At 42.7% G+C, this 101343-nt stretch overlaps 2 protein-coding genes and 1 non-coding gene across 6 annotated transcripts; 1 reads left to right on the forward strand and 2 right to left on the reverse strand.

Moving 5' to 3' along the window:
- Positions 1 to 11879: 11879 nt before the first annotated feature.
- On the reverse strand, positions 11880 to 41868 carry si:dkey-40c11.2 (drebrin-like protein). The gene is made up of 16 exons (XM_044026679.1): positions 41563 to 41868; positions 26018 to 26073; positions 25813 to 25925; positions 24988 to 25062; positions 18294 to 18437; positions 17844 to 17921; positions 17330 to 17481; positions 17162 to 17216; positions 16408 to 16482; positions 16134 to 16245; positions 15347 to 15859; positions 14337 to 14792; positions 13604 to 13705; positions 13363 to 13499; positions 13149 to 13200; positions 11880 to 13031 (listed from the first exon to the last, which is right to left on the reverse strand). The coding sequence occupies exons 1-16, from the start codon at positions 41652 to 41654 to the stop codon at positions 12895 to 12897; spliced, it is 2349 nt and encodes a 782-aa protein (XP_043882614.1). The 5' UTR covers positions 41655 to 41868; the 3' UTR covers positions 11880 to 12894.
- Positions 41869 to 51766: 9898 nt separating this feature from the next.
- On the reverse strand, positions 51767 to 91814 carry rhobtb4 (Rho related BTB domain containing 4). 4 transcript variants are annotated; one of them, XM_044026683.1, is made up of 12 exons: positions 91741 to 91814; positions 90917 to 91081; positions 68200 to 68401; positions 67302 to 67405; positions 63186 to 63371; positions 62232 to 63051; positions 61808 to 62027; positions 60263 to 60381; positions 55334 to 55484; positions 55100 to 55188; positions 54900 to 55005; positions 51767 to 54813 (listed from the first exon to the last, which is right to left on the reverse strand). In XM_044026683.1, the coding sequence occupies exons 3-12, from the start codon at positions 68389 to 68391 to the stop codon at positions 54635 to 54637; spliced, it is 2166 nt and encodes a 721-aa protein (XP_043882618.1). In that variant the 5' UTR covers positions 68392 to 68401; positions 90917 to 91081; positions 91741 to 91814; the 3' UTR covers positions 51767 to 54634. The 4 variants fall into 4 exon arrangements, with proteins under 4 accessions (XP_043882618.1, XP_043882619.1, XP_043882617.1 ...); XM_044026684.1 differs by lacking the exon at positions 91741 to 91814 and adding an exon at positions 91245 to 91491; XM_044026682.1 differs by lacking the exon at positions 91741 to 91814 and adding an exon at positions 91198 to 91491.
- Positions 91815 to 99373: 7559 nt separating this feature from the next.
- Positions 99374 to 99445, forward strand: trnae-cuc. Its single transcript has one exon. It is a non-coding gene; the product is annotated as a tRNA-Glu (tRNA).
- The last annotated feature ends 1898 nt before the right edge of the window (positions 99446 to 101343 follow it).

Raw genomic sequence — 101343 nt, forward strand, 5'->3', positions numbered from 1 at the left:
ACATTTCCAACTGCTGCCAGGTTAATTAAAGAATCCTTTTTCTTAATTCCCACGGAATATAATCATGGCAATTTCATGAGCAGCAAGGTAATATGATCTTGTATTTTTGTTCGGCGCCGCGAAGCCGTGTTGCAAAGTAGTTTTAAGCGTGTCTCCGATGGTGACATCTCATCATTGCACAGTATGAAATGGTCCTGAAGTTGAATGAGAGTCAAACAAAAGCGTGAGGGAATTAGTATGTGCGAGGCACATTTCCAGAAAGTGTTTATGTTCTTCTTAAAGCCTTTCTCTGGCAGAAGCGATTACATGAACGTCTCCTACTTATTTGTTTTCATCTGAACATTTGGCTGAGGGGGTTATCCATCTTGACAAGCACATAATATGGCTTTTGGTGCTGTGCGGGAGAAAATGAGAGCGATCGGCAGAGAGAGAGAGAGTGGAGAAAATGTGAAAGTTAAAATAGAGGATCTATGGTCGGGTTTTATCACTTTTCTTGCCGTTCCCTTCCTCTCTTTTAACAACATGCTTAACTCCCCAAAGATGTGTTGAAAGATCACAATAATCCCCTCGAAATGACATTAGTCCTCACTCTCCTCTTTGAGTAGGTGGAATGCAGCAGAGCCAAATTACTGAAGACACTCTAGGGTGTTGGGAACGATGTGATAAAGTTCCCAATGTAATTTGATTAAGTCTAAAAAAGTATAAATATGGTGTCTGTTTAGCATTCCATGCTAAGCCAATTAGGAGCTCTACAGTAAATGAAATTTGTGCTTGTGTGATAGTTAGACTTGACTTCAGAAAGAAATGAAAAGGTGTCTTATTTTTTAAAAGAAATAAAAAAGTGAACATTTACTATACTGTCCTTGCCTGGTCATTTTAAGCCCTAAGTTTTTATTACGGAGAAATGACTTATGCAGACGACATGTTATGATGTATTCTATAATGCACTCCTCCAAGTAAAAACCACGGCAGTAAACCTCGGGTCAAAAAAACAGCGCTTTATTTGCTAAGTCAGAGGACGGAAAGGGAAATTTCATGATCGCGATATTGTCTGGGGTGGACAGTCCTCGGACTTCGCGCGCCGCCTCAAACGCTTCTTGAAACAAACTTTTTCGAAAATAGAGCATTACAGAATGTGGACCTCTCCCTCTCTCCGCCGACGATGCATTTGAACGCTGTGGAAAGATCACCAAAGTGCTTATTTCTACTCCATCAAATTGGGAGTCTGGGCGGCTGAGCCCGGAGTGCTCGGTCTCCCAAAATTGCCGTCAAAATACTGACTACTTAACCAGCTTTCAGTTGCAAAGGCAGAATATCTATCTATCTATCTATCTATCTATCTATCTATCTATCTATCTATCTATCTATCTACTTTGACTGTGTCATAGCCCACTGGTGTGTGTGTGTGTGTGTGTGTGCATATACAGTATGTCTGACAATGTTTTCCCCTGCAGTTCATATAGTTCTGTATGTGTGTGGCTGTCTCGATGCCGATCCGCTTCCCATAGTGTGTGAAGTGTTGGATAATTAGCTGCCTTATCAGCCTGGGACACAGGCAGCCTCCTCTCCACTGACAGGTCATGGAGCCCAGGACCAGCGGGAGGTTGGAGACAAGGAGGAGGTGGGATGATAAGGCCACAGGAGGAGAGATAAGGAGGAGAGAGAGAGAGAGGGAGAGAGGGAGAGGTGGAGGTGTGGAGGGGGGGGTCGTAGACAAGGAGACAAAAACCTGAAAGAGAGAAATGGGATGAGGAACCAGACAGAGGAGTAGACAGAGAGATGGAGCAGTGGAAACGAGGGGGGGAGACAGTTAGGCCCCGCAAGGACAGAGCAGCTGCTCCGGCCTATCAGCTCGTCTGCGAGACCTCGGCTCTCATTAGCATAAATTCGAATGACAAATGTGGCCCCGCTTTGGCAAAGACTAATTAATTCATAGAGGAGGGAAAAACTCACCAGAGTAAGAATTCAAATCACTCAGTGCCACGGGCCTGAACAAGTGTTAACAGGGAGCACGGTGAAATCCACTGTGTTTAGGAATTACGACACTCTTACGCCGTGCGTTTGCCTCTAAAGGTTCCAGCTTTCATGTCAGTATTTGCACTCTGCCTGTTTTTTGGACTGTACCATTCTTTTCAGTATTAAGGTGAGAGCCCAGTGTGTAAAGAAAAGTTTGGCAGGGAGTTTTTTTATTATCGTCATTATTATTATTATTATTGTTATTATTACAATGTGTGAGAGTGGGCGGGATCAGGTTGATTCGACTGATAGGTGGATTTTCACATACAGTACATGGACTCAGGACTTCATGATTTATAAGAAGGAACAATGGATTAGAAAAGACTGCTTTGCTCTGAAGTGATGTCAGGGCCGTGCAGCCTGGGAAACACAGGGGAAGAATAAGTGCTCCCCCTTGTGTTCGCCACACAGACTTCTGCTTCTAATCCTGTCTCAGTCTGGTTTCATAAACTATGACCATATCGGTTGGACGGGAGGGGACTGTAGGTCAGATAAAAACGATATTGCATTCTGTCACCATGGATACGTGCACAATGTTTTGCACATCACATTTCGCTTCTTCCCTTCGTCCCCAGCACAGTGAAGCATTACCTCATGTAATCCCCCTATTTTATCATCTGAAAAAAAAAAAAAGGTTACGGTCTGCCAACAACATGTCCGTCTCCTCAACTTCTGTTAACAAGCCAATTGTTCTCGGGAGATTTGCGCAAATCAAATCAATCCAACATGTTGGCAAGTGACGCCAAGTGATGTGGGGGGGGGGCCTAAATGATCCATTTAAACGAGATTATAGATTAAGTATCTGCTTCTTGCCACAGCTTGTGTTAGCCCGCAATCGTTTTTGTTTTCCACTTTACAGCAGGTCTAACTGGCCAGAACATCTGGCCCTCATCAAGTCCAGGTGTTCCCAGTGAGAGTGAGTGTGTGTGTGTGTGTGTGCCTTCTCTGTCTCTCACCTTCTCTCACTCCACGTGTGTCGCACTTTCTCCCATTTCTTCTGTATTGCGTTTACTTTGCTGCTTTTACTCTCCTCTCCACATCCCTCCATGCTCAGCCAGGTGCGAGCGCATGTTTTTTTTTTCTTACCAAATCCTTCACTAAAGACCCTACAATGGTCGCCCGAGAGCGCTCCCTGCTAAACCAGGCTCTTCCTGCACCATAATTACATCAAAACAGAACATGTTGAGCTGTGTGTGCTGCCGACTATTTATACTTCCACTCGCAGAGCCAGTTTTCACCATTTCTGCTTCCAAGGAACATCCTTCTGTGACTACTGTGTGTGAGAGAGAGTATCTCAGAGAGAATGGTGGAGGAGTAATGGGTGGTGGTGGCTGGCACGCGTACTGCGATCCTCCAGGTGGCACACGGGGGGCCCCTGTTGCCGCTGCCCATTACCGATGACTTCCAAGACGCGCACACCTGTGAAACGCATTGACCCCAAACACTGAGACGTAGGTGGTACTCTTGTTTTTGTCTGACAGTGGCAGACGGCTAAAGCGATTTTAAGGCAATGCTCTGACCAACTGCTGGTTCAAAAGGGATCATTCAGGCAAAGCCACAACGATTAAAGGCCTATTCATATCTTTGCACTGAATCAGGCCATCATAATTTCCATACTAGGTCTGTATGTAATACGATTGCTCTCCGGTTCAAACTACAGAATGGTCTTTGTTGGACAGATCTCATAATTGCGCAGTGTTCCCGGCTTTAATGGGCAATTACATGATGATCGGTCCAGTCTTTTATTTATTTAATGACATCATCGCTACCATGGCAATGGCGTTTGTCTCGTTCGCTCTAGCGTGCGCGTGTTTAGCCGTGCTTCGTTTGATTCTCTGAAAATCTCCATATCTGCAGAGGACCGTGAGTGAGACGCACCACTGTCAAAGGAAGACACTTACAAAAACTTAAAGGCCTGCGTTTATTTCTCTTTAACTGTATGTTAGTGTCGATTTTTAAGTTTAATGCTCTTTAAATAAAACATATTCTATGGAAAATCTGTCTCCTTATATTAATGAATGAAAAATACGTAAGTTTGACTTAGTTTTTGAATGCGATGAATTTCTTACTTTACTGAATTAATGACAAACAATACACTGGAGATGCTTTCTTTCCTTTTATGATCAAACCCTTGAAGTTACTCCATTAATCAATAAATGAATCGTTCAATTCTGATTATTGTTTTTAATTATTAAAAAAAAATAATTCAGTTTCTTTGCTCCACATAACAAGAAAATCGTTAAAACGGAGTCATTTTGGTTTGTGGACAAAACAAGACATTGGAGAACATCGTCGTTTTATGGACAGATGAATCGATTATGAAAATAATCGTGAGTTGCAGCAACTCTGCACAGAATACACTAAATAACTAAATGAAAAGCTGTATATATGTGTCATGACAATTTTGGACGACAAGATACTGTAAATATAGATGTTCTCAGCTAAGATTGAACATGAAGTATGAACTGAATCCTGGCTCAGAAATCAAGACCTAATCCAAATCAGGGATTTGACTCTTTCTAAAAAAAAAACAAAACAGTGAAGTTCAGTATTTCACTGCCACAATGTAAAAAAGATTACGCCTTTAGACTGAGGTATGACTGTTGCTTATATATCCTGCTGTCACACACATGGAGCAGGGAGGAAGTGAGTGGAGGGAATGGTTTCATGGCTAAGCTGACTGTTTGAATTAGTGTATCTGAAACGGGCATCGTCTGCTAACACTCTGACATGGTGTTGCTCTCGCCTTTGGCATGCATCCATCCCTTCAGACTGACACACACACACACACTGACATACACACATCATGCATTTCGCTTGCCTCGCTCTCTCTCTCTCCCTCTCTCTCCATCCTCCCTGCTGCGTCTGACACAGCACCCATGATCCTTTGCCTCACGGGCTATGAGCTGTCAGAGTGACGGAGCATAAGGATGTTGACATGTGATGCTACGGGACAGGATCAAATGTGTCATCATCTCCTCAAACAATGAAACAAAGAGGCGAGGCGCCGGTTTCTGTACAATAACCTCCTTTTCCAGTGATACCACAGCCAATTTTAAGTATAAAATTGATTTTTTCTTTGTTTCTTTTGTTTTATTTTTGTATATTTTGGCTCTAAAGCTTGTTTGCTGAAATCCTATATTCACACCCAGGTGTTGCAGGAGTGTGAAAAAGCTTGCAGTTGCAGGCTGCAATACAACAGATGCAAACAGTCCATCTTACTACCCATGCTGTCTGCTCTCTCGCCGAGGCTCCGCCCTCCAAACTGCCTGACGACTGCTGGTTGCCAAGTTCATGCTAAGAAAACACTTAACCATGATAGACCTGTGATAAACAGCACAGGTAGGCAGGGCACTAAGAGAGGAAGTCTTCTCTTTTTTTCGCCGGCAGTTTTATTTATTGATGACTCAGTAGCAACCTCTTTTAGACACAAATTAAAGATTATAAATTTACAATAAACACACATTTCTGATGCATTCTGGGGCAAATGCAAGCGAGGGTTTGTTTCTAATCTCTTAAACTGATAAAATGGGTGGAATAAATTAGTTTTTCTTGTAATTTACACAGTAAATATTTTCAATTTGTGTTGTCCTTAGACCTTCACTTCCCAAAAACAGCCATTTTAATGGGGAAAATGTAATCATATATCAAAGCATAACTATACACCAGATGGGTCAAATATTCAAAACTTGAGCTGAGTTATTGTCTGAGCTCAACTGATAAAATCAGTGGAATAAATTTGTGTTTTTCTTGTCATTTCCACAGTAAATATTCAAAATGTGTTAATATGTGTGAATGTTACGATTATCCTTGGACCCTGCTAATACAAGTTCAAAAAACTACAAAAAAAAAATAAATATTTCTACTGTGCAAATTCTATATACGTTGCAGTCCTTAGACCCTCACTTCAAGTATGGAAAATCTCCCGAAGACAGCCATTTTAATGGGGAAAATTGAATATCAAAGTATAATTATACAGCAGATGGGTCAATACTCAAAACTTGAGCTGGGTTATTGTCTGAGCTGAACAGGCAGAGGTGTTAAAATTAGACTTGGACAAAAAAATACATATATATATATATATATATGTATATATATATATGATTACTGTAGTAATCCTCTACTCTACTGTATCTGACAAGCTGTCGTCAGGTACAGCATTCACTATGCCCACACACACACACCAAACTGTCCCGGGCTGTCCAGGCCTCTGCTGTGTTAGTAGACCACACATCCACACATCAGCCCTTTATTGTTCCTTCCACTGTGGTAATGGAAACAGAGTCAATGTGGCACAGAGAGGGAGGAGGAGGAGGAGGAGGAGGAGGAGGAGGAGGAGGAGGGGAGGTGGTGGTGGCCAAAGAAGGGATGTGGGCCTGCATCCCTCCACGGTTGGCATCCCATTTTATACACACATTAACATATACATACACATTTACACATATACATTACTGCACACAAACGTTCTGGACACACATATACACATATACAGTACAAGGGGAGCGAGGCAAGCCACACTGAAGTGAAAACACACACACACACACACGCGCCGCCCCTGCATCTCCTCAAATGGTAGGAAATCCTGGACATGTCAAGCACATTTAGAAAAATACTTGAGGTTTCGGAGAAATTGGGATCACCTCATCTTGGAGTAACGTGACGCTGGGTAAATTAAATTAAAAAAAAAAAAAAAAAAGGAAAGACTGCCCATATGGAAGCCATCGCAGGCCTCGTGCACGCACGTACAAATCAAAAGAGCTGCGGCCCAGCTGGTAATGAGGGGCGAGCGTGACGTTTTAATGTTGTTATCCTACTGTGTGGCTTAGGTAATGGCCGTATAGGAAGGGAGGTTTTGTCCTCACACACACACACACACTCACACCCACACAGGGGGGGTCTGGGCAGTATTGTTACAGCCTAAACACATTTTTTTTAACGGTCTTTTTAGCTTTTGAAATATAGCATCAGCTCTGCGTGTAGCAGGTAGGGTTTAGTGGTTGGTCAGCAAGCTGAGTTTATTTACTTTTAAATGTCTCACAGAAGCCAACCAGTGACACAGCAGAATAGAATAGAATAGAATAGACTATTGCAGGAGATTCACTTAGATCTTTGTGTGAACAGTAATGTTAGATGTTGTGGTATTGCCCGTGTGTGTGTGTGTGTGCTCCTGTGCTATCAGTCTTGGTCAGGTCCCCTGCCCGGGTGTGCGAAGGTTCTGTCTCCCTGTGTTGTTGCAGCCTGTGTAATCATGGTATTAATTATTAGCTGTTTGCTCTCCATCATCTCCCTCCCCTGGGGCGGGCACCATGCCTGGGCTGCCAAGGGCTGGCTCTGGATGTCTCATCCACTATAAATCTGCATGTTTAACATCACAATCACCGAAACAGCAGCCACCACCACCGAGTTCTTCCACATTGGTGTACATTCCTGCAATATCTGCGTGCTTAAATAAAAAAAAAACCAAAACATTATACCTGTGCCTCTGCTGCCGCTCGTGTAAGTGTGTTATTTTCGGCGACATAAAATGATGCCACGATGTCTTTTCCCCCGTGTGTTTCCAAAACTGCTAAAACCTAAAATCATGCGGTTCAGCCAAGGAATAAACAACATGTCCCCATGGGCTTAGCCTAAATGGTGTGAGAAAAGATGTCTCACATTATCCTCCTGCTCCGTGTCCTCAGGCCAGGCTGTGAATTAGTCTCAACTCTATCTGATCGTATATGTGTCCTTAACATGCGCTGCCAGTGGCACATCCTCCACACACACACACACACACATAAACATCTTTCTCCCCTGAAATGGCACCGGTAGCGTCGCTCCTTCAGAGATACTTGTGAAATGAATTGTCTGAGGAAAGTCACAGCATCTGGCAGTGATTGTGGTGCCACAGGCAGCGTGTGTGTGTGTGTGTGTGTGTGTGTGTGTGTGTGTGAGTCACAAGGCGACAGGGATTTTCACCCCTACAGTCTTTAGGGTAAGAGACAGCTCACCCCATTATTGACCTCCGAGGTTTCCACCTGCATTTATGCTTTTAGTAGTTTTATTACTTGGTTTAAGGTCTTCATTTACTCTCAGAATGCTTCTCTATTTTAAGTGTTGCTTTTAAATAAAGAAAATGTGAAAACGTAGAAGCCACAAGCAAGAATCTTAAGATTTAACCCTCTTTTTGGGGCCACTTTCCTTGGCCTTTGACATAATATTTTATTTTTTTTGTTTTTTAAATGTAATAATGTCACTTGATTAGATGTGTACATATATTGCTACACACAGAGAGCTTGATACACATTTGACTCACATCCTCAGAATCAGAGGAATGGCGCGTTTGCATGGGGCCTGTTGTTGCATTCATCCACGACTGCCCTTGGACCTCCTGCGGTTTCCCGACCTCTTTGAACATTCCTTCACAATGGACTTATAGCCGTTGTGTGGAATTGGAGGGGAGGAAAACAATATCTTGTGATTGGATCACAATACCACATGCTGCCTGATTGCAAGTGCAGGAATTGTAAAAATCATTTAAAAAGGAAAAAAAAAAAAAAACGCTCTTGAAAATCAATGTCTGGGAAAAATCCCAAACGCTGCCAAGCAGTCTTCACCAGTGACTGGTTAAAAAACCCTTTTATTTCATACACATTTTTCTCCGAGAAAGAGAGATGTTCTAATCCTCTGTTCATTGTTAGCGCTGTGTAGGAACTGGCCGAGGGAAATAGTTATTTGATGGCAACGTAGGGGGAAAAGGGAGCTTTGCCAAAGAGGCCTTCAGAAGTTGATGGGCCGGTTTCTGTGCTGCGACTGTGAAATCTTGGCTGGAGTCGTCACAAGCTTCCGCGGCGTTATCTACTCCCAACGTTTTTTTTTTTTTGGTTTTTTTTTTGAAGATAATCTTTAAAAGAGGAAACAGAAAATGACAGTATCGGGAACAAGAGAGACGTCTAAAAAGCAAAGGTTTAATCAAGACTTACACCAGACGGAATTATCACGGAGCTAAAGCTGATTTATGTTGCCGACGCGTAAGAGGAATTCTTTGCCTTTAGAGCATCAGTGTTGGATTCTGATTTTGAGGCGATACTACAGTAAGACTCGCACTGGAGCTTCTGTTGCCAGAGGGGTAATGTTCGATCCTGTGGTATCTGTTGCCCTCGTGGAACAAAGAGCAAAAAAGAAAGAAAATGAGACCCATTTTCGCAGCAAGTGTTCCCCTGTACTACAGGTGCTTACAAACGCTGATCTCTGTTTCGGCAAGGGAGCAGGAAAGCAGGAGAAAGTATTTTAAGAACAACATTAGATTTCTCCAGCTCGGCCTTCCCAACCTTTACGGAAGCAGAGCACTGTGGGTGCTGTAGGTTACGCGGCAGACTCTGGAGCGGGGGGGGGGGGAAACTCCAGCCAAAGCATCTCTTTTTGCCTGGAGGAGAGACACGGTTAGAGACACTGTCCTTCATGTCTCCAAGAAGGAAAAGTCTCATTCACTGCGGCGGCGTGCAGGTGCCTGCAGTTGTAGCAGGCAGGCTGAAAATAAAGCCATGAGACTGCTGCGGTAAGACTTTTTGTCTCGCGTGAAAACTGACACGTCGACCAAACACGTAATTAATCACCCAAAAAAGTTGCAGCAAACTATTAGTTAAGACAGTGACGGGCAAGGCAGGGGGTCAATGAGTTGCACGGAGAAGGAGGCTGCGTCAGAAACCGGGTACATGTGAATTTAATATATTCCCCCCCCTCCGAATGTCCCACATGTTGCCATGGATCTGCTCTGAGAGTAAGAGGCCAGGCCAATAAGCCACAAACCAGGTCAGATTAGGTCAGATTAGGTGTCTGTCGCTGGCCTTTGTGCTGATAATACGACAATGAGTGGCACTTCCCCACTGCCACTTCACCTCGGCCATCCCTCACTTGTCAGGGCTCAAGCGGTCACATAGGCTCTGCCGGTTAAATAAGAGATAAAAAGGAAAGTCAGGAGAGGAGGGGAGTTCTCTGTTAGTTCAGCGCCCACAGTCGGAGGGTTTCTTGTTACTGACGAGGGTCACGGGCACAAGGAACAAGCCTCGAGACAAAAAGGGAGGGGGAAGCTGAGTGGCACATTAGCGCCGCGTCTCCCCATCACTCTTTTTAATCTGAAGAGACAACACATCTCTTGAGTTGTGGGGGACGACCATGGGAATGGGGATGTGGAAACACGAGACGGAGGATGGGGGGGACGCAAGTGTCCATACCAATTTGCTTTTACATTCCCCTGCGCACAGATGTCATCTCTCTCTCTCTCGTTCTGTGGCCATTTGTCGTTCTCACTCGCACAACTGTGATCAGAAATGTGATCACTTTTGTTCCAGCGGCAGTTTTCACTGAAGTGGAATAAAAATCAAAAGATTTCTTTGACATATGGCGCAAAGAAACCAGAAAATATTCACATTTCAGTAGATTTGAATCAAAATAGGTGACGATTCATTTACTAGTCGAATAGTCAAGTTCTTGCGGTGTATTGATCCACTCCACTTTCTAAGTGTGTACAACCATCATTACGTTCGTGATACTTTTTTTTTATTTAAGTTGCCATTTTTACTGGGTCTTTAAAACTTTTTATTTTATTTTAAACCTCTCTATCTTTTCTCGCGTGAGGCTTTCACGCCCTCTCCTTCTCCCGTCCCAATTAGTATTTCATAAGAGGCTCATCACCTTTTCACACATATCACTGATGATTAGTCTGCTGGGACAACCTTGACAGAAGAGTCTGCTGGATAGAATTAGTCAGTCTGTCAGCAGGCATCAGTTCAAGCAGGATGAGGCCAATGTCAGACATTACCTCTCTATTTCAGAACAGAGGCACAGCTGCCAAATACGCTTACTGAACTGGCACAACAAGAGCATAACCTCACCCCCATAAATATTAAAGGTGTGTGCGGTTAAGACATATTAATGTCATTTTCAATCAATCATTACTCTCCGAGGGGAAAATCCTGTTTGAGGTGTAGCAGCATTAGCAATTTTTAGCTTTTGGAAATGTCTGGATTCCCCGCTTTTGAAATGTGTGCGACAATGAGCTTCTTCTCTGCCTGTCAAAATATTTTGCCTTTTGTCCTGAGGAATCAGTTCATTTCAGTGAGATCTCTCTCTCTCTCTCTCTCTCTCTGTCTGTGTAAGGGCTTCATTAGCAAATGGGAAAAGCCAATGTCTCCCCCTATAGGTTAAAATAAAGCACTACAGTTCACTTCCACCACTATAGACAGTATGTCTGGATCAATACACTGCAAGATTATTGAAATCCAGTGTATCAAACTTCAGTTATTCCCACCCTGCACTGTGCACGTTTACATTGTGTGTTCATTAAAAACACAAACACATATCATCGTTAGTTTCAGAAGATCATTTGTTGTGGCTCAGGTGACATTTTATGACCAACTGATGCAGAAATCCAGGTCATTCCAAAGCGTTCACATAAACAATTACTCGATTAATGGGTTGTTAATCGTCAACTGGAGCTTTTTTCATTATTAAAACAAGATTTCTGATCGTTTCCAGCTCCGAAAATGTGAATATTTTCTCCCTTTCTTAGCTCCATATAACAATTAATCATTAAAAGTTTTTTTTTTTAACATTTTCCTACATTTTCTGGACCAATTTTTATTTATTTATCTCTAACATAGATTACTTTGTTTCAGCTGTTGTTGTTTTTTAAAGTGCTTATATATATACATACATGTGTATGTATGTATATTTTTCTCCTTCCTGTCGTTATTTTGAAAACCTGTTCAATAAATATAATATGAATTAATATTATTTATGTCAAGGCGAGTCGGTCGTCTTCCATGAGACAAGATGACAGATGTGCATGCGTGTGTTGAATTAAAAAAACAACCATTTCAACGTTTAGAGTTGGTAAAAGCTATATATTTTTTGTAAGTCTGGGGTAAATACAAAGAAGAACGTACAAATCCATCGATCGAGCATACACACACGTAAAAAGCCAAAAAGGTTCGGAAAAAGACAGAACATAGAAGATCTATGATCTTGTTTTTATACATTCTTATATACAGTGCATATGATTCAAATGTTACAGAGGATTAGTGTTTCATGTTCACCGTGTAGCAACACAGCCTCTTACGATGAGACAATCACACAATGTAAAGACGGACATTATGAACAAAATGAAGCCCATCGTAGGTCTGACACTGAAACACAGGCGTCAACACGGTGTCCTTATGCTGCTGCTGCTGCTGCTGCTGCTGCTGCTGCTGCTGCTCTAATTAGAGACGCAGGAACAAATCCACATACAACAACTCAGGAAACGCAGGAAGAATGATTATAACATGATGTCTGATACATGAATCGTGATTACAGAGTATACCAGTCAAGAGCAGTAAATTATTTCTTGTTACACACACAGAGCGAATGGTGTGAAGAGTGGAATGCTTATTATTATTATTATTATTATTATTATTATTGTTATTATTATATGTGTGGAGCAAAAAGAGGAATATACACCAACGACAACAAAAAACAAAGGAATCTGTTTGTTTTTCTCACAAGAAAAGCAAGTTTGTGATCATTTGTCATCGGGATGTGATCTCTCCCACCAACATTCCTTCTGTATCTCAAAAGGAAATAAGTTATTTTGGTCCAGGGAAAAAAAGAAAAAGAAAAAAAGAAAAGAAAAAAATTGCCTCTGCTTTTTTATCCAGGAAAATGAGGCTGGGTAATTTCTGCATACTTGTGAGAATATTGTGATTTCCTCATCAAAACACAGTCACATTTTCCTTTATGCTTTCTACATAATAGAGAGTACAAGGTTTAAGTGGGAGGATTGAAGTAAAACCATGCGTGGACGTGAGGGGAGATGGTGTCCCTGAGTGTGTACGCGTGTGTGTGTGTGTGTGTGTGTTTCTATATGGTTTCCACGTAATTGGCGGGGAACAAGCCTTGGCGGCCATCTTTGTCCCACCCCCTCCACCAGGCCTTATCCACCGTCTCCACGTCCCGGATGATGTCACCGGGTTCAAAGGAGATCTCAGACTCGTCCTCTGTGGGAACCACGAGATAACACGGTGAAGACCCGCTAATCACAGTGCAATTACCGCTAAGTGGAGCCGCTTTATGTGCACATGCGTGGCAATTTTCCCTTAAAAACGGCTACTTACCTGCTTGGTAGTCATAGAGAGCGCGGACGCACATTTGTTGCTCCATTAAAACCTGAGTGGGGGGTGGGTTTAAAGAGAGGCTGTAATCATGAATTGTACATTTTTGTTTATGTTAAAATCCGCGAGGCAGAATCTGTTCGTGAAGCCGCTTTCAATATGAACGTGACATACTGTATGTTTTTATTTACAACAATTGCAAATTGTACCAAAGTACCTCCTCTTGTCCGTTTTCCGAGATGTCCTGTTCCTTGTCCTTCGTGACCTCGTCCTTCTCTGGCGTGCCGCGAACCTCGTAGCACACCGCCAGCTCGGGTGAGCTCAGCTCCGTGTCAGACGGACTCAGGGAGCGTTCTGAAGGGAGAGCGGCGTGAAAGACAATCAAAACATAACAAAGAATAAAATAATAATTTAACGCACAGCGTGACGTTAATGTGATAATGGAATTGTTGTCAGACCTATGCCGTTCTGCTCCTCCTGCGCGTCCTCGCCGTTTGCGATCCCATTGGCCGACAGAACGACGCTCTCGCGTTCCACTTGTTGAAAAGCTGGCTCGGCATCTGGAGGAGTATAAGAAATCAACGCGGCCTTAGTAGGACGAAAACAGCAGTTTGCCACCAGGGGGCGACTTGTGAACTATTTATCATTCCATATCAAAACATGTTTTTTCTTTATTTTAAAAATTCTGAGAAATATCACCACAGATTGTGACACAACTGACAGAATATTGTGATATCATTTGAAGCTCATATCATCGCCCGCCTCTACTGAACAGTTGCATTATCTCAAAGAAAGATGGTACTTTTTTTCATATGACGGACCTGCTGACCAGAGTAGGGGTCAGCATCTACTCTGTCAGACCCTTGATTGAGAACGCCAGTTAACGGGAGGTCTACAGTCATGATCTCGTGTTTATGGTGGAGTTGGGAGTGCTGTGTTGAGTTCTGAAGAATCTCAACGGGGTTACGGTCTGGACTGAGTGAAAAACGATGACTCGCCACTCTTTCGCAATATTTTGAGCCTGATGAAGCTTGGCCTCATCATCATCTTGGAAAAAAAACCATCCTGTGTGGTCATCCAGTGTGTTTAGATATTTCAGCTGACCTCACTTTTTGGGCACGCGTACCGTTGCTGAATCTAGACCTGACAAACTGAGGCAACTCCGGATAATAACACTGAACATACAGTTACCTGTAACTCCTGACTCTTCTTCTTCTTCTCCTTCTTCTTCTTCTTCTTTCTCTGAAAGCCCAACAGGCTCAGTGGGCACCTGACTGTCTTCTTCTGACTGCTCATCCTCATCTCTATCTGCCGTTGCCTCATCTTGATCCTGCACCAGCTCCTCCTGTGGCGCAGTCTCAACTTCTTCTTGTTTTGAAGCCTCCTCTTCTTCTTCTTCTTCCTCCTCCTCGTCCTTCTCTACATGTTGCTTCTCCTCTCCTTCCTCCTCTTGCTCTTCAGCCTCGGTCCGGACCAGTTCTGTGGCGACACGAACACACGGCTCAGGTTGTGTTTTGGCTTCCTCTTCCACATCCACTTCTTCTTCTTCTTCTTCTTCTTCTTCATCCTCCTCCACCAGCGCGGCCTGTACTTTGAAGCCAGTGTCTGAGACCAGCTCAGTGTGCACATGAGAGGCTGTGTCGAGGTCTGTTCAATGGAAAATGATATCATTATAAAAACATTTGATAAGCACACATGTTGAGAAGGTGCCTGTGAAAGTTTGTGCAGAAAGAACAAACTGTCTTCGGTGCATATTTCAGTGACGCTTGGCCTGACTGTGCGTGTATGTGGTTGCTTTAGGAATATTTAATTGTGACTGGACTGTAAAAACATTCTGAACTCTGTCATTTCTGTATAATGAGCCTCTGATTCACATGTCTTGGCCGCTTCAGACAGTCTGCGCTACTTGAAGGAGTCTGTTGGCAGAAGCGTTAAAAGTCATTTTAGCCTGTAATAAAACAAAATTATCCCCCATTATTTTATGTCATATGATTAATGTCTTTGGTAAACAAACGCAGAGTCATTTACTCCTCTTCACACTGACTCACCCCCTGAATGTTCACGTCGCTATTTTAGAACAAAACATCTTTTCAGCAGATTTGTTCAAAAAGAGGTAAAAAAAAAATATATATATATATATATATATATAATAGAGTGTTAAGTGACTCCAGTGTAATACTTCTCGTCGCGCGCTACGCTACCTGTGTTTGGCTGCGGTCTGTCGGGAAGCGGCGCAGTCGGAGCCTGCGGAGTTAAACCAGGCTCAAAGTCAAAAGTCTGTTGCTCTGGCTGAGTCGGGGTATTTGGGGGCGAGGCGGGCAGGACCTCTAGGTGTGGCTGGATGTCCTCGACTAAAGCGGGGGACAAGGAAGCCAAGAGGCTGGGCGAGGCCGGGGGTGCGGACGGTTCTGTAGGTGACGGAGCCCTGGGCTCACTGGTCAGGGATGAAAGCGAAGCAGCAGCAGCAGCAGCAGCAGGGCGGAGAGGTGATGTCGGCGGGGACACGGGGGCTGTGGGCCTCTGAGGGGAGGTGACGGGGCGGAAGTCGGGGCTTCTGGGGGGGGACGTGGTGTGGTAGATGGGTGAGGGGGGCATTCGGGAGAAGGGCGAGACCAGCGGAGGACTGCGAGGGGAGAGTGGCGCTCTCTCTTCTGCCTTAGAGAAGATGAACGCTGTGTCCGTCAGGCTGCGCTGGTATCGTCGGAGCGGTTTGCCTGGAGAGGAAAAACCACACAGAGTAAGAATACGTACGGTAACATCCACATACGCTACACTGATGCTTGAGTTCCCATCGAGTTGATTTGGTACAGTAAAAGGTACGGGTAATTCTTAGGTACCCTTCCCTTGGGGTACCAGAGTAAAATAGTACAGTACAGTATGGTATGGTGGCTCCACCCACGACAGTGGCCACTCCCTTGCCACGGAAGTCGCGGCGTGTGGTTCCTTTTAAAAAAAGGGGAACGGAGATGAAACGTGACGACCGCCTACCAGAGCGGGAGGAGCCAGGGCTGGTGGGACTTTGAGATGATGACGATGATGAGAGTTGTCTGAAGAATTCCCTGGGATTCATGGAGCGCTGGGACACTAACGCTGCTGCCTCCTACAGGTCAGAGAGTGCACAGTCCGTACATGTGAGCGGCGCAGTGAAATCATTAAACAGACTAGAGATGAAATGTGGTATTCTGAAGGCTTTTGCACATCAGGTGATGGAGCTTTTATACCAAGCATTTAATCTACAGTGGTGTAAAGAAGTTTCACTCACTGCTGCTTTCTCTATGGACTCGCTCCTTCTCAGGCGGGCCCTCATGTCGTCCTCGTGCTCCCTCTGCAGCAGCTCCTACGAGAACAGAGACACAGCGGCGCTGCTTTTCACTCGCGTACATTTTACTGTTCGGAATCTGAACAATGCCACCGGAGAGTTTTACATTTAGACGTTAAAATGATACAGAAATCCCTTATTTCACGTCATAGAATAAGTATAATGACCTTTACATGTGTAAGACATGTATAACCATATGATTATCCTCACAGCTCGCCTCCAAAGGCAGCTCTAATCTGCAGTACTATCTCTTTATTGTATTTGATCCTCTTTAGAGCTGCACACTTCAAAGCGTTTGTACACACACTGTAACTGTTTGTCAAACTGTAACAAACTCTAAAGATGAATTCCTATTTCTGGCAACATATACGCAGAGTAAAACAGTGTGTGTGTGTGTGGGATGGAGATTCAGTGAAGGGTTTATTTGTTGAGATTTATAAAAAAAAAAGATAAGAGTTAATATTAAGGGTATATTGCATTTACTGTATGTTTTACATAGTGAAATGTTAGCAGTGGGTACGTTTAAATCAGTCCACTGTTACTTGTTTGATCCGCACACGTCACACTGATCAAAGAATTTAAAGAGCTTTAATTTCATCACGAAAATTAAATAAGAGAGTCAATTTGGTTCTTTCATGGGGGCGAAAGACTTCCAACCAGAGAGTTCACTTCATGTGCAAAGGTTCGTTTCACGCACCCATTTTGTTTTCTCCTTCCTGCGCATCTCCTCTTCCTGCTCCGCCTGTTTCCTTCTACGAGACAGAAAAGCAAATCAAATAGCATCAATCACTTGTTCCCCCCGTTCCGATCACATCTGTGGTACATCTGTAGAGAGGAGGTGGCCAGCAGGGGGCACCGTTCCAACCTCTGCTCCTCGATCATCTGCAGCTTCTCGTTCATCTTTCGGTCTCGCTCCTCCTCGTCCTTTCGTTCCCTCATCACTCGTTCTTTTTCGAGGCGCCGCCGTTCTTCTGCCGCTCGTTTCCTGTCCTCTTCCTTCCTCGCTTCCTCTTCACGCTGACACACACACACACACACAAAAGTAACTATCACTATTTTGTACAGTTTAAAACTAGCTCAGTTTTCCACAGCGTCAGTGCACTGAAGTGGTTATCCACTTCCAGATCACCAACCAAATTGGAATACTACTTTCTTGGTCCATAACCTACATGCCTGGACTTTTTTTTTTATCAAAATCCATCCTTTAATTTTTGAGTAAAGCTGTTAAAAAAGAAAGATGTCAAAACAAAATCTCCTCCGTGGAGGTCATGAAAATATATCTTTCTTTCTTTTTTCCAACTGTAAATGCAATCATTCGGCTGTAGCACATTTTAGTCACTCAAATGTGGAAAAATAGATTAAAGGCAACTGCAACATACCTCTGCACGTGCCCAGAAGTTGTCTCTGTTTATTAGTCTCATTTCCATTGCAGCGTTGGTTTTTCTGTAGTTTGTTCCCTGTGGGAAAAGACAAAGAAATAAAGAACACAGAGACAAAATGGATCAGAGAAAAAAGCAGAATGGGTTTTATGACCGAGAATTTGAACAAAAAAAATTACGATTAAGACGGATTAAAGAAACATGAAGAAAAACAACCTGAAAAACAGTACAATCTAATAAATATGAATCTGTAAAAACTGTAGAACAGCATGGATGTTTTTCATAAAGCAGTGTTATTATCTTCACATGTAACATCCTGGAAGCTAAAGTGGAACCATGAGGACACTGCACTGAGCCTCCACTGGTGTCCACAGTTTCACTTCAAAGTATATTATAAGTCTCTGCCGCCATCTCGTGGACGACGGCTGTATCGCGGGGGACGAGCCTCACCACTTTCTCCTCCTTGTCGCTGGACCTGGAGCTCCTCCTCGCCCACTGCGAAGAGTCTTGGCCGTGAGCTTTGCCGAGCTCCGCTCGTATCTTCTCCTCCGTGACGTCCTCCACCTTCTCGGCACTCATGAACACGTGTGCTTCCTGAAACACGTAGGCGGCGACAAGCAGACAAAGAGAGACGTTAGAAGTTAATCCAGCCCCTCATACTGTACGCTCCGCTTCAGCCTCTTAAACACACAACACACGCACACACACACAAAGGCTAAAAAAAATCCATGTCTCTACTATGTCTGACTTGAGGTGATGCAAAGTCGGAGGCAAACAGTTGTGCAACTGGGAGAACAAAAACACCCCCTGGTTTTAGTGTGAGCACTGGAATGCATTGGTTTTGGATGCATATAGATAGCACAGGGGAAGATGGTAAAAATATTGTGGTTGAGATGGAGAAACTGTGAAAAACAGGGTGTCAGTAACTGTGTGGAAAAAGAAAAGTTATACGCAACTGTTGCTCAACAAGTGGAAGTCAAGCTCAGGGGAGAAAAAAGAAGCATTGTCAGCAATTATAGACCAAAACACTGTGCTCCGCTGCAGCTTTCCGGGACAGATAGACATCAAACATGGCTGCATATATTGTACACAGGCCTCAGTGTGTGGCCACAGCCTCACACTCATTTCCCTGGAGAGTAAGTGGAGGCTTGTTGAAGGAGGGCCAGGTCTCTCGGCCTCCAACAGGAAACCACGGCTTCATCTGAGTGACAAGACTGACGCTGACGCCGAGCTGAGCATTCAACAGGTCGGTACAGATAAATATCCATATCACTGCTGCGATTACTGCCAACTGCATATGCAGCACCGACAAAGAAACAGACACAACAACACAGCAAGTTCTCCGCAGCGCTGACACCTGTTCGCCTCTGCAAAGTCTCTATATGTAAGATTTCTTACAGAGACTTGAGTTTGTTTGAGGAACTAATCCCACGTCAACAAAAAGACAGATCTACTGTACGAGGCCCCAGAACAGGAGGAGGGGCCGGTGGGAGGGAGTATGCATGCAAATGAGTTGTGCTAATTGTGGAACTAGCTCGCGCTTTTGCGACTGGCTCAGGCGTTTGCTGTGAAAGCTTCCGGGATCCTGACGTCCCAAACGTGCGGCGCGCTGGTGAATCTTGTCTGTGATTGGACGGTCGTTCTGCGGAAGTCCTGAGGTTCTACCATAATGACAAGTATATGGCTGTAGTGTCTGTAGTGCTTTCTGGTATCCATCCATCTATCTTCTACCACTTTATCCTTGGTTTTCTGGATATCACAAACGGTGTAGGAGTTACAGTAACGAGGAGTTACAGGGCAAATCCTGTCGGTAACGACAATACAATACAGTTTCTAACATATAGCTTCTTTCAGTAAAGGTACATAAACCGTCATGGTCAGTGAAAGCACCTTTTCAACTTACAGTACCCTTCATCTCAGTCTGTCACCAGGCCTGACGATATGAAAATGACCTGCCATCCTGACCCTGACCATGAACAGAATCTGTTTCATATTATTTCCTAAAGAAAATGAGGACCGCAGCTCCTTCTGTGATCTATTTTCACTTGAATACAGATGAGCACATGAACAAATAAAGTTACAGCTTACATCACCAAACACATGTTACTTAAATACATACGTTAAAGCGGGGGGTCTCAAAGTCCAGTGACCCTGGGGCCACCAAACATCAAGTCTGGACTTTTTTTAACCATTCACTAGGGGTGGGCAAAACGAGCTTATAATAATAATAATACGCTTTATCATTATGATACCGCAACTTTTCAAAATAAAAGTGCCTGTTCTCATATGGAACAGTATATCGTTCACAATATTTCTATATTTATTTTATACTTTCTACAGTATTTTATTGTTTTATTGTACATTTCATGGTTCGTTCTTAGGTCTATTAGGTCACGTTTTTTAGATTGTATTTGTTTTATTCATCTCTGATGGACAGCCCTTTGTTTCAGCTGTTGTTGGATTGGATCGGATTGGGTGGTGCAGAATGAATCTATTACTCAAAGAAACAAAATGACATGACGTGAAATCTATTTAAAGTTAAAAACTACAGAATTTAAATGAATTATAAACACATGACACATGACTGAAAAGACTCCAGCTCCCCCTTGTGGCACTCACGCAAAATATTCTGCATTCACAATAAAAATCATCACAATATTGGAAATGTACATAACAATTATTGTCGTTTTATTGCACTCTACATACTGTACCATCCTTACTTCATGTTCCTACACTGTAGCTTTACCAGCACTGCAGTGACTTCAAACGTGTCAAACCGAGGCCGAGTTCTTTACATTCATGCTCTCTGTATTGCTGTGCGTCCCTGAGAGTAAAACCAAAACAAAAGAAACAGACTACGTACTCTCTGTAAATGCGGGAAAATCTCCAAAAAGTGGCCAGGCAAGGTGAGCGCACAATCCTTTTCAGGATTCGTGGCATTGATGAACTTGACACGAAAAGTCGCTGTGGGAAATGAGATCATAAAGTCGGGGAGGAAAAGGAGCTCAGGGTGATGTGACAGGTCGAGACTTACTTCCTCCTATAATTGGGCTCAATTCTGCACAAACTGTCTCTCTGCTCTGGAAGTGAAGTGCTAGTCTCTCTCTCACTCTCTCTCTCTGGAGTTGTTCACAGTCCGTGAGAGGCAGTAGGGACATGTGTGTGGATACTCAAGTGTCCCCGGTTGAAGTTGGTCTCAACCGAAACGACGGGACACTGAGGAAATGTCATCGTCTGAATGTAGAGCTCTACAAATGTTGTTTTGTTACCGTGCTATAAATAATTTCTACTCCTCCTTCTTCTTCTTCTTCTTCTTGTGGCTTATCCCTTTAGAGGTCGCTACAGCAGATCATCTGCCTCCATCTTGTCCCCTCTCCCTTGTGTCCTCTTCCGTTACACCTACTGTCTTCCATGAACCTTCTCTGTGGTTCTCAACCTTGTTCATCCTGAGCTGTCCCTAGAATAGGCTCGAAAATCTCCGCATCTTCAGCTCCGCCTCCTGGCTGTTAGACTGTATTATTTCAAGTGAATGAATATATTATTACCTAAAATACACTCATACTGTATTATTGCTCTTATAGTTTCCTTCTATTGTGAATAAAAATACAGAAATAACCCTGAGCAAAAACAATAGTGTTCCTCCCTTTCAGGGTCACACCCCTGAAAAACACTCTTCTTATAATAATTGCATGTTTTTCTCCTGAAAACATGACATATGATTATTTTTCTTTTAAACGAGAACTGGAGAATAACACGTGATGATAAAGGCCTTGTGTTGGTGGTTGACGTGAAACTAGAAGCCACCGTTCTCACCGAGTGTGAGTCAAGGTGAGATGACAGACGCGAACGAGCCAAAGTGCTCCAGGGTTCAGTGCCTTGACCCAAGTGTGTTGCTTTATTCCCGACGCAACAATAGGAGCACTGTTCTTTGTTGCGCTTCAAATCCCCTGCTGCGCCCTGAAAGATTTCAGACGTTATGCCAAGCTGTCATGTGGTCACAGGAGATTGTACTTTTTGATTAATTACAGATGACTTACAATCACAACTCCTCCTGTTCTTACCCTCTTACATCTACCCTCCACTCTCCTGCAGCGTATTTGCTCAAAGGAACATCTAACCTCTCGTTTTTGAAAACACACACACACACAACCAAAACCAGCCTGAGTCTGAGTCAACATGGACATGCGGAACAATGGAAACATCTGCACTCAATTCATATTTGGAGGTTTCATTACTCGATGCTACACAGGCGTACAGTATGTAACACGCCCAAATCTACTCGCCTTGACAGAACGCCCTCACTGCCAGCTGGGACAGGCAGCGAAAGAAGAAGACTACGAGGGGGAAAGAAAAAGAAATAAGAAAATAATAGCCAAGCCCTAAATCTTAAATATGACTAAACACAGGCAACATGCAGTTTACAGATAATGTCCTTTTGTATGCAGAAGCACAAATGTCTTATTAAACCGTCAACTATTGTGACAATCAATATAATCGAAGCAAAACAAGCAAATGAGAATGTTTTTGTTTTTCTGGTTTATTTGTGCCACGCCCCCTGAAAATAGGGGAGAAATAAAACATTCCTCCTCCTCTCCGAATACGATAGCAAACCGCACAACTATGTTTATAACCTGTATCATACCTGAAAATAGAGAAGAAATAATCACACGAGTGATGTTTCCTCTGCAAGGATTTCACTCGAATGAGGATTTTGAATATTACAACAAAATATACTGTTGAATAATATGTTATTCTTTTAGGTTGTCATTCAAACGGAATCATTTTAGTTTGTGGAAGACATTCAAGAACGTTTTTACGACATTTTCTGACAGTTTACCAAACAAGAACTCGACAAATCAAGAAAATAAACAACAGATGAATCAATTATGATTCAATCTTTAACTGGAAGCCCTAATTAAGAGCGTATTAAAGGTTAAAGACTGTATCGGACTGATGATATATTGAGCCATTCGTACTGTGTTTACCATTGTAAAGTTTAACCAACAGTATAAAAATCACACAGATTGAGCCCCCGCTTGTTATCATCAGTGTGCAGATTATCACACAAAATCAAGACAATCAGGATTGTTCGAGACACGTGTGGTGTTGTCTGCTGAATGAGGACAAATATACCCTTGATTTGAAGGATATATCTGAGACAGAGTGATATATATATATAGATATATATATTTGTATATATATATGTATATACATATATACATATATATATATAAAAACAAAAACCCTGAGTAATGATTTTCCAAGAACTAATCACTCACCAACCACAGACAATTTTATGAGCCGACAGTGTGACGCAGAACATTTGATGTTGTTGTAAAAAAAAGAAAAGAAGAAGAAGAAGAAGCTTTTCATTCATGTAAAAATGTGCGCGGTGGAAAAGGTGATGAAGGCAGTTGTGAGTGTGAAAAATGTCTCGAGTACTGGAGCAAAGTTTGATTTAAGAATAGCACAATAATACCGAATATTTCTGCAAATGCAGTCCATATGTTTAGTTCTAATATCCATTGTGCTTTTCCAGTCTGAATCATCCTTGGTAATAAATCCAAGTTTGAACTGCTCAGTGATAAAATATCTGACTTCCCAATTTGTTCCGTTCAACTTAAATAGCAACAGTTTGGTCTTGAGTTAGAATAAAATGTACTCTTACAGGGAAAAGCAGCTCAGCAGATACGATATAAGGACCTTGGGTTATTTGCATTGTCATGTCACAGCTGTGGATTTTTATGTATGTGTCTTTCTGGTGTTAAGTAAGTAAGTACATTTTATTTATATAGCACCAAGTGCTTCACGAGGCAATACAAGTAAAAAAACATACATAAAAACCTCAAATTGTTCCTTATGAGACACAAGGGGTTTCAATTTAGAGATGGAAGAAACAGTTTCTTATAAACCGTTTAGAACGCGATCCACGGACATCTCTGAGTCAAAAAGAACACAAAGGGCTGGACAGGAGAAGGTAAAGGACCGATGTACTGTGTTCAGTAATGATGTTGGACAAGCAGTTGGTTAGGGATGTAACAATAGGATAACAATTTGTGGTAAATTGTACTCACTAATCATCTGTCTTAAACGAAGCAAATATAAAAGTTAAAGGTTGCAATTCTCCCACAATTCACAGGAGAAGGGAGAAACAAAACATTTTTCTAGACATGGCACAAGATCACTTTTTCATGTCCGATACCGATCCCCGAGTATCTACCGATGCCGATATCAGTCTAATATAGTAAACTTTACACCTTTTAAGCTATGAAGCTGTTATCAACACATTTGTGCCGTGTCAAGCTATTTCAAAGCGTGAATTCTCCAACTGTATATCAAATCTTTTAAATAAACAAATATTCTTGTCCCATAAATAAGAAATAAACAGTGCATAACATGACTCAGCTGAAATGCTGTTGCTGACTTGAATTTCCACTTTTACACTCAAGTGTTCAGTGAAGCATTGGATGACTTTTAGTTCCAACTCACTGATTTTTCCCCAGTATTGTACAGTTACTCCCTAACCCTAACCACAAATCTAACCTCAGGCCAACTTAAACTTAACCAGTTCCTCAGAATTGAGATTCTGCCTCATTAGGACCAGGTTTTGGTCTCCGTGAGGACTACCGGTCCTGGCAATATCAGTGTTTACAACAGAAGAGGCCCTCAAGAGGTAGCCATTACAAGTACACACACACAGACTCAACATTTACTATTAAAAAAAACACAACAAACATTCCACAGATGCTTGTGCAGTTGTCTGGGTGATGACTTTATATGGAAAGTAATAAACCTAGAGGTCAGCTGCTCTGTTTGAGGGCCACACATGTACAGAGGCTGCAGCAAACACAGTGATGGAGGAACTCTCTGTAACTTCCGCGCCACAAACAATGGAGCTTGAAACCACAAGCTTAGCAACCTCAACTACCTCTGGTCGCGACATGGCAGAAAAGACCGCAGCGAGCACCAGCACGATGACAGAACAGGAAGTAAATGAAGGACAGGGAACACACAAACAATACGAAGACAAGCAGAGTGGAATAATCTAATCTAATAATCTACTCTGAGGAAGCAATGTGGGAGTTGTACGTTACGCCGCTTCTGCACATCCTCAATATTTCTCAATCATCTGTAGCCACCGCACCTTGAAGAAGCTCTTGATGGCCGGGACGTGGCTGGCACATTCTGTCCTGCGGTAGTCGTCCACGTTTTGTCCGACCTGCACACAAACACAGGATGAAGACACTTGCATTCATGTCATACCAAGACTAAAACAAGAAAACAACATAGGGCCTGGGAACAATAGGAGCCAAAATGTCCACGGTCTAAAAAACTTTCATCTGTTGGTGATGTCGCGGCTGAATTTCTCTCTTTCCCTTTCACGAGCATATAGAAGAAATCACGATAGCCTTCAGACATCGGTGGTCTTTCCACTTTAAGGCTGTGAGTTTGATTCCCGGGTCCCCTAGTCTACATGCCGTTGTGTCCATGGGCAAGACACTTAACCCCACGTGAAATATGTGTGCTTACATTTGATTTACATCAAATTTCATACATTCAGATGATTGTGCACTTTAAAAACAATCATGTACTTTTTTCAGAATGGAAGTAACTTCACCTAAATCTTATACTTTTTGTGTTTTGTTATGAAAACCGCGGCCACTTTTAAACAGAGCTTCATACATGTATATGTGTATATGTACATGGCTCCGACTCTGCGAAAGAAAACATTACGCCGCGTCGTTGCCGCGTCCCACAAATCCCGTGATTCACAAACTCCCGTTACTACGATGATGTCATAGCACATTCCCACGGCATTTTCCCACATGTCAGACGCCAAGTAAGCCTCTGTCAAAACAGCGGCATAGAAATGGGAATAAGACAAGCAGATTAAGATGTTGTCGGTTCACTCGACGTGTTAAGAACCGTCGTCTTCGCTCGAAGTGACTGTGAGTCATCTGCCACGCACCCAGATGATCATAGCGATCCGGAGGCCTCCCGTCTCCCCGCTTCCCACTTTGCACAGTCCATATTGTGGCTTGGCTGCGTGAAACTTGTCCACCAGCTCCGCGACACCGCCCGCTGTTAGAAAAGGACACAGATGACGGGAGAAATCATCAACATCAACAAGAAGACTTTTAAGTATTTAAATTTCAAAAAAGAGGCAACCTTACCTCCTGAGTCGGCCAGTTTTAACTTGTCGGTCACTCCATCGTATGCAAATAACGCCCTGTGGACACAGAGACGCACACGGGTCAGCTACTGAGCGGTGCGGGTGAGAAACATGACAGATACATATGTAGGAGTCTACTTTCCTGCATATGATTTGTGTGCTGTAAAGACTATTGACTGACTATTTATATCATTTTGATAAACTGTTGTGGAAACCAGGTACCGCCTACCTTTTCTATACAGTTTTTCACCAGCTAATGTCTCTTGGCAAAGATAAAACCTCACTTACCTCCCCCACAAAGACTCGGAGAGAGAGTTATGCGTGTTTTTATTACAGTCAAGACCGGACTACTGTAATTCTCTGTATGTGGGTATAGAACGGTTGTCTATTTTGCCCTCCCTGCACTCACTTCCTGTCTGGTTCAGGATTTATTTGAAGATTCTATTGCTTTTTTTTTAAGGTTTTAACATCAGTTTACTAATACTTGGGTCGTGTGAGAAGATCAAATAAATGAATCACGTGACAGAGGTTTTTTGAAACCTATTCATCGTCTGTGAAATATTCACGTCAACTCTTCACTTCCTCCGTGCCCTTGTGACACAGACCTGTGTAAAAAAAGCAGCACAATAACCTCCATTCACCGTGTTAACTTCCTCCAGTGATAGCTCTTGTAATAAATACAGCCGCCGCTGCTCACTGCTGCTCTGCTGCCGCACACGAGGTCGTTGTCGTTTGACATTTTGCAGGTGAAAACCTGTCCTACCGCACCCTTCCTGTCAATCAAACAACAGGTCACTGTGGCAACTCAGCAGCTCTTGATGTGATCTCATGTTTAAATGATTGCTTTGGCAGAGTGTGTTGTTTTTATTGCACAATCAGTGTGGGACATTTAGGTAAAAATAGCGTTGGTTTTGATATTTGGGGGTGGGACCAAGCCAGAGACGGTACAGGTACAGTTTGATCACATGATACAATAACAGTAATGGCACTGACAGTCATTTGAAACACAAATACTGTAACTACAGTAATCAAGTCACCAACAACATGCCCAGATGGAGCCTAGGGGGCCATGGTACCCGCCCAGGCCCCTGGAAAGACGCAAAGTTAATGTTGGGGCTAAGCAATAATTCATAAACCACATATATCACAATGTAAATGTACCTAATATAAGGTTTTTTCAGTTCAATACTATTTTTTTGCATGATAATTATCAATGTTGACTGATTTGGAACTTTTTTACCACTTTATTTTCACAAACTCGATCTGCGGATCCCAGTGCGACACAGTCATTTTAGACCTTTTAAACGATGGAGCTGTTAACAACACATTTGTGCCAATTCAAGCTATTTCAAAAACAAATATTAGAAAAAAAAGAAGAAATGACCCATATATTCTCTGATACGATGCGCTACTTGTTGTGTGCGGCTGTTGCACATGCGGTGACTGTGTGTGTGTGTGTGTGTGTGTAAATGTCTCCCTGAGGAACTCGTGGGGGTGTGTCAATAACATCTGGAGCTGGGTAGCGAGAGCGTAAGGCCATGAGTAGCTATTACAACGGGCCAAAGGTGAATGGTCTGTGTGTGTGTCTGTTTGTGGATGTGTGTCAGGAGAGAGATAGTTTAAAACTCTGTGGGCTTTTAATAATCTAATCTATGATGTTATCCATCAAAACGATGCTCTTTTAAATGGGATTTTATCAGAATAATATACTGCAACTTATGGAAACTTTATCCTGTAAGCTTTGCGTCAGGTGGATCGTCACGTCGTGGATTAGTCTCTAAACAATGCACTCATTACCCGCATCCACAGCTCAGACACCGAGCAGACTGCAGACATTTACTGATCCCAAAAAAATCCCTAAAGGTCACCATTCACAACCAGTCAAGGACAAAGGTCATTGTGCCTCTGACGGGAGAAGGAGTCTTAATTGCATGTGCAAATTCTCCACCCACGTGGAACAGGCTCGCACATGAGGACACGCAGAGCTGTAGGAGACTCTTTGTTCTGCCAGAGCTTTCACTCGGATCGTTGTAAAGATTCTATTTTCCGATGTTTTTCTTCTCGCTTGATCTGTCTCCATGCAAACAAATACGTACGGTCATACACGCGTAAACTCTTCTCCTCAAAGTTTCATCCCATTGACTGTTAACAGCTTAATCAACAGATTCGCCGTGTGGTTGCAACTCAAATTGAATGTGCTGTCATTTCTCTGGTGGAGTAAATATGTCAGTCTTCTCGCTGACACGACATGATTTGATTATGTTTGACAAGAGGGAAAGTGACTGTTCACACTTCCGCAAATTGCATATCGCAAATTGATACGCGTAGACATTACAGGCTCTCTCTACTCGCACTGATCCACAGTGCACAACTCACCCTAAACCCCAGCTAAACTAGTAGGACGTGGTTCACTTTTTGATCATCTTTGTTACAGCTGCATAATGCTGTCGCATCAGCACTTCTAAGAGTAGTAAGAATTCCCCTAAACACACACACACACACACAGATCCATGCTTTCACACATGTAGGTTTCTCTAGCTCAAGCTTCACCGACTGATGAGAAAAACAGACTCCCCAATGTCTGTGCTCCGGCCCACCTTCAGAATCAGCCAGCTATGACCTCAGCTCTGAGAGAGGGGGGGAGAAGAGGAGAGGAGAGGAGAGGAGAGGAGAGGAATGAGGAGCGTGAAGAAACAATGATGTCAGAATCTGAAAACATCAACTTAACGAGAAGAAACAAAATCTGCACACATCCCCGACGCGGCGAGACACTCGTCGAAGCTTCGAAACAAATAAACAGTCGCTCCGCTCAGAGTATACAGAGATGGAGTTCCTCGGTACGGTTCATAAACACACACACACGAACACTATGCGGCCTGGGCCAGTTACAATAAGGATTGGTTTGTTTTGAACAAGCAGAGTCGCTGTAATACGTCCAAACATGCTACACTCGAGAGGAACATAACAGGAACATAACAGAAGCAGATGGTGAGCTGTGCAGGAGCAGGAGGAGGAGGAGGCCTTGTTTTTACTCGTCCAGGGATTCGACACACACACACACCAGACTTCACTCTGACCCACACGACATGCACGCACCACTGAAACCTCTATAAGAACAGTATACGGTGATAAAGAAACTTTCCATATCACCCAGCCCTACTTGTGCACAGCGAATAAAAACATTTTAAACCAAAACTTCTCTAAATCTGAAAACAATGTCAGCACAAAACAACCCCCCCCCCCCTTTAAAGATAATCACACCATGTCTATTTTGCAAACCCAGACAGAATCTTTTCCCCTTGGTTCTCGGCTTCCCGTCCTGTGCCTCTCTGAAGGAAATATCTTGCGGACTCGTAGGTCATTTGTTCATTCCAGCTTTGTCAGCGGGGGGGAAGATGTGAAAGATTTGTGGTTATTTGTGCTGTTGTGAAATGATAAAACTGTGCAGGAAGACAGAAAATGTGAGAAAACGCCTGAGAGGCGGGAGGCTCTCACCTGGATTCACTCCATCAGATCATTCTTATGCTCTGTTGCACACACACACACACACACACACACATACTCCATACACTGCAGAATTGTACATTACATGTTTATTTCATGCTCTTCAGGTTTTGCATTTTCATGAAGCATCCTCTGCAGAAAAGTATTGTTCTGCTCAGGTAATATTATCGGTAACACCACCCCCTAAAATGTCTTACTCTTGGCTCAAAGCTGACCTGAGTTCCCAATGTTTTGCTATTTTTAGTCTGTCTCTGAGTCTACCTCTGTGTCTGCGTTGGAGTGGGGAGCTCAGAGACGTCCCTGCCCTGCAGCACACAGAGCTCATTTCCTTTTGCCAAACATGGGCAAAATAAGTCCAACCAGACTTAAAAGTCACCCCTGCCCCCCCCGTATGTTGCTCATATAGTGTCCACGTAATGACCCCAGTGTTACACACATTCCTCTGTTTGTCTGGACAGCAGAGACGTATGGAGGAATCGAGGGGTTTAATGGTAGAGAATTGTGAGTAAGAGAGAGGAACTGTTGGGGAAGATCATTGTAAAGACCTACATGGTGGTTTTCTGTAATGATGCATCGAGTCATGCAAAGATCATGACTCAGAAATGTGGCAGAGTAAACCACAGGCATGTTCAAACAACCGCAAATCCCACAAATGATTAAAACCCAAAGACACAAAATCAGGCTTTTTGTTCTTGCGGCTCCTCGTTTAGTGACAAGACGTTTAACCCAACGATACACACTGTTGTGTTAACCATTGTCTTCTTTCTTTCTTTTGCTTATTAATAATCCCATATCAATTTAAAGCACTTTGAGAAAAAGCATCCGAAAAGACAACAGACCTAAACAGAGTGATATAACCATGATCCATGTCATGTACCAATCACCTGCATTTACAGTGACAGACACTTCCTTGACTTCCATTGACTAGCAAAGCTGTCACCATATCCTTAAACATAAACCATTAATCCCTTACCCTAACCTTAACCTAACTACTATTCATTAAACTTGACCAGTTCCTCAAAAAATGGACTGGGCTTTGGTCTCTAAAGCAGGGGTGTCAAACTCATTTTTGTTCAGGGGCCACATACAGCACAATTTGATCTCAAGGGGGCCGGACCAGTAAAAATAGTAAAATAATAGCATAATAACCTATGAACAAGAAGAACTCCTTTGTTTTTTCTCCTTTGTTTTACATTTAATGAAGGATAATTTTACAAAACATGACATTTCTTGAGAAATATAAGTGCAATTTCAACAATATCATGCCTAAATCTACTATTTACACAGCACACTGGATCTATAAAGGCACAAACATTTAGTCACGGGTATCTGGAGCATTTCACATTACGTTTAGATTAGTGTGAAATTTTAACAAATTCATCCTGTAGGCCGGATTGGACCCTCTGGTGGGCTGGTTCTGGCCCCCGGGCCGTATGTTTGACACCCCTGCTCTAAAGCTATGTTTCCATCTAGTGGAACGGTTCAGTTTGGTACAGTATGGTACTGTTCCATGAAGAACCCAGACCCAACGGTTCCATTCTTGCTTCGTGCTTTTCCAAGTCCCTTTACCTAATCTTGTCCATCAATAATATAATATCAATAAAATTTACCCTCAGCCTAATTCTAACCCAAACCCTAAACCCAGGTCTTTACCCAGGAACAGTCCTTTTCAGTCCAGAATCTGAAGACCAGCTAAACTATCCTCGCTTCCTGTGGTTTTTCAGTCTTTTGGTCCTCGCAGAGACACACAAACACGATTTACACGCCTTAAAGCAGGGGTGTCAAACTCATTTTTGTTCAGGGGCCACATACAGCACAATGTGATCTCAAGTGGGCCGGACCAGTAAAATAATAGCATAATGACCTATGACCAACAAGAACTTCATTTTTACAAAACATGACATTTCTTGAGAAATATAAGTGCAATTTCAACAATATCATGTCTAAATTTACTATTTACACATCACACTGGATCTATAAAGGCACAAACATTAAGTCACAGGTATCTGGAAGTGAAAAATATTGCATTTGACATGACGTTTAGATCGTAATCGTAGTGTGAAATTTCAACAAATTCATCCCATGGGCCGGATTGGACCCTCTGGCGGGCCGGTTCTGGCCCCTGGGCCGTATGTTTGACACCCCTGCCTTAAAGCCTACACTTAAAACTTAAAACTTAACTTTCATAACAGCAGCATTAGCGCTGCATGACGAATGTTAGTCATGTCATGATGCAACACACTACTACTACACGACCTAGACGTGAATATGTTCTGGTTCCTTTTTCTCAATATAACAAAGAAATCCTTTCAACTGCATTATTTTTGGTTTGAGGACAAAACAAGACATTCGTGAACATCGTTATTTCAACATTTCTCATCATTTTCTGACACTTTAAGGACCAAACAAATAGTCGACTCATGGAGAAAAAAACTAGCAGGACTCATTCCGTCGCCAACAAAGTAAATCAGAAACACACTGTTTGCTTTGAATGCTTCAGATACTTTTCAAAACCTTCACAGTCCTGCTGTGGAAATGTTGACACATGCTGGTTGGAAATGTGACCTCTTGTTAGTCGAAAGTCTCTTTTACTTTAGCTTCATATTCTAGGTGCCTTGTCCTTTTGTCTTTTGTCATAACGACAATAAAATGTGTTTAAACTCAGGTCTATTTGAATATAACAGCATTGACCAGTAGATTATTTGTGCAAAGCCACTCTCTGAGTAACACTGACTGATCTGTATAATATGTTACTGGGTGGAGGACACATCTGACTCCCCTGGAGACTATTACAGGTCACTGGAGCTATTTGGGTTGGAGAGCATGGTAAATAGCAGAGGAAATGACAGAGGCGATGGAGAACAAAATTAGAAGACAGAACATAACATGTAGCTTAATCAGATTTCAGGAAAACATGTTTTAAAATTTTTAAAAAAAAAAACAAAACAAACACAAACAAAGTCCATAATATATCAGTCAGTGGGGGTGAGGTGAGAGATGGATGGAATGTTGAAAGGAGGAGACGAGGGAGGAAAAATGCCCTTTTCTCTGCAAAACGCCGAGCCAGAGGAGTTCAGAATATGACAAACTAAACAAACAAGTAATTAAATCACTGCCAATGGACCAGTGACAGAAAACAGCCTCCTCCGTGCTGAGGCAGGGGGAAAAAGAGAGCGGGGGATGGACAAAAGACACAGAAGAAGAGAGCCCATGTCCTGAAACAACAAAGACGGACGAAGCACATCATCACGCCCTTTACACTGTCAGGTGATGAACTGTCAGGCCGTGGATGTAGAAGTGAGCGGATCGTGCCGACAACAGTCGGCCTCTTGTTACGAGCGATGACTTAATCCCCGCGGATAACATTAGACACTGTGTAAAAAGAGCCGCACGCGCGCGCAACACGACCCTGAAGACGTTCATTTCCATATCATGACGGTGTGTCTGTGTTTTACTTGCTTTTAAGACATTTACAGAGACAGTATCCTTCCTCTCAAAGCTCTGTGACATATTTCAGTCACAGGAAGCAGTCTAGACCTCCCCTGGTGTGTTTATATCCTTGTGAGGTCTCAAACCAACTGAAAAAACCTATCTTTGTGGGGACATTTTGCCATTTTAAAGAGCTTTTTCAGGATTAAGACTTGGTTTTAGGGTTAAGGTTAGAATTTGGTTAAGGTTAGTGATGGTTAAGGTTAGGGTAAAGGCATAGGGATATGCATTATGACAATGATGTGTCCTCACTAAGGTATAAAAAACAAGTTTGTGTGCATGTGTGTGTGTGTGTGTGTGTGCGACACGGCGTACAAGCTGTGAAATGAGAGGATGCAGGTATATTTACACTTCAAGGAACAAGCCCGGTTCACAGTGAAATTCATCGAGAAGATCACACACTGTTTGTTTAATTTTATTTACCCGTGCGCCTTTCCTTTGAGATTTGAATTGCTAAACATGTTTTCAACATATTTAAACTGGAACGTCTACGTGCAAAATTGAGCCGACTGAAGCAGGACTTTTAAAATACATGAAAAACCTGCAATTATACTCAATTGATTCCCTCAAAGTCGATCATTTCGAAAACTGTGTGATATTTGTGCAGATGTGTGAGAAACAAAGATGTTCTCTTCAGTCTGTAGAATAAGATTTACAAGACAATAGTGAATGAAAAATGATATTTTGACACACTTTGGCTTTAGAAAAATATTGCGATTTTGATAAGATTTCGATGCATTGTTCAGCCCTAATGAACACAGCATGCGAGGGCGTGTGCGTGCAGTAATGGGGCACATGGAGAGAGTGTAACAGGGCGAGGCTGGAGTAAAGCCACTTTAAGATTTAGGGTTCACACTGTGCCAAAGGATGAAAAGCGCCAGGGGATGTAGATACCAAATAGACGGGGCAAAGAGGGTCACAGTGGGAAACAGTCAGAGTGCCTATAGGTTTCTAGGGGGCAAAGAAGAGTATGTGGTTATTTGGGGTCACGTTTTCCTTGTTGTGGGTCACTATGGGGTAAATTGTTATGACTCTAACAGAGAGGTGTGTTGTTTCCAGCTAGCTATAGGGAAGAGAATCTATTTTCTTTCTTATAACTTGACATGCACGATAAAAGTGGAGGAGAGGAGAAAGGAATGAGCAATGATAAACCCTCTAAACTTGTTGTCCTCTGGGATTACTCTGGCATTTCCTGTTCACCATGTCCCACACTGCGTTGCACGCACACACACACACTAAGAATTGGCCTCCTTTGGTAGAGGATCATTAAAAACATGATGGCATCTTATCTCCAACTCGTTTCCCTCACTTAAACAAAGCAATCTTTCAAGTATCACATATCCACTTATGCTTCCCTTGGCCCATCTTCCCTTGACTGCGGCCTCTGTTAAAGCTTTGATCTGTCTCTCATTCCTCCCCGTAATCGTTGCCTCTTCTCCATCCTGCCACCTTCGCCAAACTTCAATCATTTGCTAATTCTGCTTTCCAGCGGCCCCGCCCCGCAAAAACACATCCCCACTTTGCTCATCTCGTCATTCCTCTACATTTCTTCCCCTTTGCCCATTCATCTGCGACTCTTTCCCAGCCTCGTCAGTCCTCCTTCTACACTCGTCCCCCCATGTCCCATTCAGTCGCTCTCAACAAACAACCGAGCTTTCCCATGGTCGCCAGGACGACAGAGGGCCCCTCGACTCTCTCCGCCAACCAAAAACGCAATCCCACCACCTGCCAGCGAGCAAACAGGACAAGGGAAAGAAAAGCGGAGGTCTTAGCCCTTAACTTTAGTGACTCGAGTGCAAGACGGTGATCGTTAACACGGATTTAAGTAGCCATAATACATGTAGTCATGGTGAAGTGGCAGCAATTGCTCAAGCAACTTACACAAACTTCAGCTGTGAGGATGGGAAAATGGGTATTTGATGTGTACATGTGTCTATATAAAGGTGTCACATCATGTCTGATAATGATAATAAGTTTAATTGACAGGAACATTTACACTTTTGCATTATTCCTTCAGTTCCTTCACCGATATGTTCAACAGCCATGAAATAAAGGTGCAAGAGAGACGTGAGAGACTTTAAAACACAAGTGTCGTCAAATGGAACATTTCGGGAGAGTTTATTGGCAGATATTGAACAAACTACCCATAAAACTGCACAAACCAGAAACCAGTTTTTAAGCAGAAGCTTCCTATGCAAACAAAGACGGCGATCCTCTCTATGCAAAGGCTGCCGTAGCTGCCTTAGGAGAGACAGGGGTGAGCCATTTGTCTATTCAAATCTACAGTCTAACTATTAGATGGCTCTAATGCTGTGATTCCATCATGGTACGGTCCGGTTTGGAATGGTCCAGCCCCGAGAATGGCACCTTTATTTGGTTCTACAACAGACAACAAAGGAGGACATCCAGCAGCTCTTTTTTTTACCCGCTCCGTTTGTGGCTGTTTGAAATGTTTGCCTCGACTTCCATTGGATATTTACACCAATCGCAGGGGAGCGAATCAGCTGACTGTCGTGGGTGGAGTCGGTCCAACAATACGATTTTATGGTTGGGGGCGGGTTACTCCGGTACTATTCCTAATGTTACCAAAAAAAAAATATGTACTGTATTGTACCAAACCAAACCGTTGCATATGTTTGGTTTATTTCATTCAATTTTTCAAATGGAATGACTGGACAAGTTGCATAAGCAACATCAGAGAACACCGTCGCATCATCTGCTTCAAGACTCTCAAGCATGGCAACAATTTGAAGACAAGTAGGCCACTCTCACATCTGCTGGTCTAGAATATGAGTTTCAGTGCACTCGAGTACCAGAAAGCTTTGTCTCACAACAGAATTCATGTTTGGAAGAAGAAGAAAAAAGCAAAACCCTGCAGCTCAGACACATAAACATCAGCAAAACTACCTCTGTGACATCACGTTGCAGCATATTCATCCTCTTGCCAATAAATTTAGCAATTACTGAAAAGCAGATGTTTTCAGACAGCTATCTGACCCACCCATGGAAACGCCGCTCTGCTCCACTCAAGGCCCATTAGTTAGATTAAACAAGCAATTAACCTCAACCCCGCCTCCATTTTTCATATCAGCATGAAAAAAAAATCAGATTTCTGCACAATACAGTTTTCAGCACAGTTTCTCAGCCTTCCTCTTGAGCTGCAACGAGCAACAATAACATATTTGTCTAGTCCGATGCTGGAGATAAAAGCACAGCATAAAAAGCACAGATTCTAGTGGAAACAACGTGTAAAGGGCATCTAGATTAAGGTCAACTGCTTGAATGAACAAATGAGGGCTTGATAGAGGGGTCTGAGACAAGACTTTGAGGCTTATTGTTTGCAGCAACCTTCATATAAAGCGTTTACTCGTTCATTTACAGTAAACCAGATGCTATAAATCCTGGTGAAAACAGCTGAGCAGCTCCTTGAGGTTCATAAAGTTTAGGTTTATTCAGTTTCTCCAATGGAAAACTGACACTGAGAACAATAACAGCACTGTGGGGCCCGCGAGTCATGAAACATTAATTGCATCTTCCATAGGGCAATTACAAGTCACACACATCAACGTGGTGTCAAATTGTGGTCTTGCACCCAGCAGTTTGCCTGCTCAGGAACACACACACACACACACACACGCACACAGTCTTCTCTCATCGTATCTGAGACTGTTATTTTGCAGGTTTGTCCTAAAGCCCCAGATGACTCCAAACAATGTTTAAGGCAGTGGTAAACAGTTGTTTAGCGATTACTGCGCGAATCACTCTCTGAGTGCACTAAACAGAGACACTTAGAGCAGCCATTATTGTTGTCATCTTCCAACACGCCACCCACAGTCACGCTCACACGAGTAACACGCCAAGTGGACGCAGGGATGAACGTTATCCGACTTTTGGCGTAATATACAATACATACTCATGTTGCCGCAGCTAACATCAACATAAAACATAATAGTTGTCAAGTCAAGGAGGAAGAAACTCATTTAGCCTACTGTTGTAGTCAATAGTCATATCGGTGGATCTTGGTGTGTTTGACGATATCTGCTAAAACATTTGAACGCCAATATCTACCGGTACCAATACCAATACCGCGTAGATGATATTGCACATCCCTGAATTGTATGTGTTATACAAGCCCCTAGTTTTGATAAGAGAGAGTGATATTATAAGAGACCAACATTATTGCGGGAAAACCTTACAAAATGTTGATCGGTGTTGGTCAAACCTGGGAATGATGATGCCCTCAACTGTCTTGTTTTGTCCACAAACCAAAATGATTCACTTTTAATGATTTCTTTGTTATCCAGAGCAAAGAAATGAAGAAAATGATCACATTTAAGAAGCTTAAACAATCGGAAATCTTGTTTTAATCATGAAAAAAGCTTCAAACCGATGAATCGACTATCAAAATAGTTATCGATTAATTTAGTAATCGGTTGTTTCAGCTCTACAGATGATCATCAGTAAGTTACTAGAAAGAATATTTTGTAAAATACTGTTGACTAAATCTTAACAGCTTGTGTGTCGACACAAAGCATTAATTCTTTTCAACAGGAGGCTCTTTGTGGGAGGAAGTGAAGAAAAAAGCAGAAGTTTGGGCAGTGGAGGACTTCTTTATTATAGTGCCATGATAATGGTCGTTTAGCGTCCCTCGCAAGATCACTGATGTGCTGCTCTTGTACATAATAATATCAGTCAAGAACGAGTGAGCAACCTACAGCACACTCCTTCTCTCCCATCCTCTCCCATCCTCTCCCCCACACCCACAGGTGCATTTCATCTGGCGTGCAACGTTACACTCGGGGAGCTCACAGGGCTTTGTTAATCATGCATGAGTCTGTGGAAGTTTTGGAAAAGAGCAGAAACACAAACGGCTCGGGCGGATGCTGAAATGAAGCCTCCTCCTCCTCCATTTATCAGGAGAGTGACGAGTCACGTGACTTGACTTTGATCAGAGGCTCGTCGAGGACGTGAGATGGATTACAGTTTAGCAACGTGCCGTTAAAATCATATAGAATAACTCAGCTTAAAATGAAGCTAATTATCCTCGGGTTAAATGACACGTTTCATTCCAATACTGAAGAAGTGTTTCTTCAAAAGAACATCTTAAGTGTTTCCAGAGGTAAATGTGTATGTTTGTCACATATTACTGCATGTTTAATTTATATATATATATAGTAATAAGTAGTGTGTTTTCCTTCTGGAAATACGGCTGCAGTAGCTACAGTTAGTGTTTCACTCGTCAATGTAAACAAAGAGTCGTGCCAAACGTCTGGAACTGGACTTTCTAGTGAGAATGGATGAAGACGTACTTAATCTTAACTGAATCACTCCGCTGCAACAATAAAATCCTATGTTAACTTAATTATTTCACTGCCCGACTGATGTTCCCTACAACAGACACACTTATGAAGAAGGTGTCTGGATACAGACCCACACCCAATTCTAATGGAAAGAGGTCAAACTCTTCCTCAGCTCAGTGGTACAGCTTCCTGTCTGATTTTCTTTCGGAGCTCAACACAATGCTGTAAACATCTTTTTCTTCAAAAAGCATGCTTGGCTAAGCTGGTGCTTGCAGTTGATTTGATTATTTTACTGAATTGTCAAACGTGTGGCACACGTTTAAGTTTACACCGGCACCAAAACGTGTTCCCTTTCTTTCATACAAAATGCAAAGCAAAGGCTCGTGTGTACTGGGGCCTTTGCAAATTTCCATTTGTACTTTGTTACCTAAGGCGTGTGTGTGTGTGTCTGTGTGTGTGAGATTTTGGTGTAAAACTGGACATAAATCATGATTTCCTGCCACTAGGAATTAGAGGTATTTCCTGCTCAGAGGGTCAGACAGTGTCCTTGAAAACATGCATTTTCTTTCTTTTGCAAAAAGCGCACAAAACAGACAACAGTGCTGGTTTTGCAGCCTACAAGGCCGAGCGAGACACCTTTGTAGTCCTCCGTGGAGAGGCCGCCAAGGCTGGATATTGTGCAGGGAGGTCTGAGAGAAGGATGCATTGAAATGACTCCTCTTTTCTTTTTTAAGTCTCACCCACAAAGGGTCTGTTTCCCATTCAGGACACAAGGTCATTAGATAATACACACACAGGGACCTCAATGGCCACACAATGGGGGCGGGATCATTCAGCACAACACGAGCTCCACACCCCTCCATGTACAGACTTCTCCACGGCACCGACGCACTTTTAACGGCCTCTGCAGGATGTGTACGTGCACCCAGAAAAGAAATATCTTCATGAATGCTCAATCACATGCACACGGACAGAGGGAATCGTGACATCATTGGGCCCCCACACCCCTCTATTCAGCCCCAACAGAGTTATTTAGCCTTCTAAAATGGGCTCAATGAATGCTGGGGGATCTGTGTGTGTGTGTGTGTGAGAGAGAGAGACTGTGGCTGTTCCACAGGCAGTGGGTTGGCAGCGGCACAGTCCCAGATCTGTTGTTCACTGAAACCCTGATTGAAACTCGGGGAAATGTTCTTGCATGAGGAACTGATGGATCGGTTAGGTCTCAGTACGGAGGTGTTGCGACGCGACAAAAGCTCCACAGTGATACCGAACATGGAAACTCTGACAGATCTTTTTCCAGATGTAAAAAAAAGAATGGAAACTTGACTTTGTGTTCCGCCTGGATGGGGGGAACGTCTTTCCACCGCGTCTGTGAAGATGTCATATTTCAGCTTGTCAAGGATAACACATGGTGTTCTGAAACTCATTTTCTCAAGTCTGCGCGGCGTCATGAAAAGCCAGGAAGAAAGTGGGAGGAAAGTGGGCAGAAAATTTTTTTTTTTTTTTTAAAAAACCCTGTGGCAGAGAGACAATTTGTGGGTCGGAGGACGATGAAAAAGACAGAGGACAGAGTCAGTACTTGAACACACGTGACGTGAGGGCCTGGTTTAGAGACCTGTGTATCTTCATCAGAGCAAGCGTGGGCATATTCGGGCTAATTCTGAACCAGTGGCAACATGTCGGTGTCTGACAATTATCATAACACACATTAATACACACTGCGTAAGAAAAGCAGGAAGAGGGTGAGACAGGCTGATTGAGTTTGTTTAGGATTAGGGTACAATAGTGTCGAGCTGAAACAATTAATCTATTTTGATAATCGATTCATCGTTTCAAAGCTTTTTTTCATGATTAAAACAAGATTAAACAAGATTACAAGATTTCCGAGCTTCTTAAATGTGAGTATTTTCTTTATTTCTTTGCTCTGGGTAACAAAGAAATCATTAAAAGTGAATCATGTTGGATTAATCGATTAATCGAGAAAATAATCGACCGATTAATCGATGATGAAAATAATCGTTAGCTGCAGCGCTACAATAGTGTCCCTCATCTGAAAATGGTCAAGCAATACTATCAGACGTGACTGAGGGAGTGTTTGTGCGTGTACAGCAGCAGCACAGAGGTGGGAGGGGCCAAGAAGTCTTGATCCCAACAGAGTTTTTTTTAAACTTTTCGTGGGCACTTCATTGTCATCTTAGTCAGAGTCCATATTCACTATAACGCTGGACAACACAAGATCTAGAAAACCACCGTGAGAGAGTTGTGGGGAGCTGAACTCACTCGCTCATCTTCTACCGCTTTATCCTCCACACGAGGGCCGCTGGTGCCGACAACAGCTGACATAGGGCAAAAGGCGGAGTACACGCCGGACAGGTCACCAGTCCATCACTCTCACATTCTCACCTATATGTCCAATATGCCTAATCCCTAAACCTGGATGCTTTTGGACTGTTGTGAACCCGGGACTTGGTGTGCTGTAGTGTGAACTCATTTGACAATAGTTTGAATGTGACAGATGTTTGTTAATATTTCAAAAGCTAAAAGTGACATAAAAGTGACTACAGTTTTAAACGCACAGTTAACTGATCGGTGGGCTATTGTTGGTTAATGGTACTCGTGCGTGCCCCTGCTGAGCCATCTGTCAAATTACAGGAGCGTCTCCCTGAAAGCCGAAGCCCTGTCAGGGATCAGCACATTATCAGAAACCTGATCCTCACAGGCACAAAGAACGAAGACTCGCAGCTCCCGAGGGGAGAATAGCAAAGTCACGGAGCTCAGGTCCCGGGCGAGGAGTGCGGGCCGCCGGCCAGGTGTCTCTAAAGTCTGCAGCCACACCAGTGGTGCTTATTCACGTCAGCGCTCCAACTGAAGCGGACACTGAGTCAATGCATTCCCGTGTCCATGACTGTGCCACTCGACTATGTTATCATGCATGTGCGAAGAAAGCACCACCTCCTCAAATCTGACTGTTATTAACTGAAATCAAGCTTCTTCTTACGCAACAGCTCAAATGTGGATGTGCGTCAACAGACTCACACTCATCCAGTCAAACAAAATGGACGTTTCGAGAAAGTTACTGATTCAACAGAACCACGCGTAATAATAATAATACTAACAATAATAATATTGTTTTAAGTTGTCATTAAATGCGGTTTTGTTGTGATGCAGAAACATCTGGTTCCACTATGACAGGGACGCGCAGTTGTTGCGCAGGAGCGCTGTTTGTGTGTGTGTGTGTGTGTGTGTGTGTTACCAGTTGGTGGAGGATCGGGGGTTGATGATGTCCTCTTTGGCCGTGAGCAGCGACAGGCTGTAGGTATCAAGGTTGACCTTTCGCGTGCCCATGATGACTTAAGTTTCCAGGTCACTCCCGCAGCTTCTCAGCTCTTCACAGGTCCCCGACGGTTTTCGGGTGCGGACTGAGTGCTGGAAAACGGCCACAGCGGCAAAGTTGGGCCGGAAATAATAAACAAGAAAAAGAAAAAGTCCAGCAAATGTGCACAAGTTCATGCAACGGGGTTTTTTTTAGGTCCAAGTTGGAGCCAAGTTGTGTGTGTGTGTGCAGGCGCAGCGTCGTCACTCACAGCGCGGAGGGAGACTGCGTCTGCGCCACTGCTCTTTGTGCAGCAAGAGTAGGAGAATAAGTTTTCAATAAAAAGCCCCACCTCCTGTTGAGAGAGTGGAAAGCGTAATGACTTCACTCGCTGCTGCTGCTGCTGCTGTTGGGTCACTCGCAGCCACACGCGCAGCTCGTAAAGCGCAGTCTCGTGCATCCTCATTGTTCTGTGTTTACAGGGTAACCATCGTCTCCACTGAGACAACACCAGACAGACCATCATCATGAAAGGGAGAGTGCAGAGAGAGGCAGAAAGTCAAAAGTCTGCTACAGGGCCGGCCCAAGCCTTTATGGGTCCCCTAAGCAGTATCTGATTTGGGGGCCCCCGCTCCCACCACCTCAGAGCCACAGTTGAGAGATTAGATTTGGATGTTTCCATTATCAGTTTTTTATTGCGATGTTTAAGTTTAAAGTGCATGAATTTTGTCCAAGAAAGAAGTTAAGTTGATATTTAGGTGCTAAATGTCCCCCTTGTGTGTTATGACGCCACCTACTGTTTCATGCCCTGCATTGCTTGATGTACGTAGACACACGTTGAATTATAGTAATTATTAACGGTGTTGCAGACACCGTACACGGTCTCTCCACCTTTGTTAGATGTGAGATTCCACGCAGAACAAAGAGTCTAAAGGTGTCAAATATGACATCACAAAATCCCAAATTTTGTTCCCCCGGGTTACATTTGTGCTCAGGCCCTAATTCATTTACCAAACATCTCTGTGAAATGATTTGTTTACCTGGTTTTTGTAACCAAAGCAGACCTGATTTCCTCAGGTTCACAGTCTGGGAGACCTGATTGTTAAATGTCGTGTTTTCTTTTGAGCCGCAATGCAGAATATGGACTGTTGACATTGTTTAAAGGGGCTACAGGGGCAGTGGTGCAGCAGTGGACCTGTCTGTCTCTCTTTGTGTCTTTTTACCCTGTGAATTGGCCCCCACTGGCTCTTCACAGACCCCAGAGAGGGCATTTACAGTGCAGGCCGTATCTGAACGAGCCCGGTATGGCCCAGTTTCATGGGAACTGGAGTCTGAGGCGGGGGGAACAAGTTGCAAGGGGGAGGCTGATTCAGTGTGAGAACAGCTGGGGGTCTGTTTAGTGGCTATGACACACACACACACACACACACACTCTGGAACTGACCACTGGATCACACCCACAAAAAAATACTGCCATGTGTTGATACACAGGGACATGAACTCTGGGACATGAACTCTGGGACTCTTGGCCCCCCCAAACATGCAGACACACGCTGTGCGTCAGTGGCATGGGGTTTGAAGACGCCGGATTACGCAGACGTTCCTGAGCTCTGTAATTTACTTAGCAGCCACTCTTGGATAATCCGGGACAGATGTAGTGGATAAAAGTCACAGGTTTTTTTGATTTTCAGACGTGTCAGGCTCAGGCTGGATTTGACCTGATTTGTGTTCATTTTTTCTCCCAAACATTTTCCATACCATGCCGAGTTCTTCGCTGCGAGAACTTGAAGTCATATTGTGTCGTTGTTCCATTTAAAGCTACAGTGTGTAACTCTCAGATATGAACACATGTCTGTTAGTATATAAACCTAAAAGAGAGTGCTAAAATTAGCCTATTTCTCAGATCTTCAGTTTCAGATCTTGAGTTTCAGATCTTCAGTTTCAGATCTTCTTCAGTACATCGTGATGACAGTTTTGTAAATGATGTTCTCGTTTAGAGGGGAAATAGATGATAAATCACACACCAGCGTAACTTGCAGCTGGTTTTCCAGGACGTAGAAGAACCTGAAAGAAGAAGTAAAATCACTTCTCCGAAGAAGAAACACCTATCAGAATTGTTTGGATATGAAAGCACTGGGCATACAAAGACTCTGTTGCTCTACATGTCTGAGGGCCAAGGGCCATGACATCCTCATGCCGCTATTATTCTTACAACTTCCTGCTATTAGAGGCTCTCCTGGCCCTTCCAGCCTCTCAGCATCTTCACTGCAGTGCTGTTATCCTCCACTTCAGAGAACTCTGGCATTTCCTCCGCTGAGGCGCTGTGGCAGCTGTTGTTGGAGATGGCGTCTAAATGTGGGAATGATTGTGTGTGTCCAGTGAGCAATTGGATGTGTATGTGTGTGTGTGTGTGTGGTTATGGGGGAATTTTCTCTTCATCCACTGAAACTCCTCTAATTGTTCGGCTTCCTGCCTTCCTGCCTTCAGCAGCGTGTGGGTGACACAGTGTTGAGTGGTCCAGTCACGAGCAACATCCTCTCAGCGTCTCCCACAGGACTCTTAACTTCACGGTCCATTCATGAGCACGTCTCCTAACATTCGTGGATTTAAAAATGTAAGAATTAGTGGCATGTCATGGTAAGATGGCAGAGAATGGGACAACATCTGTAATGCAAGACTCGTCTTAAAGTAAATACTGTATAAAAGGCTTTTTTGAAGGCTACAAAAAACGTATTTTAAGTTACTGACACAGACATAATCTGGTTTCTTCCCACAGTCCAAAAACATGCAGGTTAATTGAACAAAGGCCCAATTTTACTCAAAAGACAGAGATGGACAGAGCATTTCCTCTGTACTGATTAGAGAGGCTGTCAGCTGGCGAAGCAGGTTGTCAAAATATAAAAATGTTAAAAATAAATATTAAAAATGCTGCTATAATGGGATGGCTTACATTTAGCAGTCTTACACTCCACTGCCACAAAATCCGCTTGTGTTTGAGTCCAGTTTAGATCAAGCTCAGTGTAACTCGGTACATGGCACTGCCCTCTAGAGGAAGTATTGCGTTTAAACGTCCATACCGACACGAAAGACACAAAAGATAACATTTGGGATGTACGTACTTAGGTAAAATGGATGGAATTTGAGTATAAATGGGCCTTCTGTGTTCTGTCCAGGTTCAGATTCTGCCAATGAATCCTGTTAGTGTTGCAAACTGGGTCTTTAAATTCAGAAGAATATGTCATTTCACCTCATGGAGCCACTGGCGTCCTTGTTTGTGTGACTTTAATTTTACATGTGGCGTTGCATAACAAGCTCCCCCCCTCTGCATTGACCAAACAAACCCGTGTCTCTAAATAGACCACATCCTTGAAGACCTGGATTTGTACAAATCCTGTTTTCCTGAGTTAAATCTAGGCTTGCATGGAGGGGGGGGCGTGTGTGTTGACTGAAACCTGATGGTCAGTGTTAAAAGGTCAAAGATGTGTTTGGGTTCAGGGGTCCTCCATGTCGGCCCCGCGTGTCGTTGCATCGCTCCTCGCTGAGAGGACAGGACCTCCATATGGTACCACTTTGTGTGTGAGCGTGTACTGTTTGTGTTTGCGCGTGTGAACAGATGCAACGGTTGTAATTGTCATAAATATAGCCCTCCGATGACATCATAGTGTTGTCCTGTGAATTTACTGCTGGAATGTGTCCAACCATTTACAGAAAAGGTCATCGAGTTCGTATTTAGGGATGTTCGTAGTTTCATTGTCAGATTAAAGAAGAGGATGGTTTTACTTTGAGTGACATTTGTCTTTTATGTCAGATTTCATTGTGTGATGTGTATTCTAAACAAACAACAAACAAAACTCAAACCGAAAGAAAACAACTTTGGGGCAGGGACACACAAGGAAAAACTTCAAAATAAAACAGGAATTGAAAACCAGACAGAACAAAAAGCAGAATGTAAAGAAAACAGATTAATAAAAAAAAAGTCCATGGATCACCCAGGGGTTACGACAGATGTTTAATCCAAGAAGATACGCTGTTTTATGACACCATAAATTGGTTTTGTTCTTGAATTAAAAACAATTAGTAATCCAGAATATCAGCAACAATAAAACCCCAAAAACCAAATTTAAAATGTTAAAAAGACAACAAACAAAACAACAATAAACAACAACACTTGATTTAAATGATAATCCTTAATGATTTTTGCCTTTTAAGGTTTTTCTGAAACAAAAAACACACTCAACACTGAAACACATCTGTACTTATTTTGGTTTAACGTCACAGTTTGTTTGTTTTTTGTTTTTTACATTATAATTTCCCTCTCTTCATCTTAATTTATTCTGAATACAGTCTAGAATTCCTCCGATCGCAACTCTAAATAATATTTCAGAAACACAATGGACATTTTTGAAGAGATTCTAATAGCTCTTTTCTGAAGTTTAATTATATGCTCTAAATTTGCTTTGTCGGTATTTCCCCAGAACTGAACAGTGACAGTACATACAAACATTTCTGGTTCAACAAATCCTTCGTTCTTGTACAAAGATAATGATCTATTATTACTCCCGGTGATCTAATACTACTAAACACCAAAAACAGTTTTCCAGCTCTCCGGGTGATGTCACCACTCAGATATGCAGCTTCACAACAACCCGGGTACATGTTTCTCTCTCTTCCTCGTAAGTTTTTATGAAAACATAACAACAATAGGCAGAAAGTAAAATTGCCCACAGAAAAAAAATCTAATTTCAGATCTTGTATCTGACCGTGGCGTCAGGATGATAAAGTGTTCGGGCTGAGAGAGGCCGCCCAGATTTAGATTTCTTGTGTGTCGGTGAGGCAGACACTTTGTGTTTATGGAGCAGAGTTGAGAGACTAGACCAACAACAAGTCGATGATGCAAGCCCGGAGGAGGAGGGTGAGCTGCACAGAGGAATGTGCAGTGGACCTCCACAGTGATAGCTGGTCCACTTTCTTTTTTTGTAAAACATCTATAAACAGATGCGTGTGTGTTGTTAAAGCCTTGAAACCTTTGACACTATCAAAACACTCACTGCTTATACACCATGAGCTATAAAAAGTGTTGTCCAAGGTATAGACACTTATACAAGATGTAAAGCTTCTTCTCTTTCCACGTTCAGATACCTCAAAGCCTTAAGGATCAGTTAGATTCATAATATCAGGTGTGTATATATATATATATATATTCATTTATATTTTTTGTAAGGCCCAAAAAAGGTAAAGGCCATCTTTTTGAGGACATTTTGACCTATTTTAAAGGGCTTTTTTCCAGAGTTAAGACCTGGTAAAGCAGGGCTTTCAAACTCAAATAAAAAAGTTCAACTATGTGGCAAATTAGCTTTAAATCTTTCATCACGATAATGCATATTCATGGTGGTATTTCACAGATTTTCAAAGTAAAAGTCTTTGCTATCATATGGAACGATAATAAAAACGCATTTATGATGCAAGTTGAGATCAAAATGATGTAATAAAAATACTAAACAATAGTGTTAAATAATAAAATAAGCAAAATGTGCCCTAGTGGAAACTCCTAAAGACAATCTGGTAGATTAAAAAAGGTTTTAGGTTCAGAATTGGGTTTAGGTGAGGGTTAGACACTTAGTTATGATGATTAAGGTTAAGTTAAGGGGATTGCATTATGTCAATGATGTGTCCTCGTTAAGACACAAAAACAAGTTTGTGTGCTTACTTGTTTACATTGTCAGGCTTTTTTTAGGGTTGTTATGTGTTTGTGTGTGTGTGTTTTGTATTTGTTGCCTCTTTAGAACATAATTACTGACCTTGTCATGACCAGTTGTGTTTATGGAGTCCAAAACCTGGTCCTAGTGAGGCAGACACTCATTTCTGAGAAACTGGCTAAGTTCAGGGCTAAGATTTATTCTAAGATTTTCTCCTCATATGATGTCACTTCCTCCTTCAGGTCACTTCCTGTATAAATAACTTCCATGTTTAGCTCCTTCCTGTTTGACAAACATTTGTGAAGCATGCTGTGATGGTGTCTGTCCTCACACGTAGCTGCACTGCTGTAAGTCAACAGTTTGATGTCAGTGATGATTAAAAAAAAACACTAAAAAACTAAAATAATATTATATTACAAATGATTTGGTTAAAGCAACCACCATCCCATTAGGATGTTTTCTTTATTGTAACACTGATTTTTGGTCACTGAAGGAGTACAAATACAGTCAGATTAATTAAATCTGTCTTTACAGGCTGTGATTTGATTTTTCTAAACTATATGTTTAGGCTTCTTTTTGTCTCACGTCCATGCTTTTCTTATCTACTCCAGAGGGAAGCCTGGAAAATGAGTGCCAGATGTGGTGATGTCAGCACGTGCCTGTGACTCACGTTGTGTTCTTACGAGGCTGCGGTGCGAGAGCAGGGGCCAAGGTCGCTGGGAAATGTGAACGCAGCCCACGGATCAAGCGGCTGACGCGGCGTAAAAAAGGTCTGTAATCAGTGTTCAAACCCGTGTTTGCGACCATGGAAGATGCTGAGGTCACGATTACAAACGCACCCCGGCAGATTCCTCCATTTACTGGAGAGCGAAAGGGGAAAAAAAAAACCGTGGTGCACGTCACAGACTGGTACGGGTCTGTTGGTTCTGTTCGTAACACACGTCAATAAGACGTATGGACATAAATTCCCTCCACTACCCACAACCACTACCTTGTCATTCTCCAAAAGTTACCCATCATCGACCACATCACTGAGCATCACCATGGCAACCTTTGGCCCCCATGTTTCTGCGGCTCCGTGTGATCCTTCACCAGACAAGCTCTATTTAAAGTCTTAGATCTCAGCGTGTTGATCTTGATGCATTTAGGGAGAGACACATGGTGAGCGTTGCTTAGAGTCATAAAAACGTGTTTAAAAAAAAACAACACTGAACAATACTTTACATGTAGAGGGCAAACGGTTGCTGGTTTGGAAAATAGTTGTTGTTTTTTTATTGTCGAAACCAAGCAGTTAAACTTAAGAAATGTGTTTGAGCTTTGAGTTCATTGGGATTTGTTTTAATCAAGACCAGTGAAGGATAATGAGGGAAAACCATGTTATTAGTTGGTGGCTCTGAAACAGTCACGTCGGGCTCCAACCGATGTTATGTATGATGTATGTTTTGTTTGTTCATCGTAAAACAAAACAAAATCATTTCAATTCATAAAACTTCATTTGTTCCCAGGGGGACAATTAATTAAAGGCACATAGATAGATGATAGGTTACAGTAAGTGTAGCAGCATGGTCCGAAAATAGAAATGGAAAGTTGGATTGTCTATGAATACACTGTAGCTGCATGGTTATTTTAATGTAAGAAATATGCAATTAAATGTGTTTTTACATGTATTTTTCAAGACAGGACAGTTTTTGCTTGTTGCCACTAGGGGGCATAGCTGCATCAAAAGTAACAGTATTTTACACACCTTGTTGGAGAGAGAGATTCTTTTAAGTTAGTACATACTACTTTTATACACAATGTAATAGGTATATTGTAAGTTGAAGTAATATGTGAAGGTATATTATATTACATATTATTTTACTGTGCAAAAGACTCTTAAACGTGTAGAAGAGGTTTTAGTTTTCCTGGGTATTTAAAAAAAAAAAGAAAGAAAGAAAATAAAATGTTCCAGTAAAGTGAAAATTATACAGTTTGGTCAATGCAACATTTCTAAAACAGCAAATCTAATGGTGGACTAAGCCTTTTACACAGTGCTGTATTTTATTGATGTCTGGAAATGATGTTGTTCCGAGTCAGTCATTAGAATCTTTGTTATTTGATAAAATAGTTAGAGGACTATTGATTTGCATTTTGTTGTCATCATGGTCGTGCATTGGATTCCTGGCTCTGCCAGTGAATGGATGAACGAATGTCAAAAACTGTAGTGCAACGCAGCTTTGAGTTGTCACATTGTCAACTGTTTGTGTCTGGCATTTTAACTGTAAACCTTAGTTTTCATTATTATACATTATTATAGTACTACATGTTTTTGTATACTTGTCTGCACTATTTGTCACTGGCATTTTATGAGTTGTGTCATAAGTTCTGAAACTTTAACGACGACGACATTAGGAACATAAAAAACCAAGGCGGACAAATGAGAGAGGCGAGTTGAAAAGATTGACCGTTTTATTAAAATCCATGTCAAACATCAAAATACTGAAATGGCAAAAAAGAGAAAAAAAACGTTTCTTTTTTGAAATTTTGTACAAATCACAGTGGTTCAAAAATATTACAAATTCTTAGTTTCAAAACATTATTATTCTTTTTTTTTTTTGCAAACATTCAGAGCAGCAAAACATTCTGACTGTTGTGTATCTTTTTTTCCTTGAAAGCCCTTAATGGTTTGAGAGTGGTATGCTCTTTCTTTTGCCTTTTTTTTTTTTTTTCACTTTTTATTATTATTATTATTGTAATTAACACAATAAGCATGAGCAGTAAATATTAATAAAACTCACATGAGCCAATGAAACAAAAGTGCATAACAATACTATACAGTATGTACGACCCACTTTAATTATACAGTATAGACCAGGGGTTAATCTTTATTAACACTATCCCTGGCCTGGGGCCACTCGTGCATAAAATCCTATGTATACACCAGCTTAGCAAATGGATACATTGTGGTGAGCAGTTATAAGGTCAGAGGTTAAAATTCCAGCCGGGGCTCGTGTCAGATATACAACACTGTACTGTACTTTGGATAACAACTATTATTCTTTAAAGCATAATAATAATAATAATAACAATAATATATGTAGTTGTCACAGCTAATATCTGTCTTTAATCCAGTCGTTCACAGATGCTGTTCCCCAAACAGAAATACACTGACTCTATATGCATATACATGTGTGTATATATACATATATATATATATACATATATATATATATATATATATATATATATATATATATATATATATATATATATATATATATATGTATATATATATATACACATCTGTATGTGCAACACAGCAAATTGTAACTAAACAGTGGAAGCGATAGGGAACACAACAGAATTTGGCTTAGAAATCATGAGAAAGTGGATAAGAGGATTTAAATTTTTGATCAAGAAAAAGTGGTAAATATGTATAAAGACTTGGCATACTTATCAAAAAAGTAGTATTAGGCTACATAATAGAAAGTGCAGGCACCTGAAAGAGTGCGAAAAATATATATAAAACTGCTGGTTTGCTGGGTTTCTTGGTCATTTCATAAGTTCTCTTTTTCTTTTCTTTTTCTTTTCGTTATCCTATGAAATCACCCGGTCGCCGTCGCCGTGAAGTCTCAAAAACGAAACAGAAGCCGATCTACTACAAAAGCGTTAAAAGATACTGTACAACGAAAGAATTAAGCTGCCTGCTAATATTTTACTGTGCTCGGGAGGCCGCAGGTGAAGTGCCATCAGCCTGTACGGAGTCAAGAGAGTGAGAGTTCACTGAAGGCACGGCAACAACAACAACAACAACAAAGAAGATTAAGACACCAAAGATTAGTGTTCTCGAGGCCTCACAATTTAAAAAAAAAAAACGTGTCGAGGAGGAGGAAATAAAACGAGATGAGACGGAACACAAAATCCTGCGATTAGTGGTCAGTGTGGTGATAATATTGAGGGTTGGCTGAAGGTAACTGTCTTGTCCGGAACATTTTCTGACCTGTGAGGTGTCTGTTCTCACGCAACAAGATACAAACGCTTTTGTTTTTATTTCCCATAGAATCCCTTAGGTCAGAACCCTTAAGCTTAAGAAACTGTGTCTAACACCAGAAACATGCATCATGCTTTTAACTTAATCCCCTCTGCCATCTCATGCAGGTTAACGAACAACAAACTCGACTTTCAGCCATTAAGGACATTTCTATCAATGTGTTTATTACAACACCTGTACCCTGTATCCTAATCATGTTTGATTGTTTGTGTTAACAACAGCAAACACCTGCATTTTGTTTTATTTTTTAATTCCTTCAAGTGAGCGAGAGTGTGTGGACGTCTTCGCATTTTATTTAATTAAAGGCGAGTATTTAGTGATGCTACCTTAAGCCGAGCTCGGCTTAAAACTAACTTGTGCTGTAAGCCTCGTGGCGCGCAGGGAAGCTACTGTGGAGTTCAGTGCCGGACAAGTTGTGTGTGTGTGTGTGGGGACAATACTGTGCTACAGTCATTCAAGTTTGGAAAACAATCGTACGTAAAGGAGCAATTCATGCTAAGCACAAAGAGGTACAGTAAAAAAAAAAATTGAACTACAAAATAACAAACAAACCAAAAAAACAACATAGAAAAGTGCATTCCAACACCAAAGTGTCAATATTATGACAAAGATAGGCCACCATGCAAATGAACCACATTCCAAAAGAGGCTGCACCCTCCCAGTGCACAGGCCAGCCAGTGCTCATAAAAAAAAAAACCAAAAAAAATCTAAATAAAACAATCTTTCTATCTAAACATCAGTGGTTCTGAACTTGCATTGCAGAAATCAAGCACATTTAGAGTTCCTCTACATCTTACTTATTACAAAATGTAGAAAACTCTTCCCTAATCTAAAGCCATGACATTAGAACAACAACCTACTGCCTTGTACTCTATTAAGAGACTGATTTAAGGCCATTTGTGTCTGCGTGGAAACGAGCAGTCGCGGGGCACGACTACATTTTGCCTCGCCGCGGTTGGAAAAGGCCGCCGGTGTCCCTGATGACTTTAACAACGGCTCTGTTCTATTTAACAGCCCCTGGTTATTGAATTTATTATTCGCACCTGTGCTTTTCCTACAGTCACACTTCGAAAATGAAGTCGGCGGCTCGGGTCGCCTCGTGAAATCAAGACGGATGAACGTCGTGCAGTTGTGACATCATCATCATGGCAATTGTCTACAGTGTCCCTGCATCAGTCACCACAGAACCTGTCTGCAGGTGTGATTGAAGATGTTGCTTAAAACCCCAAACTATTAAGTTTCGTCCAACTATAAGGCACATGGACCGAGAGAGGAGGCAACTATTAATAAGCAGGGAATTAAAAACAACAAAAAAAACACCCAACTTGTATCTCGTCAGCTGTCAATATCAGTTAAATACCCACAGCTCTGCACTGGGGTGGATTTAACTATCCGTGGAATAACCCAGGTTGCGTGTGATGCACTTAATACTCCACTTTCACCCTTTCCCCCCAAAAACGGAATCAGTTCAATTCTCACTTGGGTCTCGTGAGATCCTCTCTCTCTCTCTCCGGCGTCTATTTCAGTAGCTGACAATGACTTTCACACACACCTCCAGTGGAGGAACACCGCAACACACACACACACACACACACACACTCCACATGCCTCACACCATCCGTCCATCAACCTCGGGCAGAGCTGAAGGGGCGTTAAAAAAAAACCACAAATAGCACAAACATGCTAATAGAAGCTCATTAACGCGCAGACTTGTTGTTTTTTTACATTCACCACTAAAGCCCAAAGAAATTAGCACCCTCAGCAAAAGAAAATTAAAAAAAAAAAACATTACATTTGCCATTTATGACAACATTTATGCAAATTCAAACTTAAGTAACACTATTTTCCTTGTTAAGGATGGGGAATCTATTTTTTTTCTTCCTAAATAGAAACGCAACCCCTCTATGGTAGAAGCAAAAAAAAACACTAAAACATAACGTTTCCACGCATTCCTCACCACTGAACACGAAACCTGCGAACGCCACATCGCATATTTGTTTGTGCGTTTCCGTGGACACCGAAAGCACCGTTTTCAATTCCAGCAAGAGGAACGGAAGGCAAACGGGGGCGGCGGGGGGGGGACTCAAATGTCACGCCGCACCCACAATCCACTTTTTCTTCACTTCTCTAAGAAGCAAGGGAAGCAGAAATGGAGAAAAAAAATGACGAGGAAGAAAAGAGATTCAAATGCGTCGCAGCTTTGGCATTTCGGAATCGGGTGGAAATCATTTTCATCGTTTTCTAAAACACTGTGCAAGTTTTTTGTTTGTTTTTCCTAACACTTTGCAACAACTCGAGTAAGACATGTTCTCATGTTCTCCTAACGACTGAAAACTACATACAGGCATTATTAACACTCTGTGAGGGTTAGTGGTAGGTGCCCTGAGCAGTGCTGCCCCTAGTGTGGTAGGGGTGTAAAGGCAGGCTGGCTGAGGTGCTCAAATGCAACCTAGTGGTTAATACTGTGTCGTCGTTGCCCTCTGTGACAGTATCCAATAAGGCTCAAAACCTCTTTACCCCCCCACCGCCCCCCCCCAACATTGCTATAGAGTGGTCACTTTGAATGTCTCTGAAGTGCTCAAGGGGGGCGGGGCATGCAGGGGTGGACGACGATGAGACACCTCGGACCACATCGGGACAAGACCAGAGGGTGATGACAGTTACGATCACATTGCTTTTCTAAAGCTCTTCCTGGGAGCAGTGTGCACCGTTTCCCCTGATATGAGCATCCAAGAAGGTGCAAACATCTATATATAAAGATCAAATAATAGCAAAATCATGATTGTGTGGTCAGCAACAGTTCCTGGGAATCCAGTGCTGGTTTTAGGCAGGGGGGGGTGGGACTTTGAGCACAGATTTGTATGTGACGTCTAACAGTCTGTAGAAAGTGAAGGCAGAGGTCGCGGTATTAACATGTTTTAGTCATTAAGGTCAATGTGAAGGGTGCAGACTGAGAGAGATACAGAGAGCCCTTGCTCCCAGTCCAATCACTCAAAGGCTGAGACACTGTGAGTGCTGGTGAAGGGACAGAGCTGCTGTGGAGGGGGACAGGACGGGGACGGGAGGGGGGGGACAGGGCTGCACTGCAACGCCACAGGCCCTTTACAGATCGCGGCATCTGGGAAGAACTAAACTCAAAAATGGCACGCATATACTCGCGCCCCCACACACTTGTCACACAGGCGTACCAAAAATGCATTCATGAAGTCACCCACGATTATCAAGAGGCACAAACATTCCCTCAAACACGCTGAAGCACTGATGACCGAGGCGGCCAGTGAGGCGTTTAGGAGACATGCGGCGAGGACGACGTGTGTCTCCAGAAACACCAGCCCCGCTTGGTGTGCTGCTTGCGCAGGATCTCCTCCTCGCGCTCGCGCTCCTTCTGAGAGCGCAGATAGCGGTCCTCCTCCTTCAGGAACCACACCGGAGGCCAGCGCTGCTTCTCAAAGTGCCTCTGGTTTTCTACAGGGAGGAAATGTTTTCATTTTTTAAATCAAGAGAAAGAGAGCTTCACAGATTTAAAAGAGGCAGATAATCGGTGCATGTACCTGGAGCCATGGCCTTCATGTCTTTGGGAAACTTGCGGCAGATGCTGTTATAATTAGTGCAGATGTGATGGAGACACCAGGCTGAGAGTTGTTTGGCATTGTGAAACTGCAAAAAAAACAGTAAAAGAGAGGAGTCACTTCAGCTGTGCAGCAGCATCATTGAGAATGAGCCGTTTTAGATTTCCAGTCGCAGAACAGACCTGTGCGAGCTCGAGGTAAGCCAACACCTGTCCGTCAACGTCGACTCCTTTCACTGCCGACTGGAGAAGTTCATCCACAGCGTGCTGTTCTGCAGACGGGTGCAAAATGATGTCAGTATGTGCTTCACTGTGCTGACACGGGCCTGCATTTGAACCTTCTATAGACATGCATGAACATATTTACTATGAAACAAAGGACACTTTTGCTCGTCTATATATCTAAGGCATCTTTACCTGTGAGGGAAACGAGGCGTGGCAAGCACAGGCGGTTGGCCAGAATAATCATTTCCATGGGCTCTAGACCAGGACAGGGTGTCAGCAGACCGCAGTACAGAAACTCCAGAACCCCATGCATGCAGGATGCACTGGTGTTAGGAATGGACACCTGGTGGAAAATAAGGATATGAGAATGAACAATGTTAATCTCGTGCTTTTTGTGGTTCTCCTCTGGCATTTTCAACATCACCCGTGATAAATAAGTGTAATGGCTAAAAACTAGTGATTTCCTATTAAAATGGTGATATCTATGAAAGCAGTGCTGTGTGTATTTGGAGGTAAAGGGCAGAGGACATCTTGTTCTAGGCATATTCTCTTTGATCTGGTCTCGGATGAAAAACACTGAGGGGGAGGGAGAGGTTGTCGATGATGTAACTGACATGGCTGACACCAAAGACCCCACTGTAAATGTGAATTAAAATCCACTGACCATTTTCACACAGTTACACAAGCTGTGACGTTCATCTCTTATAACAAAAACTATGAAAATACACTCATCATTAGCCACTCAAATATAGATAAGATACTGTAGTTCAAACTGAGTGTCCAAAATGGAGATGAAAGGTGATTTCAGTGACTTTGAATGCGACAGACAGGCTGGTTTAGAGGTGAACGACCAAACTGGTTCAAAAATGATGAAGAGCACGACAATAACTCCCGACAGGAACCTAAATAACCATTTGTTACTAAGTGTTAATGTTTATTAATGTACTGTTAATAATGCCAAACAAAGTGTAATATAAAAGCAACCACCTGAGAGAAGGTATACAAATGAGCAGCACCTTATTACCCAGTTCATGCTCAGGGAGGACGGAAGAAAAGATGATGAGAGTGATGAAATGACCTCAGGGTGTTCCCACTGCGGGAGTCTTCAATCTATAACCCCATAATAACCAATTAGGAGAATGTCATCGTGGTGTCACCTCTCATTATGACTAAAAACAAATCAAAACATCGAGACAAGGGTGGTCTCTGGATGCTCAGAGCCCCCAGCTGGGGCCAGGAAGCATTAATGAGTGGACACACTCTCAGTGGCAAGACGTGTGTCGATAAGTCAGCTGTGCTGGAGGGAGTTCTTTTGCTCCCCCTAGTGGAAAACTAAAGATGGAATCTAATGCTCAACAAGCAACAGGACACATATGTGATAACCTGAAAGAACTGAGTTAAATGTGGACAAGGAAAATAAACATGAAGAACAAAGTTGATTAAATCCACAAATAAAAACTGAAGTCATTATTTTTCCACTAAGTTAGTCCTTGTCTAATTCCTGTTGACCCTGCTTCCGTCATGAGCTTCAAAGACTCTCATGTTTAAAGGAATACTTCACTGAATACTTGCATTTAGCTTTGTATTACTAGCATAGGGGTAGTATTTTTGAAAAACTGTGCTTCCCAACCTCAGTTTACCCTGAGTCGAGAAATATCTTCCTTCTTTTTTTTTTGTTACGTGCCCACAAGTGACAATTGGTCTGAAGCTTCAAATGGCGATGCTAATCCTGCACTTTTTATACCCACTTGTGTTTACATTCCCAGAATGTAAACAGTGCCATCTTTGCTAACAGTTAAGCTAACAGGACCAAGTGTCACTGGTGGGCACGTAACAAAGAAAAGAATGAAGAGATTTCTAATGTAAACAGTGTCCGCCATCTTTGCTAACAGTTACTCTAACAGGACCAAGTGGCACGTAACAGAGAAAAGAATGAAGATATTTCTAATGTAAACAGTGCCATTTTTATAACAGTTAAGCTAACAGGACCTAGTGTCACTGGTGGGCACGTAACAAAGGAAAGAATGAAGATAATTCTAATAAACAGTGTCCGCCATCTTTGCTAACAGTTACTAACAGGACCAAGTGTCACTGGTGGGCATGTTACAAAAGAAAGAATGAAGATATTTCTAATGCAAAACAGTGTCCGCCATCTTTTGCTAACAGTTGCTAACAGGACCTAGTGTCACTGGTGGGCACAAAACAAAGAAAAGAATGAAGATATTTCTAATGTAAACAGTGTCCCATCTTTGCTAACAGTTACTAACAGGACCAAGGGCATGTTACAAAAAGAAAGAATGAAGATATTTGAAGATATTTCTAATGTAAACAGTGTCCCATCTTTGCTAACAGTTAAGCTAACAGGACCTAGTGTCACTGGTGGGCACAAACAAAGAAAAAGAATGAAGATATTTCTAATGTAAACAGTGTCCGCCATCTTTGCTAACAGTTACGCTTAACAGGACCAAGTGTCACTGGTGGGCACGCATAACAAAGAAAGAATGAAGATTTCTAATGTAAACAGTGTCCCATCTTTGCTAACAGTTACGCTTAACAGGACCACTGGTGGGCACGAACAAAGAAAAGAATGAAGATATTTCTAATGTAAACAGTGTCCGCCATCTTTGCTAACAGTTAAGCTAACAGGACCTAGTGTCACTGGTGGGCACAAAACAAAGAAAAGAATGAAGATATTTCTAATGTAAACAGTGTCCGCCATCTTTGCTAACAGTTACGCTAACAGGACCAAGTGTCACTGGTGGGCACGTAACAAAGAAAAGAATTAAGAGATTTCTCAACTCAAGTGTTTTAAACGGTGTTTTTAACACAAGGTTTATGTACAAAAACCTCTTACACCAACAAGACCACAAACAACAAGAATCCTGTTAAATCGGTGTCTCGGTGCCGCTCTGCGCACAATTAGAATAAAGCATGTTGTTATCACCCAACAGCATGAACACTGAAAATGTGTGAGCCTAAAAATGTTGTAGGGGAAGTGTGACTTCAGCATCAAAAATAGAGCGGCGCCGACTGATCACATGTTACTTTCACTTTCTTGCAGAGTTACAGCTTGTTTGAGATTTCAGGCAAGAGAACAGTTGTGGTATTATCCTGTTGTGGTTCAATCGGTGTGATATAAATAACGTATGTAACTGTCAAACGAGTGTAAAACCACCACATCGCTGACATCTGAATTTAATGGAAGACGGAGGAGAACAAACAATAATAGTAATTTATTACCCTAATGCATGTGGGCCGCCGCTGCTGGTGGGCTGTGAAAGGTCATTAAATTAAGTGTAATTAAATATGAATAAATAAATGTGTTTTTAATTTTCAGTTTTCTAATTAAGTCTTAAATAGCTGTAAAAATAGATTGTATAGCAATATGGTGACATTAATCTGTGAGTATCCGGTGTCTGACGGTCAGTGCGCAGGCCTAACATTTCAGTGTTTGCACTGAATGTTAATTTGTTCATTTAAATTCATAAATTGTTATTTGCGTTGATAGATAGTTACGCACTTTACTTTGATACTTTTGTACTTTTGATACTTTACTATGCACTGTTCATTTGGGTTCATTTTAAAGGACCAGTGCTTTAAAAAGCCTTTGTTTCCAGTTCAAACTGCTTCTCATTTTCACTTTAATGAAGATGTAGGAAAAGAAAGAGAGAAATTAAAGCTGCAAAGCGTTTTTAGCAGCATAAATTCACAAGAAAACACAAATAGACTCCTAGACGTAAAGAATGTAAACGCTGACAGCGTCATCGTGCCGTCAGCCTCTGAGTCTGTGTCTCCAGGGCACCTGCCTCCTGTGCAGAGCCAGCTTCATGGACTGAGTGGAGTAACCATAGACACCAGCAGCAGCCCACCGGCAGCAAACACCGTGCCCCCTCAGTGACGCTGCTGTCATACTTTCACTCTCAGCCACAACGGTTGCGATGGCTTTTTCACACCCACTCACACGGACGGTGTGTTCTGGGAAAAATCCAGGTTATCCACGTGGAAACACAAACACTTTTTTTTCTTTCCTCACTTAGCTCTTTTTTCTGATAATGCTGCCTATAAACTTCAATCTTCAAAACCGTTTTTTTTATTATTATTCCTTGTATTTGTCCCTTTCTTCTAGTCACACTGAGTGCCTCAAGCTTTGTAACTTTATCCTGCTGACGTTGCAAGTAACTATACCTCAGGGGATCTGGTTCTGAAACACAGTCCGAGGAGCATCAATGTAAAGAGACGTGAACTTCCTCTCTGGTTAGTGCACAGGCTCTAAAACCGCACACGAGCACAGGGCGACTAGAAGCTGAGCCTCAGGTGAGCACGAAACCAAAGTAACTGGACACGGCGCTTGAGGAAAGCCGACCTCGGAAGAGAGTCGCTCTTCTGGGCTTAGCGCGAGCAAACTCGAACCCTCACACAAGAATACTCCATGCTTTCAAACATGAGGCCGTCTTTAAAAGTGATCTGTGGATAAGAGTCACTGGAAGGAAGTGCTACCTCAAAAGCTATTCGTGATGGTCGCTTGTGATAAGCAAGTGGCGATGAGTTCATTGTCTTAAAAGGAAGTGGAAATATGAGAAGTTATGTGACTCAAACTGCAATTTAAATGAGTGAATGTGTGTGTGTGTGAGGTCCAAGAATGTACAAACCTATCTTTGTGAGGCCATTTTGTCTGAGCCCCACAACTTTAACATGCTTTTTCAGGGTCTTAGGGTTAGGGTTTGTGATGGTTACGGTTAGGGTAAGATGTATATGATGTGTGCTCACTAAGATATAAAAAACAAGTGTGTGTACGTGTATTTGTAAGCTTTAAGCAGGTCTGCTAACTGCACAGCTACAATCAATTCAAACAGTCTGTAGGTCAATCTGATAACAGGCTTGTGAGCTGTAAACCTTCACGTAATAGAAGCACACAGATACAAAAACAGGATCTCTGTGAGATGTTGTGAAAGCCACACATCCCCAAAGCAGTTAACCTTATCAATAACCTCTTTATCTTGATCATATACGTTGATGACAGTTGACACACGTTTGATGGTAAATTCCGCTGAATTCACGACCCAGAAACAATACAATACAACAACTTCAGTGTCTACACATTCCCAGCATGTCTGAGCTCACCTCCTCAACATAGCTCTCCATAAAGGGGCCACGGAACATGGCGGCCATCCAGTCGCAGCTAGAGATGAGCAGGGGCTTGTGTGCCGGGAGGAAGCCATCGTCTAGTCGGAACACCACATCTAAAACCGGGGTGGGAAAAGAGCATTCATCTCGTGGAGTTGCCACAGAAGCCCAAGCTACAGAGGGGGAAAGACAGACAAGGCAGTCGCCCGGACACACACACACACACACACACACACACACACAAGCAGACAAAAGGCCACAGGGCCAGACAGAGACACGCAAAGACATAGACACAGGCAGACAGACAGAGAGATAATTTGACAAAGGACTGAACAGCTTTTGACACAGAGTAAGGGACGGAGAGGAGACGCAGGGTAGCGGCGTCATGTGGTCACGTCCTCAGTGACTGTGGACACTGAGGCGCCAGGAGTGAAAGTGTTCAAACCCAAAACACAACAACCATTATGTTTGTGCAATAAAGCAGCAAAATTCACATCCGTAACAAGGAAATTCATAGATTTTTTTTTTTATATCTTGGTACGGTCTGGCATTGCTACTTACTCGCTGTGAACGTTACTGAAAACATAAAGTGTATCCTTAAGAAAAGCTCTCAGTGGCTACATCTTTATGAGGAAAGCTCAGGGGCCTTGGTGTCTTGTGGATAGTCTTTCCTGCCTGGTGTGATCACCTCAGCTGTAAAAAATAAAGAAATAAGCTTATAGTGTCCTCGCAGGTCACTCCCATCCCCTGTACCAGTCACTTTGAGCCTTTGAGCTCTGGTAGGTGCTACAGACGTCCCCTGGCAACCAAAAATTATATTATATATAAAAGTTATATATATTCTTTTAATCTAAATTTACCCCATATATATTATCCTTTTCTCTTGCTCATGTCTGTTACAATTGTCTCTTATTTTCTATCACTTGTTTTTACAACTTTCTCTTATCTTATTTTAACTGTGTCTGGTTTTCATGACTTCCTGTACATCTCCTTTTATAATTTTATGTTGGAGAGCTGAGAAACACAGAGCGAGTTAACTAGATGAAGTAGATTTTACAGTCGGTCAGCGAGCTTCGTTTATCAACAACATCTTTAAGATGCAATTTAGGGGAACACTTCTATTGGTATAACCATTAAGACAACAACAAAGAAGAGACGGCCAAGTGTTGAGCTACACATGCACACACACACACACGAATTTAGGACAGACACCGCCACACAAACACAACAAGAGACAGGAAGCACAGAAGAGCAGGCAGGACTGAAACAACAGGCGGTCATCCATTTCAGGAAACAGTTTACCACACAGAATGAATATTTTACAACAAATGGAGAAGATACAGCACGAGCAAATGTAGACAAAGAGTTTACATTTTCAGAGACAGAAGGAGATCGCTGCCAAACAGCAACATCTTCATGTCAAAATCCCTCACACACAAAACACCTACTGATGCATACATGAAAAACATGTATGTAACAGTGGAATGGATGCTGTTAAAAGTAATTGCGGCGTTAAAAAAAACGATCTGCACATTGGTTTACCAGCAAAGGTCCCTTTATTGAGACACTCCTTGATGCGGTTGGCTCTGCGGACATGGAAGGCCTTGGTGATCTCCTGGTTCATGAAGCTCTCTCGGTTCAGGACGTTGGCCACCATCATGCGCAGGTCAAACACCTCGAGGAGCTCTGCGATGGTGGCCACCTGCATCAGATCTCCCCGGCCCTCATCCAGGCTGCCCGTGTACAGGTACTGGAGCACTGCCTGAAACCAGAGGGAGCCTAGAGGTCAGCTTTGGAACAATTACACACAAAAATGTATTTAAATGATAATGTAGAAAACCCATGCACACACGGGGAGAACATGCAAACCATGCAGAAAGGTCCTTGTTCCGACCTCGGTCATGAACCTGGATCTTCGTGCTAATCACTACACCAACCTGGATATAATTGTATTGCTCTTAAGTACCTTGAATGGTTCTTCCTGTATAAGTGCATCCATGGCTACCACAGTCATAAGTCGTGGTCTTCCTGTCACTGGATCATCAACATGCTCCAGATACACAGTCAGGAAACCTCTCCCCCATCCTGAAAGTACTCGACCAGTCCCTTGCTCTCCCAGGAAGTACTGGGCTCGAGATGGGAGTGCATTATCGCTCTGGGACGTCCTCAAAGAGCCCTGCTGGAGCAGCTGGGGTTGATTCAGGCCGCGCACGCCTCCATCAAGTCCGTCTTTGTCAATGTCCAGGCTCTTAGTGCGCCCAGCTTGCTCCTTTGCTCCTCTCCTGCTCTGCTCTTCTTCCTCCGCACTCTCCACGCTTTCCTTGTTCTCCTGTTCCTCCCCCCATGGCACCACACAGGACGCGCCAAAGTCGAGGGTGAAGAGGTCGTAAAACTTGGAGCAGGAAGTGGCCAGATAGACTTTGTGTGCAAAGACGCGAGTGGTGCCACCCTGCAGGAGGAAAAGAACATCTGCACACAGCGGCAGGCAGAAAAGGGAATCGGGGCCTTCGCCGTCTGTGGGAGGGGGGTCCGGGATGCCCACTATGGGGCGTGGTGGACGAGGAGGCAGGAAGGGCGCCTGGAGGAGGGGCCGCTGGACCTTTTTCAGGTGGGACTTCCAGAACTGCAGGTGCCGACGGGAAATCAGGGCGGCTCGGATGGCATTGTCGAAAACATCCTTCACTCCAAACTGGGCAACAATGCTGGTCTCATAGTAGGGAATCCCAAGTTCCTTTGCCACCTCATGGCCTCGCTCGGGAGGAAGGATGTCTGTCGGTTTAATTGGTCTGTGAGTCAGAAAGAGACGCAAGAAACACGTATTGAAAAGAAAGCAAATTAAGAAATGACATAAAGTGGTCTTCATCTTCACGTGCAAAAAAGCAACGGTACAAATTCTCTCCAAACGTGTCCAGTGTCTCACTTGGCGAGGGGTCGTCGTGCGCGGTTCACGGCATCCAGGTCGGCGTAGCGCAGATCCAGCTGGCAGCCGACCAGGATGATGGGTGTCCGCGGACAGAAGTGCTTGATCTCCGGAAACCACATGGTGCGGACATGGCGCAGGGAGTTGGGATTGGCCAAAGAGAAACAAAGCACCACGACGTCGGATCTGCAGGGAAAGAAGGAGAGGAGAAGTCTTTGTTTGTTCACCTGCCTCACAAAGTTGCAGAGATCACAGTTACATGGGGGGGGGGTGACCTCTCATGAGCAGAATGCAGACTTGAAATATTTGATTGAATGATATGGATAGAAAAGTGGGAACAAGTGACCCTGAGTACGACTTCCTGGTGCTGTTGAATCAGTTTCCTGTTGACCTTTTGTAGAGAGACCAAGAGTTGGGAGGAACAGAGAGAATCAGAGCACTACTCGCGCTGCTATAAGATCATGTAGGCAATCTATGGTATCATTGTGGTCACGGCTACAAATGAATTCACATATTGGCACTAATTAGCACAACACAATCCAACCTTTGAGGTTAACGTGAAAGTGCAGCAGTTCCCCGGACATCAGCTGTGGGATTGGTCTCTAATGTGTCGTGAGGACAGTTTTATATTCATGCATGCTCGGTAACGTGGCCACACACACAGGGCCCTTGTGTTCACACGAGGAGGATACGTGTAAAAATAAAAGCGTGTTCAGCTGTTGCATGGCGTTGTTGAACCATGAACAATACCGTGGATGGATGGTCACAGGTGGGCGGGTGCATGAGTGGGTGGATCTTTTAATGTGTGTGTGAATCTGGGCCTGTGAGTTTGTGATCTCTCTCTCTCTCTCTCACACACACACACAAAGAGGAAAACTGACAATAGATCAGAACCCACAGACACACAAATTAATTTCCTCCACCAATGTATTTGCAGACCACCGCACTTGCAGCTGCTTCCCCCGGCGGTTTGTGTTTCTGTGGCATGTTGACACATGTTTGTCTCTCAGTAATGTTTGACAGAGCTCTGCCTCGGCACAATAATGCTGACAGAGCAGAAATCTAAAACTCCTAAGTGTACACAACAAGATAGTTTTGACTTCAGCAACTTCTGTGCTGCATGAATCGTAATTATTAACCCGCAGATGATGATGAACTATATGCGTTTTCTGACATTTGTTACCTGAAATGTAACACACAACCGGCACCGACTCTCTATTGACGTTTTGCCTCAGTGTAGGCATGTTCTACATACTAAACCTTTACATTTGCTAAAGTAATCTGTTGAAAGCTCCTGTGCCCAAGGCCATAATATACACCGACAAAGCATTATATCACAGCTCTCTCTCACACACACACACACAGGCCTATACACACGTACAGAATATCCCCATTAGTACTTTGTCAAGGGATCATTACTATGGCTCAGTCCATTTGAGGTCATTGACTATGTGTACGTGCATTCACTCTCGTGGTTACATCGAAGACTTGCAAACATGGTTTGGGCCGCTCTCGTTTTCCAGCACAATATTGTACTTGCCTCAAATAATAGGAAAGATGAGGGGAAGACGGCTTCACAAAAGGTTTACGCAGGCCAGAGAAATGAGAAATGAACACTTTTTCTTTTAAAAAGCAGCCGTTTGAACATTAAAAATCCTGCACCGCAGCCGAGAGGAACGACATTGTTTTATTCATGTTTACATTGCCCTGGAACTGCATGTTTTACAACACTCAAAACTAGAACTAGTGCACAAAGGACTATAAAGATTATGTGGCGTGTTATTCATGCCAAAGCGGCTACGGTTGGACACGTTTGGTGTGGAAGAACTGGACTGGCCCGCGCCGAGTCCTGACTTCAACCCCATCAAGCGCCTTTTGGGATGGAACTGGAACAGAGATTGAGAGCCAGGCCTTCTCGTCCAAAAAAACAGTGTCGTGTCTGCCCTCATAAATGCTCTATGTAAATGAATGGACACAAGTTCACATAGAAAATGTTGAGGAAAGTCTTCCAAGAAGTGTGGAAGTGTGAGCAACTCCATATTAAAGGACTCTATTTGTCGTATTTATCGTAGTTGACAGAAAACTCTAATATGGGTTGGGTCAGGCATGAGCATTTGTGATGATTAGAGTTAAATGTTTTGGTGGTCGCAGCAGATTTAAATTGGGCCACGGTCTTCTTCGGTGTGGGAATGGCTGGTTTAGAGTGTTATGTAAGAAATGAGGCAATGTAAAGTGGCACACACACACACGGAGAGACAACAGAGATGACCTCAAGTGTCTCAGTAATGTGTGCTCATAAAGAAATAAACCGATCCGTCGTATATATATTACTCAACAACCGCGCAGCCTGGTAAGACGTCCCTAATCAGTCATTAATCCTGTCATCACTGCATCATAAAAGTTGATAATGTGCTACTAAAAGTGCAAGAACATTGTTTGCAGGTGTAACACAAGAGCGTTCTTTTCACAGCGCAGCTGACTGTTGATAAAATATCTCGAGGGAGGCTTAAGGTCGAGCTCGGCTTTTCCCGGGCTGAGATTGTTTTCCTTCAACCTGAGCGTTCCACTCACAACAAAGCATGTGACATTCTGGGTATTGTCTGACACTGTGATGTTTTGAGTTTTGATATCAACAGAGGGCCACGCAAGTGAGAGGAGGTGAGCGAGGAGGGCAAAGGCGCAGCAACGTGTCAAGGGCACAGCAGAGGGTAACTGTGGGAGTAACGAGGTGATGACGGAGAGATGAGGTCGGAGGAGAGTGCTTGATGCTCATGAGCAAGTGGATGAGCAGAGTCACAGGAGGAGGAGGAGGAGCTGTTAAGGGAAGTAGGTGGAGAGAGAGGTTGATGTCTGGGCTTGCAGGCTCCAGGGAGCAGGCGAGCGGAAAAACAGCTGAGCTGGCACTGTTGTCGTTATCAGCTGACTGCTGGGTGACAAAGCATACAGGACATGTGGACAGGCGTGCACACACACACACACACTCACACGCACACTCACACAAATAAGGCAGATCACAACACAAACGCACAGGCACTCAGACAATGGAGGGGGGAAAAAAACTGAACCGCAAACAACTTACAAAGGCAAAAAAACACATTATATCACGGAAGGAAATGAGGACGTGCTGTGTTATCTGTCAACACGCCCTTGATGAAACTCAGTGCCAATTGTGCACGTGTGTGTTTGTGGATGCATGTGATGTGTCTTATGAGAGTAAATGAAGAATGAGTCGATTAAAACAAAGTTTTCAGGGATAATACGCTCACACGCCACTTAATTTGGTACTCATTCAAACATCCATTCAGCCAACCACATGGCAACAATGTAATGTGTATTAATGTATAAGCAAATAGACATGCAGACGTTCAGACCGAGCAACAGAACGGTGATTTAAGTAACTTTGATCGTGGTGTTTTCATGCACAACGGTCTCTAGTGTTTACAGAGAATGGTCCAAAAATGAGAAAATATCCATAAAAATTATTCAAATATAAATAAATTATTCAAGGATTAATAAAACTGCTAAGTGACAACAAATGTCTCAGAATTAAAAAAAAAACTACACTGGGATAATTATGCACGTTACTGTCATTGGTCAAGTTTGGTCATTTCCTAAATTTTGCATTGCAAGTTAATAAGTACTTTTGCATTCAGGTCAGTCAGTGAGCTTTGAGAGAAAGAGGATAGAGCTATGATCCAATCATGTCAGGGCCAGAGTTCAGCTCAAAAAAAAAACATGGCAGGTGGATTGCATAAACAAAACTTTTGGACAAGTAAATGTTACGTGTGTGTGTGTGTGTGACAGATTAGTTCCATTCTGGTTACACTGTAAATTAGATTCTCCTGAACTTGCCAACAATGACTTAGGTTTCATGTTACCCCCAAAGAAATTGTGTTAATTCCTTACAAATTGTGCAGCCAAGACTTAACAATCACTTGGCTGAACCAGCTGTGAAGAGGGAATGTGTTACGAAGGTTAGTTAATACTGTGGTCAACCAGCAACTGTTTTATTAGGTCAGTAAGTAGGTTTCTGGCTGCCAGGCGGCCTCTGTGTGTGTCTGTGTGTGTCTGTGTGTGTGTGTGTGTGTGTGTGTGTGTGTGTGTTCAGGTACTCACCTGCCGTAGGCAAATCGTCTGTCTTTGTGATGATCCCCAAATGTGTCCCACAGCCTCAGGGACACGCTGACCTCATCCACTACATCACGAGATCTCTCTAAAACCTGCGACACAGACACACGTCCTTGGAATCAGCATCAGCTGATTCTAATCCAGAGTTCTGAAGCTTTTAATTCATGTGTTTCAATAAAAAATAAATTATAATGATACAGCCTGGAAGCACCTCAGACTGAAGTAATTACCCCCCCATCGTCTAACAGAGGGCGCTATGAGTGCAGCTTAGATCCAACTTTTAGCACACAAATAATAGTAAGCAGGAAGGACACGGATGAGGATCACGTTTAAAATGACTTTCATAATCTATTAATTTGCATTTTATTTTCTCGAATTTGAATCAAGCATTTGTTTGGTCCATAAAGTGTGTTTCTCAGACGTCAAAATGATGATGTTTTGTCCACAAATTTCTCCAGAATTTCTCCAGAAAACATTCAGAAAAGTCTTGTTTTAATTATGAAAAAAAAAGCTGTAATAGTCAGAGTAATAACACACAATGCTGTCATGTGTGCGTGTGTGTGTCTGTGTGCAGTGGGAGATTTATCTGAAAGAAGCATGACTCGGAGGAAAAGTCATGCAATAATGATTTGAGCGTGAGGTTTGGAAAAAGTCATGGCCCTAGTGGGTTTGGTGGAATTGAAGGATTATAACCACTAAGAAAAAAAAAAACTATAAACTGAATAACAAACAACAAAAAAGCCTCAGTATTATCTTTTAAAGGTGAGTCCAAGTCTTGTCTTGAAGTGGCTCTTTCCACACTCTGTGTATGTGTGTGTGTGTGTGTGTGTGTGTGTGTGTGTGTGTGTGTGTGTGTGTGTGTGTGTGTGTGTGTGTGTGTGCCCACCTCCTGGCATACACGGTACTGGTCGATGGCCCAGACGGTTGGCACGTGGGTGGCAAGCAGCTGATACTGTGTGAGGGTGGCATTGCAGGCCCGGGCACAGATGAGCCTGGTCTTGCCTACAGCGTTATCCCCAACCACCACACATTTAATGGTTTCCACATTGGGCCGCTCATAGTCTGTGTCTATATCCATGGAGAGGGCCCTGGAGAGGAGGAGGAGGAGGAGGGAAAAGGAGAGGGGGGGAGAGAGAGGTTAATTTAATATTTATGGGAAATTAAAATGGCATTGATAAAGCGTCCTGTGAGACAACAGCACACAATGGGCATTCGGCACAGCGGCATCTATCTGTACCCACTTCCACGCTTTGATAAGTTAGCTGTAATGACCGGTGTTCAGGGGCTTCTGACGAACTTCTCAATAAAACACACGGTTCACAGGCAGTGTAGAGCTATTTCTGTAGCTGCACACACACACAGAGAAGAGAAAAGGACAGTGAGCTCAAGGCTAGTCTCTTGTCTTTCTTTTCTCCTCATCTGCTCCACATCATCTTTGCTTCAGAAAGCGACTACATTTACTTCAGGTTTTCACAGCTGCAGCAAAAAAAATGTTTGACCACCTGTCTAAGAGAGCGAGAGAGAGAGAGCGCGACAGTTAACAGCAGCACAACACGCAGGTGGTTATGTACACAGCCTGTGAAGTGACTTCTGCTTTTAAAAAAACCACACATCCCTGTAAAGAAAGCTTAGCAGAGTCCCCCTGTCCACAAACACGTCTGACATGTCAAAAAACACACGTTAGTATACGGAAAAAATATAAATAAATGCCGACGCAATCTGCAGAATTACATAACCGAACCTCTCGCGCACACACAGCTCGACCTGTAGTCCATTCACCAGCCCGTCTGTCCTGGTAACTTGTTCAAAGAAGCAGCCACGAGATTCCCAAAAATAGACTTTTTGAAACATTCATTAGATCCTTCCGCTTGTTATTCCACTGACGTGGACGCCGGCGCGGCAGTGACAGACACCACTGGCTAAAAATGGCATCCATTCATTGGACACAAGAGGCGTGTGTGCATCCATGCTCTCCATCCTCACTCACCTGCAGCCTGTGTGTTTTCAATGCTACTACACCATCCCAAGAGACACACACAGAATTCCCAGGTAGCAGCTCCAGCACGAGGAGCCTACCTTTGTCTTTCTGAGTCGAGTCTGTCTCACACCACATGGAACAGAAAGTGTCTTTCAGAGTTATAAATACTCCTTTTTTTTTTTTTTGCCCTTGCCCCCAATCTGGCTGTGACGCCTTGGGAGACATGCACCACAAGTAAAGAGGAGCGAGAGAGAGATAGAAGAAGCAATAAAATGAGACCACAACCTATTTGACTAATGGTCACGGGCAGCTGGCGAAGCAGTAAAGTGGAAAAAAAAAAAAAAAAAAGGGGGCCGAGTGTGAAGCCTGAGCTAACGCACTGCAATATGTGCCAAAGGACATGAGAGCAGGAAGAGACAAAAAAAGAAAAGGACACAGACTGACAGATTAAGGGAGAGAGAGGGTGTGTAGTTGTTTTAATTTGCAGCATTTCCAATGTAGGAGTGGATAAGCAAAAGGGGATTGCGATGGACAAGGCAGGGAGGGGATTATTAGAGTCTTAGAGAGACACAGAGGGACTGACAGCCCCAGCGTTAGAATCAGAGAGTAAAGTTTGAAATCTTCTACTGTAAGAGAGAGAACGACGTGTGAATGTGAGCACGCGTGTAAGCACCTAGTAATAAGCTTAAGGGCAGCCTGTGAGGCATGGAATGATGCAAGCAGTGATGTAACCATAGACCACGTAGAGAAAGTGGACTTAGTTCTCCAGGTCTGTAAAAGGACGCCAACGCTGAAGTTAAGGAGTATTTTAAAAAAGCCACCAAAAAACGTGGTCCGTGGGAAAAGAAGCCGACTTCTCACTTGTATTGCGAGGGAACTGTGCTTCGTATATTGTTATGTTATATTTATTTATATATATATATCCCTAAACGACATGTAATATATATAATTTATTGCAAGGGAACGCAAATGGTGTCTTTTTCAACACAACATGACGCCAATTCTTTAATTAAGTTTCCTTTTAGAGGAAAATAAACAATAATGTCAGGCATCATGTGGACATCAGTGTGGTGGAGCCTTGTTTGCAAAACGTCAACATGGCCTCGCACAGGATGCGATGCAAATTTAATTTGTAAATTGTGTTTAAACTTTATAATCAACTTTTTTGTATCGGAAAACTGAGCCAGAGGAGAACAAGGAACAAAGGCGGTGGAGACCATGAGAGCAGAGCAGCGCGGCTCAGACGAGCGGAAAGACAAGCTGTAAGGCTCAGGTTTCATTTTTAGCCAAACGACCTACACTGAACTGTACACAGGTGTCTAGACTTCATCTGCCGGCCCAGTGTCATCTTCTCAGCAAAGCAGGCCATATGTGTGTGTGTGTGTAATCTTTGACTCCTGTTATACGACATATTGATGGGTTCTGGTGACACCACCATGATCGGAACACTGTGAAAGGAATTCAAATACCCACTAAACCCACTAACCCCGACCTTCCGGTTTACTCTGGAAAGTCATGGACTGAGCAAGTGTGTGTGTGTGTGTGTGTGTGTGTGTGTGTTAGTTGCAGGAGAAGCAGACAGACAAAAGAACTCATGCATAATTTGAACAGCGTGTGTGTGTCTCAGTGTGACTTTGCTTGAAGGCCGGGAGGGTTTATAAGGAGATGGCTTACAGCTTCCTGTCACTGCAGAGCTTCATTTTATACACACACACCTTTTCAAATTCTTTTATTTATCTCTGTCTGTCTGCTGACAAATTCCCTCGCTCTCTTCCACGCTCACGTTCCGCTCTGTCCTCCTTCTCCGAACATAATAATGCCTGACAGGTCACAGCATCTTTTGAACTCTCTCCCACTGTTTCCCCTGCACTGAACATCATGCACTCTCTAACCCTGTTTTCATAGTCGTTTATACACGTTACTGGATGGCGGTCATAGAGAGGAAGTCAGCAGACAACCCTCCCACACCCAGTTTCCTAACCCTCCTCTCTATTATGTAATACCTCTACCAATTCACTGGCAGTCACCGCTCATCCCAACAAGCCTCCATAGCCTCCATCTGCCTTTTTTTTTTTTTTTATCTTCTTCCTCGACGTTAGTGTTGTTATGATAAAGCTGTGTGTCTCTTCCCCTCCCTCCCTCCCTCCCTCCGTCCACCCAGCCCTGCAAAACCAACACGACCCCAGTAACAACCCTTGGGTCAACACACTCCCATCATACCACGTGTAATTATTGGAATGTGCAATCATGTACGTTTCAGTCAAAAAAAAGTGTTTTTGAGACACTGACTGTCACACAGCTGGCACAGACTGCTTACATAACCTGGTCTGTAGCCTCTGTTTGGCTCCGTGGATGACGTATAGGCCTCAGACTCACACACACACTCGCGCACGTCTGCACGTACATCACCCACTGCAGATGGTACTGGTGTTAATGCACAGCCCTTGGCAGACGATGATATGATCACATCTATACCAATTTAATAAGTGCGTCTTTGGGAGCGGCGGATCGGCCCTCGTTAGAAGAGCTTCCCCTTGTTTTCTTCCTGTTTTCAACTTTCTCTCCTAAAACAGTGGTTCTTCAGACTTTTTTTATACCCAGTATAGCTATACGGACGTTTCACAGGAGGCAGATTTATTCCCCAATAAGATCATTTGCTCTCTCATCATCCTCCTCCACTCCAAATATAGGCTTGACTTGTGTTTCTCGCCGAAACTCTCTATGCATAACACTCGCACGCGTACGGCATCAAACGCGACCGCAAGCTCGATTACCCTTGTGTACCTTCCACTACAACAGTCTGATACTGAGGCCAGAACATTCAAGTCAGTCACCCATGCTGGCTTATACTCTTCCATGTGGGTCAGCGCTGCTGCTCCATGGTATCACAAAGGCTGTTGACACAGTCAAAGTGGCGGGCGTCGTGCCTGACCAGGACAATAAGTAGCTCTGTTCTAGATCCAGCTGGAGGTATACTGTACAGCCCCCACCCCCATCACTCATTCATTAACAGTGTTTTAGTGATAACTCTACATCACCGTCAGGGTCAGTTTGACCATGATATGGACGGAGGATTGTGTGTAGTTGGTTTTTGGTTCTTCCACACAAGGATGAGTCACAATTGCCAGGTTCCCATTAATAGACTCATGGTTCCTGGAGGAAGAAAAAGTTTTGGCCAAAGCACAAAATATTGCACAATATGGACGAGAAGAGTGCCAAACTGTTTACACAACTACATCCTGCAGATATGACGACTGACTGATGACTAAAAACGATAATATGGTCAGATAACAAAAATCTGCAGCTTCGCCCACGACGCGAACCTCATGATGTCATAGCTTTAAGGCGAGCACTGCAGTGTGTGTGTGTGTGTGTGCGTGTGTGCGTGTTGCCAGACGGCGTAGAACATCCAACTGTGATGCTACCTCACTTGGCGTATTTGTCCATTAAGAACCAGCCTGGCAGAGTGGAGATTACTTCACTTACCAGCAGGGGGCAGTAGGTTATACACAGGATAATCCGTCAAACTATGGACACAGCTCCACAGATCTGTATGGCTGCAACGATTAATCAATCGTATTTTTTAGTTTTCTGGTTTATTTAAAACTGATGCATTTTGGTTTGTGTATAAACAAGACATTTGGGAAACACCATGTATACAAGCACTCGATTAACTGAGAAAATAATTGACAGATGAACTGATTATGAGTATAATCATTAGTTACAGCCCTACAGATCTGTACTAACTTTGTGAGACTATGTTGCGATGTACCATCTTTTAAAACCCTTCAACTATTACACATCTTTAAGCCAATATAGTAGAAACTTTTGGTTTGTTTTTTGTGAATTTAATGGGACAATAAAGTTGCTACTTGCTTATCCAGTAATACGTTGGCAGTTAATATACTGTTTCAGACATAAAAATAATAATAATTCAATAAATACATCGTTTTATTTTAACGATAAGTGGTAGACAATGTATTCTTCTCAGGCAAAATAGCTACTGAACAATACACAGAATAACGAGTCTTGCATCTGCTCTGAAATACATTTTAAAAGTATTTTTTTTACCTTCAGTTACGTTAAAGGCGTTAAAAGCGTGGGAATAATACCAGCACAGTATGAGTATCAGAGCCATCCCTGGTCTATTGTCACCAGTTTTGACCTGATTGTTGTTTCCACTGAATCATCTTGTAGCATCAATGAAACTGCACCTCATGTGTGTGCTCCCACTCCTCCTCCTCCTCCCTCCCTCCCTCATCCCTCATCCCTCCTCCTCCCCCAGCAGCCATTCATAAGCACCTGGTCCATTCACATCTCTTGAAAAACCGATTCACAAAAAAAAACGACAGCCCTAAAATATGTGATGTCAAGCCATCATCATGTCTGTGGAAATGAGACATAGAGTAGACTCAGACATGAATTCAGCCCCTGCACATCCCCCAAAAAAACAAAGGATGCGCTGATATAGTCTTGCGTAATGTGCCAAGCCCATCCATCCCTCCATCCATGATCCATGCACTGCACTGGCACGCGTGGCTCACTAATCTCCCATTGTACCAGCCTTCACAGGAATAATCATGTCACACACGTGGGGGTATAGTCCCAGACATACATATTTAATCTGTGAAGAGGAGATTAAAAACGCTGCTTCTGCTGCTGCAGATGATGATGATGCTGATTCCAGGGTGTTTTTGTCAACTGTGTTTCCTCTGTGCACAGAAACAAGTGAATGGGGAACATGTGACCTCGTATTTCTGCAGTGTTTTTCTTACCTTCCGACGGTTCCGGAGTTGACCCACATGCCACTGTGCTCGTGGTTCAGCCGGTCACTCGAACCGGACAAAAGACGCGCGCGCAGAACGTGGTCGCCGTCTTTTATGTCAGTCAGTCAGACAGCAGCAAACACACACACACACACACACACGGACACAAAGAGGCAACAGTGGACGTAGCGCGTGCAGGAGAGGACAGGCGCTCCTTCCCTTGTCACATCCTCCTCGTCCTCCTCTGATCCTTTCTTTTATCTTCCAAACACTTCACCGCCGCCGACGCACAGAGTTAACGCCGTGTCGCTGTGACTGACGCCTTTAATCCGCTGGAATGTTGCACAAAACTCGCCTCAAAGATCCGAGGTGGAACGAGCCTCCGCCTCCTCCTCCTCGGTTGTTTTGTTTCCCCAGCTGATTTCATCAGAGACACGCCCCCTTCCCTCCGCCCCGCCGCGGCTGCGCGTCACAGCGCAAGTCGCCCAACTGCTTCTGTGCTGCGTTCAGGTACAGTCCCAAAAAAAAAAAACATCAACAGACGCTATAAATAGCCCGCAGCAGACACGTGCAACACGTCCCGTTAGCTTTCTATGACTGGAGGGCGTGGAAGAAAGAAATGATCACTTTCTGTTTCGACTTTTCCACTTTTATTCATTCATTCAGTATTTATCCTTCTGTTGTTGTTGTTTTTTTTAAACCTGCTCATCTTTTCATATCAATCTCCTAAAGCAGTGGTGAGCAATTGGTGGCCCGTGAGCCAAAACTGGCCCGCCAGCATCACTATCTGGCCCGGCAGATAATCTCACAAATCTGATCTTAAATTACAACAACTTTCATATCTAGTTCAGAGATTTTATCCAGGAAAAAAATAGAATTGACAGCTAAACTAGAGGTGTCCAACTCAGTTTTAGCTCAGTGGCTACATACAGCACAATTAGCCTGAAATTTCTTGAGAAAAATAAGTGAAATTTCAACAATATTCTACTTAATATTATTAAGCCCATTTACAGGTATCTGTAACTGAAAAATATCATATTTCACATTATGATTAGATTCTAATCGTAGTGTGATTAGGAATTATAAGAAATCATAAATGCTGTTCTATTGTACACACACACACACATATATATACATGTAATTGCTTTTTTATTTAGTTGTTTTCATTTTATTTTATAATACTGTATTAGTTGTTAGGGTTAACTCACTCTTATCCACCTCTTCTCACGTTTATTTGTGTATACTGTGTCTCTATTTATATACATGTATATATCATATATTTTGCTCCTATCAATTCTTATTTATTCTAAATTACATTTCCTTGGTTGCTCTCTGTTGTGCTGCTGGAGGTAATCTCCCGTACGAGGGATCAGTAAAAGTATCTCTCTCTTATCTGATGTGACCTACTTATTTTTTCCATCTCATTTTTTGAATGAATTTATTTTATCACCTGGACGTGTTATTCCATTTGATTTTGATTGACTTTTATCCGTCTATTTTAGCTCAGGTCTTATTCCTTTCTTTCTTTCTTTCTTGTTATTCATGACTCTGTGTGCAGACAGTTGTGCCGTTACACGTTCCTGACAACAGAGTGTTGCCATAGTCGGCTAACGTCTCACGAGATCTCAGTGCGTGCATAACATTAAGTGGCTGTGTGTCCTTGTTGTTGACTCTTGGCGTCATTAAACATGAAGTTAAGCATACAGGTAAATATCATGACTCCCAGTCAGAGGATCTACACTCGTGTACAAAGTGATGAACTATCATTTCCTCAGCTCCCTTTTTTTGCGTAATTTCCATTCTCAGTGACCTTCCCTCTAACCTCTGTCTGCATGAATTGAATGTGTTTATCTTTGTGTTTTTAAGTGATGCAACTTGAGTGCAGTTGTGTGCGTGTGACACACTTTGAGCACCATGTGTGGATGTTTTATTGTTCTCTCATTTTTAGTTTTGCTGCACTGTTCGCAGCTGTTTCCCCCACCGAAAGCTGCTTATCACTGTGGACTGCAGGTGTTATTACTGAAGAGATGTTTGATTGTAGATTTGAGGAGATGTATTTTAAATCTCCTTAAAGATAAGGACCGAAGACCTGCACATATGTGGTAGCCTCGTTGTCATCCCGTTGACTCACAGCATCCTGCAGCCTTTGTCTACCTCAGTGCAAATTGTTCACTCTTCAATTCAATTATTTTTACCAAGAGAGAACAACATCTTTATATTGAATTATAAATATCTACATATACATGTAATAGAAGCTTAATATATATAATTGTATCCGTCTTTGTGCAGGTCGTACCTATCAAAAATTGAATTGACATCAATAATGCAATAGTGTATTTAATACTCATTGGTAATGGAGATCATTTTTCTTCTATGGTTATTTCTGGGTGTTCAAGCATAGCAACTAGCTGCCACATAGCAACACTTGCGAAACCACTTGCTACAAAAAAGGAAATACAGCAGCCAAGAGAAAGGAGAAAAAAAAGGGCCATATCATGGATTGCTGTGGAAAATGCTCGACATTCTTCTCTTACATACTTTTTTCCAAGATCTCAGTGTCTGGGAATTCATTTCAGGAATGTTAAGCTGCACCAGAGAAGAAAAACGAAATGCCATCATACCTCTCTGTTCTGCCCACAAAGCTATTTTAATGTGTGAACTCAAGTTGCTTTGGAAATCCTGCTGCCTTAAATTGAAGACTTTGCCCAGACATGTTTGGTAGATATTTCTAATAAGTCCACATACTTTTCATTAGAGCTAAGGCTGAGATTGAAGTGGCATTAAATTACATTTTATCTGAGCATTTTTCACTTGGAACAGTGTTTGTTGAATGTGGGACTTGTGTGATCTGCAACTTTCCCCCCCTGTGACTGTGGAAGACGGAAGACAGACATCTGCTGGTTGAACCTGGTACTGCGACACCAAGCCACCGCACCATGCTGTTAAAACTTTGTGATGCATCCTCACTCAGATATATACACTACATTGTATATACAATACACTGTATATGCATACATTCTGAATAACATTTTTTTGGTTGCTGTCCTAGCACTCTCGCCTTTGCAGCATGGAGTTTGCATGTTCTCCTCGCCTGGATTTTCTCCGGTTCTCCAGTTTCCTACCACAGTCCAAAAACTGATCCACACAGAGCCCTGACCCTTAACCCCCATAGTGCAACTTTGGGATGAACCGGAACAGAGATTGTGAGCCAGGCCTTCATGTCCAACATCAGTGCCTGACCTCATAAATGCACGTAAAATTCACATAGAAACACTCCAAAATCTTGAGTAAAGTCTGTTGTATGTCAGTTTTACTGAAGGAGGAAAATCCTGTAAACCCGTGCTGTAAGCTCTTGACCATAACACGCAAAATCCCACATTCATTGTAGCCAAACTCCAACACCACAATTAAGGGAGCAAGAGATCGATGTGCAACTTGTGGAGATGTGTGTTTTACGTGTGTGTGTGTGTATGTGTTGTTTTTCTCCTGTTGTCTTAAAAGGCCCTGAGAAAACACTGGCCCATGACCTGGCTGGCATGGCCAGAATGTAACAGCATGAGAGATGGGTTGGAATGCTGCTGGAGAAAGCAGGGGCTCAATCAACAGCACTGGCACTGAGAGCGGCTTAGAAATGTGGAGAGGTCGGCCCCTTTGTGGGAGAGGTGGACTTGTGAGAGAACTCTCAAGAAGCAGAGGCTGAAGGGATGTGTGGCCTTTCCAGCTGCATTAGTACAAAAAAAGACTGTGTGGCTTTGTTTTACAGGCTCTATCCCTCTTTCATTAACTGTGTGGGAAGTTCACTCCCATCGTTTTTTACACTGAAGTTAGGAGAAAGAGCTGGAGCATTCTTTGGCAAGGCCGCGTCACTAAGGAGCGCCCTGCTGGCTGGACATACAGTACTTTTAAAGCCTTTGGTGATTTTTGTTGTCGTTTATGTTGTTATTTTGCCTCTGTCAGGCAATTCTATCAGAGCTGACTGAGGCCGTGTTTTTGTGGATACATCAGCAGCGCTGGGTGAATTTTTTCCCCACGTGCTTTCAGTCACACTCCTGCCCGTTTGCAGGCGTATTACTTTGCTAGCGCAACGTTGCTGTTGCCTCCGTCCATCTTAACATGAACCGCGTGGCTTCCTGTGTGCAAGAGCAGTGTCGCCCGGTGACACTAGGCTTGTGTGGACACATTTGACAATAGTCTGGATGTAAAAGACTTTTGTTTTTATTTAAAAATGTCTATTTAGTTGCAGATAATAAAAAAAGAGATTTCTATGTTCATCTGGCTTTCATCACACATTTCCAGTTTGTAAATGTTACACCTGTTCACCTGTGTGCAGATGGATTGATTTCAAATGACAGCATGAGTTTATTTAAAATGCGTATCAAAAATAATATCCAGTTATTTTTGGGGGGGGTTTTGACGTTAAAGATAATTTGTCATCATATAATATAATGAGTAATAACTGACACAATGTTTGCGGAAAACTTTTATTTCCATTTCATTTGCATTCAAGTAGAAATTCAAATGTTTTATCAGTGAACTACAGTGTAGAAACATTGGACTGAATCCCGCTCACTGCTGCAGCAACGAGGGCTGCTGCCGTGTGCAGTTTTAGCGCACGTTTCATCGCTCTTTGCAAAGCCGCTCTAATACTTGATGATCCCGATATTATCTTAGACGATATATCTCGTTCCCCTCCCGTCCACTCCTTGCGCTGACCCTGTTCTCACCCCTACAGCTCGCCCGGATATCCAGCAGGCCCACACACACACACCCCGCCCCCTAGCACTGCACTGGAACCGGTCTAAAGCTGTCAAAACACCCAGCTTCTCACACTCCACACGTCCACCGAGAGTTTGCCTCAAACACACTAACAAAGGGGCGAGGAGACACGCAAACACACACGCACACACACATACACACACACTCAATGAAAAAACAGTCTATGTAGAACCTTGTAGACGGACACAAGTAGGTCAGATCTGTTGGTGGGTCCTCCAAATAGTCCCCTGTCACTGTGGGACTGATAACAGTATCAGAGATTAAATTCTGCCTTCACACCTGACACACACACACTGTGTTTACCCCGCACACACATGCAGATCAACAATATGAAGTTCTTAAACTGTTTGACAGGGAACCTTTGACACACATTTTCATTCCTCATTCCGCGTAACACCGGTTTCATCCTCTGGGAGGTCAAATGTCAACCGGCAACTGTGGAAACCAAACAAATGCACAAAAATATACTGACATGTCCATCTCTGAATCTCTTATTCACTTTGTCACACACACTTATACACACACACACACTTATACACACACTGTGACACAAGCAAGTGACTGAGACATGTTGCCAAAATTGGCACCCTGGCATGAAACGGAGTGTTTCGTAACAGAGAGCCCATTTACCAGTGGGTGATGGGCATGTCAGCAGAGAGCAAGTTTAAATGGGAAACATTCAACACTCGATAAGGCCGGAGACGGGCACACACAGAGCCCAGGTTGTTGTTTACTTGCTGTTTTAGATCTCGGGGTAGAGCTGCCTTATCTACAGTGAGTTTGGAAAACTCCATGCGTGTGCGGCCAGCTGTTATTTGCTCATTATCTCCCAATGAAGACTTAACGCTTAATTGCTCACAAGATAAAAAACCATGAGAAGCGGAAATGTTGTCAGGCGCTAGTCTGGGCTACAAAGAATCTTTCATTTAACATGTGAATTAAAATATATACTGAATGTTGTCGGATCTCAAACTGCTCAAACGTATTTAGACAATACACAAATGATTTTCTTATTAATCGATTAATCTGTCCTAATAGTTTGGGCCATAAAATGTCAGAAAAAAATGTGTTTACCAAACCTGGAAATGATGATGTTCTCAAATGTCTTGTTTTGTCCACAAACTATAATGATTCACATCTAAGAGGCTGAAAATTGATGAATGGAGTTTTTATTGTTTCAACCCTGAATGATTATATCTAATTATGATTCTGAATGTCAAGTGAATACTTGGTATAATGGAATATTTTCATAAAAATTAGAGGGAAAGACATAAAGCTAAATGACGTATGATTAAGATTCATGAGCTCATGAACCGTGTCTCTGGTGTCCCTCCCAAAGAGTAGAACAGGTCCAGTTGACATGCTCTCTGTCCCTGGCTGCAGATAAGCTCTGTTCACTGTTTGCTGTTATCGTGATGTATAATCAGGTCATGTCCGTGCAGGTGATGATGGACCATGATGGTGAAATATTCTGGGAATGTAAAGTGGCTTAAGGGCAAAACGCTGGACAAAGATGGGGACAGCAAAAAAAACAGGGAAGGATAGAAGGGATGGTGGTTCTCAACTGTCTGAGAATGAGCAGACGTCTGATTAGGGAAGTGGCTCTCAAACATTTTTCATCCAAGTACCACCTGAGAAAGTAACGCCACGATCACCAACGTTAAAATACACTGGGGTAAAGTCAGCGATGGACTTTTCACAGGAGGCAGATTTATTCCCAATAAGATCATTTGCTCTCTCATCATCCTCCTCCTCTTCCTCACATGTACTTCACACACTGGTATAGCCAAATTTGCGACAAAAGACAAGATAAACAAGCACATGATAAAAATAACAGGCGCAGTGGTGGTAGATATTGATTTTCATCAGACTCTAAACTGATAATAAAAGAATACAAATCCTAAGTCCTAATTTAATTTTGTTTAAAAAAAAAAAGGCTGACAACATACAAGAAAGTGCCTTGGGACATAAGAGACTAGGTGAGGCATCTGTACATTCTGATGGGATACTAAAATAAATGCTGCTAAAATACCCCTCTAATAAATTTAAACAGCGTAATCCATTTAACATTTCCTCTGTGTCGTCTCTGATAGGATTATAAAACACTCACTCCCCAGATACAAGTGCAACGTGTTCACTGTCAGTGCGAAGTTCACTTAATCCTCCCGCTGGATTCCTTATTAAAGTCTTAATACGTCCTTTAGTAAGTCCATCAGTGGGGATAAAGGTGGACTTTATCGTGGAGTATATCTGCTTAAAGTGAGTATTTGTGCCCGGAGCTTGTTAAAATGGTGTAAGGTTAAATGGAAGGGAAATTAGAATTAAATGTCTAAAAGTGGAAATCCCTCAAGATAAGCACACACAGGTTTGTGTCCTAAAAAAAAGCCTTATCCCCAAATATAATCATTACCACCTGATGCCTAAATCTTAGCCCTGAGCATATCCAGTTCCTCAGGAATTAGGTTCTGCCCCATCAGGACAAGGTTTTAGTCTCCATGAGGACTACTGGTCCTGGCAAGGTCAGCATTTATGGCTGGAAATGTGTCCGTGAGAGGTAAAAAATAAACTGCACTCTAAGGCCATGGTTCTCAAACCGATTAAACCACTGTATTTTAATGATGATGGTGTTACTTCAAGAGCTCAATATTTCCTCAGGTGGTACTTGGTATAAAACATGTTTGACTAATGTATATCTTCTCATTTACTGATGACCTGTTTGGCAGCAGCATTTACTACTTTGTAACAGTGTTGCAGGGAAATATAATCCACAGCTGACCCGTCAGAGTGTCATATATACAGATCAAAGGCTGCCTCTGTCATTTGTAACCTGCCATCGAGATCTTTCCACCGATACATGTAATCTATCAGTGGAAAAATGACATCTCGCTGCTACCTGTGGCGATGCCGGTAACCTCTGTGAGTCTCATGCAGGTTGGCAGCCGCTCACATGTCATAGACTGACCTTTAACTGGGGTTATGATCACACAGCAAACAGGAGAAGGTGAGGGAGGGCAGATCAATTCTTCACTCCACTTAAATACTGCATGAGAGAAAATGTTCAATCCTAACTGCATGTATTTTCTCACTTTTGGACATCAAATGTGGGGAAACCAAATCTCGGAATAATGCATGGAGAAATAGGAGCTGTGAGAGATGCATTGAGCCCCAGCACAGGTGATCCAGTATTCCAGGAACCGCTTGATCAAACAGAGAGTTACGCCAAGTCAAACACCTCTGGACTTCACTCTGGCACGGAGAAGCATCGCTGCTGCCCCGCCGTGATCACACTGAATACAGTCTCTATATCAACCCACTCTGTAGAGTACTGTTCACAACCACTACCTGCGACCGTGTTCCATAAATCTTCACGAATCATAAATCAGTCACCAGTCACACAGGTTTAGGAACCACTGACCCCAGCCATACTTTATGTGTTCTGCTGCTGTAGCGGATTTCCCTCATACTGTGACATAGTATTGTACATTCAGAGGTGATCCTTGCTTATAACAAGTGATTATTTGAGTAACTGTTGCCTGTCATTTTGGAACATTTTGGCCCTTCTCCTCTGATCGCTGGCATCAAAAATGAATTTCAAATCGTTTTCTGTAAACACTAAAGATGGCTGTAGAGGAGCAGTTTCTGAAATACTCAGACCAGCCAACCAGCCAACAGTCATGTCAACCGTGTGTCTAAATAGACTGAGTTGCTGCCATGTAAATGTTTGCATTAACAAGCAACAGAATAACGTGACAGTTAGTGTACATTGACTATATTTCAAACTGTAGCATGTACATTTCATATTTACGAAATAAATAACTGTGTTTATTTCATTGTAAACCGTACCCTAAAACAAATTTGAGCAATCCTTGGCCATTAATAATGTAATAACTGGATATGAAATATGTCCTCCTCCTTCAGGTCCAATTCCATTTTTTAATCTGAAATAACTAGGTCTAAATAAGTAAAGACAAACCCAATATCCATCTGCCTCTGTTTACAGTCAAACATGCTGTTGCTCACAGATACAGAAATAGAGGGGAGCAAACACAAGAGAAGCATTAAAAAAAAAAAATTCACACAGACTGAAACACAGCGATAAATAAACAATAGGAAGTAGAAGCATAACAGGAAGGTCCTTTCCTTCAAATAGCCTGCATGCTCTTTATCTATTTGTGTTTGTCTGTTGGTTCAAGTTCCTCATATTGTTTTCCTCTTAAGCAAACAAGCACACTTGTGAGGTGGAAACCTTGCATTTGTCTCAATTGCAGCTTTGACTCCCACTCAAATAGGCAGAGAGAGGATTTTACAAGCTTTAGACGAGGGAAGCCGTGGTCATAATCCTTCAGCTGGGCCTGCAAACACCAAAAATCTCCAAATGTTGGAGACTCGACTTCACCTGACAGCTGTGCAATGCAGCAGCCTGTGCGCTGCTCGAATCTGTCAGGAAGGAGGTCATCTCCAGCTTTCGTACTGTCTTTTGACAAGACAGCACATGCATGCTAAAACACACATACACACACATTCTTGTATAGCAATCTTAGTGAGCACACTCATAGACCCTCAATTCCATAGCCATGACCTCAACTATCACAATTAAATGTCTAACCCAGCCATTCCCAAACTGAAGAGTGCCAGGGCCCACTTTGAATTCTGAAAATCCTCTAAGGGTCCACACCCAAACCATAAATCGCTAATCACTAATCAATATTAGTGTATATATATATATATATATATATATATATTACCTGATATACTGGGTCAGATAAAAGCAAACTAACACATAATTTAAATGCCACAGCTCTGTTTTATTCCTTTGTTTGTATTTCTTACAATCTATTGCACATAAAACTAAATTACATATTTATAAAACATATTCAAAGACCTTTCATGGCCCACCTGCAGTAACGTCACGGCCCACTAGGAGACCGCGGCCCACACTTTGGGAATCGCTGGCCTAACCCTAAGCCCAAACCTAATTCTGACCCTAACCCTAAACCAAGTCTTAATACCGATAAAACAGTCCACTGACTGTGTGACAGAATGTGAGGACCTGCCAAATTGTCCCCACTTTCACAAAATGTCCTCACTTCTGTGGTGTATATACTTCTTTGGTCCTCACAAAGACGGATGCACAAGTACACACACACACACATACACACACATACACACACATACAGTATATAGGTGATACACATAATATGCACAGTAGGCATCCTAAAATAGTGTGATGGAAAAATCTATACGGGTGTCCAGTTATTTCCGCACTGCTTAGCGGCAGCAGCCTGCCTGGTGCTGCAAGCAGGCTTACAACACAGTCAGTGCACACACACTGTGACCACATGTCATTAACCTGAGCCAAGCCGCAGCTACGGCCACACAGACTTTATTCTTTTGAATAAAGGTTCAAGGGGCAAGTGGGTGGAAGCTCTCGCGGATGGAAGGTGCATTTTCTGTTAATCACAGTTAATCCTAAACACTTGTAAAGAGAGGTCATTCACACACACACACACACACACACACACACACACGAGAAAAAAAAATATTACAACACCGTGTTAATCTGGCAGTTTGCACACACATAATGTAATCTCAACATGTTCCTGGATCCTGGAGGAGTCTGTATGGATTCTAGCCATTCTGCTTCCGGTATGTTCCGGCTTATCGCAGATCACTGCGTCAGGGGAGAACTGAAAGGCAATTTAACATTAAACTCCCGACATCCGCAATGGACTCGAGAAGTCAATAATTCTGCATAGCATGACCTTTGTGGAGAAATGCATCAGTGTTGAGTAGCATGTGATATTAAATAGGAATGATACTGATGAAATTGATTGAACATGTATGTTGAAATGAGACAGGCTATTTCATTGGGGTTCTTTAATGATTTTCCAGCTGCTTATAAATGTGTAAATATGAGTATTTTCTGTTTTCCTTGCTCCATATAAATCATTCAAGCTGAATTTTTAACATTTCGGTGTGTGGACAAAATAAGACATTATTATTTCATCATCTCTTCACTTTATGCCAGCATTTACAAAGTAAATTGCTGTCTTTGTGTAAAGACACAAGGATATAACACATCCTGGTAACGTCTTTAAAAGTGCGATGACAGTCTGGCACCAGCCTCCACTTTTTAACATTTCATTTTTAAACTTTTCACTTCAGTCGGTATCAAACTGGGGGAAAGTATCATTGGAAGTGTGCAACGGATTAAAAATAGATCTGAGCTGAAAAAAAGGCTAACCAAACCACAGAATATGTGGTGAGTCAATTTTCCATATGGGAGGAAAACCACAGACACTGGAGTCAGACGAGCACTGACTGGGATGATGACAGAATTCTCATTTGCAGCGTTGCTACTGTGAGTTATCACGTCTGATTCATACATTCTGCTGTGAGAGAGAGTGAGAGTCAGGTTTCATCAGCCTCCTGAAACGGCAAGAGTCAAACAGCTCTCGACGTGTAGTATGTGCCGGTTAACGAAAACAAACAAGATCTGAAGTCAAGACAATAAAACTTCCTTTAGTTTGAATGAACACATTTCGATTAGGTGTTGAAATAATTTAGGTTTTTAATGGCCTGTCCACACGCAAATGATTGTAGGTGAATGTTTTTTTTGTGATTCTTTTTTTTTTTACATTTCGTCCACACAGAAACAGGGTTTTGGGAGACCTGAGACAGTATTTTTTGAAAACGGGTCCCACAGTGGGAAAATCTTAAAATGCTGCCTTTCTACTACACTACTTCTGTGTTGCGCCGGCATTCACTGCCCCTATCTTTGTCGTCGTTGTCGTCATCATACTCTTGTGTTTGGAGATTGTTTTTTTTGCCAACTACTGTCAATGAAAAGCTGAAACTAAAAATCACCCTGAAAAGACGCTAAATATCACTAGAACGCGTCCTTTCTTCGGCGACTCCAGACATGGAAGTGAAGAAAAATGTCACACCGCTACAACGTCACAATGATGGCAACACTGTTGTTTGGCCTGCTTGCTTTGACGCCGTGTTTACAGTACATCCCCATAAAATTCCATTCAATCGCATCCTTTTGTTTTTCAGTTACGCTGCTCACAAACAAACGGACAAACACGGCTACACATGTAACCTCCTCGGCAGAGGTAATTACAATTTGAAGCCCTGTGGATTTGTCGGTGGCTGGACCGACACTGAAACTGCTCTGACCCTGATTAACAAGAATGGCACCCTTGGGCGTTTCTCACTCTACAGATTAGTTTAAAGCCTCTGGCTCTTGGAAGAGGAGAGACAGAAACACACAGACGGGCAGAGAGCCTTCGCATGTGTCATTGTGTTTATGTCCATATAAAGAACTCGCACACAAAAGTGTGAGTCATCGTGGCGGTGTCTGTCTATGTCCGCTAATGAGTCTGCCCGAGTTGGAAGACTTCTGAACGTGCCCCTGCGATGCTGTTAGGATGAGGAGAGGGCGAGGAAGAGGAAAATGTGTGATGGAGAAATGACACGCTTTTATGGGGACAATGAAATCAACAAAACAGCTGCAGTTAAGGTCACACGGCGACAAGTGCCAGATTCACACCTGCAATCAACCACTGGCAGTGCTAAAATAACACAAGGGCAAAGGTCTATGTGACATGAAGCATGCTGTGGCACCTCCCATCATATTTTATTAATTGTTTTTCTTCTTGTTCACTGTTCCTCAACACGAGAAACTGAAACTGTGAACGAACCGCCCCTCACTTCCTATCTCACCCCCAGCGTAGCCAATCACCGGTGTCACTGAAGGTGCAAATTGGGTTTTCAGACAGGTAGAGAGACAGGCAGACGAGATGTTAAAAAGCCCAACAGGAAGATGAAGAGACAGACAGACAGCCAAGGCCTGCTGGTGCTGGCAACGAGAGACGCTAGAGATTTAGCACAACATGTGAACAACACAGACCTCACACATATGGTGCTTTTTGGATGCTTGCAGTCAGGAGAGAAGGCGGTGCACGGGTCAAAAGATCCATTCAACCCTGCTATAGAACCCCAGAACACAAATATGCTCACCGATGATGTCACAACATCGTAACAACATCGTAATAGTTGTTGATTTTTTTAGGGTGTTGCGAGGACCTATTGGCTTTCATGGAATTATTTTTTTTTTCCTTTTCTCTTCCAAAAAAATCGCATTTTAGTGCTGTGAATTGGCGCAAAAGTCAGAACTGGTGACACGTTTTTATAATATAAAGCTGCAAAATGGCTCCATAGCGCCCCCTAATGTGAAACCCCGTAGGACAAAGTGTGTCACAATCAATGCTGCATTTCTTCACTAAAAAAATACACCCGCCTGTGAAAATAAGTCTACACAAGTGAAATGATTTCTGTAACAGGGCAGACAGTGTGTGTTTATGTCGTATTTAAAGTTTTTGGATTTTATCTAACGTCACTTTTTTTTCTGATCCAGTCATTTTGACCTGTTTCGGACCAAATCTCATACTGAACATCCCATCGCCTCGTCCCGACCAGTAACCATGAGCATGACCTCGTATGGTGTGAAATGCAATCTGTGATTGCAACACACACACACACACACACACACACACACCTACTTGGCATTTCCTCAGTCATATGACTTTGGAGCCAATTCACAGCAGGGGGATCAGCTTTCTGCTCCAGACCAGAGGAGCAGAGGAGCAGATGCTAAAAAACATGCAGGGATCAAATCTCATATGCACAGTCACATGCATAAAAATATACATGTGCACATGGATGCACAGACAGACATATATGTTGCAGTGATATCCACACGAAAACATGAACAGCACAATACAACGAAACCTGGAGGATCAAAACCAAGGCATGGAAAATTTTTATTGAATAAGTGAAATTCAATGCATTCCAGCAGTGACAAAATCTTGAACACCAGAACTCTGACCCCGGTGCAGTTGCACGATACGTTGTCCTATCAGTGAAGCCATCCTGGATCTCTGGACACAACCTCAGCCAAGCCGGGAGCTGTCCGAGCAGCTGCGACTTGACAAGGGCTCCCCTCCTGAAACGAGCTGGCTCCTTTATCTCGTCTCACCCTCTTGGTCTGACCCTGCCCTGTCCTCTCCTCACTGGCAACACAACACTTTTTTATCAAAGCCACTCACAACACACACACACCAACAACCGTGTAAGTGTGTATTACTTGCTGCAATGGGTAGTTGGGAGCGAGAACGTAAGCGGTGGACATATTTTTTACAGATATATCACGGAATCGCCCTTGATTCCATGAGGTGAGCCTGTTGTTAGGTGGTCATGGTCAGTTTTTCCCCCATTGTCCCTGCAAACAGCCACGTTATCAGCGAGTTTCCTGCTCCCACTCACAACGGAAGCGGCGGCACACATGGCACAGTGTGCACAGCGAGGTCAGGGCTGATACCTCACACGACCTTACTTAAAAAAACCTGAACTATATATGCTCATAACAATACTGTAATGATGATTGGTTTGCTCGTTTGCTGCAGAGAGCGCAGCGGGGAATACGACATTAGAGGACGTTAATGTAAGAGGTTTTACATTTGGAAACTTTGAGAGAAGAGACTGAGACTTCATGTTATTCAGAGCTTTGTTTTATTATTACTTCTCAAATTCAAAGCTTAAAAATGAAATCGCAACTATGATATTTGTGATATTTCTTTTCTTTGTCCACCACGAAAACATATTCATGATGCCAAATGAATCTGTTTAACTCAAGTTGATTTATAATGAGGTCACATGAATTCATTTGCTGCATGTGGCCCACAGACCGCTAGTTTGAGACTTCCTCTGGTTTATTTAGGTTTATTGCTTTTTACTTTCATTTCATACTCTAATGTCTTCTTCTTCTTCTTCACAAACTGTGTGGTTCAGACCTACAGTAGAGAGGGGTAAGTGCACCAAGTGTCCTGCTCTCTGATTGATTGTGTTTACATTTGTGTGCAACAGCAGCAACTGACAAGCTCTCCCCAATCTGGCTTTTTCACTCACTCACTCACTCACTCACTCACTCAAGTCTATTTGGCTCCGACAACCATCTGCCCCTTTGAGTCCCTCTTCCTCAGGATCTACACTCATCTTTTTCTGACAACTATCACCTCAGCGTTCTACTGTCTTCCTCTCCTCTCTTCTCTTCTCTCGTATGTACGTGTTATTTTTGCCGCCCCGTTTACCGAAACAGCCAAAAAGGAAGCCACAAAGACAGAAACAAAGCGTAAACTTCACTCTTCTCCCCTCCCTCTCTCTTTCTCTTTGCCTTTCCTGAAAACTCTGTGAAAAGGACAAACGTCATGTGGTGCTGGTAAGAGAAGAAGACGCCGTTGTGCAACAACTCTTGTGTGTTTTTCTTTTCCTCTTCTGTGTGTGAATGCATGTATTGGCATCCGTGCGTGCGTGCGTGTGTGTGTGTGTGTGTGTGTGTTTTCCAAAAAGAGTCTAAACTGTCCATCACACACACATGCAGACAAAAATGAATGCACATACTTTGACGAACAATGGACAAACGATACAAACCATTTTGTCCGTACACACATCAGACGCACACACACACACAGTTGGGGATTGTGTTTGTGTAGTTTTTTGCTGAACTCGCACAAAGACACAAAGACACAGCTTCTTATATGACTCCCAGCTGTGAGGACTTGGCCCACGAGTCAGCCATCCAGCAGCCAGGAATGTTTGGTGTGCAACAACCCTACTGGAAAGCCCCAGTTACACACACACACACATACACAGCCACCCCTGAAGACAACCTTTTCCTGTGTGCAGGAGCATGACAGAATTATGAGCCTCACCCCCCGAACGGAAGAATTCCACAGCTGACAGAAAAACACAGAAGAGTGGGACAGAGCGAGGAGGAACTGATGTCAGCTGTGTCCGACCGCGTCCTCCGCCCATCCACCACCAAACAAAAAACAATCTGGACATTTTTGACTCGTGTGGGCGTTGCTGGACAACTGGACGGTGTCACAGCTTTAGCACATACATGTATGGACACACATGCATGCAGCAGGTGCCGCCCGCAGCTACGTCCCTGATCCTGTGTCAGGGACAAGTAAGAGAAGCAGACTGAATGATTTTTCTGCAGCACCAAAGACAACCGGATTAACAGCACACATGCAGACATGCGCAAAGACGGTCGTCTAACAAGCCATGTTTGAATATTTCCCCCGGGGCAAATGTATAGTACATTATATGAAAGCTATAATGAGATGAGATGACAGGTTTTGGTATATTGACACTCCGTATTTCAATACTTAGGTTTATTTTGTTGGATAAACGTACACGACTGGCCCAAAAGAAAAAGAAAGATAGTTTGTGATGAAGTCCCACAGATTCATGTCATTTCCTCCACTTCTGCATAAAAAGCTAAATGTATGCCTTATTTTATCCAGAGTTTTCTGACCACCTGAGAAAATACTGAACTCTTGAAGTAGCTATATACCGTGCCACCGTGAGGAAGCTTGTGAACCACAGTTTGAGAACCATGGTTATATCACTACTTAAAGAAGGCAAAAGACAACGGCTGATTCGCCCCCCCCAAAATAGATTTGACCCTCTAGGGAAGAAACCACATGACTTTTTAATCAATGTTTTTGCAGATTATGTCTCAAAGTGACATTTAATTTAAATTAACTTCATTTATTGACCCTGGACTGAGCATTAACAAACATGTTTGCACTTTGGTCTTGTCTTGTACACTCGAGTGCACTGTTCACTTGTATAAACTGACGTTTATCTTGTTCTTGCACATATTTAATACCTTATTTCTATTTCCTTCTCTCCTCTACCTTGTTGTGTTTTTTTCAGTTGCAGTAACACTGCAAAATTTCCCTTAAAATAATAATATTATTTTATCTTAAACAGCACCCTGGTGTACTTATGATGACTTAAAAAAGTTTAGAGCTAATGACTCCAAAAACTAACAGCTTTTTTGATAACAAATCTGTCCGGAACAGAAGTTTTGAAACCAGGCTGCTCCAAGTTCAGCCTTAGAAAAAAAAAACTGCACAACTGTCCAAACCCACTGAACCGTTATGTAACCCAACACTTTTGTCCGTAGCACAAGTTAAAAACATAGTGTGTGTGTGCGTGTGTCGTACCTTTAAAAATAAACCAACATGCACCTCTGGAATCAGTTCTGGTCCTGGTTTGTCCCCCACGACGTCCACTCCACTCACAGCTGTCCACTGCTCGGTCCCACTCACTCTTTATTCTCTCTCTCTCTCTCTCTGTCTCTCTCCCTCTCTGTGTCTCCTCCTGTTCAACTGCAAGGCACAAACACACGCGCGATCACTTCAGAGCATTCCTCTGGATGACACACACTCCCTCTCTCTCTCACTCTCTCACTCTCTCACACACTCACACACACACACACACACACCATCTAATCACACCCCCAACACTTGCTCTTGCGTCTCCAGCCTGGACCTTATTCCTGCGCGACGTCAAATCATCGTGGGTCTTCACTGTGTGTGCCTGAGTGCGCGCGTCTGGTGAGAATCTGGCACAAAAAAAACACTCCCCGGACTGTTGGAGCCGAGAGACGCCAGGAGGAATGTAATTACACGAAGACTGCTGCTGCTGCTGCTGCATGTTGTAAAAACCTGCAGACACACAGACTCTCTGTGGTCCTGATGCGAGTTTGTTTTTTCCACGTCCCTTTGTTGATTCTGTCACACCTACAAGGAGAAGGGAGGAGGAGGAGGAGATTGGGGGATGTGGAGGGGACATCTGCCCTGACTTTCTTTTGTCTCTTGTTTTTCCACAATACATGAATATTTTTTTTACAAATAGCGCACGAGAATGTAGGTCAGCTCGCGCGTATTTTATCCTCGTCGCAACTCACCGACCTCACAATTATTCATAATGGTAATCCTAATCATAATATGTATAATAATGCATCCATATAAGTGCCTAATCTCACCAAATCTTGTCGCCAGAAGTTCAGTCCTCTCTCATGAGGACTGGGCTGACGCCGCCGCTGTCTCTCGCTCTCTTTTTCTCATTGTCTGTCTGCCTCTCTCTCTCTCTCTCTCTCCCTCTCTCTCAGAGGGCAGCGCGTACACGGTGACGACAGCGTCACTGCGAGTCACCAGTGCCACACCCATCCATTCATAAAGTGCAGGCCAGGAGTAAGACCTCAGTAAAAACTGCATGGTCCAGGTTCAGGGACAAACTGGGTCAAATATTCATACATGAATGTGAACTTTCTCCAATACACCCAGAGCTTATACATTTCATAAATATGCAAATGAGCAACAATGGACTACTGAACACGCCCAGGAGCCCAAGTGCTCAGGGGGACCTGAAGCCCAAGTCTTCTGCACAACTACCCCGATATCTCACCGTCATTCATCCTGGAAGCCAAAATAACAACCATAGCTTCTCAGGCTAAGTTATCAGATGGGGAGACGTCAGTGGCATTCACTTCTTCTAGAGAGAAAATTATCTTTTACAGACTATTTACGCCACTGTATGTTGAAATGATACTTCAAGAGCTCAATATTGTCTCAGGTGACGCTTGGTATAAAAAGTTTTCAAACCATCTAGAAACACATTACTGTAGGCTGCCAATCCTGCCTGTTCGTGCAAGGTTGTGTTAAGGTTGCACAATTACCAATTTAATTTAAGTTGAGCATTTTTGTACGCCTTTGTTTTTGTCCAAACAGATACACCCAGTTTATTTTGAGGCAGTTTGGGTGGATGTTTAAGTCTAAGACAAACACCCAGTAGGTCCCCGCCCACAAGAAGGACGTTCCCAACAGCCATTTACTCCAGTGCTGAGTAAACTAGAAACTATTAACTAACATTTAATTATCAGCCGCGTGTGTGTGTGTGTTCGTGTGCGCGTGTGTGTGTGTGCAGCATCTTTAGAACAAATGACTCATGGCAGCAATAATGGGACAAATAGGACACGACTCCATGTTTTAGGTCTTAAGTGTGCCGTAAGTGACTTGCACCAAATGTGGTGTCGTGTTTTATGGTCACACAGCAATGATGCAGCATCCTTCTGTGTCTGTATGGTGTGACTTGGTGTGAGGAGAAACAGAACAGTGATGTGCAGTACAAGAGCAGAAACCAGGCCTCTGTGTCACCTTGTTTATTTGGGCTGTCAGTATAACATTTTTTTTTTGAATTATACTGTGCAGGGATGACATTGACATCTGTACAGTAAAATGTTAAAGCATGGGCTCTGTATGTGCATTTTGAACTTGGCAAAAGCAAAAGACCCCGCCCGCCCATCTCTCACAGATTCTTTGACACCCTTGTTAAGCCAAGCATCTGAAACAGCCATTGTCATGTGAAGGGAACAGGGCAACCTGCCCAGGCTTGCATGCATTGCAAGTACCAGGCAACCGTCTTCAGTGTGCGGCCAGCAGGCATGGAACTCATAAACACAGATGCACAAACAGAACAGAACAGAACAGACAGAAGGAAAAGGGAAGGATCTTTATTGTCATTACACAACCGACAATGCACAACAAATCTACGAGGTCAGATGTAAGGGTTGATCAGAGCGTGCTGGACCAACCTGACCGGATGTGCCTAATGGCACTTTTCCACTATACAGTTCCAGCACGACTCGGCTCGTCTCTACTCAGTTTGGTATAATTTTCCATTACTATATAGTACACGACACACACACACAAACTAGTGACGGGCTTAGCAGTTGTTTTCGGTGTAACTGAATCATTAGAATCAGTTCATTTAAAAAGATTTGTTCACAGAATTGTTCAGTACTTGTTGCATGAGCGAGCTGAATTGAAATACAGCTGAACGGGTTGCGATTCGGCTCACTTTTCGGCAGTGCTGTCATTAAATACACCAGACTCCTCTGTTGAATTTTGAGATTTTAGACATTTCCTTGCTCAATGTTGGAGATTAACGCCAGTTTTGCTGAATTTTTAAGTCTTTTTAACTAATCTACAGTTCGGCATTGTTCGGTTTGTCTCCTGCGTCCGACGTCACAGTTTAGTATCTGCTCAGCTCGCTTGGAACCAGGTATGTTTTGGTATTTGTTATGGGAATTATGCACCTCATGTAATACATGAAGACAAATGCTCAATGCAACCGTTTGATGTGACCTGAGACCACTCACTCTTTGTATTGTTAATGTAACTGTTGGATGCGACTTTTGGCCAGTGACCATTTGTATTGTTTTAGGAACTGTTTGATGTGACTTGTAAATAGAGACAAAAAGTGATAACAGACCCACAGAGGCGGGGGTCTGCACTTCATGGCAGGGTGATAGCTGACTCATTGAGACAGATAAATAACTTGCGATTCCTACAAGACTGGGAGTCTTCACTTTGTAACTGGCCTGTGTGTGTTGCTTTGTGAATGCTCCTCTTGTACAAGATTAAAACCCTTGTTTGGACACTGAGCTGACTCCGATCTCCTTCCTATGGATCTCAATTCTTTTGACAGTATTGTTCAGAGCAGGTATGTTTTGATGGTGGGAGGAAACCCATGCAGACATAGAGAGAACTCCACACAGAAAGGTCCCAGACCAAGAATCGAACACAGCACCTTCTTGCTGTGAGGCAACAGTGCTACCCACTAAGCCCCCATTCAAAGAGAAGATGGATGTTTTATAGCCGACTTGGAAATCACTGAGATAGTTGCTACTCTCCTGGTCCACTGTACAGTATGATACAGTGATGGTCACTTTTCCATTAGCGATGCCCTCTGAATTCTGCTATAACCCCATTGATGTGGCCCATACGGGCACAATGAGGGCGCCCATTCAGTCTTTCTCCTTAGGGGCAAACTGCTGATCCCAGGGCTGTGAATGTTCCACATCAGCTACATTTCTACACACACATTGTACCCCGACAATTTTTCTTTTTTTTTTTGTATCCCACTCAGATCGATTTCACTCAGCAACTCTGTAGCCCCGATGTGGGCATTTCAGGATCCACAATGGCCTTTGACTCCGGCCACAGAGCGACCATAATGACATCTAACTTTGGGCTGTGAGTGACCACAATAGGGCTTCTCTTTGCCTCAAAGCCTCTGCTATTCTGCCGCCTGATCTCTCAGACAAAGCCGTGTTACAGAATAGAGCTTGGGCGATCGCTCACAAAGGAGTCACTGACTCGTTGTTTCCAGATCTTTCACCGACTGCATGCCCAGTGTTGGCAACACAGTGTCCAAGTAAATGAATATTCTTTGTTGTGTTGTAATATTCTCTCAATTTCACAATGAATTTAAGTATCACAAATAATATTCTGGATACCTGTGAGAAATGTGAGTAATGCATGTTTGTTTTAATCTTATTTTCATATTGACCATCTGCTCTCAGATACTAAATAAATGCTGTGCGTGTAGAACTTTCTTGCAGGCAAAGCTATTTGTCTTTCATTCTATTTATCTGTTTATTGCTGCAATTGGTATCAAAGCACCGTTGCCTTTAAAGTGCCTTTAAGGTGCATCGTCAAAGCCATGTTTTGTTATATATCACCTTGTTATATACGCGCCTTTGTAAAGCTATCATCAGAACCTGTACGACTTGTCGGTTTTACAACCTAACAAGATGCTGTCTAACTAACTAACACGTCTGCTTAACTGTGTATGTGGAATAAACCTTCAGAAAGACAGTCGAGTTGTGCCCGCCGTACTTGTTCTGGTCACCCTTTCCAGAAGGGAGCATTGAGCTGGAAAGACCAGCCAGCAGAAATCTGGACTTTTTTTTTGTTTATTTTTTTGATATGATGCAGCTTTATTTATCTTTCATTCATGCTATAAGTTAATATCGTGCACTTTGCAACGTAAAGTGTCTTCACAAATACTGTAATGAAATGATTGTTCCCTGTTCTGTTACATATACAGCACACCATGATATGAGGACAACTCACGATTCTTTTCATATATTCGAGTACTTGTTGCTTCGTAAAATACTCCCAAAATTTGATCAATGTTTCCCAAACCTGGAAATGATGAGGTCAATTGTCAAATTTCATAAATTAAATAGTCTTTGTATTGTAGTCTAGTCCTTTCTGGTGCTATTAGAAATAACCACCCTTGTACTGTGTGTAAGTCCACTCCACTCCAACAGTTGTGTCTGACACAGAAACATCTCCAACTCCAAAATGTCCAGACACTATTTTGCTGACATTTATCCTCTAGTGTCTGAAAATAGCTTGATAAAATGACCTGAAATGAGAATGTGCCTTTGTCTGCTCTTCTGTGAGGGAGCTACCATGTCCAGATTTCTGCTGGCTGGTCTTTCCAGCTCAATGCTCCCTTCTGGAAAGGGTGACCAGAACAAGTACGGCGGGCACAACTCGACTGTCTTTCTGAAGGTTTATGCCACATACACAGTTAAGCAGACGTGTTAGTTAGTTAGACAGCATCTTGTTAGGTTGTAAAACCGACAAGTCGTACAGGTTCTGATGATAGATAGCTTTACAAAGGCACGTACGAAGGCGATATATAACAAAACATGGCTTTGACGATGCACCTTAAAGGCACTTTAAAGGCAACGGTGCTTTGATACCAATTGCAGCAATAAAAAGATAAATAGAATGAAAGACAAATAGCTTTGCCTGCTAGAAAGTTCTACAGTGCGCTTAATCTTTAAGTTAATTTGACAATGTTTACCTTTTTAGTTTAGTTTATTCAGACTAAAAATAGCATTGCCTGCAACCATTAGACACGTGAACATTAGTCAACTTCTTGTTGAAACAAGTGATATTTTTATTTATTTATTTGTTATTTGTATAGTATATTCTGAGGGGAAAAAAGTCAGAATTCATACAGTATTATTTATTTTTTACTCTCTTTCAAAAAAATTATGTTTTACATGTGGGCCTAATACTCTTCTGTATAACATGATCTTAAACTGATAACATGATATTCCATCATGATATTGCAATAACTATAATTATGACGATAACTCACAGAATTAGTAGAACAGCATTTCTCATTTTACCACCAGAGGAAGCTTGTGTACCCCTGGTGGTAAACGTACCACAGTTTGAGAACCAGGGAACTAGAACACTTCATGGTAGAAGACAGCTTGATTGACAGCTGGTATTGTGCAATAGGTGTTTGGATGCAGGTGAACATCTATGACCTGCAACATGGCACAGATCACAAACTCTGAGGCTTCAAAATCTGAATTTAAGATTCTAACATTTGACGTCATGACTGGTTGCGACTTTACTAAGACCGATCAACACCTCTGGTCCAGAAGAAACCATCCCTTTTGTGGGTCAACAGCCAGCCACTTTTAGGGCACCTCACCTCCTTGGTTGTCACTCGTGTCCCTCCTGGGCGTCACTTTAGGTGCTATGAATAGTCACTGACGTACACTCGGCGCTGTCAGCTGGGCATTGGCACGTGTGGCTCATGTCAACACGGCCACAGCACAACGCTCCCAACTGGCTGGCGTCACTGCACCGACAGCACATTTGGGTCGCCATGGAAACAGGGACGAGCACAGCTACCTCTGCCCTTACATCCACTGGTGGTTGTGCTTTCCAGAAAAACAAACTATATCTCCATTTCTTTTTGTCTTTGTTTTGTTCAATCCCTCCTTTTGTTTTTTTTTTTTCTTTACGTGACCTTTGAAGGTCAACGTGGAAATGGAGGAGGGGGGTTTTGCTTCTACACACTTCCCGTCTCACGTCTCTCTTCACCTCTGAATTTCTCTCACAGCAAATATTTTCTTCATCCACACAGACATGTGATGTGGGAGTGACTGTAAGTGTCACATCTTAAGAAAACTCTATTTCCTGGCAAAAAAAACCCATAATAAATTGCCATTAATAATCTTAAATGATGGCAAAAAGTTCAATTACTACGACTATCTCCAAATCCAAAGGTTATTTATTGTTTTGTTTTTTTAAAAAGAGCTAAATATTATCCGTAAAACTGTGTTTCACTACAGTACATTACTTCTGCATCTGTACACCTTAAAAAAACATCAATAACCTGCAGTTTTAAGGAAAATTACAACAGATTTCTGTACTTTTATCAACATTTCTTCTTTACAATTAACAAAAATGACACCACATTTTATTTAAAATGTTAAAATTGATATGAATATGTAATATTAAGGATCATTGTAATTGTATATTAAGTTGTTATTTTAAGGGAAAGTCGCAAATATCTGTAGATCTACAGTCATTGTATTGTTGAACATTTTACTTTAAATTGTAGTTCTATTACAATACAATACATTTCCATTAATTAAATTAAAGTTCATTAATTGTAAGCGATAGAGGGCGTGTGTGTGTGTGTGGAGGGGGCACTTCTTATTTTCCTTTTTTTTTTAACAGATGTTTGACATGGTTCCCAGGACAAATGAGCACATGTTGCAGTGTTTGCACTTGTGCTCTATTTATCACTTTGTGTTTGATCAAACATCATCTCCTGTGTCCGGGTGAACAGGTTGAAGGCCTGGAGGAGGAGGAGGAGGAGAGGAGGGGTCTCAGGTCCCTTGTCATCCCCAGCCTTAACATAGTCCAATTTAACCCATTTAAAACCTGGATTAAATGGGTGGCAGAGTGTATGTACTGTAATCAGAATGCAACATCAGACAGCGTGGTTACAAGTTTGTAACAAGTTGTGGGTTTGTGAGTTTGTACACTGTATATGGACAAACATTTACTCTGTGTGTGCGTGTGTGTGTGTGTGGTGCGCGTTGAGTGACAGAACAGCTGGGGAATGTTTGGGTTTAAGAGGGTCAGTAGGGCTTCGCGTCAGCGCAGGGTTTCTCATGTGAAAACCTGCGAGTGCATATTTGTGAGAGCCAAATGTACAGTCTGTGTTTGTTATCTTAACTAATGTGTGTGTGTGGGGGGGGGGCACCCAAATGTAGAGCTCAAAACAACAAAAAACATCTTTAATGAGACAAAAAACTTTCAAACTCCACAAGTGACACATCTGATTTTCCTTCTCAGGGCTGTAATGTCACAGAAAATCTGATCATCAGCTCCGATTTTCAAATCAGATTCACGTCACTACAATGAGTTGACCCAGATCAGATATAAATGTCACATATGTGGCCATGTAACATAAGTTATATGCAGCATTTTGTGCTCAGAGTTGACGTCACTGACCTGCACCAGCAGTATTATGAACTTGTGAAATCTTACATTTCTGAACTTTCCACTACAGGGAACAACAAAAGCATACATTTGTCTTATCTTATCTTAAATGTCTCTATAGCTTCACCAAAGGGTCTCACCAATATGACATTTTCTATTGTTGTTGTTGTTGATCATGCATGCATATGTGAGACACTTATTAGTTATGAAAGTTATCAAATCTGTACGTATTAAACAGTTACAGGTATATACTCGAAAATACAGTGAAACGCACTGCAGCAGAAGGGAGTATATTGCACATTTTGCAGTTAAATTGCACTTTGTGTGTCTTTGTGCTTTTTGTTTTTATTATTTCTGTGACACTTTCTATTTTCTATGTGTGCATTTTTGTGCCCGGCACATGAACCCTGTGTATGATAATGATAATTAGTGGAGTGGAACTTGCATTTGGAGTGGAACTTGCATTTTTCCAAAGTGCCAACTAAGTAGGTATAGTTTATGTCCTTGATGGTCTAGTGGTTAGGATTCAGTGCTCTCACCGCTGCGGTCCGGGTTCGATTCCCAGTCAGGGAATAATTATTTGCTAAAGTGGAAAAGGAACATAGCTTGTAACCATGACGTTGCTTCTTTGAGTCCCAGGTCCAAAAAAAAGGGCTGGGGTAACCCCTGAGCAAGGTTGCACAATCAGTAGATGCTCCTAATTCCAGTAAGGTTTCTAGGAGGGAACGGGTTGAACCAGTGATCCTGATGAGCTGGGGTCAAAGTTCCTCACTGGTGCGCACCCCAGTTTGAGAACCATGGCTTTAGTTGAAGTGTAGAATGTAGATGATGTATTTGACATTGTGTTTGGTATCATTTTTGCAGTGGTGCCCTAGATAACCTCTTGTTTTTGCCCGAGCTTACTGAATAGCTGCCTCTCAGGCATGGTGTGTGTGTGTGGACCTGGTATTCCTTATATTGTGGGGACCGAAATCTGTCTGTTTACACAGTCACATGATAGGGACCTGTCTTCCTTATGGGGACAAAAATCAAGTCCCCGTAACATAATTTACTACATACAGGTGAAGACATGTTATTAAGTTAGGCCCCCAGGAAATGAATCTAAGTCGATGCAATGTCCTCTGAAGTCATGGAAACCTGTGCGTGTGTGTGTGCACTGAGGTGAATGTCAAGTTTGTTCAATTATACAGCCTGCATTTCTCTCTCTGGTTCAATTTCTACACACACACAGATGCACAACATGTACAGTGTGATGCATGTGCACGCGCGGAGAAACGCACATAAACACAGTGTGTGTGTGATGGAAACATTTATGTATTGTGAATTTCAGGTTGTGCCCCGAAGACACTTATTCATCTCTTTCATATTTAACCCTATTAGCAGCCTCAGTGCCGGAGCACAGCCGTAATAAGTCTTTCTAGGGATATTGCTGTCATTACTGCCGTGACTCTATTTTAGAGACTCAATACCTCTCTCACGCAAACACCCGAGGTAACGAGAGGGACGTTTGTATACGAGGAGAAGAAGAGCAGGTTCGTCTTTGAGTGTGATCTATTATTGTTTTATTTCCCTGTGTTTAATATACAATTAAAAAAGAAATGATGTTTACCTTTGACGATGAAGTCAGTCGTCACCCAAAAAAGAAGTGACGCACTCACGCAAATTTAACTTCATCTTCAAGATATGTCTGCAAAATGAATTCATCATCATTTGAATGGTGCCATCTGCACATACGGCCACATACACACACACCAGCGTCAGCACAGCAGCGTCAGAGACAATCAAAACAGAGTGCGGTGCTAGGCAACCATGCCATCCCAGTGCAGATGGTGAGGTCTGATCATGTTTATTTTACTCTAATCTAATGCACTTAAGTCCCAGTGCCTAGCCATGCTTTCTAAATGACTTTACTGGGAATACACAAGTCAGCGCTTCCTCTCTCTCTCTCTCATTCTCTGTCTCTCCTGTGTGTGTGTGTGTGTGGTGTGAGGTCAGAAAATGACCTGCTAATTTACTGTTGCATTATGGACCATCTAATCCTGTGTTCAATGGATCCAAAATCCAATTTTAACACAAAACAATTTGTCCCAGAAAACAAGCATGGCCTCTTAAAGATACAGTATGTAACATTTAGGTGGGTTTAGAAACTAAGGGCGTTGTTTGTTTGTTTTTCTCCTTTTTTATCGTGAATGACAATTTGTGCGTCATGCGTCATTCTGGATTTCGCTTTTTCTAAAACCAAACCCAAAAGCAACAAAAATACACAGAGAATGCAGTGCCTAGTTGCGGTACAAGTGCGTAAACTAATGTTACAAACCATGAAAACTAATGAAATTCAGGACCCCGAGCTAGAGGAAACATTGGAGGGATGTGAGTAAAATTGACAAAAAATAACATGACATTTCAGTCAAGTGAAGGAAAGAAAGGAACTATCCAGTCACTTTCAAAATAAAAGTGTCTTTGTTGATATA

Source organism: Solea senegalensis, linkage group LG5 (genome assembly GCF_019176455.1).
Source record: "Solea senegalensis isolate Sse05_10M linkage group LG5, IFAPA_SoseM_1, whole genome shotgun sequence".
Classification (NCBI taxonomy): domain Eukaryota; kingdom Metazoa; phylum Chordata; class Actinopteri; order Pleuronectiformes; family Soleidae; genus Solea; species Solea senegalensis.

Coding starts and splice junctions, on each gene's coding strand:
- si:dkey-40c11.2 (XM_044026679.1), bottom strand. CDS start 41,654: ATGGGCACGCGAAAGGTCAACCTTGATACCTACAGCCTGTCGCTGCTC. Junction 17,922..18,293: donor GCGACAAGGAGGAGAAAGTG/GTGAGGCTCGTC, acceptor CTTTTCCCACAG/GGAACAAACTACAGAAAAAC. Junction 13,032..13,148: donor TCTCTATGACTACCAAGCAG/GTAAGTAGCCGT, acceptor TGGTTCCCACAG/AGGACGAGTCTGAGATCTCC.
- rhobtb4 (XM_044026681.1), bottom strand. CDS start 74,095: ATGTGGGTCAACTCCGGAACCGTCGGAAG. Junction 68,402..74,066: donor AACTCCGGAACCGTCGGAAG/GTAAGAAAAACA, acceptor CCTCCTCTCCAG/GGCCCTCTCCATGGATATAG. Junction 63,372..67,301: donor AGACGATTTGCCTACGGCAG/GTGAGTACCTGA, acceptor CTTTCCCTGCAG/ATCCGACGTCGTGGTGCTTT.